The sequence below is a fragment of the Toxorhynchites rutilus genome, chromosome 1 (genome assembly GCF_029784135.1).
Source record: "Toxorhynchites rutilus septentrionalis strain SRP chromosome 1, ASM2978413v1, whole genome shotgun sequence".
Classification (NCBI taxonomy): Eukaryota; Metazoa; Arthropoda; class Insecta; order Diptera; family Culicidae; genus Toxorhynchites; species Toxorhynchites rutilus.
In genome coordinates this window covers 56370194-56514372 of record NC_073744.1, presented here as the reverse complement: position 1 = coordinate 56514372, position 144179 = coordinate 56370194, and the positions used below count along the sequence as shown (strand labels likewise).

Sequence of the window (144179 nt, the reverse complement as noted above, 5' to 3'; positions counted from 1 at the left end):
TCCGAGCTCAGAGAGTTCATTCCCCTCTAGTTTGCCTTCCAAATTGCCATCGTATACCACACCTTCTCTCGGTTCAATCACACACAAAAAGCATACTTAAGCGATATTCTGGTGGTGAGACACATTCATTTTTCGTGAGGACATCGACAAGACAACATCGTTGCCTAACGTGCTGGAGGAGGTGGACGGCGAAGGATCGACACATACACGCGCAGAACTCTTTTCGTTAGGATGCCATTCAGCATCGAGAAAGTTCCGGAAAGATCTAATCATTGCTGGAAAATAATCTGCCAGTTCCTTTGGGAATTTTCAAAATATATTCATGTGAAAGAGTTTAATTGAATGTTTTCTATCCATGTTACACTGTGACCAAATATGTTTCAACCAAGTGCTATTAACAGGTGGTTATCGAGTCAGCATTAACCACTGGTGGGCTTCCAGTATCGAGGAAAATGTGGAAATATCTAATCGTTACTGAAAATAATCTGCCAGTTCCTCTGGGAATTTTCAAAATATATTCATGTGAAAGAGTTTAATTGAATGTTTTCTATCCATGTAACACTGTGACCAATACATTTGGTTTTGTGGTTTTTCAATCAATCGCAATTAACAGGATAGCTTCAGAAGATTATTCTTCCCCATCAGTAGGATATTTCCGTATCCAATATTGTATGCGCCCGCAATCGATTATTGCTCAGTCGCCGAAAGTTCCGAGCTCAGAGAGTTCATTCTCCTACATTTTGCCTTCCAAATTGCCATTGTAAACCACACCTGCTCTCGATTCAATCACACACAAAAAGCATACTTAAGCGATATTCTGGTGGTGAGACACATTCATTTTTCGTGAGGACATCGACAAGACAACATCGTTGCCTAACGTGCTGGAGGAGGTGGACGGCGAAGGATCGACACATACACGCGTAGAACTCTTTTCGTTAGGATGCCATTCAGCATCGAGAAAGTTCCGGAAAGATCTAATCATTGCTGGAAAATAATCTGCCAGTTCCTTTGGGAATTTTCAAAATATATTCATGTGAAAGAGTTTAATTGAATGTTTTCTATCCATGTAACACTGTGACCAAATATGTTTCAATCAAGTGCTATTAACAGGTGGTTATCGAGTTGGTATTAACCACTGGTGGGCTTCCGGTATCGAGGAAAATGTGGAAATAACTAATCGTTACTGAAAATAATCTGCCAGTTCCTCTGGGAATTTTCAAAATATATTCATGTGAAAGAGTTTAATTGAATGTTTTCTATCCATGTAACACTGTGACCAAATATGTTTCAATCAAGTGCTATTAACAGGTGGTTATCGAGTTGGCATTAACCACTGGTGGGCTTCCAGTATCGAGGAAAATGTGGAAATATCTAATCGTTATTGAAAATAATCTGCCAGTTCCTCTGGGAATTTTCAAAATATATTCATGTGAAAGAGTTTAATTGAATGTTTTCTATCCATGTTACACTGTGACCAAATATGTTTCAATCAAGTGCTATTAACAGGTGGTTATCGAGTTGGCATTAACCACTGGTGGGCTTCCAGTATCGAGGAAAATGTGGAAATAACTAATCGTTACTGAAAATAATCTGCCAGTTCCTTTGGGAATTTTCAAAATATATTCATGTGAAAGAGTTTAATTGAATGTTTTCTATCCATGTTACACTGTGACCAAATATGTTTCAACCAAGTGCTATTAACAGGTGGTTATCGAGTCAGCATTAACCACTGGTGGGCTTCCAGTATCGAGGAAAATGTGGAAATATCTAATCGTTACTGAAAATAATCTGCCAGTTCCTCTGGGAATTTTCAAAATATATTCATGTGAAAGAGTTTAATTTAATGTTTTCTATCCATGTAACACTGTGACCAAATATGTTTCAATCAAGTGCTATTAACAGGTGGTTATCGAGTTGGCATTAACCACTGGTGGGCTTCCAGTATCGAGGAAAATGTGGAAATAACTAATCGTTACTGAAAATAATCTGCCAGTTCCTCTGGGAATTTTCAAAATATATTCATGTGAAAGAGTTTAATTGAATGTTTTCTATCCATGTTACACTGTGACCAAATATGTTTCAATCAAGTGCTATTAACAGGTGGTTATCGAGTTGGCATAAACCAATGGTGGGCTTCCAGTATCGAGGAAAATGTGGAAATATCTAATCGTTACTGAAAATAATCTGCCAGTTCCTTTGGGAATTTTAAAAATATATTCATGTGAAAGAGTTTAATTGAATGTTTTCTATCCATGTAACACTGTGACCAATACATTTGGTTTTGTGGTTTTTCAATCAATCGCAATTAACAGGATAGCTTCAGAAGATTATTCTTCCCCATCAGTAGGATATTTCCGTATCCAATATTGTATGCGCCCGCAATCGATTATTGCTCAGTCGCCGAAAGTTCCGAGCTCAGAGAGTTCATTCCCCTCTAGTTTGCCTTCCAAATTGCCATCGTATACCACACCTTCTCTCGGTTCAATCACACACAAAAAGCATACTTAAGCGATATTCTGGTGGTGAGACACATTCATTTTTCGTGAGGACATCGACAAGACAACATCGTTGCCTAACGTGCTGGAGGAGGTGGACGGCTGTGGAGGTTCAACCCGATGTAGTATACAATTTCTATCACTTTGGGGCACTTGTGATATATTTTCGGAATGAAAGAACTCAGGCACATTCCACTAATATAAATATCACTATATTCTTAGTTCCGTCCTCGCGTGCATTCGACACTTGTTAACTTGATTGGTTGGAAATGTAAAAGACCTGTTGCTTGCATTCGACATGTACTTTTTATAATGCTTAAACTAAAACTCTACACAAGGTAGCTTCTATTCTAGAGGAGGAGGAGCCAGCAAGGAAATATGTGAGCGCGTTCGATTGGTTCGAACGGGTCAATACGGAGAACAAAAGGGTAGTGGTTGTTTCTGTGTGTTGTCATTTCACACTTGGTTGAAGTGGGTTAGTTCTGCATAATGTTACGCTGCAAGGGTGAGTGGTTGTTATTTAATATTATCGTATGCAGCTGTGAGCTTGTGACATAAAAATGCATTTGGCCTACAAACATGTATGACGATAATTTATGGCGTGGGAATGAATTTGTGGGAATAGGATCGTTGGGATTTTATGACAAGTGGGAAAGGATAATGGTAATAGGTTATCCCGCTACACCATCCCTCTTTGGGAGAATGATGTAACCGGGTGGAATCATTTATTATTATTATATTCATTATTATTGGGTGTTATAGCTTCTCCTCTTACATATGGTTATCTAACTATATTTACAGGTTGTGATAAATTCGTAAATTTAATTATATAGTGTATTTAATTTATAATAGTTTTAATTTGTTCTGTGATGCTTATTGTATAATATTTGTATTTAATGATTGTCGATAATTATGATGATAATAACAGTGATGATTTTAATAATAATTATAATTGGGAAATAATTGAGTAAAAATGAACTTAATCTCTGATACGTACCAAATTTCTAATACCCCCTTCCCCCTAACGGAGGAGGGAATTATAAGTAATTAATCTATTTTTATGTACAGTATGAGTGTTTTGGGTTTTCTCATCTAATAATGTCGCGTTTGGGTGATTTATTGATATGACCTTGTATGGTCCTTGATATACCTTGTCTAGTTTTCTTCTGTTTTCGTTAGTCATCATAACTAAATCATTCTCATGTATTTGTATTGGGTTTGTATCTTTCTGCTGATCTTCACGACGCTTTTGTTTGATTCTGTCAATTATTTCTTTTGCTGATTTTGTTGCCGTTTTGAGTTTGAATTGTAATTCTTTATGATATTGCTCGATATTGTATACGGGTTCAATGTGTGATTTTAGGTTGTATGGCAGTGTTGCGTTTCTGCCGAAAACTAATTCAAAAGGTGTGTATGAAAAATCTGTATGTGGAGTGGTGTTGTAACAGAATGCGTAGTAAGGCAACCAATCATCCCAGTCGCTCTGCGATGGGTTGATGAATTGTCTCACGTATTCATTAAGACAACGATGGTTTCTTTCTAAACTTCCGATTGATTGCGGGTGATAGGGGGTAGAAAATTTTTGTTGAATTTGGAGTAATTTTGAAATATTGTCAAATAATTCATTCTTGTATTCGGTTCCTTGATCAGTTTGAACAATTGACGGAGTACCGTATACGAGAATGCAATTTTCTATAAATGCTCTCGCTATTGTGGATGCTTGTTTGTCTGGGGTTGGTTTTATTATTACGTATTTGGAGAGGTTACATTGGATAGTTAATGCATATCTATTTCCTGAATTAGATTTGTTAAAAGGTCCGATAGTGTCAATAGATACACAATCAAAAGGTTTTTCTGGGGTGGGTATTTTTATAAAGTTTTCCTTGGTCGGGGTTTTGTGTTTATTTTGTTTGCATTGTATACAATTTCTAACATATTCATAAATTTCTGATTTCATTTTGCTCCAGGAATAGAGTCTACTGAGCTTTTTATATAATCGATTGGCACCTATATGTCCTCCAATTGGTGCATCATGATAATTTTTCAGGATTTTTAATTTTTCTTCTTGGCTTTCTATCACACGCTTGGGTGTGTAGAGCACTATTTGCAAGTCTTTTAGCGAGTCGTTACAAGTCTTCTTGAAGAATTGAACGCTGCATAATTGGAATATCACGCTTGATAACGCTAGAGCTATCGCGCTTATTCTTAATTTTTTGGCCATATTTTCAACTTTCTGTAATAGATTCCCTAAGGTCTCTTTCGAGTTGCTTGCAATTTTTGTATTTGTCGACATTAATTCTTTGAATCCTGTTTTATTTTTAATTGCGCATTTCATATTATTAAATTCATTCTCGCTAGCGTTTTCATTATCTTCGAGTGCGCGTCCGCATTGAAGTTTGGGTAGTTTTTCCCATTCGGTTGGTTCAACTGCCTCGTATACTTTGAGTTGATCAGGCTCATTGACATCGAGTACAGTGTTATTATTCAAATGTTCGTATTCCGTCTGATTCATATTTTGTTCTTTTCTTGTCATTGCTCTCGTTTGAACGGCTAGGACGTTTATTGTTTTCAAAGTTTCAGAATCAATTGCTATTCGTGATAATGCGTCGGCAGTTACGTTTAGTTTTCCTTGTACGTATTGTACGTCAAAATTAAATTCCTCTAAATCTAGTCTCATTCGTGTTAATTTGGAAGATGGATTCTTCATTGAAAAAAGGTAAACAAGCGGTCTGTGGTCTGTTTTTACCGTGAATTTTCTTCCGTATAAGTATGGTCTAAAGAATGTTATTGCCCAATGAATGGCAGTAAGTTCCTGTTCAATTGTTGATTTATTTGCTTCACCTTTGGTGAAGGCTTTACTTGCGTAAGCGATCGGTAATTCGATTCCATCGCAATCTTGGGCCAATACTGCTCCACAGGCAGTCTTTGATGCATCGGTTATTAGTGTGAATTCTTTTTTAAAATCGGGAAATTGTAAAGTTGTGGGAGAAATCAGTGCTGATTTTAAAGAATTGAATGCTTGCTGACATTCAGAGCTCCAATCGAAGACTGCATTTTTTCGAAGGAGTTTGTTTAAGGGATGCGCAATTTGGGCAAAATTTTTAATAAATCTTCTATAATAGTTGCAAAAAGCAACGAATCGACGGACTTCATCCGATGTGTTTGGTGTAGGGTAATTTAATATGACTGAAAATTTTGATTTATCTGGTTGGATGCCAGATGCGGATATATTATGACCTAGGTATGTGACATCTGGTCTAAAGAATGAGCATTTTGCGGGGTTAAGTTTCAAATTATATTTTTGGAGTTGTTTAAAAACTTTTTCCAAATTACTTAAATGATGATTTATGGAACATCCGACTACTATAATGTCGTCAATGTAAAGGAAAGCACACTCTGGTGGTAAGCCGCTGAGTGCAATTGTCATCATTCTTTGGAAGCTGTTTGGGGAAATATTTAATCCGAAAGGTAGTCTATTGAATTCGAAATGACCGTTTGAAGTAGAGAATGCTGTTAGTTTTTTGGAATTTTCGTCAAGTTCTATTTGGTGGAAACCTGACATTAGGTCTAGAGTAGTAAAGTATTTGGCTCTTCCTAAATGATCGAGTATTTCATCTATTCTTGGAAGGGGAAATTTATCTGGTGTAATTTTTTTGTTGAGCTGGCGAAAGTCTACCACTAATCGCCACTTTTTATCTTGTGTATTAGATTTTTTTGGCACTAAAAGTATAGGGGAATTATATGGAGAGGTTGATGGTTGGATGATTCTATTTTCTAACATATTTGATATTTGTTTATTTATTTCTGTTATTTGGGCCTCTGGAGTTCGATAATTTTTTATGTAGACGGGGTTTTTGTCGTTGAGTTGAATGTTTTGTTTATAAAAGTTGTTGGTAGTTAAGAAGTCATCTTTTAAAGCGAATATTTCGTTATAGTTTCTGCAGAGATTTATCAGTTTGTGTTGGGCTTCACGGGGAGTGTTAGTTAGATTTAATTCTTCAGTTAATTTTGGTATACGATTAGGGTTGTTAGTTGTGTTGTGGTTGATTGTAAAATGTGTTAACGGTTGGGTTAGTGGCTTGAAATTTTTGGGTAGAAGTATTTCAGACGTATTGGTATTAATGATTTTAACGAATTGTGTTTTAGAGTTAACTATGGAATTTGCGCAAAATACTCCAGGTTTGATTTCTTGAGAAATTATGACAGTGTCTTCTTTTATATGTGGAATTTTTATTTCTTTGATAATCTGGCATCTGGGGGGGATGACTAGATGATCGTCCCATGTGTCATGGATCGGTACTTCTAGATTAGTCTCATTGAAGAAAAAGGATAGTAACCATGTCTTCAAACACAGATTACATTCATATTTTGTTAAAAAGTCTTTTCCTAGAATGCCGTCAGCTGTAATTGGGAATTGTTTATTCACCAAATGGAATTGGTGTGGAATTTTATTATTTTCTATAAGTAGACTAGTGTTGGTACTACCTATTGTTTCAAGTTTGCCTTCGGTCACGCCGTTTATTATGCATGTATTATTTTTGTTAATTTTCTGGGTACGTTTGATCAAATTTTCCTTTAGAATTGATATATCTGCCCCTGTATCAAGAATAAGAACGCATGGTTGTTCGCACATGCTTAATTTAACTATAATAAACATTGAACAAGTAATATTTAGGTTGAAAATATTTGATGTTGATTTCGGTTTTCCTCCTGTTCTTCGTCCGACAACGCGCGGAGGTTCGCAGCCGGGTTTTCGGAGTTTTCCGCAATTCTAATGAAATGTTGCGGTCTGTTGTAATAGTTTTGGCTGCCATTGCCCCTAAAGTTTCTGTTTTGGTTAGGGAAATTCTGTTGATGATATTGGCGATTTTGGTTAAAATTTTGGTTTTGTTGAGGTTGATTATTGAATCTACCACCTCTTCCTCTATAGTTATTAAAATTTCTACCACGATTGTTCTGGTTGAAACGGTTAGGATGCGGGTAGGGCGGTTGTCGCTGCCCGCGATTGTAAATAAGCACATTTGCTGATTTGGTTGTCAGCGATTTATATTTATTGACCTTCTCCACTGCGTCAGCTATGCTGGTGAAGGCTCCCGCACGTAATATAGTTTTTAATTCAGGGTTATCAATGCCTTCGATGAGGGCATCGATTCCTGCTTGGCAAGCGAGTTTTGCTGCTCGTTGCGGTGGTGTCTCTTCCTTGATGTGTAAGTCGATGAGTTGTTCGGTCAGCTCTTCAACTTCCTTACATAATTCGTCTGCTGACTGTTTTTTTATAGACTTCAACTTCGCTAATATGCTGTCGGCGCTAGTCTTTGATATACATGTAGTTTTTAAATTTGTTAGCAGTGAAGGTATATCCACGCTATTATTAATTGCTCTTCGGGCCTTTTTGTCGAGTCTGGTCAGTAGGAATTGATATACCAACGCTTTGTTTGCGCTGGGGGAGATCTCATTTAGTAGTGTGGCTGCACTGATGAACATATCGAGTCCATCAGGTGAGCCGTCGTAGATTGGCACCATTGCGGCTGCCTCTTTGTAATCGAATTTGGACATTTTCGGTTTTTGTATTCCAACAACGAACAATATCGCAAGAGCTACTTCTTTGAAAGATTTTTGTTTAATGATAATGTTTATTTTATTTCTAATATCTTGATATATTAGATTAGCATTTTCGGCAAGCAATAACAATTCTTCAGCCTCTTTATTGTGTACGAGAGGGTCTACTATTGTTTTAATATCTTCAGCTAATTTTTCAGCTTCTGCGAGCTTGGTTCTCAATGTAGCTTTTCTTAACTTTTTAGTTTGCTCGGATCGCAGTGATTTTGCAATTACTTGTAATTTCTGTATTTTGTTTTCTATTAAACTTGCCATTAAATTAAAGGCGAAATTTTTTTATTTCTGTTTTTGTTGATGTCTACAACAAGTAGTCTTACAGCTTAGCACATATTTTACATGAACATTTTGTGTTTTTTTTTTTTTTTCATTAACAATTTTTACTTCAAAAATTTTTTTTTTCATATTTTACATCTTATAATTGACTTACCATCTCTGTCGGCGGTATCCTACTACAGTATCAGTAAGGCTGAGCTTTGTGAAAGGTGTCACATAGATGGTTGCTCCATGGATGTCTTCAATTTTGATATTGAAACCTCTCTTCGGCTGCTTCGGGTGTTGCTTCCTATATTGCCGCCATCCGATTTTTTCCACTAATGCGATGTGTTCCGCTTGGGCCTCCGCCTGGGCCAAGATGTCCTTGATGTTCTCGTTCCACATGTTTAGTTTTTCCAATGGTCACTAGTTCGTGTAATGAGTTTCTATTGGTTCGTTCACATGGGTGGTTAGCACAGTTCCGTTTATTAGTTCACTTTGGTCTAGTTGGCACGTCTTCGTTGATTAGTTCACTTTGTTCAAATTTTGAAAAAAAAAAAAATAGTTCACTTCTGCCCTTTATACCTGGTTGAGCTGTGCCGCTCTCACTGCTCGGGAGGCTACTCTCTCCGAGTGATTCTTATAAAACGTGTGCATTAACCGCACAACACCGTAACCTAACGCAGCACCAGCAAGGATGCATAAAGCAATCGTTTGCGGTGAACTCGACACTGGGGCGCTCGACACTATCTCGTCTGCCGAGAAAAAGCCCATTTTTGAACGTTCACTGTTTCGTCAAAACGAAAAAAATTGTTTGGTTTCACTCATAGCCGAAGATTCAGGCTAAAGTCTCGGTCGCCATGTGGAGGTTCAACCCGATGTAGTATACAATTTCTATCACTTTGGGGCACTTGTGATATATTTTCGGAATGAAAGAACTCAGGCACATTCCACTAATATAAATATCACTATATTCTTAGTTCCGTCCTCGCGTGCATTCGACACTTGTTAACTTGATTGGTTGGAAATGTAAAAGACCTGTTGCTTGCATTCGACATGTACTTTTTATAATGCTTAAACTAAAACTCTACACAAGGTAGCTTCTATTCTAGAGGAGGAGGAGCCAGCAAGGAAATATGTGAGCGCGTTCGATTGGTTCGAACGGGTCAATACGGAGAACAAAAGGGTAGTGGTTGTTTCTGTGTGTTGTCATTTCACACTTGGTTGAAGTGGGTTAGTTCTGCATAATGTTACGCTGCAAGGGTGAGTGGTTGTTATTTAATATTATCGTATGCAGCTGTGAGCTTGTGACATAAAAATGCATTTGGCCTACAAACATGTATGACGATAATTTATGGCGTGGGAATGAATTTGTGGGAATAGGATCGTTGGGATTTTATGACAAGTGGGAAAGGATAATGGTAATAGGTTATCCCGCTACACGGCGAAGGATCGACACATACACGCGCAGAACTCTTTTCGTTAGGATGCCATTCAGCATCGAGAAAGTTCCGGAAAGATCTAATCATTGCTGGAAAATAATCTGCCAGTTCCTTTGGGAATTTTCAAAATATATTCATGTGAAAGAGTTTAATTGAATGTTTTCTATCCATGTTACACTGTGACCAAATATGTTTCAACCAAGTGCTATTAACAGGTGGTTATCGAGTCAGCATTAACCACTGGTGGGCTTCCAGTATCGAGGAAAATGTGGAAATATCTAATCGTTACTGAAAATAATCTGCCAGTTCCTCTGGGAATTTTCAAAATATATTCATGTGAAAGAGTTTAATTGAATGTTTTCTATCCATGTAACACTGTGACCAATACATTTGGTTTTGTGGTTTTTCAATCAATCGCAATTAACAGGATAGCTTCAGAAGATTATTCTTCCCCATCAGTAGGATATTTCCGTATCCAATATTGTATGCGCCCGCAATCGATTATTGCTCAGTCGCCGAAAGTTCCGAGCTCAGAGAGTTCATTCTCCTACATTTTGCCTTCCAAATTGCCATTGTAAACCACACCTGCTCTCGATTCAATCACACACAAAAAGCATACTTAAGCGATATTCTGGTGGTGAGACACATTCATTTTTCGTGAGGACATCGACAAGACAACATCGTTGCCTAACGTGCTGGAGGAGGTGGACGGCGAAGGATCGACACATACACGCGTAGAACTCTTTTCGTTAGGATGCCATTCAGCATCGAGAAAGTTCCGGAAAGATCTAATCATTGCTGGAAAATAATCTGCCAGTTCCTTTGGGAATTTTCAAAATATATTCATGTGAAAGAGTTTAATTGAATGTTTTCTATCCATGTAACACTGTGACCAAATATGTTTCAATCAAGTGCTATTAACAGGTGGTTATCGAGTTGGTATTAACCACTGGTGGGCTTCCGGTATCGAGGAAAATGTGGAAATAACTAATCGTTACTGAAAATAATCTGCCAGTTCCTCTGGGAATTTTCAAAATATATTCATGTGAAAGAGTTTAATTGAATGTTTTCTATCCATGTAACACTGTGACCAAATATGTTTCAATCAAGTGCTATTAACAGGTGGTTATCGAGTTGGCATTAACCACTGGTGGGCTTCCAGTATCGAGGAAAATGTGGAAATATCTAATCGTTATTGAAAATAATCTGCCAGTTCCTCTGGGAATTTTCAAAATATATTCATGTGAAAGAGTTTAATTGAATGTTTTCTATCCATGTTACACTGTGACCAAATATGTTTCAATCAAGTGCTATTAACAGGTGGTTATCGAGTTGGCATTAACCACTGGTGGGCTTCCAGTATCGAGGAAAATGTGGAAATAACTAATCGTTACTGAAAATAATCTGCCAGTTCCTCTGGGAATTTTCAAAATATATTCATGTGAAAGAGTTTAATTGAATGTTTTCTATCCATGTTACACTGTGACCAAATATGTTTCAATCAAGTGCTATTAACAGGAGGTTATCGAGTTGGCATTAACCACTGGTGGGCTTCCAGTATCGAGGAAAATGTGGAAATATCTAATCGTTACTGAAAATAATCTGCCATTTCCTTTGGGAATTTTCAAAATATATTCATGTGAAAGAGTTTAATTGAATGTTTTCTATCCATGTAACACTGTGACCAAATACATTTGGTTTTGTGGTTTTTCAATCAATCGCAATTAACAGGATAGCTTCAGAAGATTATTCTTCCCCATCAGTAGGATATTTCCGTATCCAATATTGTATGCGCCCGCAATCGATTATTGCTCAGTCGCCGAAAGTTCCGAGCTCAGAGAGTTCATTCTCCTCTATTTTGCCTTCCAAATTGCCATTGTAAACCACACCTGCTCTCGATTCAATCACACACAAAAAGCATACTTAAGCGATATTCTGGTGGTGAGATACATTCATTTTTCGTGAGGACATCGACAAGACAACATCGTTGCCTAACGTGCTGGAGGAGGTGGACGGCGAAGGATCGACACATACACGCGCAGAACTCTTTTCGTTAGGATGCCATGCAGCATCGAGAAAGTTCCGGAAAGATCTAATCATTGCTGGAACATAATCTGCCAGTTCCTTTGGGAATTTTCAAAATATATTCATGTGAAAGAGTTTAATTGAATGTTTTCTATCCATGTAACACTGTGACCAAATATGTTTCAATCAAGTGCTATTAACAGGTGGTTATCGAGTTGGCATTAACCACTGGTGGGCTTCCAGTATCGAGGAAAATGTGGAAATAACTAATCGTTACTGAAAATAATCTGCCAGTTCCTCTGGGAATTTTCAAAATATATTCATGTGAAAGAGTTTAATTGAATGTTTTCTATCCATGTAACACTGTGACCAAATATGTTTCAATCAAGTGCTATTAACAGGTGGTTATCGAGTTTGCATTAACCACTGGTGGGTTTCCAGTATCGAGGAAAATGTGGAAATATCTAATCGTTACTGAAAATAATCTGCCAGTTCCTTTGGGAATTTTCAAAATATATTCATGTGAAAGAGTTTAATTGAATGTTTTCTATCCATGTAACACTGTGACCAAATACATTTGGTTTTGTGGTTTTTCAATCAATCGCAATCAACAGGATAGCTTCTGAAGATTATTCTTCCCCATCAGTAGGATATTTCCGTATCCAATATTGGATGCATAAAACCTTGTGCCTCCAACGTAACGCTCTCGTTTTCGAAGTTCTCCAAATATTCATTCATTCAGAATGAATTCAGATTCAACTTCATACAAATGATCTCTATATCAACGAGAGTCCTACGTCACCCTTGCGGTTATACCATAGATATAACCCACTTCCTGTTTTTTTTTCTGTAAAGGTTACACTGCTTTTCAGAACTTTTTGCCTTTGAATGGTTCGTTTTTATACGCTAGGGACGTTTCTAAATGAAGCGTTGTATCGAACACGCGTCAGCTGGCTGAATCAATTTTCTTCGAGGTTCACTGGCGGAAATTACAATTTAATTCCATGGTGTCGTTTCAATTTAATATTTATCTCAGAAGGTTCCGTTAGTTTCTAAATATGGCTTTGCGAGCTACGAATTCCTGAGTAGCTCATTACTATTCCACAAATCATTCCCAGCGGAACGAGTATTAACAAATTCTGGAAAGGTATATTTTTTCCGAATAATAACACACATTATTATCGCATCAAGAAGGATTTTTAGACTAACAGAAACACTCTTTCTCATCCCAACGGCTAACTAATCTGTCTGTCTGCGGTCAATCCCTCGTTGTTTGGAAACTGAATCATCGCTTTACAATGGCAAGCCGAAGCCTTCGCTTCTATATATTTGTAAAAACATCATACCGATGGGGTTTCTTTGGTTGCGTTGTTCCAAGCGATTACAACGCTGCAGAGATACCCTGCTACAGCCTCCTTCCCCTGGCTGGATGCTACGGCACACAGATAAAAACGCATCCCGTCCCGTCCGGTGTGCAAGAGTGGAAGCCAGAAAAAGGATTAATTTATGAGTAATGCCGATATATGCCAGAAACAACACAGCTGACGCCCATCGGTATGCCCTAATCGCATGGAATGAAGCAGTGCCGAGAGATTGTTTTTTGCTGCTTTCCTCCTTCAGCCGCTTTGCACTTTGGATGGGAAACAACAAAGCGCAGAAGAAAAACGAAAAAAAAACACCTACCACTTCACGCGTTTTATCGGTTTTGTTGTGCTCGATTCGTTCCGGCATGAGCTTGTTGTTTTTATCTCGGAGCAAAATTCGAAGTTCCTCTCCGCCCCCTTCAATTTTATCAGTCATTCCTTGTGTGATCTGCGGAAAATTGACGAAAATTAGGATGGGAAGGAATGAGGTCTGTGGAATTGTAAATTAGATTCAAACCGCGTCTGCGAGACTGAGGTAAAATTAATTCGAAATGAGGCTTACATGCACTGTTTTGGTTATAATAACTTGTTAGTAGGCTTAGGTAAAATACTTATTCATTCTAACATCCAACTTATTAAAAACACGAATTGAGCATTTCTAAAAGAAATCTGCCGGAAAAATCAGAATTCTAGCATGGCTACACTTAGGATGAAACATTTCAAATGTCTTCGGCGTTTTTCCACGCCTCAAACGGTAAAGTTCATTACTAGAAGATAAGATATATTCAAAGCAGCATTAGTGAAAAAAAAAATCTTCCTGCTCAATGGATGACTCGACAAAATAAATAGAGGAACAGAGTGCGAAGTGATTTTCGACATGCTGTAACTGCGTGTAAAATCAACGCATATCGATGGGATGCAGATCATTTTGAAGCTACAACTTTCAAGTATCAAAATATTTCAGGTACATATTTTCATCTTGGTGTGTGTGAGTGTAGTGGGCAACAATATCGGGAAGAAATGAAAAATCGATTTTTCTCTGTTTTTTAAAAGATTTTCTGGTCTAACACATTTTTTGCGAACCACCTCAATGGCGAATATAATTAACCTTATCGACCAGCTTTCATTTGGTTCCCAGAACGTTCCCGTAGGACCTTCCCACACAGAGATTCGTCTTCGTCTTTGATGATGAATGGTTCAGTAAAAAACCATCGCACCCCAAATCGAAAAGCAGTTCTGAAAACTGTAATAAATTCTGCACGAGGATAATTTGTTACTTTGACGAAAAAAAAATTATTTATAATTTTTGCTTCGATTTCAAAAAAGTGTCAAAAACAGGATTTTTGTAGTGCTTTACAAAATCTACTGTAATTCTGAAAATATCGCAGTAAGTTCTAATGTTTGCAGGCAAATTTTTAGCCTAGTGTGTTTCCTAAACTTCTGTGATCGTTTCGTATCGATACGTTCAGCCATTTTTTCAATCTGATTTTTCAAAATTTGGAGTATATTAGTGGTAAATGCTCCACTAATTTACTCCAAATTTTGAAAAATCGGATCGTATTAGAAGTTACAGAAATCCAACGCGACCCTCAGAACGATATGCGTTGATTTTTCAGGAAGTTGCAGCATGGCAAAAATCACTTCAAATTTCCGACTTCGCACTCTGTTCCTCTGATATTTTTTTCGGGTGTATTTTGTTTGATGAGTGGACAATGATTGAGGGAGTTTATAATCTATCTATATCTATATATATATATATATATATATATATATATATATATATATATATATATATATATATATATATATATATATATATATATATATATATATATATATAAATGTATGTATATATATATATATATATATATATATATAATTGAGCATTTCTAAAAGAAACCTAGTTAAGAACCTAGAAACCTAGAAACCTAGACCTAGTTAACGTTGTTGTCCATCGGTGGAATTCTGCTGATGCTGCTTGAGGGTAATGCCCGTTGTTCCGGTGTCAATAAAGTGCTAACTGCTGACGGGGTCCAAATAATAAATGTATGATGTTTGACGATGGCTCGGTATCGTTGCCAACTGGGGTCATGCTGGTGGATCCGTTGGTAACTGCTCCCCCCTGAAGATCGAGCCGTCCCGGTTCGATTCTTTCGGCTGATGAATCCTCCAGGATACTACTTATGTTGATACTAGGGTACCATTTCCGTTGGAAAGTGCTTTCGGTTCGTTTACAGTATTTCGAAACACCCACAGCTATCGCTGAAACGATAATTATCAAAAACAGTCCAATATTTGATGATATCTGGATTTTAGTTGTATCTTCCATGGATTCCATTCGTTGACGGTTTCGGAGGTGAAGTTCTTGTAACTTCTCCAAAGTTATGTTAGACTCGAAGGCGGTCTTCTCAATATTTAATCCATCTAGGGGTAATATAAGTGGGGTTTGTTTGCTGTATGATTCTCTACTGCTGTAGCTCACATCATTTATGGTAACTGTGCAATTAGAGAAGTAAATTAGGAAAGTTCCTTGAAGTACTCTGTCTGAGAGTTGACAATCTGTATGCATGATTGCTGCTTTAACATCTTTGAGAATGATGTGGTAGTCAGTTATACGTTTGACATCTGTATCTGAATAGTTCGTAAAAACGCATTTGCCAGAAAATCCTCTTAAAATTCGGGAGTAACATTCATCTTTGGATACGTCAATGAGGTCTCTACGATCACAAAGGGTGTTCAGCTCTACAAGTTGACATGTACCTTTGAGAAGAAATGTGGAGTTGACACCTACTATCGCCGTGTTTGATTGAAGTTTCAGTGATGTGTTGTTGATTGGAAGTGCCTCCAAAAGTAACTCGTTGAAAAGCTCTGGTTCGACAATCGGTATCAAGATTACAAAATATAGTTTAGAATTTCTGAATAGAGTCCTGATGCTTAAAAATTCGTAAGCTTGTTCTGAATTTAAAAGAGTTATGTTTTGTTTTTCTAACTGTTTTACAATAAACTTCAGTTCTTCTGGTTCTAGGAATCTTCTTGATATTGTGTTGAGTTTTGCGAGTTGTATAGTTTCGAAAATACTGTCTAGGTGGTAATGAATTTGATCTAAGTGGAATGATATTTTTAAAATTTTTACAATTGATGTGAAGTTTTGATTATGATTTTGTATGTCTAACATTGTTTGTCTGTTTGAAATTATTTGTTTCATAATTTTTGTTTGTTGGTCGTTTATTGACTGGATAATTCTGTTGAGTCTATTTTGAAGTTTTTCATTTATTGTGGCTTGTAGGTTGTTTTCATTGTTTAATGCTCTATTACCTGATTTGAGTTGCTCAATTTCTGAATGAATCCTATCTAAATCATCCTGATCTAAATTTCCTGTTATCAATTTTAAAGTAGAACCTAAGAAATTAAAAGCTCCTCTTCTATTTCTATTTTTTGGAAAGAGATTTTCATAAATGTTTGTAATTTCATCGTACTTAACGACCAACATTTGGGCAATATCTTGAATGTTTGAAAATGATTTTAGTCCAGTTATTATAGTCTGTAGTCGATCAAGTAGTGGTTGGTATTGTCTAAGGTCTATTTCATGATAAACATGATAGTGTCCGTTTTTTATAAGAGTGGATTTAGTCCGTATTGTCAAAAGTCCAGGGTTAGTCGAAAGGTCCTGTATTTGTATGGATTGGGATAGGATCATCGACGTGAGGGTAAATGAGATGATGGCATGATTCTGAAATGAATAAGAAGATTATGTTACTTTCTAATTCTCTTTAGATTTGATTTATGTAATCTACGGTTCGAATCATCTATGAATGTCTTGATTCTATCCTCAACGACTTGAACCGCATCGAATTTATTTTTCGTTTAACATTTAATTCCTTGCACTTTATGATGAATTTTGTCGTTTTCTCGCAACACGGGGGCATTTTCGCGGTTTTTGTTATGTTGATTTATGTTTCTTTTCTGAGTTTTATCAAGTTCTAAAATAACGTCATCGTAAATTTTGTTACGATTTTCAATAATTTTCTCCATTTCAAGTGGCCTTCCTTCGCCATCTTTTATACCGAAAAAGATTTCTCTTGGTTTCAAGTTGGTTGCGCTATGTATTGTACCGTTGTATAAAGTGCAAGCAATTTTGTAAACTTCTTTACTACTTAGGTAATTATACTTATCCTTGATACATCTGAAAATCTCGGCGAGAGTACTATGGAATCTTTCCACAATCCCATTCGTCTCGCTATGATTGACCGGTGTAAAATATGTTTGTATTCTTAGGTCTTCTAGAAGTCCTCTCACTTCGATTGACTTCATGGCTGGCTCATTGTCTGAGACGATGAGTTGAGGTTTACCGTGAGTGCTAAAATATTTCAAAAGTGTTCCCCTGATGTCTTGTATATTCCTACTCTTTAGTGGTAAAATAACGGCAAATCTTGAGAATTTATCGACTACTGACATGAACATATCTGGTTGGAATATGAATATATCGAGATGAATAATTTCTAAAGGTGCCTTTGGTATTGGGGTTTCTCCTTGTTTGATTTTATATGGTGCACGTTCATATTTATTTTTATTGCATACTTCGCAAAGTATGATGAATCGTCTAAGTTTTTGTTTCATTTTTGGAAAGTAATATTTCCTTGTCATTTCCTTGAAATTTTCTTGAATTCCTCGGTGGGATAGTTCATGGGTCTCTCTTATGAGGTCATTTTGTTCTTCTGGGGTTTTGACGTCTTTTAGTAATAATTGTGAAATTTTAACTTTTAATATTTTATTCCTGCTAAAATAATTTTTGTATACTACCTGGATTGATGGGATTAAAGAGTCTGGACACATAATACAGTTGATTTGTTTTGGGTTCATGTATTCTTTAAAAATTTTAATTAAGGCTGGTACACCAAACATCCATTTTGAAATGGTTCGCCTGAAAACTCTTGGAAAAATTTCTTCCAATTTTTCCTCTTCTTGCTCACTTATCTGAAGAATGATCTGGTTCGAAAAAACGTTTAAAGGTCGAAGGGTCATTGGTACAAATTCGCTATCATCTGTGTGAGCGGTTGCGGCGTCAGAATTATTGTCGTCGTTCTCATTAATATTTATTTCTTCAGGAATGATACGTGATAGAGCGTCTGCTACCGTGTTTTGTTTACCTGGTCTATATTTGATTTCGTAATCATATTCCTCTAGATCGAGTCTCCATCTAATAAGTTTGCTGTTTGGAGTTTTTAGATTTAAACCATATGTGAGTGGCTGGTGATCTGTGTATAAAACAAATTTTCTGCCAAAAAGATACGGTCTAAAATATTTACATCCCCACCAAATAGCTAGGAGTTCTTTCTCGATTGTGGAAAGATTTTCCTCTGATTTTGTCAAGGTACGAGAAGCAAATGCTACAGGCTTGTCACTGCCAACAGTGCCTTGGGATATAACCGCGCCGATTGCATGATTCGATGCGTCGGTTGTCAAAATAAAGGTTTTATTGAAGTCGGGGCATTGTAAAATTGAACTACTCGTGAGGATATTTTTACATTTCTCGAATGCGTTGATAAATTCATGGCAATGTTTTATGCCTTCTCCATTTCTCAAACAATTTGTTAAGGGCTTTGCAATTTTCGCAAAGTCCTTTATAAATTTGCGGTAGTAACCCAAAACTCCTAGAAATCCGCGTAATTCCTTTTCAGTTTTGGGAATGGGCCATTTCGTTATCGCATCAATTTTGTTAGGATTCGGTTTTACGCCTTCCGGTGTAACGATATGTCCTAAAAACGCGACTTCTTTCTGAAGAAATTCACTTTTGTCTAATTGAATCTTCATGTTGTATTCTTGTAGACAACTGAAGATTTTCTTCAAGTTTTCCAAATGTTCTTGAAGACTTGTAGAAAACACAATAATATCGTCCATGTAGACGAGACAAATTTTTCCAATGTGTTCCCTAAGTATATTATCCATCACTCTCTGGCAAGTGGATGGAGCGTTTCGCAGCCCAAAAGGCATACGCAGAAACTCGTAGTGCCCATAATCGACACTGAATGCGGTTTTAGGTATGTCTTCTTCACAGACTTCAATTTGATGAAATCCGGAAGCGAGATCAAGCGTGGTGAAATACAGACATCTACCTAACTTGTCTAATATATCACTTATGTTTGGTATAGGATACCTGTCTTCAATGGTTTTTTGGTTTAGTTTCCGATAATCGATAACTAAACGCCATTTTCTTTGTCCTGAGCAGGGATGTTAAAAAATCACATTCAACGATCAATGAATAAGTATATCCCTCTAGTCGGATGTTTTTAAATCACCCCCAGCAGGCGATGCTCTTTTATTCTTCATATGTACACAGAGAGAATACTTGGAACGGTGAGCTACCAAGATCTCAAAAAAGCAATATGAAAGCGGAATCCCCACTGCTTGCACTCTCGAAGCATTACTTCTACTACTCAAGTTTTATCGTGAGCCACAAGCCACAAACGATTAATCCTATTCCATAGAGCGGATGATGAGTTCTTGATCGTAAAGTGTAACAAGAGACGATCAACTGAAATCTTACGACACTCATCGAGGGATTTTTAATTCTCTATTGCACTGACCGCAGTGAGTGACTGACTCAGTCTCGTGTCGGCTTTATTTTGCTGTCGTCTCCCGCCCGATAAACAGCAGACGGGTAATGGATGCAATTGATTGATTTTATTACCAGCACATTTGGGCGAATCTCATCCCGCCCAAAATCGTTTTTTAGATTCCAATAATTCTGAACATTCACATTTCTCTCCAAATAATTTTTCCAATAGTAATTCAATTAGTGACTTCACGAAACACCTTTCGAATTCGGTTGAATTTCAGACCCTTTTTTATTTTGTAGATAAAACGGATCACATATTTGATTAATTCAATTCTGTGTGGTTACGTTCTTCGTTGCGAATAAATGTAATGAATTAGTATGGACGTATGTTATTCATATATCGTGGACTTCCGACATATGTGGCAGTAGATTTATCGAACGACTAATGTTTTTTTTATATCCCTTCAAACTTGTTGCATCTCTCAGATTTGCAAGGTTGAATCTGGTTAATTTCAGGTATTCAGTCTTCATATTGTCGAATGAATACTGTTGGAACAATAGGTATCGCAGCAAATGATTATCAACATCCTACCTTATCATCAAACGTTATGCGAAGAATTTCAGTGAACTGACGGCATTGGAATATATGCTTTGTGAGGACGCACAATTATTATCAGAGCGAATAAACGTCCGACTGGAAGTCATGAACTTCAATTCAATGTGCCCAAGATAAATTTATCCTTTGAAGGTCATTAACCTTTCTAAAGATGATCTGATGTTCAGATATTCCAATGTCGTCTGGAATAACCTGTCCAACACCTTATGATCGTAATATTGTTTTTGCTATTATTCTGATGTCTCATAACACGGCACTCTATTGATTATTCGCCGAAAATGAATAAAAAATACCCTTGAAGTTAGCCTACGGTTTTAGTAGCAGTGCAATATGGTGAGCCAGTCGCGGGATAAGAAAACATTTAAAAATAAAGCTTTTTTTTTTGAATGAATCAATAGTAAAACCAAACGTCAAAAAATTTCTCAGTATGTGATAGCAGATAATCATTATCCATTTGAGTTGTATGAGTATTCCCCCCCACACACTGTGGATAGTCTATCTGCATACAAATTATGTAGAGTTCCACAATCAAAAAAAAAATATGAGCAAATATTTACGTGCTTACACAAAAAAACACATGTTGACATATTTGCGCTAATTTATGTTTTTTGATTAATTCAAGGTAATCAAGATCTTTTCTAGCCACCAGTTTACTCGGGCCCGAAAAAAGAGGTCTGTATTTGAGCTGGCGGAAAAATATATCTCGCAAGACCACGTGTTCGATGACGTAATAGCCTTGGCCAATAACGCATTTACATTAACTCATAAAATTAGTGATTTGAGGGGGATTATTGTTTGTAGTCTCTTGTAGATTAATTTAAACACCATCTGAGAAATCCTCTGTGAAACATTAAACATTAAAGTCGTCCTATCTGCTGCAGCGCAGTTTTTTATTTTACCCAGTTTCATCGAAGTAAACACGCTCGGAAAGGAAAATTGAACGCCCGGACGAGAGAGCGAGAATCGTAAAGCGTACGTCATAGAGACACTCATTCCCATGGAGCAAATTCTTGTTAGGAGTTGTAAACAAAACGAGGAAGGAGAGTAACTCAATTATTCGAACTAGCTTCAGTCTAGCAATGCTTTGGTCAACTCAGAGTTACCAAGAGAAAATCATTTGGTTATGATGGGTGAGGATTAATAGTTAGTCGCAGTTTGCACAGATTGCGATCTGTGCAGTTTGCGATTAATCGTAAATCACATCATGCTCCCTTGATTTCCATCCTTGGTCCTGAGGCATCTTCCTTTTTCGGTACAACCCACACTGGGGATGACCAAGGACTGTTTGAATGCCTGATGATGCCCTGATCCAGCATTTTTGAAATCTGCCGTTGTACCTCTTCCTTGTGACAGAAAGGATACCGGTATGATTTTGAATGAACTGGTACATCATCTTTTGTTTTGATAGTGTGCTTTATTCCGTTGGTGAAGGTTAAAATCTTGTCTTCTTGATGAAATATATTTTCAAATTGTGAAATAATTTTACAGAGCCTATTACGTTCTTCTTGATTCAGGTGGTCAAGTCGTAGTTGAGCCTGTAATTTTCCTTTTGAATAATTCTCAGTTGGTTTTTCGTATTTTGATTGTATTTCAAAATTATTTATCTCTCCGAACACAGGTCTGTTTGGGTTAATTTTTGCGACATCTTGGCTTTTATTTTCGACCATTACAGTTGCTATATTATTTTCAGCATGGTAAATTCCGGGAATTACAGCTATCTCTTCAGTTAACGGTAATTCTCGTTCTACAAAGAAATCTCCATTCGCAATATTAGTAGGAAATGTTAAACCAATTTGTTCTCCAGCATTAACGCTTACTGTGTATGAATCTGGATATTTTTTCCTCATGGGTATCGTACAGTTAGGAAATTGTAGTTTGTTTGATGAAGTCATTATATCAATTTTCAAATCGCTCAGGGATTCGTACCCGATAAGTCCATCAAAGAATGGATGAAATTTGTAGAGATAAAAAGTTAATGGTAATCTTCCTTTGAAAGGCGAGAATTTTACAAATTGATCAACTTTATTAGTTCCATGTACACTTTTGACAATAGATGGAGTAGTGTACTCTATGGAAGCTGGGTCAATTAAAGAAGGATCAATATAATTTTTTTTGCCCCTGTATCAACAAGGAGCTTCAAATTGCCAAATTTTGTGTTTAATTGGACATAGGGTAAATAATTATTGTTTATTATGTTTCTGGTGGTGATTCTGGGGAAACTTGAAAATTTATATCATCTATTTCTTCATTTACTGCTGGTGTATTTTGCATTTCAATTTCTGGTTCTGGTTCAGGGTCATTATATGACTGATCTGGACAAAAGGGGTTTGTTCCGTAGTTCGCATCGTAAAATTCTTGATGGTATTCGTAGGGATAATAGAAGTTTGCTTGTTCCATATTTCGTAGTTCGTTTGAGTTCATTCTACTGGAACCTGGTGAAAATGGGTTCCTGGATGGAAAGGGGACTTGATGAGGTCTCCTATTTATGTAGTCAACCTGTCTACTTCTTATAGACGGGTCTACTTCCATCGGTATTGGTTTAGGTAGTGGTTTAGGAAAGGTTGGAGGTGGTAAAAAGTTTCTTACGGGAACTCTCTGTGAGGATTGTGGATTATTGGAAAATTGCCTTGGATTTTGATTCTGATTGAATTTAAAAGGAGGAGGATTACGGAACGGTGTTAATGGAAGAGGTGGAGATCTAAATGGAGAGTTTTTGAAACTGGAATAAGGTTTTTGATATGAATCTGGTGTTGTAGTTCTAAATCCTTCTTTTGCGTAACTATAATTTTGCTCTTCAAGGCATAATCTGAGAGCGTCTTTCATAGTATCTGGTCCGCGAGCTCTGATTATTGGCCCCAAAGGTTCCTTCAATCCGGCTAGGAATACTTTCAGCCCCATTTGTTGGTAAAATTCTTTTTTAGAGGATATTACTGCCTCGTTGTTCTCAGTAATGTTGAGATTATTGATCAGTAATGAAATTGTGTGTGAGACTTTACTGTAGAAGTCTTCTACATTGTGGGTTTGTGTACTTTTAAAAAGATCGCGAGTGAGAGACACTTCGTCTCGTCGGTCGCTATAGTGGGTGATGAGATTTTGTTTCATCTCTGCCCAATTCAAATTGGTGCAAATTGGTAAAGCTCCAATATATTGTCGGCTTCGCCTGTGATCTTTGTGCGAACAGCCTGAATCCACACACGTCCCCTCAACTTCATTGAGCAATGGCATTATGTTGTCTATTGCTCTTATAAAAGAGTTCAGCTCAACGGGATTTCCGTCGAAACAAGGTATATCCCTTATGATTTGTGGGGTCTGGAGTGATTTTAAAATCATCTCCGTTCTCCCAACGTTGTTAGCTGGTGCCTGAGGCACATTAGCCAAATGTTGTGCTGCTTGTGCAAGCTGTTCCGCTTGCGCAGCTTGGGCTCTAACCTGAGCAAGTTCTGCATCCCGGTTAGCCACATGTTGAGCTGAGTCTCTAATTTGAATTCTCAAATCCTCGATATGTTGCTCTTGCATGTTGCGAGCCATATCGTAACGTTTATTTTTTTTTGTTAAAATTGTGGTAACATTAAGTATACTTTATTCCTTATTAATGGTTCACTTATTTTTTCTGTTGATAATTCACTTTTTTCTGTTGATAGTTCACTTTGTGTTTTGTTAATAATTCACTCTGTTTTTTATTGGTAATTCACCTTATCTCTTATAAATAATTCACTTTTTTTGGTAAAAATAATAAAAAAGAACGCTTACCTAATTTCTCTTGGAGTCAATAATCCGTTGACTCTGAAGAAAATGATACCGATATTCCCTCGGTTTTCCTGCTGGATGAGGTGAAGTTTATGAGATGTTGCACTTCTCCGGTAAGCCGCCGTTGAAATTACACTTTACTTCACTCCAGCACTACACGACTGCGCCAGTTAACGAATCGCGGACTACAGCCGAGTTTTTAAAAAAATGAAAACGAACTTCACTGTTCAACTTTCAGACCAATAATGATCGTCTTTATTTTCCGATACTTAATTCTACCCTACACTTCCTAAATGAATCTGCTGACCTATCAATATGATACCTGTCGATGCCAGTCCAAGGGTCGTTCGCCGTCGTTGTCGTTGCCCGGATGTTTATTGCTGAATTGCGTGACCTAGTTAACGTTGTTGTCCATCGGTGGAATTCTGCTGATGCTGCTTGAGGGTAATGCCCGTTGTTCCGGTGTCAATAAAGTGCTAACTGCTGACGGGGTCCAAATAATGAATGTATGATGTTTGACGATGGCTCGGTATCGTTGCCAACTGGGGTCATGCTGGTGGATCCGTTGGTAACTTATATATATAAATGGATTTCTATCTGTCTGTCTGTCTGTCTGATTCTTATGGACTCGGAAACTACTGAACCGATCAACATGAAAATTGGTATGTAGGGGTTTTTTGGGGCCGGGGAAGGTTTTCGCGATAATTTTAGACTCTTCCCCCCTCTCTAAGGGCGGGCTGCCATACAAATGAAACACAAATTTCTATATTACTCGGGAATTTATCAAGCAAATGAAACCAAACCAAACCAAACCAGAAAACGTGAATGTGATAACGAAAAATAAATTTTGGGCGAGACGAAGTTTGCCGGGTCAGCTAGTACATCTATATATATAAAAATGGAGTGATGTCTGTCTGTCTGTCTGATTCTTATAGACTCGGAAACTACTGAACCGATCGACATGAAAATTGGTATGTAGGGGTTTTTGGGGCCGAGGAAGGTTTTCGTGATATTTTGAGACCCCTCCCCCCTCTCTAAGGGGGGGCTGCCATACAAATGAAACACGAATTTCTACATTATTCGGGAATTAATCAATCAAATGAAACTAAATTCGGCATATGGAGATTCTAGGGTGCAATAAATGTTTCTATGATGGTTAGATTCTCCGCCCCCCTCTCTAAGGGAGGACTGCCATACAAATGAAACACAAATTTCTGCATAACTCGAGAACTCATCAAGCTCAATTTGGCATATGAGGGTTTTTGAGTATGAGAATTGTTTCTATAATGGTATGATACCCCTCCCTCCTCTGGAATGGAGAGGGGGTCCCATAAAAATATTACAAATATTTCAACCAAAGATATTCCAACCAAACATGACAAAATTAATTTTCGGAAAATTCTGAAGAAAAAAGGGAAAATTCGGAAAATTAAATTCCCTTATGTTCTACAATTACATAGTGACAAGTGCTGTTAGTCCATTTGATGTTTGCGCTAGCGAAATTGATCTTTGTTCGAAACTGGAAAAGGATTTTAATGTGATGAAACGCACTCCTATATCTTCTTCTATCTATACAAAAAAAAATGATCGCCAGATGTGTTAATAAGAGCAGAACTCGAGGAAGGAATTCAACGATTCAGGGCTGTCTTTATTCTATTAAATTTTCTGTAAAAAACATTTATTCCATGTAACGGAGAAACATGTTATTTGCAAGTGGTTGAAAAATCTTGAACAAGAATTGTGTCTGAAAATAATCTGATATTATAATGATGAGTTTTGTTAGAAATATTAGGAGTTTTATAGTGAAACGTAAATTTAACCAGGTCGAATAGAAGATCAATCAATGAACAGTGCTGCGATTGAACCCATGAACGTGCGCTTAGTAAGAAAAAGTGAATGTGAAAAATAAATTTTGGGCGGGACGAAGTTTGCCGGGTCAGCTGGTATAGAATAAAACTTAAAATATATATACATGAGGATAAAATCGTTTCACACGGAAGGACTGTCCGGTCATTAGGATCTTGCGGAAATTGATTTGCTGTTTTGGCAAAACTGGACGTTTTGTCAGAAATTGGTTCAACTTCCAACTGTGGGCGGTCTTGGCTCGTTTCCAGTTTTGACTGAATGACAGGTAACTTGTCACCTGCAGATATATATATTTGACGTAAGAAAAAATCCACAGAATTTCCTTTTAACGATGGCCTTACCTTTTGAAAAATATGCCTCAATAGTCTTCTTAGGGATTTTAGCACGGCAGCTCACAACTCAATCAATGTCGATACGGAATTTCTATAGTCGAATTTAACTTCGCAGCACCAAATATAAAATATCTTCCACTACATCCGTGACCGCGAAAAAATTTCGACGCTCATCGTACTGAGAAAATACTGTGGTAAATTTGCCTTGCGCAGAAGGATACCAACGTAATTAACCCACTTTCTGTGTTCTACCTTCTCGTTCTAACAAATGATAAAATGAAAACATTGAACCCTCGGCTGTAAAGAACAAAAGAGACGGATAGAGTCGGCTTCGATCGTTCCAGAGTGGAGAAGTGAGGTGACATTTCATATGGTTCAACACTTTTATTAGGCTGTCAAAATAGTTCTGCGGTATTTTTTTGAATTTTCATTTGTTCATAAAATTAGTTACAATCATCTGTTTTAAGTCAAATATGCGCCGTTTTGTTCGATGACTTGTTCCCAACGAGATGCCAACTTCATAATACCCCTGTTATAGAAGCTCGCTTTCTTATTGGCAAAAAAACTCGGATAGCCAATTTTCACAGGCCTCTTTTGTGGCTAACTTCTGACTACCTAGCTCGTTCGCCATGGACAAAAACAGGAGGTAGTCACTTGGTGCAAGGTCCGGACTATGCGGCGGATGCAAAAGAACCTCCCATCCGAGCTCCCGGAGCTTCTGGCGCGTCACCAAAGAAGTGTGTGGCCTGGCGTTGTCCTGATGGAAGACAATGCGGCCTCTGTTTATCAAAGATGGCCTCTTCTTCATGAGTGCTACCTTCAAGCGGGCCAGTTGTTGACAGTACAGGTCCGAATTGAGCGTTTGGCCATAGGGAAGCAGCTCATAATAGATTATTCCTTGACAATCCCACCAAACACACAGCAGAACCTTCCTGGCCGTTAATGAGGGCTTGGCCACCGTCTGAGCCGCTTCAGCGGGCTTCAAACACGACCGTTTGCGCTTCACGTTGTCGTAAGTGACCCACTTTTCATCGCCAGTCACCATCCGCTTCAGAAACGGGTAGATTTTGTTGCGATTCAGCAGCGATTCACATGCGTCGATACGGTCAAAGATGTTTTTTTTTGCGTCAACGTGTGTGGCACCCATACATCGAGCTTCTTTGTGAATACAAGCTTCTTCAAATGGTTCATAACGGTTTGATGACTTATCCCCAGCTCTTGGCCGTTGCTACGGCTGCTACTATGCCGGTCTTTCTCGGCTAATTCAGCGATTTTGTCACAATTTTCGACGACAGGCCTTCCGGAGCGAGGCGCATCTTCGACGACCTGTACACCAGAACGAAAACGTTGAAACCATCGTTGTGCGGTGGAAATGGAAAAGTGTATCTGGTCCATAAACTGCACAAATTTTATTGGCAGCTTGAGATGCATTTTTGCCTTTGTCATAGTAGTACTGTAAAATATGTCGGATTTTCTCTCTATTTTGCTCCATATTTGCGACACTATAACTCACGAACGACTTAACCAAACAAAACACTGTCAAGGACCATATTATAGCGCGCAAAAATACCTTTCCAACAATACCTTTATAGTATGACTCGATACAATGAATACAACTAGAACTACGCGCTTAGAACGACACCTAGCGGAAATACCGCAGGACTTTTTTGACAGCCTAATATAATTCAAGGTATCTTCAGGACTCAACGAAGAAACAAAATTGATTAGTAAGAAAGTAGATAGAAAAAAAATGCACTGTAATAAATTCAATATTAAAAATTGAATTTGAAAAAAAAAACTGTCAATTCTGTATTTTTGCTGGAAATCTGTACTTTTGCTGGAATCTTGTGTATATACAGATTCTGTATTTGAAATTTGGCTAAAAATCTGTAAAATACAGAATATTCTGTATATGTGGCAACCCCGGGTGTAAGTGACATCATCGATTTCTCTACATCGACTCTCTCTTTTAGCTGCAAACAAATTCCCATCTGTATTTGACAATGTGGAATATTGGTCAGAAACTCATCTATCGGATTCTATAGCAAACTCCAACTGGAACGATTTTGCAGTACAGTTATTATCTAAAAAAAAGTTGATGGAGAGAAATCGATCAAGTCACTTACACCCCTTTTCTTCTGAGCCCCTCATATGGGAAAAATGTTGGGCACATGGGAATCTCATTCAAACATGCTAGGTTCTCATTACTCTGGCAAATTTCATCTAGGACCGCTCGATATTGCTTTAGTTTCAATATTGCTGCTTTGCTTCATTACTGAGATGGGACTCACAGAGAATGAATCATATTTTGGTTAATAAAACTTGTTAGCAGTCTTTGTTACGACAGCTATCCAACTTGTCAATAACACGAATGTCACGATGATGCTGCCACGGCTCGATTCGGCGACGATCCAGTTTTGAAATCGAAATCAACCATCACAGCTCGAATTTGATATTCTCAACAATATCATTGTATCACCTTGGGCCGGAAAAGATAATCTCGTCTAGCTGACGTGCGTTACATGAGCCAGTTACATCCCCAGGCGCAAGGGGTATTATGTCCACGGGGGTATTATGTGCGACAGGGGCTCCGGTAATAAAAGTTTCCTAGTTTTCATGCGAGGCATGGCAAGCGGCTATAGATAGATCGGAACGGTCTTTCATTTAATACGGCAATAGGCTCCTGAACGTGATACGGCGATACGATATTCAGTGTCTTTTGTTCCATATGTGTCGCACAACAGCTACAAATCTCGCTCTCTCTCTCTCTCTCTTCCCCCCGGTTCTCTCGGCCCTGTTTCACTCCACCCAACACCGAGGACCCTGAGCTTGTTTCCTTCGCCTTTTGTACAATCTTTTCTTTTATTGGAGGTTGCCTATTTGTAGAGACACATAGACCGGCTCGCAAAAAGCAGCCAAGCTGTGTGTATAGAAATGGGCTTTGAATGAACTGATTCTTCCCTTTTTAAAAGCAAGATGAGAAGAATGAAAGAAAAAAACATAATACGTGGAGCTCATTGAATGCTTCCTCTGTTGGGCGATTCTTGTGCCTGTGCCTTTCCTTCTACAGGAGCATAAAGGCGTATTTTATTTCACCCATCATCAATTCCTGTATCGCCGTGTTGGCACGTTGCCGCGCACGGAATCGCGCACCTTGATCCACCTGAATGTACCTACCCGTGTGCTGACAAAAATCGTGAGAAATACTATATCCATCTTGGGAGTTCTCTTGAAACTGATCACTTTGAAATCAAACCTTGCTTGGTTGTGGATGTACGTTTATTACTTGTGTATTGTTATTTTTCTATTGAATATATTTCACATTTGCATATATTTGGTCAGAGTTTATTCTGAATATCAATTTATTTCGAACGGAAATTTTGCTTTCTGTGTGGAATGCGGAATAAAAAATGCACATGGTTTCCTCTGTATAAGATGAGGATACAATAAACCGCGTTAACTTAATTCGTTTTTTTAACTGAATGGCCCCGTTCAGCAGGTTTCTGCATAGCACAATACATCATTATTTCGTTAGATTGCTATTTGGATCTTGAAGAAGTTCTCGTGAAGGATAACACCATGAGAGCTAGGGAAACTACACGTACGAAGTAAACCTATACGGAAGTACTATGAGCAAGCTTGAAATTCACTGCATGCAATTTCGCCAACAACTTTTGTTTTTCTGTAGTGCAACATGTGTCGGGTTTTTCACATAACGAGTATTTTCGGGGCTGAAGTGCACATATATTATTGTAGCTAGCGGTTACCGTTCTCTATACAGCGGAAATGGGGGTTGAATTCAAGCGCACTGGGTCTTTCAGATTAAACGCTCTCGCCAAAAAATCGAATAGATCCTTATAATTTTTTTTTCGCTCCGTCCATGGCAACACTGCATTCCCCACTTTGGGACGATAATAATCGGCTACACGCTCAGTCTGATCGGATGGTTTTTAGTGTCAAGATGTACAATGTACAAGAACGTGTATTTTTAGTGAAATCGTATTACTCGAGCAACCGAAGCCTTAAGCCTTAAGCCTATATAAATAAAAATGGTTCGCCGAATGCAAGAGCAAAACTCGGGGAAGCAATTGTCTGATTTAGGGCTGTCTTTATTCTTTCATATTTTCTGTATCAAACATTTATTCCATGTAACGGAGAAACATGTTATTTGCAAGTGGTTGAAAAATCTTGAACAAGAATTGTGTCTGAAAATAATCTGATATTATAATGACGAGTTTTGATAGAAGTACTAGGAAGTTTATAGCAAACTAGCTGACACGGCAAACTTCGTCCCGCCCAAAATTGGTTTTTTTCTTATCAAAACCTTCAAACATTCACGTTTCCTTACTATGAGCAAGTTAATGGGTCCAATCGCAGAACTGTTCATTGATTGATCTTCTAATCGACCCCGTTGAATGTGCCTTTTACTAGAAAATTCCTAGTATGTCTAACAAAACTCATCATTATAATTTCAGATTATTTTCAGACACAATTCTCGTTCAAGATTTTTCAACCACTTGCAAATATCATGTTTCTCCGTTACATGGAATAAATGTTTGATACAGAAAATATGATAGAATAAAGACAGCCCTAAATCGGGCAATTCCTTCCTCGAGTTCTGCTCTTATCAACACATTCGGCGATACTTTTTTATTGGTATAGATAGAATAAGATTCAGGAGTGCGTTTCATCACATTAAAATCCATTTCCAGTTCCGAACAAAGATCAATTTCGCTAGCGCAAACATCAAATGGACTAACAGCACTTGTCACTATGTAATTGTTGAACATATGGGAATTTATTTTTCCGAATTTTCCCTTGTTCCTTCAGAGTTTTCCGAAAATTTTCAATTGTCATGTTTGGTTGGAATATTTTTGGTTGAAATAAGTGTAATATTTCTATGGGACCCCCTGTCCATTCCAGAGGAGAGAGGGGTGTCATACCATCATAGAAACATTTCTCATACCCAAAAACCCTCACATCCCAAATTTGGCTCCATTCGCTCGATTAGTTTTCGAGTTATGCAGAAGTTTGCGTTTGTGTGCCCCCCTGTAATTTGTGTTTCATTTGTATGGCAGCTCTCCCTTAGATCTACATAAAGTTGGTCAGAGAATTAAACGTAGGAAATTACTTAGGGTTTCATTAAAAATTATCAAAGAATTTTTTTGGAAAAAAAAATCATTGAAAAAAAAAATGTTTTGAAAATTAAAATTCATTTTGCTCGAAAACATATACTTCCAGAAATCTGAAAAAATAGATATAAATAGCCCTTAAAATTTCAAACAAGTTTTCCATACATCGGACGATGAGCACATTTACATCGAACAACTACTTTTTCATGTTTTTCATGTTAAATTTTTATGTAAAAATACTCGCATTTTAAATGCTCTGCTAACTTTTCTCTATTTAGAAACATGTCAAGAACATGTCAAACGTGAGAATTTATACACAAAAATGTTACGAGCAAAACATTATATTTATCAGGAATCTTCATACAAAAATTACTTTTTATCACTGGAAAAAAGTTTATATTTTATCAAGATTGAAAACTTTGTCGAATACACTATATCGCTATCTTGACTTTAAACAAAATTAGGATTAGTTATATTTTTTTCACAGAAAATATAAAAAAGTTGTTATTAGAAAAACTTTTTCCCTGATTTCTCTGATGTATGGACGACTTGTTGGAAATTTTAAGGACTATTCATACATTTTTGGAAATTAAAAAAAAAAGTTTTTGAAAAAAATGAATTTGAATTTTTAAAATTACTCTTTTTCCAGCGAAATTTTTTTTCCAGAAACTTTTTGATATTTTTTGGTAAAAATTCAATCATTTTCCTACATTTCATCCTTTGACATGATTTTTTTTTTTTTATCCAAAATATATATTTTTATTAAGGCTCATATGGCGTCAACCTGACGGGGCCGGGAGTTCAATATTTCGACAATGTTTGCCTTATAACTATGTTAGTAATATGTAACCGATTACTCGCGGTTGGCTCGAGGTTAGCATTACAAGTGTTTTCGTAATTGTGATGTTGCTGTCTTCAATGATCTGTACCTGTGCCCGACACGGGATACTTCCTATTGGGATGCAGCTGACCATTAATCAGCAACGCCCCCCTAGTCTGTACCCCATATCTAGCGTGGTGTGTCTTCTCGAGGAATCCAGGATAGAATGGTCACTAGCCGGCGCAATCATCAGCTCGTGTAGAGTTGTCATGAGCGGTACAACCTTTGGCTTTTGTTGAATCATCAGTGGACTGCACAACCTTTGGCCCGTGTATCTGTAAAGAGTGTGTGTATGTATTGCCGCAACTAAGTAAAAGTTTATAGATCGAATAGGAGGGATACGAAACAGGGACACAACGAAGGAAAAATCATTAAACGTTGACATCGGCGTTCCTGAGGAACAGGTATAGATGAAGCAGAAGATCAGGATCACGGCTACCTAAGATATCCCGGACGGGGATATCCGATTGTCTGCCTTTTGCTCTCAGTGCTCTAGAGAGCTGAGAGCGAGCAGCATGGAACCGGATACACGACCAGACAATATGCTCGATGTCGTGGTAGCCATCGCCACAATCACAAAGATTGTTTGCTGCGAGCCCAATTTGATAGAGATGCGCGTTTAGGTTGTAGTGATTGGACATAAGCCGAGATATCACGCGAATGAAATCACGACCGACATTCAATCCCTTAAACCAAGCTTTCGTCGAAACCTTAGGGATAATCGTGTGTAACCAACGACCGAACTCATCTTCACTCCACATGCGCTGCCAACTAACGAGTGTGTCCTGACGAGGAATGTGAAAAAATTCGTTATACGTAATTTGCCTTTCAAAAAGTGTGCCTTCTGAAGCGCCCACCTTAGCTAGCGAGTCCGCTTTCTCATTCCCCGGAATCGAGCAATGAGAGGGAACCCATGCTAAGGTAATCTTGAATAATTTTTCGACCAAAACACTCAATAGTTGTCTTATTCTTGTTAGGAAATAAGATGAGCGTTTATCAACTTTCATTGAGCGGATTGCCTCTATTGAGCTGAGACTGTCTGAAAAAATTAAATAGTGGTCGATGGGCAATGTTTCAATGATCCCTAATGCGTAATATATCGCACCCAGTTCAGCGACATACACGGAACAAGGATCTTTGAGTTTGAAAGAGGCACTGGAATTTTCATTGAAGATGCCGAAGCCAGTGGACCCGTTTATGCATGAACCGTCAGTAAAGAACATTTTATCAGATCTAACTTTCCCATATTCTGCCGAAAATATCTCCGGAATGTAATCGGAGCGTAGATGATCTGGGATTCCATGGATCTTTTGTCGCATGGACAGATCAAAATTGACAGAGGAATTGCAAAAGTATGGGAAGCAAACTTGGTTGGAGATGCCCGGTGAAGGGTGCACTTCATGGGTAAGGTACTCATGGTATAGAGACATAAAACTTGACTGAGGAGTCAGTTGGAGTAGATTTTCGAAGTTATCAATCACCAATGGATTCATGATCTTGCAACGGATGAGAAATCTGTAGGATAATTCTGTGAACCGAAGAGTAAGCGGGGGTACTCCTGCCAAAACTTCGAGACTCATCGTATGTGTCGAATGCAAACACCCCATGGCTATACGCAAGCAACGATATTGTATTCTCTCCAGCTTGAGAATATGAATCCTGGCAGCTGATCGGAAGCAAAAACTGCCATATTTTAACACTGACAATATCGTTGTTTTGTACAACTGAATGAGGTCTCCTGGATGGGCACCCCACCATGTTCCGGTTATTGTTTGGAGAAAATTGATTCTTTGCTGGCATTTCTGTTTCAAATACGCAATGTGTATTCCCCAGGTACATTTAGAGTCAAAATATACTCCAAGGTATTTGAAAAACATCGAGTGCTTGATCGTTTTGCCGGATAGGTGAAGCTGGAATTGGGCGGGTTCGTGCTTCCTAGAAAAAAGGACCATTTCAGTTTTCTCCGTAGAGAATTCGATACCCAGCTTGAGAGCCCACGTGAACAGGTTGTTCAGGGTATCTTGCAAGGATTTTTGCAGAACGACGGGATTAGTACCCGTGATGGAAATAACTCCATCGTCTGCAAGTTGTCTCAACGTGCAATCTCTAGTTAGACAATCATCTATATCATTGACGTAAAAACTTTACAAGAGGGGGCTTAGGCAGGAGCCTTGTGGGAGGCCCATAAAACTGTAACGAGAAGATTTCAAGCTGCCATGATTGAAAAACATGTGCTTTTCTGAGAGTAAATTGTACAGGAAATTATTCAGAATCGGTGAAAGTCCACGATTATGAAGTTTCTCTGAGAGAATTTCCATGGAAACTGAATCAAATGCCCCTTTGATATCGAGAAAAACGGAAGCCATTTGTTCTTTGCGAGCAAATGCGATTTGGATTTCAGAAGATAGCAGCGCGAGACAATCGTTCGTCCCTTTACCTCGGCGGAAGCCAAACTGCGTATTTGACAGCAAATTGTTCGTTTCAACCCACTTGTCCAAACGAAGTAGAATCATTTTCTCTAACAATTTACGAATACAGGATAACATTGCAATCGGCCTATACGAATTGTGATCGCAAGCCGGCTTGTTGGGTTTTCGTATGGCTATCACTCTCACTTGTCTCCAGTCATGCGGGACTATATTCAGCTCCATAAACTTGTTGAACAAGTTCAGCAAACGATGTTTTGCCAAGTCGGGAAGATTCTTCAATAAGTTGAATTTAATCTTGTCCGACCCCGGAGCTGAATTGTTACATGAGAGAAGTGCAATTGAGAATTCTACCATCGAAAAATTCTCATAATCGCCTTGGAGCGGAATGTCGCGTACGACGTTTTGTGCAGGAACGGAATCGGGACAAACCTTTCTTGCAAATTTGAAAATCCAACGGTCAGAGTATTCCTCACTTTCATTTGTATGGTTCCGGCCACGCATTCTCCTAGCCGTATTACAAAGAGTGCTCATAGCTGTCTCCCTTGACAAACCATTGACGAACTTCCGCCAATATCCACGCTTTTTTGCTTTAATCAGACCTTTTAGTTTAGCTTCTAGAGCTTGGTACTTTCGAAACCTTTCCACTAATCCAGTTTTCCTGAATTTTTTGAAAGCGGATGATTTTTCAAGGTAGACCTTTGAGCACTCCTTGTCCCACCAAAGTGATGGAGGACGACGTCGGAAAGTGGTAGCAGGAACACGTTTCTTTTGAGCTTGAAGTGCGCTTTCGTAAATCAAACTCGATATAAAGTTATACTCTTCGAGTGGAGGAAGTTCATGCATTGAAACAAGTGCTTCAGATATTTTTTTTCTGCAAATTTTCTCCAGTCAATATTTTTCGTGAGGTCATACGCAATATCGACTGACTCACGAGAACCTGATTCATTGGCGATCGATAAAATTATTGGCAGGTGATCACTACCGTGGGGATCTTGGATTACCTTCCACGTGCAATCCAGGGATAATGAAGAAGAGCAAAGTGATATGTCTAGCATACTTGCCCGTGCAGGAGGGTTGGCTATCCTAGTTGCTTCCCCTGTATTTAAAACTGTCATGTTGAAGTTGTCGCACAGATCATAAATCAACGTGGCACGGCTGTCATCATAGTGTGACCCCCATGCTGTTCCATGGGAGTTGAGGTCACCTAAGATTAGCCGCGGCTCCGGCAATGCCGCGATGATATCAAAAAACTGATGGCGGCCGACCATGGTTCTTGGAGGAATATATATCGAGGTAATGCAGAAGTCTTTGCCATTGATTTGTGTCTGGCAAGCGACAACTTCAATGCCTGTCATCGATGGGAGAGTGACTCTATAGAAGGAGTGGCATTTTTTGATCCCCAATAGTACGCCACCAAACGAGTCATTTCGATCGAGGCGAATAATGTTGAAATCGTGGAAATTCAGCTCGTCGGCTGAAGAAAGCCATGTTTCACAGAGGGAAAATACATCACAGTTAGAACTGTGAACTAAAAATTTAAATTGATCTAGTTTAGGGATGATGCTTCTGCAATTCAATCAAATCCTTGACCTCTTGCACTGAATCAGGCATCGAGGGAAATGAACGCTGCTAAAAAACCACATTTTTCTTTCAAAAATGTTCTCACAATCGGAAGCAAACATAATACTATGCTTTTAAGAGGGTCATTTATATTTAGAGCATTTAAAATGTTGTCCACCAGGTCAGAAAGCGCGAGCAAACCAGATTGTGGCTGTTGCCTCGACCGCGAAAATGGAACAGACCGGGTGGGTGCTGCTCCGGGAAGTGTTGAGGACCCCTGGTGCGTGGAAGAACAGCTTAAACCAGGAGGTACTTGCTTCGGTCTATTCTCAGCACGTTCAATTCGAGTTTTCATTCCAACTTGGGAAGTTTCGGTCGTCTTTCTGGGGAGTGAAGGAAAAGAAGTAATTTTTCTTTTCCTGACGGCACCCTGCGATGTACCGGAACTTCCTGCATTGGGAGCGTCAGCAACAGGCTCGTCGTTCTGCAGAATGGAGTAGGGATTGTCCTGAGTCGTTGGAACGGAACTCTTAAGCATTTCTGCATAAGTCCGCTTGGAACGTTCCTTTAAGGAACGCTTGATTTTTTCCCCTCGTTGTTTGTACACCGGGCATTGAATAATATCATGAGGAGTCCCGCCGCAATGAAGACACTTGTGCTCTTTCGCGCAAGGATTCTCATCATGGCTCTCTCCACAATCTGCGCAACGTTTTTTATTGCAACAATAGGCGGCCGTGTGACCGAGTTGCATACATTTGTTGCATTTCATTACCCGGGTTACAAACAACCGAACAGGTAAACGAAGTGCACCTATTGCAACGTAGTTTGGAAGGGCGGAACCCTCAAAAGTCACACGAAAAGAGTTTGTCCGATTGAGAACCCTTTTGTCATTTTTTTGTGACACAGATTTCAGTCGATCGCATGCAAGAATCTTCACAGATTTTAGTGAAGAGTTCTTGAAGCGACCGACACCATCGATAATCTCTTTTCGAGTCAAACCCTTTTCGGTTATTACGCCGTCTATTTCGACGTTGCAACAGGGCACGTATACGCGATACTCAATCGCAAAGAGGTCGCAGCGCGTGATTTCGTTCGCTTGGGTCCTGCTTGAGACGACAACTCGTAGTTTGTCTGGCCCCATCCGTGTAATCTCGGTAACTGCAGAAAACTTCTGAGAAAGTTCCTTCGAGATACGAATGACATTGAGAGGTTTAGATTTTCGTCTAAAGTATACAATGAATGGGCCTTTGGAGCCTTCATGGTATTCTTTGGACGAAAATCCTGTTTTTCGTCAATGTCCTCATCTTCGGAACTTCCAACTTCATATACAGAAGTTTCTTCCTCAACTTCAGCTTCATCTTCCTGCTCTTCAGGAGGAGGATCGGTATCGGAAATATTCAATAGCGTCGATGGGGGATCCTTCCCGCCCTCAGCCATATCAAAAAAATCGGTCAACTGTTCGATATGAACAGAATATAATGATAATCAAAATAAATAAATAAGTGAAAAAAATATTTTTTATAGGGTTATGATGCGAATATTAAATTCAATTTATTTTATGTTAAATAAAATGATAAAATGAAAAAAAAATTCCAATAAAAGTTCAACGGTATATAAGAAATAATGATCACCCCTAATGCCAACGTTTGCCGATTTGGTTAACACAAAGTTGAACAATGGTGTAAATCGTGCACAGAAGGTAGAAGGAATGATAGGGAAACAAAAGAAAAATAAATTTCTACTTACCGCGGCTGTGTGGCGTGTGTGATGAATGTGTCTGATTTGGATCCTCAGCGATCCACTTTAAACTTCGCTCCACTCGCAAGCGCAACCGGTGAAAAAGAACACTATTATTCGATGTGAAAAAAACACCTTTGTTGGATCGATTAAAAACTTGTCCGATCTGCTTGCGAGTTGTCGAACATGATTTTTGTTTGTCATAGTTTTTAAGTTATAATTTTTTGTAAAAAAAAAATTCATTTTTCCAAAAAATAGTCTAATTAGTTTTCGAATATTTCAAGTATGCAAAGTTGATTAATTGACCCATGTCTTTACACCCACAACATTTCACTGCTATCTGCGATGGTGCTGCCAACGGCTAGTCGAGTTGGCATGAAATTCGTCATGCGGGTAATCATCGAAAAAATGTTCTTCTTTTGGGTCTGTTTTTATTCCAATAGAAACATACGCTCTGCTCAACTTCTATAGGACCACCCTGATTCTATTTCGTTGCAACACAAACAGTTAGAGTTTCAACAAGATACATTCATACATTGTTGATTGCTTAAAATAAAGCATATTTAACATAACCTATATATTGAAGAATTTTTGTTTATGGTATATAGCAAAATGTATTCTTTTGGAAACATTATTTGTAACAACATGCCATGTCCTACTGTCGGTTCATGTGAGCTTTGGCAAAACTCAGACATCTTCCGATGTGAGATGGTGTAAGATGAGGAGCTTTAACCTTTTAAACCCTCTTATGTGAGGATTTTTTACTAAAACTTGACGAATTGTCACCCGAGTAACATTTAAATTTAGAGATGAACCAGGCTTTGGCTGAAAATCTCTTTAATAAAGAAAAAAAAACATTTAAATTGAAATATTGCTTTATTTGCAAAAGCGATTTTGAGGTATTCGAAGCTGTTCTAGCTATTTCCCGCTTATCCTGCTCAGAGAGCTTCAATTTACGTGAAGCTCTCTCCTTCTTACCGTGAGGATTCGTCAAATAATTGAGCACTACTTGAAGGGATCGTCCAATCCAACGAGAAATTTCACTGTTAGCTGTTCTGTCTCTGTTCTTGGTGAAATGCATCAATTTATCTTTCTTTTCTCTCTTTCTCTCTCTCTCTCTAAAACAACGGAAAAATGTTACTACTCTTATAGAAACTTGAGCATCGATAATTAGATTACTTTCAACCCGTATCCAATGATGATTGAGAGCAACTTTTTTCATACCCGTCAAGCTTAACTACGGTCCTGGAACTCTTTTTTTTTTTGCTTTGTCATCTATTCCATTTTGGCTCTGCCTCCACCACCGCTTCCTCCTCCCATCGATTGAATTATTCAAATTTCAATTTGTATAGCTCGCAACGAATCACATCCCCCGGAACATAATACTTTTCTACCGCTCCCAAGTACCTGTTTTTATGGTTTCGTAACTCTATACGGTACCTTGAGACACTAGCCCCGGGTAGCTAGCGGCAACTCCAGGCGTCCTCAAGTTTTGTTCTGTTGCAGGGATTCCAGCCGTTGTCACTCGGGAGGGACAGAAACTTACACAGCGCCCTCGGCATAATAATAAATAGATAGCACAAGTGCAGATGCGAATCGTATCAATGTGCCACGGCTGACGGGCACACGTTTGGGTTTGCATATCTTGGATTTTCAAGGTGCTTTTTCGGTTCCTTCTCTCGAATCCTACCTTTGCATGCTCATCCCACGAGAGTCACTGCAATCATTCACACACAGGCACACGAGCACACCTGCCGTTGCCGAGCGATTGTGCATTGTGCAGAGCCTCCGTTTTTCGTAGAAACCAATCTGTGCCGCCGTAAAGTGGAGGCTGCTATTTATCAGATGGCTTCGTGAGATCACGTCGCTCGTTATATGTGCTCGAAAAAGCAAACCATAACATTCTGTGAACGAGGGTAGCTTGATGGCAAACAGAAGAGATTGATCGAGCCTGAATTCGATACCGGTTTTTGCTACCTCCTTCCGGGCTTATGTGGCAGATGCATTTAGCTGGAAACATTAAAATTCATTTAAAATATTTGTCAACTTCCGATTCCGAAAGCGCATTCACTTCGGGGTTTTGTGTAATCCTAAGACACGTTGCAGCGCAGACAGATTACTTTGAAATAGTGACAGTTTCATCCTTCTGCTACCACCAGGGCCAGACATAACGATCCCAGTATAATGGGGAAAAGATCTGGTTCGTAATGCCGATTATGCATTGTCGTATTAGCATCATTATGGACCTCGTTGAGTCCGGTCGTTAGGGCACAGCAAAAGGGAGGAACAAAAGCTAACCCCGATCCGGCGATCCGAAAATCGCTCCCATCTGATTAAAATAAACGAGTATTGAAAGGCATTGCCCAAAATCAGATTAACCAGCATAAAAAGTAAAACTAATCCTCGAAAACGGAAAGTTATTACACGCACCAGACATGCCAAACGCGAATGCTGGCCGGTATAGATGAGCTCCGCTAGAGCACTAGAGCTTCCTCGGCTGGTGTGTCTGGAGTTGCACAGCGAACCCATTTCCACAAATTTTAATCTGTGCCCGTCCTGTTTCTGGCAGCTTGCTTCCTCGTTCCAGCGTGAATAGCCGTTTTGCTACACCACGGGACCAAACGCGGGGCGGGGATGATGTCTGCACGAGAGCCCTGGATCCCGTAGCTAATCACGGCGGGAAGCATCTCCTGTGTGCTGTGTACAGCATTTCATTTCATTAATTTTATTGAGTTTCTCCGCAATTTGCAACATTCCGGGCGCGCTAGGGGTGGCCAGTGGAATGCAAGGCCTCGCCTTTTTTCTCTCTCTCTCTCAGAGGAACGAGTTTTTGGGGAAATTAAATTATTGCTTGGTTTGTATCAAGGCTAAAGTAATGATTGTATCGAAATGTATATAGTTCATTTTTCTTACTCTTCACCATAAGAAAGTTTTTTTTTTTTTTTTATCTTCGCTTATTTTTCGTCGGCCTATTTCCGCCACTTTAGTGCCAATCACCGACATCAGGGAGGCGACTCCACCTGTTCCTACCTATCAGACTCAACAACTCATGAGCCGGGCCAACTTCTTTTACTTCCGCTCCGAAGGAAGACGTAACCAGAGATTTTTCGCCTCAGAAAATCCCAACGACGCCAGCTGGGATTGAACCCAGGCCGATCGGATTGTGAGGCTGTTACGCTAACCATACAACCACTGGCGCCGTCAGCCATAAGAAAGTTGAATGTACGTTTCATCTTTCCCAGAATCCTAATGGTTCCAAGACTATAGTGCAATATCACACTTTTGGCAACCACGAGAACGAGAACAGTTGGAGGAAATGAAAACCAAACAGGGGATTATACAAATAGCCAAAAAGATATCGAAGGGTTGAAAATGTTGAATAAACAACGAAAAAAAAATAATGTGTTCTCAACTGCAATTTCAATTGTTATCATAAAGAATAACTTGAAATTAATGACAAACAAAATTAAAAAATGACAAATCATGAGTATTTTTGATTCGGATGAAAGTTTGTATTCCGTTTGGGTTGGAGGAAGTATGAGTTTTCCACAGCAATTGGAAATATTTTGACTCAAACGTAACTGTTCAATAGTACGTATCGATTTAAGTAGGAGAAATCTTTGAGGAATGGTTTCAGGAGTGGATAATTGAGACGCAAATATGCTTTTTTCGCACTGAAATGCATATAAACCATTGAAAAAACTAAATGGACGATAACTTCGTCAAATATGCTTCTTTTCATATACCGCACCAAAAAAAATCGCACAAAAAAACCGCACAAAAAAATAGGGCAAAAAAAAATCGCACGAAAAAAAAGACGGGTGGGTAATGTCGGGGACATAACCGGAGTGACGTAGGACTATACAAAGGGGACAGCTTTTGTTAAATATATATTTTAAATATATTGTTTTATTTTCTTCTCCTACGTGAATACCTACCTATCTACCTGAAAAATGGATTAGTTTACTGTTTACTCTTTATGAACATGTTGGAGGTTCTGAAAAGAACCTTTGGTGTTGTGTTTTTGTTATCACTCGATATCCCCATCTTGTACGGTTGAACCTTCCTGTTCAGCGATTGCGTTTGCCACCCACCCCAGCTTTCACAGTTGGAAAATTTCTTCCCATCCAGCTTGTGACATGTTGTTCAGTAAATTACATTTAATACGACGTGCCGGAGCACCACTCAGTGTCGCATTGGAGGCTATTTTAACCTATAATTGAACATTTGCGATGACAGTGGTACAGTGTCGACTTTTAATATGGGGTCATAATTTGGACCCTGCACTCTATGTTTACAAAAATGTCGCATTACAGGTCCGTCCAATTAGCTAAATGTCGATCTAAATATAAATTACTGTACTTTAAATCTAGAAGCAATTTAAGAATTGGTGAAAATTGAATAATCGGGAAAGTCCCCAACCATCAATAAGCTCAGAACAACTGCCAAATTCTCATACTCATCATATCCTGGCAAACAAATTATGAAAAAATCAATTTGTGTTTTATTATTATTTCGGATATTGTTTTAGAAAGCATTAAACTGTATTTCGTAAACTCTTTTTTGAAAGGTTTAATGGCCCTGATAAGCGCCGTGTTTTATGAAATGGTTCCAATTTAGAAAACATAGTACTCGTAGTTTTGAAAAAAAGCATTTCGAACGCCCTTGATGCCGCCTTGTTCTGGATTTGCCACCAAAGCAGTTTGTTTAAAGAACAAACTTCTTTCTTCTGCTACCTGCTGCCGTTTTGCGCATGTTTGAGACTACGACCAATAATGGGCACATAGTGCATTTGGGCAATGCTTGATATTTCACTATTATTCAATTGTTTATCTCAAGAAAAATGAAATGTTATTCGTTATGATATATTTGCATAGATATATTTCCTATCAATTGATGCAAACACCTTTGCGATCTATTGAGAAATGCCCGAGTTATAAGCGTTCCGAATCTTGCTTTTTTTCCTACTTGTTCAGTGCCTAGACTTTCATTTCACCCCCTATATCTTCCGGTTAGACGTAGTCCTACGTCGAAAAACCGCACAAAAACAGGTTTTACTGTATCGATTAAATTATTGATTGAATCTTGGTTTTGAAGTCCGTGTCAGGGAAACACATTCCGGTGGAACAAATATATCCCCAGCTTTCATGTATTTGCAAAGCAGATTCCCCCAAGCACATTGATTCTGAAGTCTATGTTGGGGAAACCATAGATCGGGCCAATCAAAACGTCGCAGTTATGGCTTATGGCTTTTTGGATAACGTCTCATGAAAAATAACATTTCAGAGAGCAACGAACAGTCATCGGGTGCGGATGTGTTTTTGACGTAGGACTACGTCTTTCATTTCTATACCGGGGTGTAAAATCAAAGTTTCGAAAACGAAAGCGTTACGCCGGAGACCGAGATTTTGAGCGTTAATAGCTCCTAAACAACTGAACGAAATGGTATGATAAACACTTCATTCGGAAGATAAAATGTCTACGCGTTATATACTTGTTACTTTTTGATCTAAAAACTTGTTTCAATAGTCTTAAAATTGCTTTCAAAACAGGCTATTGAAAACACCAATCGGTATATAAGCGAGCGCCGCTCGGAAATCCACTCAGTTCTAATTGAACAGCGATTGAAGCATGTTGTCGATGTTGTGGTGAAGCTCTTCGTTTATCATGAAAGCGCGGATGAACGGTGTCACCAAGAGCCTGTTTGTGCACCTTAGGCCAGAAGGGAATCCATCAGGAGGAGAGTGATGCCACAAACGGTTCCCCGGGAAGATCTCGAAGCAGCCGCTACACACACACACAAACACGCGCGGAATTCTTTCCGTTTGGATGCCATGCAGCATCGAGAAAGGTCCGGAAAATTATCTGCCAGTTCCTCTGGAAATTTAAAAATACATTCATGTGAAAGAGTTTATTTCAATGTTTTCTTTCCATGTAACACTGTGACCAAATACATTTGGTTTTGTGATTTTTCAATCAATCGCAATTAACAGGATAGCTTCTGAAGATTATTCTTCCCCATTAGTAGGATATTTCCGTATCCAATATTGTATGCGCCCGCAATCGATTATTGCTCAGTCGCCGAAAGTTCCGAGCTCAGAGAGTTCATTCCCCTCTAGTTTGCCTTCCAAATTGCCATCGTAAACCACGCCTTCTCTCGATTCAATCACGCACAAAAAGCATACTTAAGCGATATTCTGGTGGTGAGACGCATTCATTTTTCGTGAGGACATCGACAAGACAACATTGTTGCTGAGGGTGCTGGACAGCGAAGGATCGTGATCTGCCCTGAAACGCAAGCAGTTTGTTTGAAACTGTGAGGGAGCACAGAGGAGCCGATCCTTCAGGAGAAGAGAAGGTGACCATCGAAGCAGCCGCTACACATACACATACACGCACGGAATTCTTTCCGTTTGGATTCCGTTCAGCATCGAGAAAGATCCGGAAAATAATCTGCCAGTTCCTCTAGGAATTTAAAAATACATTCACGTGAATGAGTTTATTTGAATGTTTTCTATCCATGTAACACTGTGACCAAATATGTTTCAATCAAGATGGTTATCGAGATAGTATTAACCACTGGTGGGCTTCCAGTATCGAGGAAAATGAGGAAATATCTAATCGTTACTGAAAATAATCTGCCAGTTCCTCTGGGAATTTAAAATTACATTCATGTGAAGGAGTTTATTTTAATATTTTCTATCCATGTAACACTGTGACCAAATACATTTGGTTTTGTGATTTTTCAATCAATCGCAATTAACAGGATAGCTTCTGAAGATTATTCTTCCCCATCAGTAGGATATTTCCGTATCCAATATTGGATGCATAAAACCTTGTGCCTCCAACGTAACGCTCTCGTTTTCGAAGTTCTCCAAATATTCATTCATTCAGAATAAATTCAGATTCAACTTCAAACAAATCTCTAAATCAACGATAGTCCTACGTCACCCTTGCGGTTATACCATAGATATAACCCACTTCCTGTTTTTTACGTTCGTTACATACGGTTCAATGATAAAAGAAAATTACATTATAGAAAATCCAAGTTGAGCCGTACTTTTTGAGATAAAGGGGTGGTCCAAATCACCCCGTATGTCCAACTCACCCTGTATTACCCTACATGCGCAATACCGAGCATGAACAGAGTGTCTGTTCTCTATTCACTGGATACTTCAACTAGAGCGCTGACTGGCATCGTCTAAATCAGCCTTTAGTCATTGCCGAAATTCGTAGTTGATTTTTGCAAGAAGTAATGTCTGGAAAATACGACGGGTTTGTCAATACTTCTCATTACATCGTTCCTATAACGAGTGCATGAAGAAACTAACTAACTTCAGATGGCGATAAAAAAAAACTACAAAAAGTAAGTTGTTCATGGGCGATGAAAAGATGGATGGATGTTCTTCATCTTTTTCATGGCCTCGGCGATCAGCTGTTTCTCAGTACTTGCCACGAAATTATTGGAGCAGATCCTCCGTATGAGGTTGGACCACAAATTGTCCGTCGGTCGCAGCTGGGGGACGTTTGGGAGCGTGATACTTCTTGATAGAGATGGTAACGTCCGGCAGGTACTTCGTACTGTATATTTCCCCGTTCACCGGGAAAGAACAGCGGCTCGGAATTTCCTTCTCGCTGATCATCAGCCACAGAACGATCTTCTTCGGGAAGATCTATAAGACGTTATCGCTTACCTCCTTGGTAAGGTTTACCGTCCAGCGTCAAGTAGGTCTGGTCATCCATTATAATCACGACGTCGAGCTTCGCCGAGAAGCATTTTTTATACAAGCACTTTCAGCCGCTAATTCTGAGAGATTGCCTGCTGCTCAGACACGTCCGGCCTAAAGGGCGAACACGAAATTATTGCGACACATTCAACAGGGCATAACTTTTTTACCATTGGGTAAAAATCAACCACATTTTGCACACTTTCTCATTGATGTGTATTGTCTACATGCTGTCAAACTCGAAGTCGTGTTTTTCGATTCAACGAAAATGGAGGTGAACCAACGCGAGTCGAGAGAACAAATTCTTTCCAAACACCTGGAATTTCCTGACCTGTCGCACCGGCAGTTGGGAAAAATGTTGAACATTCACCATTCAACCGTCTCCAGAGTGTTGAAGCGGTTCCAGGAGCGGTTGACGTTGGACCACGGCAAAGGAGCTGGAAGAAAACCGGGACCGGTGAACAAAAAGACGGAGGTGAAGCGAATGATTAAAGCAAATCCCAACGTCTCAAGTCGTGAATTGGCTAAAAAGATCGGCATGTCGCAGAGCTACGTCCAGAATGCAAAGAAGAGAGCTGGGCTACATACATACAAGGTACAGAACTTCCCAAACCGCGATGAGCGGCAACAATCGACGGCTTAAACTCGGGCACGGAAGCTCTACGAGAAGATGCTGACAAAATATGGCTGCTGTGTGATGGACGACGAAACGTATATAAAAGCCGATGTTAAGCAAATTCCGGGGTTGGAGTTTTTCACCGGAAAGAGCAAGTGGACGACAAATTTAAGAAGAAGAAAATGTCGAAGTTCGCCTCCAAATATCTCGTTTGGCAGGCCATCTGCTCTTGCGGACTGAGGAGTGAGCCTTTCGTGACAAATGGCACAGTAAATGGCGAGATCTACAAATCTGAGTGCCTCGAGAAGCGCCTTTTGCCGTTCTTGCAGCAGCACGACGAAGCTCCGCTATTTTGGCCAGATTTGGCATCATGCCACTATTCTAAAAGTGTCCTGGAGTGGTATGAGGCCAATTCTGTCCATTTTGTTCCAAAGGACATGAATCCGCCAAACTGTCCGGAACTGCTCCCGGTGGAGCAGTACTGGGCAAAAATGAAGCGGGAACTTCGGAAGAGCAAGAAGACAGTCAAAGACGAGAAGGCCATGTTAAGAAAAGGGAAAAAAAAACTGAGAAACTGGTACCGGATGACACTGTAAAGACTTCGATGGAGGGCATCAAGCGAAAATGCGTTCAATTTTACACTCAAGGCTCCATCGATTAACTTTTCTTTGGATATTTTAAGTAAATATATGTATAAAACTACCCTAAAATTTTGGTTTGATTCTAAACATTATAAGAAAATTGGCATGACATTGTCGGTGTCGCTGGTTGACAAATGGCTGTTAAAACTTCTACTCTTGGATCCCGGATTTTGGAATTTACGCGGCTAAAAGTGACTCCAGTGTAAACAGGCTTTATGGGCTAATTGATGTGACTTTTCACGAAATAAGTTTGTATTGTATCACTGATTAGAAGCTGAAAAATGAAAGGAGAAACAGATATAATGATTGTAGCATACAAAAAAATCAAATGGTCAATTGTTAGAATATGATTTGCATTTTAAACTAAAGAATCACTGTTTGATAAATTTTTACACGGATTTCATAATATTCGCAAGCAAAATCTAATTTACATATAAAATCTTATTTACTAGAAAGGAATTTTCGAGTAAAAATCAGATTTAATTTATTGGAACGTTATTTCGTTATTAGAAATGAATTAAAAACCATAATTAAATGTGAGCTGCTAGCTCCCAGTACTCTCAAACAAAACACCGTATGGCACATCCCTAACCGGGGTATGTGTCGAGCAGCAATCACGTTTGCTGCAGCCCGAAAAACTCTGATCCGATTCGGCAGGCGGAAAATAAATATAAATCGCAGCGAAACGTATAAAAAGGCGATTAAATTGGCACACATGTCGTGACGTGACATTTTTTCCCGAAGAGGCGAAAAAAAAAGTTATAATAAATAGTCCATAACCGTAACGAAGCGAATTGAGCTCGGCACGGCAGGATCGGCAAGCGAGAGATTGAGGTATCAAAAGCTTTCCTTCACGTGGTGCTCCTTCCCATATTTTATAATTTCATTTTTATATTTCGTTAGCGTCATGCGGAAGCCGCATGATCTTCTCTGTGATATGCTTTTTTTATCCATTCATTGTGAGCACTAGGAATGGGAACGCCGAGGGGAGGGGTAGAGAGAGGAAAGCGGACTCGAAAGAAAGCGGATAGAATGGAAAATTATTGTTGCTGTTCCGAAGGACGCAGGAAATGGGACTACCGAATGGTGATTAACAAACACGTTTCGCCCGGGTAGGAATTGGTAGAAGTGGAACCTATCGAGCGTAAGCTATTATTTATGCTTGCGATTATCTCCGGGTGACCGTTAGAGGATGGCATGTTTTTTTTCCTACAGATGTAGTAATTTTCTCATTTCAAAGAACCTTAATTGCGCATCAGCTGTCGCATGCAGGGAAAACACAATGGATACGTGAAAGCGAAGAAAATTATCGTCATAAATTTGCAAACTCAGGCAACGTTCCGAAAATGTGTTTTTTATCAGATTTTATTCCACCGCGCCATTCGCAATCAAATCAACTTCGTGAATTATCTTCCCACCGAAGATTGCCCATCAGAGAGTATCTTGATTGATCGAAATAGGATTGACACCAGTCAATGTGTCTCAGCGGTTTATTTCCTCGACGCTGTTCAATAGTAAGTGCTGAGCTGAGGCACGGTGTTCTCGTTCCATCAAGCCAATTCAGGTCACTATTTCGGAGCAGCAATTCGGCATACCCAATGGAGGAATCATTTTCCCAAGGTTGGCTCGATTGCGAGAGATTCTTTCCCACTTAGAAATTGGAATGCATCGCCAAGTGGTGGGGCCTCAATTACAAGAAAATCCGACCGAACAGAATAGAAACTAACGGATCGAGAAATAAATTACCCGTGATTTATGACAGAGTACTTTGGGATTTTGAAAGGCTTCGCTTTGACCGAGGCAAAGAAAATCATGAATAATTGACAGGGGACAACATATTCCGGGACCAAAAATGAAAGGGGAGAACGAATTTGACTGCCCCGAAGGGATTTCGAACGGGCATGAAATGCCCAGTCATTCGATAACGAAGGAGTTTGTGGTTTAATACGGTTATCTCGGGAAGATTTCCTCAGATTGGATGCCCATCGATGGTAATGTGATTTTAGGGATTAAATTATATGCTCCTTACCCAGGGGTACATGTATTTTTAAACTAGAAGTATCCACACATTCACTGAACAGTTAGTGACATGAGTTATTTTTTAATTGAGAGACGCACAGAGAGCGAGAATATCATCGAAACGTTACATGATTTAATTATTTAATAAGAGCTTGTGGAAGTTCATGGTGGCTCTTCACTAGATCGGATAGATTTGGTAAGAAATGATTTGTATGATTCAAAAGTGGTGAAAACAGAAATCGTCCGGCTCAACCGAAAAAAGTTTGAACACGAAGAATTAATGACATTAATCGACCAAAATTCGTGTGAAACGCTAACAGAGCTTGCAGAATCGTTAAGAGTAACTCGACAAGCGAAACGACTAAATCCGAAGGATACATCTAAAAGCAAGGAAATTATGTTCCAAACGAATTGAAAGCAAGAGATGTCGAAGGGAGATTTGGCATGTCCGAAATAATGAACACTTGAACGGTTCAAAAGGCAATATTCGTTGTATAGAATCCTTGGACGAAAAATGAATTCACAACGACAATCCAAAAGCAACACATTGTATGTAAAAATCGGCCAACCAGTAACATTAACGTCGAAGCTGACTATCCACGGTACCAAAGTAATGCTCTGTATTTGGTGGGACACGAGTCGATAATATTCCATCATGACAACGCACGGCCTCTTATTGCTGTTCGAGCTAAAAACTGTTTGGAAAATAGCGGATCGGAAATGCTGGTTCATCCGCCTTATAGCTCAGACCTCGCTCCTTCCTATTACCATTTCTTTCTATCGAAGCAGATCGTCTTGAACGGAAGACGCTTTACTTCAAAACAGTGTATCAGTGTACCTCTGGATTTCTTTTGGAGTATCTAACATCTCAGCTCAGCTAACATATTTTTTACCCTCTCTATAGTAACTGAATTCTGAGCGTTTTAGCGTGATTATCGCTAATCTAAACCAGGGGTTCTCAAACTATTTTGTGCAAGGGACCTCTTTTCCAGAATTAAGTCATACCTTGGACCCCCATAGCCAAATTTCTTTGAAATCCTATCTTTAGTTTTTTTTTACTGAATAATTATCAATTTGAAAACATTGCAGTTGGTTAATTGGATAAACTTGACATTATATTCTCACGGAAACGGTCTGGTGTAGTGGTAACATCCGCACCTCTCAATGTTTCGTTATAACTAGAACATATGACAACCTTGGTTGTACTCCTGCCTCATCTTTGCTGATGATAACCCACTTTTCTTGCATTATCACCTTGGCTCAATCCATGGATGTGATATATTACTGATTTATTACCAATTGAGGAATTTGAAAATTTTGAAGATCTAAAAACATTTTAGTAAAATCCTTGTGTAATGCTTCCAAGTGAGTGACATATGAAAATATAACATGATCTTGAAGCTTTTGTGATAATTTTGACAAATGTGGAAACTGTGAATATTCTTCTCTGCTTAAATTTTGTTTTGAAATTTTTGTCAGAAGGGCCGATATTATTGATATTGTTTCAAACAAGTTGAAATCGTCACTCTGCAGCTGAAACACAAATTCAAAAAAGCTGAAAATCTTGCTATGCAAGAGGCTCTTGGTGGTCAGCGAACTCTAGCGTGTAGGATCAACCGAATAAAGATTTCGTCGTTTTTCTCATATAGCTGAGCAAATAATAGAGTGTTCAAAGAAAGGCTTCGAAGGTTTTTGATAGCACTCATAACATGTAGTGAAGACTGATGCCATATAGTAACATATAGTAAAGATCTGAGCCCTAGATTTTTTTGCTACTAAATGACGTCTGTGAATCACGCAATGAATGTAACTTTGAGTGAGTGGTACATCACCAGTCTCAATGTTCTTCCATGGAATAGCTTTTTCGATAAAAAACAGGAAGTGGGTTATATCTATGGTATAACCGCAAGGGTGACGTAGGACTATCGTTGATTTAGAGATCATTTGTTTGAAGTTGAATCTAAATCCATTCTGAATGAATGAATAAATGAATATTTGGGGGACTTCGAAAACGAGAGCGTTACGTTGGAGGCTCAAGGTTTTATGCATCCAATATTGGTACAAAAAACCTTGTTCTGAAGATTAATCTTCAGAAGCTTTCCTGCTAACTGCACTTGATTGACAAATCACAAAACCAAATGTATGTGGTCGCAGTATCATATGGATAGAAAACATTAAAATAAACTCGCTTGAATATAATTTTCAATTCCAAGGGGAACTGGCAGATTATTTCTCAGCAACGATCACTTCTTTTCAGGTTTCTTCTCGATAACCAGCAAACGAAAAAGTTGCGCGCGTGTATGTGTATGTGTGTGTGTGGCGACTGTTTCGATGTCTTCCCGGGGAACCGTTTTTCGATGCTGATACTCTCTTCGGTAACCTTCTCTTCTCCTTCTGATCAATCGGCTTTTCTGCGCTCCCTCACAGTCAAAACAAACTGATTGCATTTCAGGCCAGGTAATGAATCCCTCGATCCCTCGCCGTCCAGCTCGTCCAGCACGTTCAGCTCGTTCAGTAACGATGTTGTCTTGTCGATGTCCTCACGAAAAATGAATTGGTTTCAGGTAAGGTATTGTATTATAGAGACTTTAAACTTATGCAATTCATTCGTCTCTAGCCTTGAGAAGACCCTTTGAAAACTCTACTCTACTCCAGCGCTACCACCTCCACCCTCTTGCCTTGAGAAAGGCACTCGATTCCTCGCCGTCCAGCTAGTCCAGCAACGATGTTGTCCAGTCGGTGTCCACACAAAGAAAATGAATTGGTTTCACCACCAGAATATCGCTTAAAAGTATGCTTTTCGTGCGTGATTGAATCGAGAGAAGGTGTGGTTTACGATGGCAATTTGGAAGGCAAACTCGAGAGGAATGAACACTCTGAGTATGAAAATTTCGCCGTCTGAGCAATAATCGATTGAAAATTATATAATTTTCGCGATACGAACATTTTCCGTTGCACCCGCATACAATATCGGATACAAAAATATCCTGCTGATGGGGAAGGATAATCTTCGGAAGCTTTCCAGCTAACTACACTTGATTGAACATCATAAAACCAAATGTATTTAGTTGCAGTGTTGTATGGATAGAAAACATTAAAATAAACTCTTTCGCATGAATGTATTTTTCAATTCGCAGGGGAACTGGCAGATTATTTTTCAGCAACGATGATAGCAACAAGAGTTCTGCGCGTGTATGTGTGTGTGGCGGCTGCTCCGATGTTTCAAGCGGAACCGTGGCATCACTCTCCTCCTGATGGATTCCCTTCTGGCCTAAGGTGCACCAGCGACAACATGCTCCAGTCGCTGTTCAATTATAACTGAGTGGGTTTACGAGCGGCGCTCGCTTATACACCGATTGGTGATTTCAATAGCCTGTTTTGAAAGCAATTTTAAGGCTATTGAAACAAGTTTTTGGATGAAAAAGTAACAAGTATATAACGCGTAGACATTTTATCTTTCGAATGAAGTGTTTATCATACCATTTCGTTCAGTTGTTTAGGAGCTATTAACGCTCAAAATCTCGGTCTCCGGCGTAACGTTTTCGTTTTCGAAACTTTGATTTTACACCCCGGTATAGAAATGAAAGACGTAGTCCTACGTCAAAAAAATTAAAAAAATTGTTGTTCGAAAATTTTTTTCCATGTAAATGTGCCCATCGTCCAATGTATGGAAAACTTGTTGGAAATTCTAAGGGTTACTTTTATCTAATTTTTTTTTCAGAATTTAGAAAGCATATGTTTTCCAGAAAAAAGAATTTTAATTTTCAAAATATTTTTTTTTCAATGAAATTTTTCTCCAAAAATTCTTTGATAATGTTTAATGGAAACCTAAGTAGTTTCCTACATTTCATTCTCTGGCCATCTTTTTGTAGATGTTATAGTTTTTAAATTAAGATTTTTCGAAAAAAAAGTTGAAATCCCCCTAATTTAAAAAAATATCATACCTAAAAAAAATTAGTCAAAGAATGGAATGTACTATAAATTCGTACATTCCATTCTTTGACTAAAATTGGTTTTCATTATAGATTATCAAAAAAAATTTTGGAAAAAAATTTAATTAAAAAAAATATTTTGAAAATTAAAATTCCTTGTTCTCGAAAACATATGCTTTCAAAATTCTGAAAGAAATAGATATGAATAGCCCTTAAAATTTCCAACAAGTTTTCCATACATCGGACGATAGGCACATTTACATGAAAAAGTTTTTCGAACAACAACTTTCTCATGTTTTTCTTTGAAAAAATGCTATTAATGTTCGACTCGTAACATTTTTTTTTACATAAATTATCGCATTTTAAATGCTCTGCTAACTTTTCTCTATTTAGAAACATGTCAAGAACATGTCAAACGTGAGAATTTACACACAAAAATGTTACGAGCAAAACATTATTTTTTTCAGAAGTCTTCATACAAAAATCACATATATTCCGAAAACTATAAAAGATAGAAAGTTGAAGTCTCCGACAAAAGTTTATATTTTAAGAAGATCTAAAACTTCATCGAATGCACTATATTGCTATATTGACTTTTAACAAAATTAGGTTAAGTTGTAAAAGTACCCATCTTTCGATGTATGGACGACTAGTTGGAAATTGTAAGGGTTATTCATATATGTATTTTTGGGAATTTTAGAAAAATACGTTTTGGAGAAAAATGAATTTTAATTTATTAAAAAAAAATTTTGTCAGCGAAATTTTTTTCCAAACTTTTTTTTGGCAATTTTTGGTAAAAATTTAAACAATTTCCTACATTTCATTCTTTGACAAGAGTTTTTCGAATATTTCAAGTATGCAAAGTTCGTTAAATGAACCATGTCTTTACACCCACAACGTTTCACTACTATCAGAGATGGTGCTGCCAACTCCTAAGACGAGTTGGCATGAAATTCGTCTGTTGTTAACGTTTGCATTAAAAATATTGACTTTTTTCGGGTGATGATAGAAAGAAACTAAGACAGATGATTGAGTTTGATAAATTTCCCATGGAAGGCACTTATTAACTTACTTGCAGAAAAAAATCTACGCCCTTGCGAGTGGCCTTCCGGCAGTTAACCGGAACATTCGTCATGGCGGACGAAAACATGCGTGTAGCCATGTTTTTGAGTTCTTTCTCCGTTTTATTTATCAATTCCTTCTCAGTTTTCGCGACAAAATTGTTGGAGTAGAGCTTAAGCTTCAGGTTTTCCCAGAAAATTTCGATGGAACGCAGCGGGGGGACGTTGGGCGGGTTCGCGAGTGGTGGGCCGACGCCAGATCCGGCCAGAACATCGCGTCTTCGCCCTTATGGTATTTCTTGATGAATGACGCAACTTCCGGCAGGCACTTCGTTCTATAAATTTTCCCATTCACGGCCAGTCCGGAGCTAAAGAAGAGCGGCTTTGACAACCCCTTCTAGCTGATTGTCAGCCACAGCAGCACCTTCTTGGGGAACTTGGTGTGTGAAATAAACTTCACTTCGGAGCTCACTTCCTACGTGGGGGAAGAAAAATACGAAGTGCCCTGCCAGTCGTTGCCATCCAGAGATAGGTTTCGTCATCCATTACCACCTCCACGTCGCGATTCGCCGGGAAAATCGACATCACTATTCAATTCAGCCGCTGCCGCTGCGTCATTGCCTGCAGCTCCAAGATCAGTGGACGGAACTTCCGCTTCCTGACATGTACGTCCATGTTCGCCAGGTACTTTTTCACTGTTTGGCAGGTTGCACCGACCTCCCAGCCAAGCGCACCCAGCGATGTAACCACTTTTCCCTCGATCTTCCCCTTTCAGCATCCTCTGGTGCTTCTTGTCGCTCAAGGTCGTCGGCCGTCCGGAACCGGGCTTTCTTTCGATGCTCTGATTGTTGTTCAATAGTGCCAAGATGTTGGAGATGCCGGAACAGGCGCATCCGGTGTCCACAAAGTGCCTCACGATGTCCCATGACCGCGGCGGGGTACCGTTCTTTGAACGCGCACACTTCTGAACGGAGTAGCTTCACTGTTTTCGCCATCACGGTTAAAGTTCGGCTGATAGAGATGTCAATTTTTTTCAGCTGACTCATGGGTTACTAGGATTGATGCTACATGGGTAGTTTCGTCCAGGGCTTTACATAGTCATAGTCAAATGAGGATAGTCAGCTGACTATCTGACAGACTATATCCGTATTCAGTTAGTAATGGCTTTTGGCTTCTCCACGCAGTTTCTCCGAGTCCGTCGAGCGTTTAGTCGCTATCTAACTCTACCGACTCGACTATATCATTTCATTCTTCCCAGTCAAATTGTCCTCATTGCATTTTAAAGCGACTTCCCCCAAAACGAATTCGTTCCTCTCTTTCTCTCTCCCATGTACGTGTGTATGCAATGATGTTTGAGTTCAACGTGGTTTGAGATTCGCTACAGGTGAGCTAGACTCTTTTGTATCGTACACGAAAATTACTCACACATATAAAATAGCGTGCAGTGTGTGTGTGCGCTATTTTGCACGCTATTTACTAATACTAACGCGAGAACCTTTATAGCATAAATTTCTAAGTTCGTTGGTTTGATGTCGATGAGTAGACAATTGGCGATCTAACCCAAAACGTGAACGATCGGTGAGACATCTGGATTTTGTTTTTGAACTAAGAAAATGATGCTAATGTAACCTAAAACTCTAAAACAAAACACGTATATTTTACTTCCGGGCTTTCCAAGGTAGTTTTCAAATGCAGGAATCATGCGTTTTTCTACTTGTTAACATGTTATATATAATTTTGCGCAGAATTAAATTTCTTCCGAACTCATCGCAATCAAATAATCTTTGATGATTATAGCAATGTAGTTTATGGAAAGAACTACAAACCTCCCATAAACTCACATTGCAAAATTTAAAATCATCATCACTTTCACCGCAGCGCCGCCTAGGTGTAGATTTGTACGTTAGATCGTCAGTAAACCGTCCATTGATGGAGTAACTTCTTTTTTGTATCAGAAATCATGTTTTCGTTCCTCTTTATAAGGACGTGAAAATAAGTTTGCGTACGCGGGTATAAATTTTGTTCCTAGGGGAGTAGAATTGTGGATTGAAGTCATTTGAATGAAGAGGCAGATTTGTATTCATTAGTCGAGTCAGTTAAAATAACCACTGACTGGACTAAAGGGTGTGTCACATCAAATTGCATCACGGAAAAAACGCTGTAGAAATTTAATTTTTAGGAATTATATCTTCAGCTTTCGCTTATAATCAGATAAGAGTGTATAGATCACGTTGGCCATGCTTCACTGTCAATTTTTCGTAAATTTGGAAAAATGTCGTCGAACGAAAAAGACCGTCGTGAGTTAATTCTGTGCACTCATTTCGAGAATCCGGAGTTGTCACATCGGGACATCGGTAAGATGCTGGGAATCGTCCAATCCACGGTCAGCAGAGTACTAAAACGATACTTCGAGAACCTAACCATCGACCGGAAGGTGAAGAACAGCAAAAATGGATGCTCCGTCAGTGAAAAAGATCACAAGCGCGTAGTTAAGCAGTTTAGACGTGATCCGAGAAGTTCGGTCCGGGATGTCGCCAATAAGCTGAATTTGTCAAGTTCATTCGTCCAGCGGACCAAGCAGCGGGATGGCCTGCGTACATACAAGGTTCGGAAGGCTCCTAACCACGACGAAAGGCAAAGCATGGTGGGGAAGACGCGAGCCCGGAAGCTGTACACTGAAATGTTGACGAAGCCGCATTGCCTGGTAATGGACGAAACCTACGTCAAAGCGGACTTTCGTCAGCTGCCGGGCCTGTTGTTCTTCTCCGCAGAGGACAAATTCAGCGTTCCGGAGGAGATTCGCAAGCAGAAACTATCCAAGTTTGCCAAAAAGTACATAGTGTGGCAAGCGATCTGCTCTTGCGGAATGCGGAGCGCCCCCTTCGTGATGACCGGCACGGTAAACGGGCAGGTTTACCTTAAGGAGTGCCTACAGAAGCGCTTACTACCACTATTGAAGCAGCACGAGGGCCCGACCATCTTCTGGCCGGATCTCGCTCCGTGCCACTATTCAAAGGACGTGTTGGAGTGGTACGAAGCCAACGGGGTCACCTTCGTGCCAAAGGAAATGAACCCGCCCAACGCACCGGAGCTTCGCCCAATAGAGAAATATTGGGCGATTATGAAGCAGGCCCTCCGGAAGAACCCAAAGGTTGTCAAATAGGAGGCGGACTTCAAGAGAAAATGGATTTCTGTTAAAAAAAAACTACAACCTGACGTTGTACAGAACCTTATGGACGGGGTAAAGAGGAAAGTGCGAGCATACGGGCTTGGGTTCGAAGTATGAATAAAAAGAAAATGCCAAAAGTTGTTTAATAGTTTTTATTTTACTGTCTAAAATTTTCAAAAGGATCGGGCGAATTTGTACAGCGTTTTTTCCGTGATGCAATTTGATGTGACACACCCTTTAGTTCATCAATAATCCTCGCTAGTCAACGCTAGTCAATTCATTTTTCTAGATAATTCACTTTTTGTTGTGGGCGACTTCCGAAGCATTTCTAGTAGAAGCGAAGCTACTGAGAATAGAGTCGGTCTTCATTTTTCACCTTCGAAGATTTCGGGCCCTGGTTTCGTCAGTGCGTGTGAAGGTAAACCCATGAAAAATCGGCAATTTTTGTCCATTTTTTTCAAGCAAACGTTAGAAAAACTTTCTCCCTGTAGAAGTGCCCAACATCTGATGTATGGATGACTTGTTGGAAATTGTAAGGGCTATTCATATAATTTTTTGTTGAGAATTAAAAAAAATGTTTTGAGAAAAATTAGTTTTAATTTTTGAAATATTTTTTTCAGCGAAATTTTTACAAAACATTTTTTTATGAAAATCTTTACAATTCTCTACATTTTATTTTCTGACCAGAATTTCGTAAGTATTATAGTTTTTGAGTTATAAATCTTTACGAAAAATGTTAAAAAAAATTGAAAAGAGCCAAAGTAGTCTAATTCTTATTTGAAGATTTCAAGTATGCAAAGTTGCTTAAATGTTTTTACACCCACAACGTTTCACTGCTATCTGAGATGGCGCTGCCAACCCCTAAGACGAGTTGGCATGAAATTAGTCAATACTCTTTTTCAACGAACAATCCTGTCATCGGAACACTTTTTAAGGCTGTAGACAGAAGTTGCCTTCAGTTCACGCAGTGAATTCGTTTTCATGTCTTCAATGGTTTATGTCTTTAACTAGCTGCGGCTTTCTCATGCCCAAAACATCAACCAAAATATAACGAACGGTCTCTTGACAAAAATTGAATCCACGGGCTTGCTCTCTCAAACGATTTAAAAAAAAAGATTATTTCCGAGAACCATTCTTTAACATTGTCGATGTTTGTGTTAGTTGAAGATGTGGATGGTCGTGCTTATCGTGGCAAATCGTTCAACCCTTTCGCGGCCGTATTCGAATGCCTTATACAGGTAAACTTCGATATAACGTACATTTCACTTTCAAAATTGTACGTTGTATCGAATTGTACGTTATATCGAAGCATAATAAAGAACTTTGAAACGTAGCTTATATTACTTTATTGTGTTGCTGTTTGAGTAAGATTCATGAATAAATTCAATTAGAAGACGAAGCCAACTTTTCTCATGATGTCTCCCTAGGTTCTAATTGAAGCTTGATGCATTTAGACCCCGAAACCACAAAACAGTTGTATTTCGGGATTGGTTAAAGTTGCAACACAAGCTGTAGTATCAAAATACAGATAATTTATTGTTCTTTCAGAAAAAAAAATATGCAAAAAGTTTTTTTTTGGACTTGTGATAATGTGTACGTTATATCAAGGTAAAATGTACGTTATATCGAGTGACGTTATACCGAGGGTATGTTATATCGAAGTTTCCCTGTAGTTGAGTCATGTATTCTGTATTCTGCAACAATTTTGTGTTGCAAACAAGAAAATCCTTGGTAGACTATGACTATGAAACAACATCAATAAAAAAACAAAATTTATCTGGAGAGAAGAAACAATGTAGAAATGTTATTCAAAACGCAGGAAAAAATAAACATCATTTAGAATTATTCATTTATAAACATACAACAAAACGCACCCCATCACTGATGAATGCAGCCATGTCAAAAATTCTAGTCGTAACAGTAGTATCATTAGCGAATAAACAAATCATCTTTCTCCCATATACTTTCAGCATATCGGAACGATGATTCAGGTCAAAATTCAAGCAAAACATCCAACTAAACGTCCCTGCTATGTGCCATGACCGAAATCAATTGCATTATTCCGAAAACCTACTCCAGCGGACTTCCAACCGAGAATCCCTGGCATCAGATTCACTATGTGGGGCCCATAAAAAATGTACCAAGAGCAATACAGCATCAGTGCGAAGGCCGAAACTGATTCAAATCTCCGTGTTCTGCAGGAGACCAACTCCAACTCTTCGGTTGTGGCTGCGCCGTCCGTCCGGGTAGGATGCATGCAAGCCAGGCCAGGAGTGAACGATTTATTTATGAACAATGTAACATTTTATTTCACTTCACCATTAGTATGCCGGAGCGCAGCGAAAGTGTGCGAGAGACAGGAGGACTGGAGAAGCAGAAACAAAATAAGAATAATGTAATATGTATGTAGCATGAGGGCACCAAATGCGATATTTATGTAGAAAACTCTCCCATAGCGAGGCGGACGAGCGAACGCTGCCAGGGCTAAAGCCGGAGTCGGAATCGAGCCGAGAACGGAGCAGTTTTTAATGAATATAATTTATAAGCGTTTTTTGTTTAGCCATCCGTTTTCCACCCCTCCGTTGGCACCTCTTGGTGGCATCCTTCCGTGGCACGCCACGTACGTGAAGCCGATTGACGTAGTGTGATACACATACAAAACGTGAGACGGCAAAAACACGAACCCATCGCCACCCACTTTTATAACCCAGCCACCCACTTTGTTTCAGCTGCTGCCGTTGCGATGGGGGCTGCCTTTCGCTGACGATGCCGCCGTCGATGCCTTCGGCACGTGAAAACTCACTAAATGTGAGCTCATTCAGTTCTCCCACAGCGAACGACGTCCCTCGCTTCGCTTCCTTTCCCCTTTTACCCCGCTGGCGTGATACAAACGAATCCAAACATTTTATTATTATTAAACTTAAGTACTCCCCCTGTTTTCCGTGCTATCATTTCACCTAGTCATCAAATTGACGTAATTGTTGTGCTCCGGAGCCGAGCGCGCTGCTAATGCGTACCTTTGTACCGAAGCCTTCGCCTCAGTGAGATATTATTCTGTCCCGATCATTAAATTTTAGAGCACTGAAACACTAATTGAATCAAAACAAGCAGTTTCGTTGTTCCCCCGACTCCGCCCGCTAGCATCAACCCTTTTTATTTGGTAAGATAGTAGCGCTCGAAGATTTGATAACCCCTCCCCCACCGAGAAACCACGTTCCCCCGTTTACGTTCACGTAACAGGATTGGAGCGGCGGTTTACAGCGGGTAATAATAACGGGGTGTTCTTTGAGTGCGGGACTCTCGATTCAACTATGATGCTTGGCCCGCCGGTATGAGGCTATGATTCGCTGATTGCAAAGGTGCTGCATGAAAACAAGTTGGTCCCATTTCTCACTTGCAAGCGCGGCTCGCATTCCCGGAAATAATAACTGGACAATCGCGAGGGAGAGACAGTGGGACACATTTGTCCATAAAAGCAGATGTGCGCAGTCATCAATATGTGCTCCTCAATATCACTTGTCAGAGCCATTTGTACCCATAACGGAAGATAGCTCAGTTCCTGACGACTTGGAACGACGATGTCGTCCCCGTAATCGCCATCGTTGTCAACAATTGTCAACATTATTGCCGTACCGGTTTTTCGCTGGCCGTTGTGTAGTACTTGCCGGAGTGAATTGGATGTTTTGTCGTAGCGGCTGCTGATTTCGCTGTGGCGGACTTGAACCGTGACACAGTGCAAGTCGTTATCGTCATAATAATATCCATTATTTTCTTCTCTTTCATTTGCTCGAAATTACAGCGTTTATTGTTGAGTGATTTTAATGAATGTGGTTTTTATTTCTCTATTTTGTTGCAGAAGGCGACCGGGTCGGCCCATAAAAAGAGCGGACCACCTTCCTCACAGTGTCCATCCGTCATCGCCAATTCCTCCGGCGGCGGTGAACCCGGGGCAAGCGGCGGGTCACCCGCTCGGAGCCCAACTGTTTCCCTAGAGGGCGAGATAATTATGGAGTGAGCGCGCCGGAATGGCATCTGTAAATGACGGCATCGTTTTTGTTTGGTGCTTCTGCTTTGTTACTACACCACTGATAAACTATCTTCCATTCCATTCGCTGCGATATTCGAAACAACACACGAACGCAACACTTGTCGAAACAACTCAGCATTATTAATAGTTTCACATTTCGTCTTCTAATTTCCCGCACGCTGAATAAACTTGTTTCGAGATCGACATGCCTTGCATAAATTTATCGAGATGAGTAATTGCGCCCCGTAATGGCGTTTGAGCAGCGAGCAATAGCTCGAATTTGCATAAGTGATAACTCAATTAAAATTTACTGCCGAGACCTTCTAGGCTTGGCTGGTAGGCCTCGAGACGTAGCTGCCATAAGACGGGAGAGAATGCGTCCAACGGCAATGCGATCGTCGTATAATCTAATTGCCTCTAATTAGCACAGCCGAAAGTGTGAGCAATTGGATAGATGGTTCTCGAATTTTATAATGCGTTTTCATGTCTTAGCCTTATGTTTTTTTTCCGCTATGTAGTTGGGGCTGTTCTAATTTTTGCTGAATACCATCTGTTTGGGTCGTTTCAACTCTTGTCTGTTTAAAAGGTATAAGCACTGAGTCGGCATATCTCTGGGCCAACAAAACGACCCCGAGGATCGGAGCTACCTAGTAGTGATTCCCAAAAAAAATCGAAGCAAAATATCAAAGACCGGGCTGAATGAGCAGATAAAAGATGCACATAACACTCTTCAAAACAACACCACAAAAACCACTATCGAATCTGGAACCTCCTTCAAAGAAGCCTTAGAGCAGATGAAAGTTGGAATTCTCCCGGAGAACTACCCCAACACTGAACTGACTACAGCTCAACTAGATTCCCAATGAAATCCACGCGGATTGGGCGCTAACAGTCGACGAAGCTTCAATGAGTCACCTTGTTGGCAACAACTTCAAAATATACTTCTGATTTGGCGAAACTAATCTGAGTAAAACAAATCCAAAACAGCGCTAAACCACAACTCCAAAAAACTCCAGTGTGCTCGAAGGAGATCTGGTGCCAACAAACGAGAAACATCATAACTCCAAAAACCCAGGTAATCTGAAGTCTTCAGAGTCCAGTGACTGCAAACTTGAGGAGCCACAAAATGTTCAAAACCAACAGAAGTTTCTCCGAAAAACAAGAAACTTGACAATCTGAATGTTCCTGGCCCAAGCGGTTCAAACTCAACGGCAATCGCAAATAGGGTAGGAACTTCAACCACGACAAGTGAAAAAGGTGAGTTTCTTCAAACCCCCCATCACACCAGATCCAAAACGAACATAGACACTGGAACAAGCAAAAAACCAGACCATATTTTCAGCATAACAGATGGGGTTCCGATTCTCCCAAATAAACCCCCGAATCGGTCAACCCAACCTAATGCAGTACACCAAAGTTTTGCAAATAAACCTCCATCACGCTAAAGCAGCGTCGAGCGTTTTATCCAGGAGATTTACAAAAGACGCTGTGGATCTAGCTCTTATCCAAGAGCCTTGGGTTCACAAAGGAAGAATACTAGGTATTCAAACAGGTTCATGTAAGTTGTTCTACGATTACAAGCATGACTCCCCAAGAGCTGCTGTCTTAGTAAATGCAAACATTAAATGCTTTCCTATTACAGAGTTCATTCAAAGGGACATCGTCGCAATCAGAGTGGAAGTACCCCAACCGCCAAAGGAAGATCCGACATCATAATTGCGTCGGCTTACTTTTCTGGCGACGTTCCTGAGGTTCCCCCACGAAAGGTAGCGGCGTTTGTTAACTACTGTAGGGAAATTAACAAGGACTTCATCATCGGATGTGATGCCAACGCTCATCACACAATGTGGGCAGGTACCGACATCAACTACCGAGGTGAGTGTCTTTTAGAATTTCTCTCGTCAAACAACATAGATATTGCTAACAAAGGAACTGAACCAACATTCATAAACGCAATCAGACATGCAGTCTTAGACCTATCGTTGTGTAGCCCGGTTATTCTTGACAAGATTCATAACTGGCACGTTTCCGAAGAGGCGTCTTTGTCTGATCATAGACACATTATTTTTGAATGGGATGGTGACATGATAGTTCAGAGAGAATACCGAGATAAAAAAAAACAACTGGGATCAGTGTTCCCTTGAACTCGAGTCAAAAACTCTAAACTCAAAAATAAGGTCGATTCAGCAGCTTGAATTAGTTTCAAAAGAATTAAACGAAACAATAGTCTCTGCCTACAACAGCAATTGCCAATAAGAAGAGTTTCTTCGACAAGAAACGTTCCTTGGTGGAATAAAAGGCTTGAACAGCTTCACAGCGCGGAAATTGTTCAACAGGGCAAACATTTCTTCGGACTGGTCTCAATATAAAACGGCTCTAACTGAGTACAGCAGAGAACTGAGACGATCCAAACGAAAATCCGAAAGCATTGAAAATACTCCATTCGTTGCTAGACTTAATAAGACTCTGGTAAAGTACCACTCGAACGGGCTAGGTTCCCTTAAAAAGGACGACGGTTCGTTTACAAAAACTCCCTCAGAAGTCCTAGACTTACTGATGAAGACTCACTTCTCGGGATTCACAACTGTCCACTCGAATACAAATCCTGGCTATAATAGCAACACAAAAAGTTCCCGAAGGTACCTCACAAGCCCTGAAGGTACAAAAGATGTCGCTAACATAGTTGCTGGGTTAGTCTTCAAGAGGGCCAGAGCAGTAAACGCGGTGAGATCCTTTCTACCTTACAAATCTGCAGGTGTAGATGGGATTTTCCCAGCCCTGATTCAAAATGGAGAATCAAAACTAATTCCACCTCTTATCGAGATTTTTAAGGCAAGTCTGATACTAGAGCACGTTCCTTCGATATGGAGACTTGTTAAAGTAGTTTTCATTCCAAAAGCTGGGAAACGTGACAAATCACTCCCAAAGGCATTGAGACCAATTAGTTTATCATCAATATTGCTGAAAACTATGAAAAAGTATTATAGGAATACATAAAGTCTGTATTCATGTCCAAATGCCCAATATCTAAATACCAGTTTGCCTACCAATCAGGCGAATCCACAGTAACAGCGCTACACACGCTTGTAGCAAAAATTGAAAAATCTCTCTCGTCAAAATAAACCGCTCTACACTGAGAGAAATAATTAGTAAATATAACGAATTTTTTGGTAAATACTACCAATCTATAGTCATTTTCGACCGTACTAATAAACACATATGTCAAGGAGAACCATGATTCGGAAGCTCAATATCGGCTACATTTTCTCACCGAAAATGCACGTATCAGAATTATATCCTTATTATACCTCCGTATTGCCTTATGGGAACAATAAAAATGGTTAATACGCGCTTTTCTCCCCAGTTTTCAGATATGACAATATCCAAGCTTACTAATGTTATTGAGTAAAATATACTAATCTCTGGTAGCGATGCGGGTTTGTTGACAATATGTACAAAAAAAATTGTACATTCTATTAACTTTGCATTACCAAATGTATATGGTAGTTTTCGACCGAGGATTTTTCTAAGTGTATGCGCGTTTCTTGGCATCGAAGGTGCCTTTGATAATGCTTCTTATCTATCAATGGCAAAGATACTTCGATAGCTGCATAGTCCAATGGATCAGGGGCATGCTCACACATAGACGAATCAACTCGGAGCTGGGCGGGTCGTCGTCATCTGTAATTGCAACGAAAGGTTGCCCACAAGGAAGGGTTCTATCACCTCTCCTTTGGTCACTTGTAGTTGACGACCTTCTGGTAAGGTTAGAGGTAAAAGGATTCGAGGTTTTGGGCTTTGCCGATGATCTAGTCATAATGGTACGTGGCAAGTTCGACGACGTATTATCGAGCAGAATGCAGATGGCCTTAAACTTTACACAATCTTGGTGTATCACAGAAGGTCTGAGCATAAATCCCTCAAAAAAAACAATTATTCCTTTCACCAAAAAGAAAAAACTGCATTTGCAGTCTTTACATCTTGGGAGAGAGGAAATAAAAAGCAGCGCTTCAGTGAAATATCTAGGTGTTATCTTAGATGCCAAACTAAACTGGAACGCGCACTTAGATTCAAAAATCAGCAAGGCCAACTCAGCCCTATGGGGATGCTCTAAAATGATAGGAAGAACATGGGGCCTTAAACCAAAAATGGTTAATGGTCTACACTGCAATTGTGCGGCCTAGGATAACCTATGCCTCACTTGTATGGTGGCCGAAGACTAAGGAGACTGTAGCTACAAAAAAGCTAAACAAACTCCAACGACTAGCATGCGTTGTATTACTGGAGCAATGCGAAGTACAAAGGCATTGGAGGCTATCCTTCGCCTGGTACCTTTGAACCAATATGTTCAGCTAGCGGCTGAAAAAAGCGCTCTAAAGCTTAAAAGATGGAAAAAATACTAGACGGGGACAAAACTGGTCACTTGAGCATCCTGAATCTCTTACCCATTGGACCAGCCTCAGAGATGAACAGTGGTTGGATGGAACCAAGGACTAGTTATGACATTCCATACAGAGTGATCGAACATTCTCGTTCAGTATGGGATGAAGGTGGCCCCAACGTTCGTAATGGTTCAATCATGTTCTACAGGTGCCGGAGTGTATGGTCCCAGAACAAAAATCTCTGTGGCTATAGGAAACTGCCCAACAGTTTTTCAGGCAGAAATAACTGCAATAATAGAATGTTTAAATGTCTGCCTCAAAAGAAAATATAGACATACTAACATCTGCATATTCTCAGACAGTCAAGCGGCACTTAAAGCTCTAAATGCATTTGAATGTTCTTCAAAAATTGTCTGGGAATGCATTTCCCTTTTACGGCAATTAAGTCAGATAAGTTCGGTACAATTGTACTGGATTACTGGCCATTGCGGTATAGAGGGCAACGAGCGAGCAGATGAACTTGCCAGGAACGGTTCAAACTCACCATTTACTGGTCCAGAACCATTATGTGGACTTTCTGACTGTGTGTTGAAAAGCGAGCTGAATAAATGGGAAGACCGGAAAGTGACAGCCAATTGGATGGCTGCAAAACTTAAACAGGCGAAAAATTACTCAACAGCTGCTAAGCCTTAGCAAGAAAGACCTCAGCACATTCACTGGTCATGTAACAGGACACTGCCCGAGTAAATACCATCTTAAAACATAGGTTTAAAATTTGGTCTGCGTCGCCGATCAGGATTATAAATTTTATCCAACAGATTATTCCTGATTGGCCCAATCTCGCTATAGCTTTCAATCTACTCCTTCATCGATAAGTAGTAGATAAGCTAGAAGTGTAGTATAAAAGGAGTATACCACAATAGTTCAAAATAATGGACGCAGTGGTTCACACCCAACAGGGAAAAAAAGGTATTGACATTCAGATTTAGAATTGTATTTCATTTTTGAGATCCAGTGCGGTATTAACTTAGATCCTGAGATAATTTGTGCATCGACTAGAGTTTGTTCTACTGTGGGAATTTATCTAGCAATAGCTGACCCGGCAAACTTCGGCTCCAAAAAATGTTTTTTTTGTTATCAATACCTTCAAACATTCACGTTTTCTTACTAAGTTCATGGGTCCGATCGCAAAACTGTTCGTTGATTTAGTCTTTGCGGTCGTTTTGAGTTTTTATGTGGGTGTCGTATTGGTCTGAATTGATTTCCCTTGAAAGAGCGTGTTTCACTGCAGGTATCATGTAAGTTTATGAAAGCTAAGTATGATATGTCTATTTATTTAATTTTTTTACTGAACAATCTGTTTTAATTAGTTCTTATGTAAACAATATATTTTTTAATTCACATCCGTGTATATGACACGAGAATCATATACAAGTCGTTCCATAAGTTTTGGTACTTATTTTCGTACTCCTCCCACATTCATATAATAAATTATTATAAAATTTGGTTTGCTAACATAAATGGTGCCACCTCGTTTCATTCTTTTTGTTATAGTTGTTTTGTCCGATGTATCGTAGCTACTCAGCATCGTGACTATCCTCTGATCCTTCCACGCTAAGCTCCATATTATCCAATGAACAGGTTCACTAGACATTAAGCCATAAGTTGTCTCGTTGTCATCGTTGTATAAACTATAAGATTAGCATGATTGCTTGCTGTGGTGGCTGAGAGCAGACAAACGACCGCAAAGAGTTAATCTTCTAATTGACCTTTTACAATTTTTCTTTTACTATAAACATCCTAGTACTTCTATCAAAACCCGACATTATAATATCGAATTATTTTCAGACACAATTCTATTTCAAGATTTTTTCATCGCCTTCAAATAGGGAGCTGTCCACATACCACATGGACAGGAGGAAATTTGGATTGAGGAAACAACTGAATTGTGCATAAATTTAATTTTATTTCCATTTATGTTTATTTTGTTTCAAATTTTACTAGCTGTACCCTGCCTGCTCCCGCTTTGCTGTGCACATTGACGATTTATGGCAGAGAAATGTGAAGCAAGACAAAGCATTGTTTCATATGAGTTAAGATTGTGAAATACCCGTAATACTTCGTTTTTCTATTATCTGTGATGATATACAGGCTATCTGAGTGCCAACACGGAAACGCGCAATATACAGTAGAACAATCCGCATCGGAATATAAACCACACAATTCCAAAGATTGAACAATCATATAGAAACGGATGGATTGAAATTTATTATCAGACACAGTTTTAGTTCACGACTTTTCAAACACTTGCAAAGGAATACATTTGCTATAACATAGAATACATATTCAATACTAGAAAGTTAATTTACGTTCACAGCTTTATTTCAGAGGTGTGCTCCTTCCATCTGGAAATCTTAATGCTTCCTGAGGTGTTAGCAGTAGCATCAACTATCCTTGAAGTAGATTGTATATTGTGTCATAATATGAGCTCCATCAGTGCCCAATGAGGTACATATCGAGGTGAAGCAGTAGGCGGAGTATACTTGTATTCGCATGCAAAATTTCGTGTCGTAATTATTTGCGTTCTCTATGAAATGTATATGAAAGAAACAAAACAATGGTCAAAATACTCACGGTTTCATGATGATTTGAGCTCAATTTCTCATGAAATCTTGCAACGGTTTGTTTTTTAACAGATGGCAATTCTATTGTTACTTATTTCCATTATTTATATGGTAAAAAGGTCCAGAGAGCAGTTGTATTCTTAGTCCTCGGACCCATTAACATTTCCGGTGAAATGCTGCTTAATTGAACACTATTTTCCCACATCACACACACTGACACTGAGAGCCATAATAATATCAATATAGTATGGTAAAACTCAATGTCCTGGAAAAAAGGTAATGAAGATGGTAGAGTTTCGAGCGACATAGCATGCGTTACCATAACTATTTCTCAAATAGGGACGTCAGTCGTTGTGTTTATCTTCGATTACTCACCGCATCCATGTGAAAATACCTTTTTCAGGAAGTAATTTATTAATGAAAAACGTAAATTTTTTAGAGTTGCCGCTGAATATGAGGCAAATGTGATAGCGTGCAGTGAATATTTGTGAAATTACGTCGAAAAAAACGGATAAAAGTGATATTTCCATGTGCCATTTTCACTCCCCCACGATCATAGAAACAAACGGAGTTTCATTATTTTAACGTTATGAAGTTGATGTTTCGAAGACTCTCAGTGTCGGAGTGTATATTGTGAGAGAATAATCGCCAATTATTCAAAATTTCACCGAAAATGTTACTGCTTTCGAGAAGTAAGCAAACGACTGCTCTCTAGATCTTTTTACCACATAAGTAATCGAAATATGCCACGATACAATTGCCATCTGTTAAAAAACAAACAGTTGAATGATTTCATTATAATTTTGGCTTCAATTATCATGCAACCGTGAGTACTCTCAACATTGTTTTGTTTTTCCATATACATTCCATATTGAATGCAAATAATCACGACATGATATTTTGCTTGCCAATACAGATATACTACGCCTACTGCTCCACCTCCATATGTATCTCATTGGGTAAAACTAATGAAAGTTCGTTCGTTTCTATGGCCGTGGGGGAGTGAAAATGTTTTGCTGAAATATCACTTTTATTCGCATTTTTCAACGTAATTTCACAAATATTCACTGCATGCTGTCACATTATATTCATAATCAGCGGGAACTTCAATGAAACGTATGTTTTTCATTGATAAAACACATACTGAAAATAGCATTATCACATGTATTTGTGTAGGCAATCGAATATAAACACAACGACTGACGTCACTATTTGAGAAATAGTTATGGCAGCGCATGCTATGTCGCTCGAAAAACCACCATCTTCTTTACCTTTTTTCCAGTACATTGATCAGTGCCTAGCTTTTCGAGTTATGAAGCGCACGAAAACAAACAGAACAATTTTAAATGCACGGATCATTTTTTATCAATTAAAAATAAATTCAAGAAAATATAAAGTAGGACGCATCCACTGTCATACAAATGAAACACAAATGTCTGCATAACTCGAGAACTAAGCAAGCAAATAGAACCAAATATGCCATGTGGAGGTTTTTGGGGACAAGAGAAGGTCTTATTGAATGATTCTGTACGAAACATGTATTCTATGTAAGTTATGTGTTATATGTTATTTGCTAGTGATTGAACAATCTTGAACGAGAATTGTGTCTGAAAATAATTTGATATTACAATGACGAGTTTTGGTAGAAGTACAAGGAAATTTATAGTAAATGGAATATGGAAAGGATCAAAAATAATGAACAGTTCTGCGATTGAACCCATGGACGTTCACTTAGTAAGAAAACGTGAATGTTTGAGAGTATCTATATATATATATATATATATATATATATATATATATATATATATATATATATATATATATATATATATATATATATATATATATAAATGGAATGTTGTATATATAAATGGAATGTTGTCTGTCTTTCTGTCTGTCTGATTCTTATGGACGCGAAATCTACTGAACCAATTGAAATGAAAATTGGTATGTAGAGGTTGTTGGGGTCGGGGAAGCTTCTTATGATAGTTCTCCTCCTCCTCCTTCTCATGTGACATTTTTATGATTTCGAGAAAAACGAACATAAAGTTTAATGCTCTGCAATTTTCAAAGCATTTTATTTTTTTCGTTCAATATTGTTCTCAGAAATGTTAGCTACTCTCTGGCAATACTTTGACGTATGATAGTTGTAAAAACATGAAGTATCATACCAAAAAAGGCAGTTATTTGGCTGCCTTTATGTACATGGTCCTCTCTGACTGAATCAAATGAAGCATTTTTTAAGATTTGGTTCACTTTGATTGAACAATTTCGAAATATTTCTCAATCAATTAACAGTTTTGAGTCACAGTGTGCCACTCTGTTATGAAAATTAGAGCGAGAAAGATTGTGAGTTTGGAACTGCATAAACATTTGTTTGCGTTCAGCATAATAGTCTCTGCCATCTGAATATGATTGCACGGTAAACAAGTTAAGGCAAAAACTTCCCATTTTCAATCATCTTAGACAGTATTCGTCAATATAAAGATAAAATTCGAATTCACTGTCATCGCTACAGCCTTAATCGCACTCTGAAATAGTACATTTTGCGATCATTCACACTGAAGACCAGCATTTTTCACTGATCCTTTCAGTCGCAGTGGACCAAGTTTATTTTTTAATATACTCAGAATGTGCACATTTTAAACTAACGGGTTCAAGCACATTTCGACAAGGTACCTATTAGCTTCAAAAAAATGTTTTGTTGGTTTGAATTCGGCGCTTGGATATTGTTTAAATTCAATATACAAATGATTGTCACATGGTTCACTCTGTCTGCACATGATATAGAGCCATTTCGTCATGGTAAATGGTACATGGTCCGCTCTGACTGCATACTATGAGGGATTTTCGTTGATCAATCATTGAAGTTTCGATCCGTTGTTCCTGCTGTATGCGTGATTTTCCAAATTTGATAAATGTGGTATGTAGCTTACACAATGCTTAACCAAATGTAATCAATAACTCGAGGTTTTTCAATTTTGCAACTTGGTCCGCTCTGACTTAACACCGACCATATTTCAATCAAACATATTCCAACCAAACATAACAATTGGAAAATTTCGGAAAACTCTGAAGAAAATGGGAAAATTAGCGAAAATTCAATTCCCATATGTTCTACAATTTCATAGTGACAAGCGTTGTTAGTCCATTTGATGTTTGCGCTATCGAAATTGATTTTTGTTCGAAAGTGGAAATGGATTTTAATGTGATAATACTCACTCCTATAGCTTCCTCTATCTATATTAATAAAAATGGATCACCGAATGTGTTGATAAGAGCAAGGAAGGAATGAATTGTCCGATTTAGGGCTGTCTTTATTCTATCATATTTTCTGTACCAAGAATGTATGATTCCATGTAACGGAGAGAAATGTTATTTGCAAGTGGTTGGAAAATATTGATCGAGAATTGTGTCCGAAAATAGTTCCTCAATAATAATATTGACGAGTTTTGGTAGAAGTACTAGGAATTTTATAGTAAAAGATAATTTTAAAGGGCAGATCCGAAGATCAATTAATGAACAGTTCTGCGACTGAACCAATTAACATGCGCTTAGTAAGAAAACGTGAATGTGATAACGAAAAATAAATTTTGGGCGGGACGAAGTTTGCCGGGTCACCTAGTTTATAATAAAAAACCATTTTGGGTGAGGCAAAGTATGCAAGGTCAGCTAGTTTTGAATAAATCACTCGTTAGACTGATTTTATCCAATGATTTTTGGCCTGAAGGTGTGTCTATATCTCCATTCTCTAATCGAAAACCATCAACAGAGGCAGTTCAGCTGCTGCCACCTGATGACCTACAACTTGAGTCAGTTGATCATCAAAGCAGTTCCCAAGCCGCAACACAAGCCGCTTTTTTATACAAAGCTCCCTCACCCACTGTGACTCGAGCCACGACATAATTATATACTACCAAAATGTTGGCGGAATGAACACTTCGATCAACGAATATTATCTAGCATGTTCTGATGCGTCATATGATGTCTATGCTTTCACCGAAACGTGGCTCAATAGTAATACGTTGTCGCAACAATTGTTCGGTTTCCCGTACACAGTATATCGTTCAGATCGATCCGTTGGAAATAGTACGAAGACCACTGGTGGCGGAGTTTTACTGGCCATAAATTCGAAATTCATATCACGAGAGATGCTTCCTTCTGACGGCTGTACTGTTGAGCAAATTTGGGTTGCCGTGTCGTTCTATAGCCACACCACTTATATTGGCATTGCATACATACCTCCAGATCGCATAAACGACTCAACTGTAATAGATTCGCACATCTCCTCGCTCAATTGGATAACAAATCGAATGTCACTGACTGACAACATTCTATTACTTGGTGATTTCAATTTGTCCGGTATTAGGTGGACTCAGAGTACAAGTAAACACTTGTATCTATATTCTTCACGCTCATCTATGAACTGTTTAACCGAACGTTTACTAGACAGTTTTAGTGTTGCCGGTTTATGTCAAATGAACGGAATCCTCAACGATAATAATCGTATGCTCGACCTATGTTTCACCAATTCAGAAATGGTTCACAACACAACGGTGATCAAAGCTCCTTCCGCTTTAGTTAAAATATGTCGTCATCATCCTCCGCTTCTTGTTTCGTTGATCGAAACGTCACCACTCGTCTTTATTGAAACCATCGAATCTACTTACTACAATTATCGTAAAGCGAATTTTTCATCAATGAATCGGTTCTTCACAAGTATCAACTGGGACGACATTCTGATTGACAGCGATATAGAGGTAGCCACGCAGTCTTTATCTAATGTTATCCTCTATGCGATTGATCGATTTGTCCCCAAGAAAACAGCCTGCAACTCCCGTTATCCGCCATGGTCTAATCATCTTTTGAAACGTTTGAAGAGGGTAAAACGTTCTACTTTGAGGAAATTTTCCAATCTCCGTTGTGCTTTTTGGAAAGCCCGTTACTCAGAAATCAACAAAGACTATAAAAAATTGAACAGAGCGCTATTTGGAGCTCATCTGGACCGTGTTCAGAGTAATCTGAAAAAGAACCCACAAGAATTTTGGAGATTTGTTGATGTACAGAGGAAGGAGTCAGGACTACCAACCATAATGACATGCAACAATGTGGATGCTTCAAACAAAATAAGCATATGTGAGCTATTCCGAGAACAAATCAGTAGCGTTTTCGTTAGCGAAAGACTTCACGATGAGCAAATTTATGAAGCCGCCAGTAGTGTACCTTGCCTACCTGCTATCTGTATTAATCCTGCTATAAGTTCCAGCAAAGTACAACTTGCGTGTTTGGATCTTAAGAGATCTTCGAATCCTGGGCCAGATGGCATCCCTTCTATCGTATTGAAAAAGTGTTCAAGCATACTCTCTTCACCGCTAACTCTATTGTTCAGTCGCTCACTACGCTGTGGAGTTTTTCCGAAGGCATGGAAAAATTCATTCGTTTACACCGTTTTTAAAAAAGGCAGCAAAAAGGACGTCAAAAATTATAGAGGTATCGCTTGCCTTTGTTCTATCTCCAAACTATTTGAGATAATAGTTTTGGATTTCATCTCACTGCAGGCGTGTTACATCTCCGACCAACAACACGGTTTCGTGCCCAGAAGGTCTACTTCTACAAATCTGGTGCTGTACACATTGTTCATCGCCCGCTCTCTGCAGTCTCGTAACCAGATCGATGCTGTTTATACAGATTTTTCGGCCGCGTTCGACAAAATCAATCACGATATCGTTGTCGCCAAACTCCAGCGTCTAGGTTTCCATAGTTTTCTTTTGAACTGGTTACACTCATATCTGACTGATCGTGTGGTGTCAGTGAAAATCGGCGATACCGTTTCATCTCCTTTTCGGGTGACATCGGGCGTACCTCAAGGAAGTCATCTAGGTCCTTATATATTCCTGCTTTACCTCAATGATATTAATCTTTGTCTAAAGCGTCCCAAACTTGCATATGCGGACGATTTTAAATTGTTCTACACTGTGAATAGTGTCGATTATGCGATATTCCTACAGCAACAACTCGATATTTTCTCTGATTGGTGCGAAACCAATAGAATGGTTTTAAATCCAGCAAAGTGTTTAGTCATATCGTTCACGCGGAAACGATCGCCTGTAACATTTTCGTATAAAATACGCGATATCTCTTTGAAACGTGTTGTAACTATCAAGGATCTTGGTATCGTCTTAGACTCAAAGCTAACGTTCAACGACCATATCTTATACATCACCACCAAGGTATCTAGGATGTTAGGTTTCATTTTTCGCATCACAAAGCAATTCAAAGACCCTAATTGTATCAAAGCTCTTTATTGTGCTTTAGTGCGCTCTCATCTTGAATATGCGTGCATAGTATGGTCTCCCTACTACCAAAATAGTGTCCAGCGAATTGAGGTGATCCAGCGGAAATTCGTCCGTTTCGCCCTACGCAACTTGCCCTGGAGCGATCCTTCGAACTTACCCAGCTATGAGGATCGTTGTAAATTGATCGGACTCGATTTGTTTAGCGTACGTAGAGATGTAGCGAAGGCAACTTTTATATCCGATCTAATTTCCTCGAAAATCGATTGTGCTGATCTTCTTCAGTCGATCGATTTTAATATACGCCCTCGTAACCTGCGTTCACATACATTTCTCTGCCTTCCTCACTCTCGCACAAACTACGGTTACAACGAACCCGTATCGAGTATGTCTCGTGTATTTAACCGCTGTTACTTATCTTATGACTTTCACTTATCTCGCGCCAGTTTAAGAAAGGCATTCTTGACCGCTCTTTCCAGTTAGGCATAGTTTTAAGTAGATTAAGTATTTTATGTTATTAATTTATTAGGTATCATTAGGGCACTCATGTTCAGGCCTGTTGATAGTAATGAATAAACAAAAACAAAACATTGCTTCAAAAATCACTCAAAATGTTCGATGTCGCATTTTGCTCCTCTATTTTTTTGTCGAGTTTTTTTTCTCAAGATCGGTCACAGGAAATGGTGGTTCTTTCACACAGTCGTTTCATTGCTAGTCGTCAGCGCAATACAAAACTTTATCCGCTATAGTTCGGTGAATTTTCAGAGGGTACTAATTGCGTATTGAAAATATTTTCTCATTGATTTATAACTTACCTTGCCCGAAAAAGTTATTTGTATTGCTCTTTACATCCCTAGTCTGCATTCCAACATTTATTGCACCCTAAAACCTCCACATACCAAATTTCGTTCCATTTGCTTGATTAATTCTCGAGTAATGTAGAAATTTGTGTTTCATTTGTATGGCAGCCCTCCCTTAGAGAAAGGGGAGGAGTTTCAAACTATCATGAAAACCTTCCCTGGCTCCAAAAAACCCTACATACCAATTTTCATGTCGATTAGTTCAGTAGTTTCCGAGTCCATAAGAATCAGACAGACAAACAGACAGAAATCCATTTTTATAAATTTGTAAACCTGAACAAATAGATCAAACCAAGTCAAGGCTCTCGATCTAGAACCTGAGATATGCAAACAACACATTACATGAATCAGGTTTTTTTCGTTTATTCTTAATGTTGGTACAAATCTAGAGTCTGCTAGTTGGGTGATGACTGGCTCACGGTTGGTTTTATTTATTTCTGACTGGTTAATGAATCACTAATGAGTGGGGCTTGCGATGCAATTTTCGCTTCTCTTCTGGAACTGAACAGAGCGTGTGTGATACAAAAATACACAAACACTTTCCGTCAGACGACATAGAAACCAAGTCCTTGTATGATTTCATCGAGTTCCACTTCGAATTTGACGTTGCGAACCAAATCGCACTGCGATTTCCCCAGGCACATTAATTTTGAAGTCCGTGTTAGGGAAACACAGCTCAGTGGGACTTGCATGTTTTGGCACAGCCGATTCCTCCAGGCACATTGACTTTAAAAATCCGTGTTGGTTATATTGTTCATGTTATGAAAAATAACATTTTATCAATTGTGATAGACGCGTAGAAATATTTCCTATCAATTGATGCAAACATCTTTTCGATCTGTTAAGAAATGTTCGAGTTATAAGCATTCGAAATACGGGTAGGGTTAGCACACAAATCGGCAGATCAAATATATGGGAAAAAGGAATTTCTTCCAGTTTTCATGAATTTAAACCTTTCAGAGATTAGCGAATTGTAATGTATAGCACATCAAACAAATCTTAGAGAATTTCCGATTCGATTGGTATGCAAATCATGAGAATTCGTTCACAGTGAAAATGGTTATTAACGTTAACTTTATTTCATAAAAACATGACCTGTTTTATGATTAAGTACCCTTCCTGAAAGACGTAGTTCTACGTCAAAAATATGTAACTGTTGATTGTATAACTTTTTTTTTGCGTTTTTTCATTAATTTTTGAAATGATAAAAAATTTCTTTTTATTCCGCTGACGGGGTAAGAAGGACCACCCGCGGAATAAAATAGACCATGACGGGGTAAGACGGAGCGATGCTAATTCAAACAGTTTGGTCTAATAAAAGTAACAGGAACAGTGTTCTCTAAGGCGGCTCGCACACCGGAACAATAAGCAACTAGCAAGCTGCAATACGCAATATGCAACAGACAACATATTTTGTTGTTCTTCGCATACAAGAGCAATAAAAACGCCTGGCATTATGCAAACAATCTACTTAATGTACGCAACTTGTCAAATTATGAGCGATAAGTTGCTCTTCAACTGACATGTCGTGTTGCCAGCGATATGTGTTGCTCTGTAAAGGCGATAGCGATATCGTATTGCGTCGGTGTGCGAGATCAACAAAAATTAAATGGAAAAATCCATTGGCGATAATATTGCTTACTGCATGTTGATAGTTACTAGTTACCACATGCCTAATTTGGTTCCATTTGCTTGATTAAATCTCGAGTTATGCAGAAATTTGTATTTCATTTCTATGACTGTTTATAGCAAGGGGACGAATTACCCGCGAAGGAAGGAAAGGAGGGTATAAGGATATAGGGACAATCACACACAAAGATCGATAGCTTTAAAGAAAACATATATATGAGACATGTAATCAAGGTCTAACCGAGCCAACTCATCTTTCGGCGGCACATTAGGCTGTCTTCCTCGGGCCCGAAGGGAGTTTCGACCAGATAGCCCTAAAACCTTCACATGCCAAATTAGGTTTCATTTGTTTGATTAATTCTCGAGCAATGCAGAAATTTGTGTTTCATTTGTATGGTTTACAATTTTGATATTTCGTGCGCTCTTCGCAACCTCCTGAGCTGCCCAACTTCTTTTCTAAAATGTCGTAACAATGTGATTGAATACGATATAGTCAGAGCCGTTTTTAAGCGGTCTTGATTTACCTTGTAAAATTCACCTCCGGCGCCATGCAAGCTCAACAGAGTGAGCGGAAGTTTTAAAGAGCTGGTGAAAACAGGCAGGAACGTACTCGTACCGTGACAAAAGAAATACAAAATGCTACACGTATATTTTTATAAATGGAAAAACGTTTATTTTACATAATATTAAAATCTCCGCAGATGAAATTGGAACTCTTGCTGTTGCGATCTAATTCCATTTTTAACACACTATCTTCGCTCATTTGTTGGTTCTCCGCCCACCGTTCGACAGTGCCGGGTTAGCAACCAAAAGTAGGTTCAGATTATGCCATTTGATGCCTGCAACCGTGCGGTGGCACAACCGCCACCATAGCTTCTCCTCGGGTAGTGCTGATGCGAAATAGATAGCAACTGGAACGAGATGAAATTGCTTGAATATGCATGGAAACGTGTAACCAAATGACGCTCGTTTCTGCAATTGCTGCCTGTTTGCCATGTTCGCTCCTGATAGCGGATTGTGTGGCACTCAGCCCGGGAAAGAGGATATATTATTGCCGTAGTCTGCCAGCCAGGGCAAATAAGCTCATGTCGGTGTGTTCAGAGTGCAGAACTGAAGAAGCCTCTCACTTCTTGAATGGTTTTGCAATATTCAGCTATTTGTTTTCCTGCTATGCCTGAAGTGTCTTATTTTTTTGTTACTTTTAGTTTTATGTTATTCAAATGCCCTATTGTTTCATTCGGCCAATATGCACAAGCAGATGCCGGGAGACAGTTCCGTTTAGATTGAATCAATATTTCCAGCTGACGCAATCAGTTAAGCAAAAACGTCGTCCCGTTTCCCCGACCCATCTCATTTCGCGGTCGCCACATCAATTTGTGACGGTGCCAGTCAATATCAAATTCCGAAAATATGCACCGAATACGTTCATTATATTCGCTTCATTTAATTATCCAACTTTTGCTCTGCCCTTCTGTGCAAAGCCGAGGTTCCCTGTTCCCTGCAGGATGCCAAACATCAATTACTCTCGCAGGGCTTTCAGAGTCGAGCACAATGCACTTCATACCTCACGTGCTCTTGTGTGAATCCTCGCCCCCCGGCTCGGTTCAGTTGGTATCTTTGTTTTCCGTTTTTCCGAAGGATTTCGAGATTATAATAAAATTTTAATAACACAATGGCGAGAATTATTGTCTGGAACATGAGGCCAACGTGGCTCGACATCGGGGAAAGAGGATTAACGAGGACAACGACGAAGAAAAGGCGCATTACGAAACGCAATTCAATCGTTTCGAGCCAGAAATCCCTTCTAATTGCCCTCGGGAGAAAGCGGCTGGTGTACTGAGGAGAGAGGGAATTGTCGATAGGGTCAGGGTGCAAGTAAATGGAGAAATTATTCCATCACGAGCCTGGACGCTGAAACTTATCATAAGAAATCAATAATGTGGAACCGAGAGGCCAGCTCCATCAAAAATGTCCATAGATCTATGGTTTATTTTATTGATTTTCACGGAAATGCGGATACGTAGGATAAATTTACGGAATTGAATACTGTTGGAGTAGTATTCTGGCGAACTGGATTGTTCGAGCTCGTGGTACTAACAGCACAAAACTGAAATTTATTCATAATTTCATCTGTATTGTTTTTTGACGTAGGACAACGTCTTTCACTTCTACACAGGAATGTAAATTTAAAGTTTCGAGAACGAGAGCGTTACCCGGAGAAACTAGATTTTGGGGCGTTCATACCTCTTTACAGGGTTACCGTTCTGAATCATATTCCGGACAACATAATATTTCGGACACTTTGTTCTAATATCTTGAAATACTTAATGCACTGATGGTATAACTAGAAAGTTAATATCACCGTTGCTTCTTTAGAGTAATCCCTTGGTTTCGCTATAATTTCATATAAGAATTACATTTGAATTATTACACAGTAGGAAAAAATCCAACAGCACTACTCATTATTGTTTGTGTTTGTTGCTTAGCGTGAGCGTTAGGCAACCGAATTTATCCGTTCATTAATATTTAAATTTCTCTCGTGTTTCATCAGTTCTCATCATCGTTATCAGTTTACTATGATTGCTTGGTAAGTGTTTCGCAGTTGACTATAAAATATAATCAAGTGTAATGTAATTTTCTTTCAAAAAAATACAAAATAAAGTGTCCGAAATTTGATTTTTTTATAAATCGTGTCCGAAGTTTGATTCTTATTCGCTTTTTTTTTAAAGCATTTAATTCGATGATTTTCTTGTGTTATCAATCAAATAGGTACCAAAGTAGAAAGCTTAAAAGCATATTGAATTTATTTATTAAAAATATCAATCAAATGATACCTATTATTTTATTTTACATTTCCCTCTGAAGTTTGCATCTCTCAAATGTACGTACTTCTCGAACCGCGAATTTGCTTGGTTTGATGAAGCGCCCAGTTTCGATTTTGACATAAATTTCGAACGTATATTGTTCAATCAATAGGCGTTATCGCAGCAAACAGTTATCAACATTTTGCCTAATCATCAAATGGTATGCGTAGAAATTCAGTGAGCAGAAGATATGAAGGCATATCCTTCAATGCAATCTTGAATAACCAAGCCAAAGCGTTGTATTCGTACCCTCTTTTGTAATCCGTGTTAGGAAAACACTTTTCGGAGTGCAAAGATACATACAGAAGTACCTCCGGATTTTTTTCCTGCATGTTCTGTGTTTAGGTTTTCATTTTACCCCTAATATATTTCGGTTAGACGTAGTCCCACGTCAAAAAAATCTGGCGTCTCGGCGGAGAAGCAATACATAATCTCGAATCATAATCAACTGTCCCAGCTCCGAAGAAGATTTTACATTCTTCCTGTAATACCATCAGCGGGTCTGCCCATCGAGAAGAATATTGCATTCACATTGTTCCCATTATCATATGATCGAGGACCGCGCGGGAAATCTCCCAACGCGGAGGGACCTGAATATTTCCCGAGAAATTTCAATCATCTGGATTTTCAACAATCGACTGCATTCAGAAAAAGAACAGCGCGAAGCAAATGCGGAAACAATAAATCCTTTTGTGGAAAATATCTCCCAGCAGTCGGAGGGCTGACATCAGATGTCTGGTCGGGACGAATGAAAGAAAAAAAAGGAGTACACACCAGGCGAAGCTCACACAGCTCAGGGAGAGTCGGTTGAAACGAATTACGGTCCCTCGGGCTTTGTGTGGTGAAGAAATTATTTTTGATTGATTTCAATTATTCCATCATAACAATAAGGCGAGTAAAGTTCGTCTCATTGAATGGAAACTCGCAGTCTTCCCTTGGCATCGTCTCCGAGCAGGCAGGTTGCGACGCAGGCCCCAAGAGTCTGCGGAAAACAATTGATCGATCCCAGTTTCGTGCGAAAACAGCATAACCAATGGAGGCAACTGTGTGCACTCTGTCACTCACTCACTCAACATCAATTGGCAATTGGCTGATTTTTATTCGTTCTCAATTGTCATCCAAGCGAAATGAGGTTGGAAGCAGTTTTGTGCGATCTCACCAACAGGGAGGGAGTTGTTTTTCTCACCCTCATAAATGAATATTTTATGATGTTCAAATTGTATGTGAACTGAAATGCAATTATTTCGGTAATTCATTTCCATTAATAACATTAAATAGCGATCTACACATTTCAGTTTCTGTCAATTGACAAGGCAAACTTTTTGAGTACCAATCGGACACTCCACTAATCATTTGGAGTTGGGGCGACTGATGAGTACCTGTGGTTATCATTTCTTGAAAACGCTCATATGTGGGATAACTTTATGGTACACGTGAGAAGGAACCGGGACCATCGTTCATATCGCTGTAGAGTACGAACCACGCATATTTAAACATCTTACCTGATTCCAAGATTTCTGCCAGAATTGACACCGTATCCAAAACTATACAGCCATTCCATGTCAAACCGATATAGGGGCGCTCAGATTTTCGTGAAAAGTGGTAGATTTGTTCTTTATTGCAGAGTATTTTTTTATCCCATTTGTTTACTTTAGGCTCATTAGCATTTTAGCTGTAACAGAGCCGAATCGTGTACATGTCACATGTTTGTCATATCTATAAATAGCACATTACACAGTTGTTATTTTTCGGCGTAAGAGTATTCCTTCTATACCATTGCATATGGTACATTTACACAGTAGCCATTTAGGCGTAAGGGTATTCATTATGTTCTTCCATTATCCAGTTAAACCACTGGACAGCGGAAACAGTTGATATGATCATTGTTGAGTTATTAATAGAACAGCAGCCCGATGTGTCTTGCAGAGCAGAGCAGAAGTACAGAAGAATTATGACAAAATAAATGAAATATGTAACAATATTTCAAGAATCAAGATTCAAGCTCTGTGAAGAGCCTTGAATTATTTTATTACTTTGAACAACAAATAACTTGAATTGAAATATGTAATTATGTGTAATTAACAATATAGACCTTACGACATTCTAAATAATGAAGCTACAATGTAAAAAACATCAATAAACGATAAGCATTTTGAGGGAAGATAGGGTAAGGGGTGAATTGCTTGCTTGTTAAAAATTATTTCATAATGTTTGTTCATTAACAGATATTGATTTAAAAATAAGCAATCATGAGACCATAGTTATTAACGTTTTGGACAGTTTCATTAACAACGAATATTATATGAAATTGAAGTGCTGGAGAAAATATTCTAAGCAGGCTATTTCGAACCTTGTGAAGAGAAGCCTGGATTTTCTATTCGAGGTTAGTAACTTAGATGAATCTACAGCTGTTCTAACTAACGTCCTGAAAACGTGTACAAATCAGCTAGTTGATTAAAAGTTTGTGTCTATGAAAAACTCGAACAGCTGGTACAATTTGGATCTCTTACGTCTTGAACGTGAGAGGGACAGATGGTATAAAAAGTTCTGTAGAACGAATAGTGATATTCATTGGAACAGGTACACGATCGCGCGCAATAAATATTCACAATTTAAAAAAATTAACTCGTTGTGAATATTTTCAGAGGAAAATTTATCAGCATCAAAACAACAGCAAAGAGTTATGGAAATTTTTAAAATATTTATTGAAGCCAAGTAATTGAAAACCGCGGTCCATAACCTTTAATGGCACATTAGAACAATCCGAGCAAGTAATAGCATCTAAGTTTAACGATTATTTTGTTGATAGTGTTTCATTGATCAATCAATCTATTGAATTGGTCGATGAACCAGATGAAATTAAACAACCGGTTAATAGTAATTGTAGATTTGAAGATTTTCACCCAATTACATTAGGTCAGTTCAAAACTATTTGCTTTCCATTAGAAAAAAACGGCTGGAGTAGATAATGTTAATACTAGAGCTGTTCAAAATTGCATTCATATCATTTCTCACATATTGCTGGACCTTATGAATACATCATTGCAAATTGGGCATGTGCCTCAAGTATGGAAAGAGTCCTTAGTTGTTCCTATCCAAAAGGTTGCTGGAACGATTGAAGCCGAGAAGTTTCGTCCCATCAACATGTTGCACACCTCAGAGAAAATATTGGAACTTGTTGTTAAAGACCAGCTGTTGGAATATTTAGATTGTAACTCTTTGCTAATACCAAAACAATCGGGATATCGGGAAGGTCATTCCTGTGAAACCGCATTGAACTTGATATTAGCAAAATGGAATGAAAAATTAGAAGATAAAAAAAACCATTGTTGCTGTTTTATTGGATCTAAAGCGCGCTTTCGAAACGATTTCTAGGCCCTTGTTGTCGAACACAATTAAGCGCTTTGGAATTACGAGTACTGCATATAAATGGTTTGAAAGCTATTTGTATGACAGAACTCAACGGACTGCTTTTACGATTTCATTTCCAGTGCTGTAGAGAATAATCTTGGAGTACCTCAGGGCAGTGTATTAGGGCCACTTTATTATGTATACCAATGACATGCGGAGAGTTTTACGATTTTGCGATATTAATCTTTTCGCAGATGACACTGTGTTATTCATTGCAGCTAAAGATGTATATCAGGCCGTTTTGCACTTTTGAAAATTTGCGTTTTCTAAGTAGATGGCTGAAGTATAAGCAATTGAAATTGAACATAAGTAAAACAAAGTACATGATAATCGGGAGATTAAATATCTTGGCGTGATTGTTGATGACAAACTTAAGTTCAACACTCACATTGACAATGTCTTCAAGAAAATTGCCAAGAAGTATGGAATCTTATCTCGATTAAAAAACGATTCAACTATTTGCAGCAAAATACAGCTATACAAATCAATCGTCTCTCCTCATTTAGACTTTTGTTCTTCCATTCTATTTCTAGCCAATGGAACACAAATATCGAGATTACAGCGTTTACAGAATAAAATAATGCGATTAATACTAAAATGTAATAGGTTCACTTCCTCATCTTTGATGCTGAACGCTTTGCAATGGTTATCCATGAAGCAATGAATTGTTTATTTAACTATGGTGTTCATTTTTAAAGTAATTAACGGTTTGCTACCTCGATATTTGTGTGATCGAGTTGAAAGAGGAAGTGACTTTCATGGTTATAACACTAGAAACGCGAATGAATTAAGAACACCCCATTTCCTCATTGACATGTGCTTCACAAAAAAATGTATTCAAAGGAATACATGTTTTCAACTCGTTGCCAAGACATATTAAACGTGCAACAACACTAGCGGAATTTAAGAGAAACTGTATTTCATACGTGGAAGCTGTGTTTTCATAACATCTGAATGATTTTTTTTTACTTTATGACGAAAACTTTAACTGACGAAGTTTTATACGAACGGATAATTTATGTGAACAGTTTTATGCAGTCTTTTTTATTTTATTTTTTTTTCATTGAATATTATATCTGACGAAGTTTCTATTGAACGGATGATAATGTGTAGACGATTTATTTTTTTTACATTATTTTTTGCTCTGTTTTGTATTTATTTCTCTTATGTCTGTCATGACCTTGGTGATGATAGACTATTTTTATTTTTATTTTGATGTTTTTATATTGTAGTAATTGTAAAAAAAATAAAAGTAGTCTACAAAAGTTTGAGCGTCGCGCGTGGTGCAGATATGAAGGACAAAAATTTTAAAGTTTTGTAAGGGCTGGTCTAGAAATTTTTCGTGAAGGAAAATTTCACGATTTCTCTGAATGGGGATATTCAAGTTAATCCAAAACAAGGCTGGCGGTAGGACTTGTGTCTTGATAGACCATTTGGCTGCAAGGGCCTTGTCGGGACCGTATCGGCTCTGTGGTGGACAAGATTTTTTGAACTTAAATCTGTAAATAAAATCAGTTCGCGTATTTTTGCTAAACTGATTTCAATGCTGAGAAAAAAAAATCTTTTAGATAACTCGTCTTGCTCAAATCTCTGTAGGGGAAGGAGGCGGGACCATCATCATCATCATCATCATCATTAAAAAAATAGGTGGTAAAAGTTCTATTCCAAGTTTACAAGCCATCAATGGTTGTAGACAACTTTTAAGAGATTTGGAATGTTGCAGTACACTTTGAACAGGCCAATCCGTTATTATTTTGCATTAGCATTAGTATTTGTACAAAAATATAAATTGTATTTGAAACAACAAGAAACCGTTTGCAAACAGTGTTCGAAATTCGAATTCACTCTGTCCGAAATTTGTTTTTTTTTATAAATAGTGTTCGAAGTTTGATTCTCATTCGCTTCAATTGATAAACATTTTTATTCGATAGCTCAATTAAATTTTTGAGTAAGGTTTTTTAACAGTACATTTAAAATATTATTTTTCCTAAATGGTTAGTTTATTTTCCAACAACCTTGTCAAACATCGTATTTTAATCGGACATCTGGATTTTGAGTTGCGATTTTTTGAAAGAAAGATCAATGATTTAGAGATTTACCCCCTTATAAAAAAAATCTATCGTAATTTAATTTGGCCATATGACAATGAAAATTGTGATTTTGGGTAGCTTCCATCGTATGTTTCACTAAAATTGAAGAGGGTCACGTCAAAATCTGCTGGTTTTCGTCTGATTTGAGGTGAATTGATCTATGGGCATAATTTTGTTACAACAAAATCCAACCGCTATAGATTATAATAAATTAGATATACATAATCTAGAATTTTTCATATGAAACACCTTCATAATACTCAAGCCGGCCTGACTGGCACAATCACGTATGCGTTGTCCGCTGGGTGGCAATATTTATGTATCTGCATCTGCAATCGACAATTTATCACCGCGAGCTCCGCCGTTGTTTATTGATAATAAGTTCATGTTAAAATACAATAGCTTTCGCATCTGCGAAAGCTAAAAGTGGAACAATTGATACTCGTCGTCATCCCAGCAAATAAAAAACAAAATATCATCGGTTGGAAATAATCTACGTTCGGTGGAAATTTATTGCCCCACTCAGGAACGAACCACCGGGCTGAAAAAACAGAACTAGTGTAGATACCCGCGAAGCAGCACACAAACCCGGAGGGGGGGTATTGTTGTCGGATGCCCATATTTCAGACGGTCGCAAATTCAAACTGCAGATGATCCGTCGGCGTTTCAACCCGTTGTGGGTCACATTAGTATTCCAAGCCGCAACTGTCGCCGTCATTCATGGTGTTATTTGACCGAAAAAAACTGAAATGTAACGTTGGACTGTTTTTTTTCCGCTTCCTCGCTAACAGCAGACAAACTGCCATCGGCAACAGCCACCGTCCCCAAACATCATCATCATCATCATCATCATCATCATCAGCAGGCAGCGCCAAAGAACAGCTTTCTTCATCGGCTGTCTCGAGGTTTTTGCATATAATACGCGATGCTACATTGTTCGCAAATTAATGGCTTTTTCCTGCTGACGAATCAGCTCTGACTGCTGCTGCTGCAGCTAATGCCATGGACGAATGGCGTTTGTGGTAGAACAAATGAGCTTATGAGATGCGGGTTTGGGGCAATCGCTCAAATGGCGGGAAAAAGCTTTTAACCACCCGCATTTTCTCTATAAGCGATTCGTCCATTCCGCGCTTGTCAACCGGCTTGGAAAACATGGCTTCCATTATCACGTGAGTGAGGGGTGGCAAGCGATTCAATTTTCGCGCTGTCTCACTTAATTACATATCACTGAACTCTGGTCTGAATGGTGTTAGATCCGGGCTGTTGCAGAAGCCTCCCATTTCCCAAGCAGATCTTTGTGTATATTGTACAAGGTTGAGCTCTATTTTCCATTTTGACTCCACATGTCAGCATTATAATCAATTAAAATTTAGTCATGGCGATTGGAACGGAAAAAAACCAGCCTAAATGGTAATTCCCTCCAAAACATAAAATAAAACACGCTAATCATTCCAATTTCCGGAACCATTCAAACTTTGTCCGATTTTCAGCAGAAACTTGGCAGTGACTTCGCTTCGGAAACGAAAATCTGCCTTTAATTAACGTTGAGTGCCACACAGAAAATTGAAACATTAATTCTTTTCCAGTAGGGAGGGGAGCTCTACAGAAGGAGAGGGTTGGGGAGAGTGCGCTCGATTTCTTCCGGTCCGACTAATTTCGTTAGCCGATCAGTGCTGGAGCGAAACATTGGACTGACTGACTTGAACGAAAGCGAATCATCCAATTTCATTGCTCCGTCACGTTTCCGGGGGGAGGCGTCGTGCATCGGATGGCTGATGGCGGCGATAATTTTGTTTCGCGCAACTTTGTTTCACACATTTCAGTATTGTTCCGTGCTTCGACCCTGGCTTCTGGATTCTTGTGTACTTGAGCAGGTTTAGGGTTACCTTGGAGCTGTGGAAAGGACGGGGGCCCTACCCTTAGTTGGAAACGATGAAAACTTTTTTCATCATCCTATTAGAAAACAGTTGAACGCAAAGCTATACACTTCATTTACAATTACTGTTCTTATCTTCACCAATTACCGTTGATTGAAAACTCTGTGAACTATCAATAATTGGAAAGATTTAAAGGCTAGATGATATAACACGAAAATTTTTATTCAGCCACTAGCTGACCCGGCAAAATTCGTCCCGCCCAAAAATTATTTTTCGTTATTACATCCACGTTTTCTTACTAAGCGCACGTTCATGAGTCCAATCGCAGAACTGTTCATTAATTGATCTCCTAATCCACCCTATAAAATTATTATTTCCTATGAAATTTAATTACTTCTTCCAAAACTCGACATTATAATATCAGATTATTTTCAGACATAATTCTCGTGCAAGATTTTTCATCCACTTGCAAATAACATGTTTCTCCGTTACATGAAATTAATACAGAAAATATTATAGAATGAAGACAGCCCTAAATCGGACAATTCCTATCTCGAGTTTTGCTCTCATCAACACTTTCGGGGATCCATTTTTATTTATATAGGTAGAAGATGATATAGGAGTGCTTTTTATCACATTAAAATCAATTTCCACTTTCGAACGAAGATCAATTTCGTTAGCGCAAACATCAAATGGACTAACAACGCTTGTCAATATGTAATTGTAGAACAAATGCAAATTTAATTTTTCAAATTCCTTCAGAGTTTTCCGAAAATTTTCAATTGTCATGTTTGGTTGGAATATGTTTGGTTGAAATATGTGCAGGAGAGGAGGAAGGAGTTTCATACCATCATAGTAACATTTCTCGTACCCAAAAACCCTCACATCCCAAATTCGACTTCGTTTGCTTGATCAGTTATCGAGTTATGCAGAAGTTTGTGTTTCGTTTGTATGGCAGTCCCCATGCCCTTAGAGAGGGGGAGGTATGTCGATTCACCATAGAAACGTTTCGTGTCCCCTAAAACCTCCACATGCCAAATATGGCTTCATTTGCTTGATTAGTTCTCGAGTTATGCAGGAATTTGTGTTTCATTTGTATGGCAGCCCACCCTAAGAGAAGGGGAGGAGTGTCGAACTACCATAGAATCGTTTATCGATCCCTCAAACATCTAGATGCTAAGTTTGATTCCATTTGTTTGTTTAGTTTTCGAGTTGTTTAGCAAGTGTTTCGTTTGTATGGCACCTCCCCCTTAGAGAGGGGGGTGGAGTGTCTAACCCTAAAACCTCCATATGCCTAATTTGGTTTCATTTGCTTGATTAATTCTCGAGTTATGCAGAAATTGTATTTCATTTGTATGGCAGGTATCGAACCACCATAGAATCATTTATTGCACCCCAAAATCTCCACATGCCAAATTTCGATTCATTTGCTTGATTAAGTCTCGAGTTATGCAGAAATTTGTGTTTCAATTGTATGGCACCTTCCCCTTAGAGAGGAGGATGGAGTGTCTAACCATTATAGAAACATTTATTGCACCCTAAAACCTCCATATGCCAAATTTGGTTTCATTTGCTTGATTAATTCTCGAGTTATGCAGAAATTTGTGTTTCATTTGTATGGTAGTCAGCGGCGTAGTGAGGGTAGACAGCGCCCCCGGCAAACAATGAAAATGGTGCCCCAAAAAGGAGCACTTTTTTCGGTTTTTTTTCTTCTAGTTTTGAGATTGTGATATTTTATAAATATGAGGAAAACTACTCACTTATATCCAATATTCGCATTGAGCAGTTTATTCGTAAGGCGTAAGGCTAGAATTATCATTACTAGCTTCGCTTATTCTCTAGCTGAATCTTTGCCTTGCGTGCTTTAACTGAAGCAAAATGGTTCAAAATTGCATCAAAATCAAAGTCTTAGCAATCCTTTCTCGTTCGTATGAATTGCCAAGCCATTGAAGCGGCCTTGGCTTATTTTAGAACGCATATAATGTTCAATCAATTTAAGTTCGCACGATGCCACTGTAATTGAAGCGTCAGTGAAATTCGTAGCGCCGTCTCGATGTCACGATAAAATGCATCTAAAGAATATCTGAGAACAATGTGCAAAATACCTAAAGGCAAGAATCCAGGTCTGAGAATTTGTCCTTCATCTGCGTCTTAAACCTTCATCTGCGTCTTAAACACTTACAAGTTCCACTGTTTCAACATTTGATCCATGATCCTGATCCAATTGGTCCATGCTGATGGATGTTAGTCAGTCTCTCGTTATAAATGAAAAATCTGATGCTATATCCGCTATAGCAGGGGTGGCCAAACTTCTCACTGCCCCTTTCTACCAATAAAGGGCGAACACGAAATTATTGCGACACATTCAACAGGGTATAACTTTTTTACCATTGGGTAAAAATCAACCAAATTTTGCACACTTTCTCGTTGATGTGTATTGTCTACATGCTGTCAAACTCGAAGTCGTGTTTTTCGATTCAACGAAAATGGAGGTGAACCAACGCGGGTCGAGAGAACAAATTCTTTCCAAACACCTGGAATTTCCTGACCTGTCGCACCGGCAGTTGGGAAAAATGTTGAACATTCACCATTCAACCGTCTCCAGAGTGTTGAAGCGGTTCCAGGAGCGGTTGACGTTGGACAACGGCAAATGAGCTGGAAGAAAACCGGGACCGGAGAACAAAAAGACGGAGGGAAAGGTGAAGCGGATGATTGAAGCTAATCCCAACGTCTCAAGTCGTGAATTGGCTAAAAAGATCGGCATGTCGCAGAGCTACGTCCAGAATGCAAAGAAGAGAGCTGGACTACATACATACAAGGTACAGAACTTCCCAAACCGCGATGAGCGGCAACAATGGACGGCTAAAACACGGAAGCTCTACGAGAAAATGCTGACAAAATATGGCTGCTGTGTGATGGACGACGGAACGTATATAAAAGCCGATTTTAAGCAAATTCCGGGGTTGGAGTTTTTCACCGGCAAGAGCAAGTTCGATGTGGACGACAAATTTAAGAAGAAGAAAATGTCGAAGTTCGCCTCCAAATATCTCGTTTGGCAGGCCATCTGCTCTAGCGGACTGAGGAGTTAGCCTTTCGTGACAAAGGGCACAGTAAATAGCGAGATCTACAAATCTGAGTGCCTCGAGAAGCGCCTTTTACCGTTCTTGCAGCAGCACGACGAAGCTCCGCTATTTTGGCCAGATTTGGCACCATACCACTATTCTAAAAGTGTCATGGAGTGGTATGAGGCCAATTCTGTCCATATTGTTCCAAAGGACATGAACCCGCAAAACTGTCCGGGGCTGCGCCCGGTGGAGCAGTACTGGGCAATAATGAAGCGGGAACTTCGGAAGAGCAAGAAGACAGTCAAAGACGAGAAGGACATGTTAAGAAAATGAAAAAAAAAACTGAGAAACTGGTACCGGATGACACTGTAAAGACTTTGATGGAGGACATCAAGCGAAAATGCGTTCAATTTTACACTCAAGGCTCCATCGATTAACTTTTCTTTTGATTTTTGAAGTAAATATATGTATAAAACTACCCTAAAATTTTGGTTGGATTATAAACATTATAAGAAAATTGGCATAACAATAATTTCGTGTTCGCCCTTTACAATATGTTTAATAATAATAAGTAATAATTTGAATATAAAATGTTGTTTTAGGTAGCGAGAATTATGATTTCTTCTCAAAAACTAGTTACTTTTAATTACAATAGGCTCTTTTAGTTTTTATGTTTTTATTTTTATTGCTAACAATTTTATTTTAAACACATTTTATCCTGAATGTTTGTTTTGTATCTGACAAAGCACTGGAAACATTAGGTTGTATATTTTCGACATGTTTTTCATATTTTTGTTCAAATGTACTCAAATTTTTTTGCAAGCAAGCTCCCAAATAGTAATCCGCCAAAGGAGAGCTCGGTTTTGTGTCGTTTGTATTCATAGTAGAAAATAGTGGTTTCGTGTATAAGTATATGCGGAAATAGTTATCAACAACACATTTCCTTGCGAAGTAAATTCCGATAAGTACAGTAAATATATTTCCGAAATTGTAATACTTTTGAAATGAAGAGTTTCATCTCTCTTGATTTCAAAAATATACCGCCATGAAAATTTAAGATTTCATTTTCATTCAATGCTTTTTAATTTCATTGATTAATTTCATTAATTTCATAAATTTCATTTCAATATTTTCGAATTGCTTCACAATTCTACTGGCGATCAGTAAGGCATGGCTGCCCGATATCCATAATTTAATTTTCGCTCTACGTCGAGCCACTAATTGGAAGTTTGTACAACAGAATGACTTGAATTCTGTTGGGTAACAAATTTTATAAAATTGTAGCCTATGCAGACGGTCTACCGTTCGTTGTTTGGGATGAGCGAGAGTTTGATTTCATTCCAAAAGAAATTCTAAATTATTCTAGTTTTGCTAAAATTAAAATGGATTTCAAAAAATCTGACTTTATTAGATTGAACGATACCGATATAGTGGTTCTTAGATTTTCGCCAAAAGTGGTAATTTTGTTCTTTATCGCAAAACATTAGACCCGCAATTTTTTATTTTTTCTTTAGGGTGCCCATTTCCATTTTAGGGTGGTCCGAAAAATCTTGAACTTGCAGAAAAAATGGATTTTAGTTTCGTAATTATTGATTGTAATCGTTTTTTATTGTTTTCATGGTTTTGGACTAGAGGGCGCTATATATTTTTATATTTTTTCTTGAAAGCTGAACTACTGAACCGATTTAGATGAAAATGTTTTTCCGAACCATCGGTTAACTTTGAAAATCATATCTCAAAAACGAAAAAATTGCATCTCTGATATCTCTGATATGGCTTCAATTTGAATGTCGATCATCTAAATTGGTTCGGTGGTATTATGAATTTTTGAAAAAAGTCATTTTTGAGAAAAAGTGGAAAAACATATTTTTCGGACCACCCTAAAATGGATATGGTCACCCTAATGAAAAAATGAAAAAATACGAGTCTGATATTTACGATATAGAACAAAACTGCCACTTTCCGCGAATATCGGAGAACCACTACATCGGTTTGGCAAGAAATGGCTGTATATACAAATTTTTGTCAAAAGTTGTAATTTTGTTCTTTATCGCAAAACATTAGACCCGATTTTTTTATTAGGGTATCCATTTCCATTTTAGGGTGGTCCGAAAAATCCATATTTTCCACTCTTTCCCAAAAATGATTTTTTTTCAAAAATTCATAACTTTTGAACCACTCAATTTAGATGATCGACATATCAAATTGAAGACAATGAGCTAGCCATTTATCAAAGAATATTGAACTTACTAATTAAATGGATTTTATTTTTGTTATCATTGATTGTAATCGTTTTTTATTGTTTTCATGGTTTTGACCTAGAGGGCGCTATATTTTTTATATTTTTTTCTTGAAAGCTGGGGATTTTTTTACATAATATATCTCGATATCAGAGATGCTTTTTTTTTCGTTTTTAAGTTTCATCTTTATGAGTTTGTGGGTGAAGAGTGCGTGTATGTGTGGAAATATGTGTGAATATCATCACCCCTTATAATATTTGAACCCACAAACGCATGAAAGTGAAAGTTACGAATCGTTTGTTCTGAGAGTCACGTAGGATTTTGTACTTCTGATACGATTTGCGATAAAATGCTCCTCTAATTTACTCCAAACTTAGAAAAATCCGCTAGAAAAAAAAGGCTGAACGTATCAATACGAAACGTTCTCAGGTGTTTAGGGAATACACTAGGCTAAAAACTTGCCTGCAAACATTACAACTTACTGTGATATTTCAAGAATTACAGTGGATTTTGTAAAGACCTATAGACCTGAAAAAAGAAATCCTGTTTTTGGCAGTTTTTTGAAATCGATGCAATAAATTTGAATATATTTTTGTTTCGTCAAAGGAACAAATTATCCTTGTGCAGAATTTAATAAATTTTCAAAACTGGCTTTCGATTTACGGCGCGCTGGTTGTTTATCGAATTATTCGTCATCAAAGACGAAAGGGTAATTTTTCATTCAAACTGGAATATCTCTGTGTGGGAAGGTCCTACAGGAACGTTGTTGGAACCAAATGAAAGCTGGTTAATAAAGTAAATTGGATTTGCTGTTGAGTTGGTTAGCAAAAAATTGTGTTAGCCCAGAATAATCTTGAAATCGATTTCTCATTTCTTCCCGATATTGTTACCCGCTACAGCTACACACAATAAGATAAAAATGTTGTACGTAAAATATTCTAATACCTGAAAGATGTAGGTTCAAAATGATGTGCATCCCATCGATATGCGTTGATTTTGCACGAAGTTACAGCTTGTCAAAAATCACTTTAAATTTCCGATTTCGCACTCTGTTCTCCTATCTTTTTTTATCGAGTGTAGTTCTCTAGTCTCCTCAGGTCTTGTAAGCTTATAAATTTGAAAGAATACATTCAAACAACATGCAGACCGTGACAATTGGTCACGTAATTTTTTTATGAATACAGCGCGGACTTGAATATATACAGTTTTTGATTTCTTTTTACTGTATATAATCGAATCCTGTATATAATCGAGTCAAAAAAACATTTTTTTATTTGTTTTTTTTTTGCATGTATTTTTCGTTTTGTGAAAATAAAAGAGGAATTTTCATATTGATCCATCCCCTTAAAGTCAGAAAACACCTTTCTCACATGAAAAAAATAAATTTATCCAGATTATCATCTCAGGAGGTGATAGACGATCATATTTGATGAAAAAAATCCTCCTTTGCATATGCTCGAATTTCAACAATGACAGAGTTATAGAACTTTTTTTTTGTTTCGGACTCTGTTGTCTCAAACTGGCTCTACATTAAAAAGTACGCTACGGAAGACGATTTCTACAAAAATCACGATTTTTACCCCATTGTACTTGTAATAGCCACCTAAACTTCATCTTAACGTTGAAAGGTTACATTTTTTCTTAAAATAAGCCATATTTGAAACGTAAAAAAAATTCCAAACTGTATATAATCGAGTCCAAAATTGTATATAACCGAATCACATATAATCGAGTCTGTATATAATCGAGTCCGAGCTGTATTAGAAAAACATTGTGATGTTATTCTTAATTCGCTGAGTTATTCTGTAATCAAACCAAGATGCAGCCGACAGTTTATTTGAAAACAACTGCGGTCTTCCGCAGAATATTTTTCAAAAGAAACAGATGAAACCGAAAAAAAACAACATGCAAGTGGGCTCGGACTCTATTCTGTGTACACCATTGCCGCTCAACGACCCTCTCACCATACCCAGAATTGGCACTTTTCACCGGATCAGCACCAAATTGGTTTTCCATTCACTCATCAGATAACAACAACAAGCCAACGGACTCAGGTTCAGTCGACTGCAACCTTATACTGGCGAGGGTCGAGGGACGAGAGCAGTGAACGCAAATGCGCACACACCGACGCAAACACTTTGGGATCTCGAGTAAATACAAAATGTGAACTTTGTAAACAATTCGCTGGAAAAACAAGTCCCATTGCTTTGAATGGCATCACTTAGAGAGTTTGCTGATGAGTGAGCACGCCGGCAGCAGGGGGGAATTGGAAGACACGAAATACCGGGAAAGCTGAGATCTAAACGAGACGAAGCAGCTTCCTTCTTGAAGATCTGACTTCGCCGGTGACATACTCCGATCCGTCCCATAGTATATACCCCCGGGGTGGCGAGCACAAGTGTGTGTGTATGGAGGTAAATTATGTAGATTTTGTTTTATTTGTTCCCAATCTACCATAAAATATTTATTTATGTAACTCTGTTTTATTATCCGCTTTCTACGCTTCCTCGAAGAGCGCATTACTCCCTGGAACCCTGGTATGGCTTTCTCACACGAACACGGTGTTCTTCGGTGTCAACGGAGGGGACGTTTTTCAGAACAAAAACCAAGCTCACACTGGAACACCCTTCGCCCAGGATCACATCTGGAGGCTGACAAAGGGTGTCGGTTTTTCTGTGTTCACTTTAAACAATTCTGGGCAGGCTGTTGTTGACACTGCTGCGTGCCAATATACAAAAGCTTACCACCGGGGGAGGGACGAAAACCAGAGTGTGCATAGCTTCAAAATTATTGCCGAAGGATATTTGATATCAATTATGTTTCTTTTTTTTTCACAAGCATTGTGCTAACTTGGAAGAAAGTATGGAACGCAGCTGGTGGATGGCAATAGCGATGGTTTTGTTTATCGCAATTTATTGTTTCACTCACGTTGCGATGACATTTGACACACATCGTATGCTAGGATGTGTTCCCGACAATACAAAGCGACGAAATTTAGCTCGTCTCAGATAAAGTTTCTTGCTGAAACCTTATGCATGAGTATATGACCGTGGTTGATTTTCAATAGCCAGAAACTAAACCATTCATAAAAAATGAAAAACTAAATAATACTCCGTCAGAAATCTCAGACCGAACGGAACGATGGATAACGTTCTATTTCGTCAACTGTCAACGTGGCGAAAACATTATGTGGTTGTTGTTGTTGAACCTTTCTTCCAACGACTCTTTTAAGTTTCACAAGCTGAGAGCACGTGTGAAGTTCCCCCGCAATATGGACACTAGGGTGGCAATGGATGTATTGGTCCAAAAAAAAATGATCTGTGCAAAGTTTCAGCTTTGTCGGACGTAATTTAGGGGTGCCTCGAAGCGCTCAAAATTTTGATTTTTTGGCCACTCAGGCTGAGTCCCAAAAAGTCGATTTTCGGTCAAAAATTTTGTTTTCGTGATAACACCAGATCTCGACGTTTTATGCATTTTTATGTCATTTGGCATCGAAAAAAAAATTTCGATTTTCTAAATTTCCTTTACTCCCCCGTTGAAAGATTTTCGAGGATCAAAAAATCAAAACTCTGAGTGCTTTGAGACACCCCTAAATCATGTGCGATTGAGCTGAAACTTTGCACAGATCATTTTTTGGGGCAATAAACAGACTGTACATAATCGGTTCTTTAAATTCGATAATTGTTGTCTTCTCATACCTTCATTGCCTCTTATGGCGGGTTTACATTAGGGAGATCTATAGCTATAGATGGATTTATTCACGTGAAAATAGGTGTAAACGAGTGAGAATAAATATGACACACTTATTCGAGGTATATATAACTTGAATAAATTCAGCATATGTAAACGCTTGTGAATTTCTCACTGGTGAGAAATCACTAAAGTTGGATGTAGTTCTACTTTAGGTGAATAAATTCACCGAAAATATGAATATATTCATTATAGAAGTTCACGCTAGTGTAAACGGTTGATGCGATTTCTATAAATCTCATCATATTTCTTCACATGAATATATCACTGGTCTAAACCCACCCTTAGGCTAAGTCCCAAAAGGAAAGCAAGAATGCGCGTTAATATAATGTTTTCGAATACTTTCGAAAATGCTGGGAGAAGGCTAATTGGTCGATAGCTCTTTGAAGAAGAAGGATCTTTTCCGGGTTTTAGTATCGGGATCACTTTTGCCAACTTCCAACTCGAGGGGAAGTAGCCAAGTGATAGACATCTGTTGAAGACAGAAGTCATAATTTCATATAAGTTGTTACTAAGATGTTTCAACTCAATGTTAAATATGCCATCGAAGCCGGGGGCCTTCATATTCTTCAACGAGCGTATAACCGAGATAACCTCTTCAGTCGAGATGAATTCATTCTCTTGAGGTGCAGAGTGAATATTGCCAATAGCCCTTACGGTATCATTCACCGTAGCTTCAAATGGACTTGTAATGTTCTGGCCAAGATTGTGTGAACTAGCAAAATGGTTGCCAATTGCATTAGCCTTTTCGGCAGCAGTTATCAATCGTTCTGAATTTTCAGGTTGAAGAAGAGGAGGAATAGGATTAGAGTTGGTCTTGAGAATTTTAGCGAGCCTCCAAAATGGCTTGGAGTTGTTCGGAAGTTTACTAATATCTTTTGCGAATTTTTTGTTACGGAGATCAATCATTCTGATCTGGATAACCTTGGTTAACTGATTATACTGTCGTTTCCTCTCTCGAATACCAGTACGTTGGTACTGCCTTCGATAGAGGTTCCGAAGCCTAATGAAATGTTTAGTAATGGAATCAATTTGAACAGAGTCACTCACCTGAATCGTTTCCGGGATGTGGTTTTGGCGAGCCTCAATAACTGCAGTTTGAATAGAGCTGACTGTTGCTTCGATATCTTCTGGAGATTCAAGAGGCTGATCGGGATCAATGTTGTTGTCAATAAGCTGCTGGAATTCCACCCAATTCGCACGATGATAGTCCCGTCTACATTGTGGCCTCCTGACTGCGACATTCACTCCCAATTCAACCATCACTGGGAAGTGATCCGAACTCAACTTAAGGGCAATAGGATCACCGATGTGGCGATCCATGATGGTAATGAAGAAATCAATTATGGAATGTACTCCAGAACGAGAAATGCGAGTGGGGGTCGCTGGACTAAGAATCCTGTAGTGCTCACACTGTAGATCATCATTTAGAGTCACTCCATTTTGATTCCTCCTTTGGTTTCCCCAGGACTGATGTCGAGCATTAATGTCCCCGCCGATGACGTATTTCGACTGCCTTCGTGTTAGCTTGATGATATCGTTTTTAAGAAGCAACGCCGAGCCATCCCTGATTGACGTCTGTTTGGGATAGTAGACCGCAATCACGATAATAGGCCCAATCGATGTTGTGATTTCCGCCCCTATTGCTTCGATGATGTTTCAGGCACGGCAAAAGTCGATATCTGACGTTATTTCTGATGGCTAAGGCAACACCTCCTTCACCAGAACCAGTACGATCCATTCTCAACAGACGATAATTCGGAACCCGAAGGTTAATATCCGGTTTAAGATGCGTCTCGGTGATGATAGCTACGTCGATGCTGTTTGTCACTAATAAGTCAGTGAATTCGATGACCTTACTCTTGAGAGAGCAGGCATTCCAATTAATTAGCCTGCGAGATGACCGATCCATGGTTATAATAAAAATGTAGCATGACTTGTACTTGTTCCTGTTGGTTGCGACAACTTCTAGTCTGTCGATCTAGTTCAAGAAACAGGGTTGCTAGTTTTTGCATGCTATAAAGATCCTCAGTAGCAGAGGAATGAGGTGAAGGTTTTGGTGTAGGTGGTGAACCATTAGCTGCAACCTTAATATAGCTCGGTTGCTCCTTTTTTGGCTTTTCGCTAGAAGAGGCCATTTGGGGGCGACCTGTAGGGAGTTGAAGAGGAGGAAGAACAGGAATCGTACGAGAAACCATTGGAGGGAACTCTTTGTCAGTAAGTTCTGGAACCTTATTCCTATTCTGTGTTTTCTCAGTAGCTTGCTTCCGGATACGTTTAAAATCCGCTCGTTTTATACAGCTACGGCTGGTGGCTTGGTGACTTTCGCCACAGTTAACGCACTTGCGAGGTTTTTCCTCTGGAAGGCTGCAAGTGCTTGTTAGGTGGTCAGCAGCAGACTTGCCACAACAAGTTTCCATATGACAATTTCTTGTTCCGTGTCCGAAACCAAGGCAATTCGAACATTGCGTTACATCCCTATGTTGAGGTTTGAATCGGTCCCATTTTACCGAGATGTTGAAGATCTCACTGATTTCTCTCAGGCGTGTTATGGTGGCTGATCCTTTCTGGAAGTGGATCAGGTACAAAACATTGGAATACCCATTGTCTGGTGTTTTATGCCGAGTCATCCGATATACAGCCAACGGATGAATATTGTATGATTGTTCCAGATCTTTTTTAATATCCTCCAATTCAATAGCAGGAAGACCTCGCAACACCACCTTAAATGGTTTTTCAGACGGCGTATCGTGAGTGTAAAACTCATGATTTTTTTGATTCCAGGTATGATCCAATTATTTTATATTGCTCCAGCTTGGGACTAGTGATTTTAATCTCGATGCTGCATATTTTAAAAACTGGCTGCAATTTCAGCGCCAGCAGTTCAGACCTCAAAGTTCCTATGTCTTTCGATGTTGTGAAATAAGGTGGTACTTTCGCCTTTTCCTCAACATTCACTTTCTCGGTAGTTGGTTCCTCCTCGATATGGCCATCCAATAAAGCATAGCGGTTTCTTTCTAATATTGGCTCCTTGCCGGTGTCCGATCGATGTCGTTTGTTGGTGCCATGTGGTATGCCTGGGTCGGTTGACCGGGTTTTCCCCATTATTGTAGTCCTCAAGGGCAGACAGGTGGTTGATGAATCGCAGGTAAACAATCTGAAAAGAGAAATAAATAGCTTTTAAAAATCAGGTAATGAATAGAGCTCCAAACACGTCCGTCTCTGTCGACGGTCGGAGTGGAATGAGTGAGTGGGTTTACGAGCGGCGCTCGCTTATATACCGATTGTTGATTTCAATAGCCTGTTTTGGAAGCAATTTTAAGGCTATTGAATCAAGTTTTTGGATGAAAAAGTAACAAGTATATAACGCGTAGACATTTTATCTTTCGAATGAAGTGTTTATCATATCATTTCGTTCAGTTGTTTAGAAGCTATTAACGCTCGGTCTCCGGCGTATCGCTTTCGTTTTCGAAACTTTGATTTTACACCCCAGTATATCCTACATCAAAAAATATTGGAATAATGACAAATCTTCGTACCCAAAATATGGTACAGATTAATAAACAGACAGGACAATCAAAAAGATCGAAAAAACGGTACTGTCCCGTTCAAAACGGTATACCTATGCAACATCCCCCTCATTATAAACAACGGAGTTGTTTAGAGGATGTCGTTGATTTTCGATATCGGACGTAAAAAGCACTTTTCTATAATTTGATGATTATATTACTATAATGATTATATTGTGGAGATAACTGGAAGCCGAAAACGGATTGTGACTTGTCTTAAAAACCATGACCAAAGTGTTTGTGACAAGAAATCCTTTTCGAAATAGAAACAGAAACGGAGTATTGGCAGTTAAATATAATGACACAGCACCTCGCTGGCTGCGGAGTGCATTGGACATTTCAGAACGGATGCTGAGTTATTTTGGAAACATAATGTAATATGACTCAACAATGACAGGCATGTTGCGAAACAGCCACCCCCGCCACAGCCACAATTGAACGGAACTGGAACAGTGCAGGAAATGGATCACACATTACTAAGCATTTCTCATTCTGTATATTATTTTCGCAGTTCCACTGTTGTCAAATATTAGGAAATGTGTGACTCCAGAAATTCGGAAATCTATTATTAGTCAAAATGAAAATGAAATTTTTGACTCGATTATTATCCCAGCATTTCATTGCAAATAAATGAAAATTTGGCTTTTTTTTTCGTTGAGGCCATAATCTATATATAAAAAAATCTCGATGTTCGTGGTCGAACTCCTCCGAAACAGCTCGACCGATTTTGATGAAATTATGCACAAAAAACTTGGTAGGCATGAGAATAGGACGTAAACTATACGTGATACCGCTAGGGCACCGATTACCGAATGTTTAATACCCATTAGGGTGGCCCTATTCAGAAAAAATCAAAATAACGTTTTTTGTATTATTTCCCTTAAATTTGGCATAATAATACATACAACCTCAAAAGTTCACCCCCATCACTTATTTTCAATCACGATTTTTGTACTTTGGTATATACAATATCCAGCTAATCGAGAACAGTTTTTCAGAGAGAACGAATTTTTTTACGTTACTAAATGACAGATGGCGCTACACTCGCTTCATCAAACTTTCATTCACTCATGTGCTAATAACTTCAATTAGGCCAAAGCCATGCAAATTGCCGGCGAGCTGGAAAACATAATGAATTATTGAAATTCTTCAAATCATAAATGCTCGAATCGCAAAGTAACAATCACGTTAATGTCATCAAGAAACACCGGCTGGAGAACACGTGTATACATTAAATGTGTATGCTGTTGAAAACATTGGTGGGATCATGGTAGACAACTGCACAGCGACGCGAGAAATTGTGATTCGAAGAAGAAACAATAATCTGGAGTTCATCGTTGACACACACCGTTCAAGCGACGCTCTCCATGTTCTTCTTCAATAGTACTAACGTTCCTAACGTTCACCATCTCAACGTAGAATTACTTGCGAACGACAGAGAAGAAGAGAGCGAACGATTGCGATTCTAGACAATCAAAAATGGTGTGAGGAAAAATACACTCACTTGCGAGACGCTATCAGGAGCAACGCCAACACAGCCTTTGCTTTTGTCAGGTATAAACGCATGCATTTTCATGACCGTGTGTTCGAACAAAACATAAATGAAATGAAGACTGACGAAGCGCCCCGCGTGGTTTGGGCACTTTCTTTTCTTAAAAAATAAAACACACCCTTTCCACGAATTCGGTTCCACACCTCGCTGGATGTATTCGGTTGGATGGCAAAAGCGAGGATTATGAGGTATGCTCATTTTTAATTTGGGTAGCCGACAAAATACGCCCTGAGAAAATCGATAGTGTGATCTCCTAAAACATTCCAGATACGTCTACTGATGAACTTCGATCTGATGAAATTCGATCGAGTCAAAATTACCCGAATCGATTGCAATATCGCATTCTGTCATGCGTTCTACTTAAATCTTTAAGTCCACCAACCTTGAAACGCGATGCGATAAAGACATCATTGAGCTTCGTGTTCCATTTCTGTGAAGCGAAAATTGTTATGAATTTTTGTGTGCAATAAACACACTTTCAAAACAATAATTATAAATGAAAATTGGTTCAGTGCCATATTCGCCATAACTGAACAAAACATTCAATGCTCATATTAACGTTCAGTTCTGTAGTTCGATGAAAATTTTGTTTATTTAATTTGTCTACTTTACGACAAAAATATGTTTCTATTTTCACTTTACACTTAACGTTCGAAAGAACAAACATGTCAGATTCGTTGATGAAATACGTCGAATTAACAAAAGGAACGGCTTGAGATTTTTAAATTTTTGTCGGTGGCCATCGACTTGGAGCTCCATACAGGGTTTTCCAACTTTAAATTCCGAAAGTGAATTGAAATAAAACACACTTACAATTCGAATTTCGATGAAACTTTTATTTCAAATTAAAGTTTGGTTTATGCCATTATGTGTGAAACACAACATCATTCAAATGTCCACCTAGGGCTTCCTCGCACACCTTGATCCGGAACAGGTAATTTTCGATGCCTTTTCGGCACATATGGGGCGGTATCTCGGTCATAACTTCACGAATGTTGTCTTTCAAATGTTCAAGAGTTTGCGGAGAGTTAGCATAGACACGGTCTTTCGCATAACCCCACAAAAAAAAGGCTAGCGGGTTCAAATCGCATGATCTGGACGGCCAATTGGCATCACCAAAACGCGAAATTATGCGTCCCTCAAGTTTCGTTCGCAATATGGCCATATTCGGTCGTGTTGTGTGGCACGTGGCGCCGTCCTGCTGAAACCACATGTCATCCATATCCATATCTTCAATTTGTGGCAAAAAAAAAAATCGGTTAACATGCGGCCATAGCGCTCACCATTCACAGTTACCGTCTCGCCGTCCTCATTTTCAAAGAAATACGGCCCGATGACTCCACCAGACCATAATGCGCACCAAACAGTGACTTTTGGCGGATGCAATGGCCTCTCAATAATCACGTGTGGATTTTCTGTGCCCCATATACGGAAATTTTGGGTGTTCACATAGCCACCGAGCTCGAAATGTGCCTCATCGCTGAAGAAAATTTGATGCGAAAATTCAGCATTTTGCTGCTGTTGTTCGTTCACCCAATCGACGTATGCCCGACGCATTCCATGATCACCACGCTCTAATTTTTGTACCAGTTGGACTTTATATGGATGTAGGTGCAAGTCCAAATGCAAAATTCGCCACGATAATGTGTTTGACAAGCCCTATTGCTGAGCACGCCGTGGAATCGAAACATTTGGGTCATCCTCCACACTGGCAGCAACAGTAGCAATATTTTCGGCCGAACGCACATTACGATGATGCACAGGTTTCACAATATCCGCTACGGATCCAGTTTGTTCGAATTTACGCACTACATTAGCGATTGTGTTCTATGTAGGCCGTCCATGACGACCAAAATCCGTCCGAAATGCTCGAAAAACATCTGCCGGTTTTTCATCATTTTTATAGTATAATTTAACAAAATTAACACGTTGTGCGATGCTAAAACGATCCATATTGTAAAATGGCAGACATTCAACTAACGATATGACGCTTTGGATGACAGCTATGTCAAACGGTTGTCAGCGCAGGGCTGTATACTTTCGGAAGCCCGAAATGGAAAACCCTATACCTTGGTATGTCAAACATAAGATCGTTAAAAGATTTAAACACACTTACAATACATCAGTTTTTTTTTCATTTAGCAATCAACATATTCACTAGAATTAATTTTTATGGCAGAACAACGTTTGCCGGGTCAGCTAGTAACGTCATAATATGAATCTTCGACTGAGCAACAAATAGGACTTCAAGGCGACAAATAGGGCTTGAGGGTTTTGGAATGAAAGAATTCTGATAAAGACGACTTTTCCTGATTTGCTGTTTTACCAATCCAAATCCGGACAAAGTCAATTAATGCTCAAATCAACTCACATGACTTGTCGCTTTCTTAGAAGTGAGCCACAGCTGTTTTCTCTCCTTCTCACTGTTCTCCAAAGCGGCCAAAGATCCGTCAGTCAGCATAAGCATAAGCCGTATGCAATTGTACAAAACAACACCCCACACACCGTCGACGGCTCATCATGTTCTTTTTTTTCAGTTCATTTTTTTCCCTTTCTGAACGATCATCCGTCGGTATCATGCTGAGCACGAGGATGAGGATGTAAATGGTTCAAAACGTGTACTAATTATTTAAAATTTAATGGAAACACTTGATGCCAGCTTAGCGTTATGCTCTGACCCGGCGCAACATCGATCCTGGTGCTGCTTGCCGTTGTGGAAGATTTTCTCCCCCTTCCTTTCCAACCGGGACAAGATTTTCGTGATTTGTGTCATTTATGAGCTCCCGGAGTGTATGTTGAACATGAGCACGATTCCAACATTTGGTGGCGGTACGGCAAGATAGTAGTGGCCCCCAAATGGCAAACGGTGTCTGGCTCATATCCTGTGAACTAGCGTTTACGATACAACCTCCTTGAAGCCCCATGGTGAATTAACACCACAAAAATGTGACTTTACCAAAGTACCTACTTTGAAGGCTGTACAACGCGCTCGAGGATGTCTGAAAATGTAATTACATTTATTCGGCTGAACTGGGTTCTGTGTGGGATGTATGTAAATAGCGAACACTCGACACAAGAACCACTTGGGTTGACGGTGATGGTTTTGGGTACGACATTGGATGATCACTCTTGGGAATTTGAAGAGCGGAGCACAGCGGAAGAGTGGGAAACTATTGCAACTGAGAAATTCAAGATGTTTGGTGCTATCGAAAAGTTGAATCGAAATAAAATCTTAAAAAAGGAAACGCTGCACGGATGGTGTCATGCTTCATGTTTCTTTAAATCTAAATTAATTATTTTAAGTACGGTTTATTGCGAACGGACAGTTTTAGATTTGAAAAGTTCTGCATGTTCTGCAGTTCTGCAGAGCTGCATCTATAAGTTAAGCTGTAACTAATGCCCCATTCCATGAGGTTGTGCAGCAAAGAACCAAATTTCAAATCAAGACTTAGGAGAAAACAACGTTATCTGAATGAGCAGTAGGAATAACATAAGTTCTTTAAAACGAATTTAATTTTCATGCACCAACCTTTGAGAGAGGCGAGTAAAAAAAACTACATAATTAGGTTTAAAATATTTTAGCAAAATAATGAATTTTCTTTTCAGAATTATTGATTGTATTTGTTTTTTATAGCTTACATGGTTTCGAGACCAAGAGCGCTACGTTTTGTTATACTTTTATTGAAAGCTGAGGTTTTTTAAATAACATATCCAAAAATGAGAGGGGCGTTTTTTTTCGTTTTTGAGTTATGATTTTTCAAAGGTTAGATGGTTGCTATAGCTTAATAAAAGGTGTGTCACATCAAATTGCATCACGGAAAAAACGCTGTAGAAATTCGCCCAGTAGACCGATCCTTTTGAAAATTTTAGACAGTAAAATAAAAACTATTAAACAACTTTTAGCATTTACTTTTTATTCATACTTCGAGCCCAAGCCCGTATGCTCGTACCTTCCTCTTTACCCCGTCCATAAGGTTCTGTACAACGTCAGTTTGTAGTTTTTTTTTGAACAGAAATCCATTTTCTCTTGAAGTCCGCCTCCGATTTGACAACTTTTGGGTTCTTCCGGAGGGCCTGCTTCATAATCGCCCAATATCTCTCTATTGGGCGAAGCTCCGGCGCGTTGGGCGGGTTCATTTCCTTTGGCACGAAGGTGACCCCGTTGGCTTCGTACAACTCCAACACGTCCTTTGAATAGTGGCACGAAGCGAGATCCGGCCAGAAGATGGTCGGGCCTTCGTGCTGCTTCAATAGTGGTAGTAAGCGCTTCTGTAGGCACTCCTTAAGGTAAAACTGCCCGTTTACCGTGCCGGTCATCACGAAGGGGGCGCTCCGCTTTCCGCAAGAGCAGATCGCTTGCCACACCATGTACTTTTTGGCAAACTTGGATAGTTTCTGTATGCGAATCTCCTCCGGAACGCTGAATTTGTCCTCTGCGGAGCAGAACAACAGGTCCGGCAGCTGACGAAAGTCCGCTTTGACGTAGGTTTCGTCGTCCATTACCAAGCAATGCGGCTTCGGTGTACAGCTTCTGGGCTCGCGTCTTCCCCACCATGTTTTGCCTTTCGTCGCGGTTAGGAGCCTTCTGAACATTGTATGTACGCAGGCCCTCCCGCTGCTTGGTCCGCTGGACGAATGAACTTGACAAATTCAGCTTATTGGCGACATCCCGGACCGAACTTCTCGGATCTCGTCTAAACTGCTTAACTACGCGCTTGTGATCTTTTTCACTGACGGAGCATCCATTTTTGCCGTTCTTCACCTTTCGGTCGATGGTTAGGTTCTCGAAGTATCGTTTTAGTACTCTGCTGACCGTGGTTTGGATGATTCCCAGCATCTTACCGATGTCCCGATGTGACAACTCCGGATTCTCGAAATGAGTGCACAGGATTAATTCACGACGCTCTTTTTCGTTCGACGACATTTTTCCAAATTTACGAAAAATTGACAGTGAAGCATGGCCAACGTGATCTATACACTCTTATCTGATTTTAAAGCGAAAGTTGAAGATATAATTCCTAAAAATTAAATTTCTACAGCGTTTTTTCCTTGATGCAATTTGATGTGCCACACCCTTGAAACAGAAAATAGGAACATGAAAAATGTTTTTTTAAGTGTAATATTTTTAAAAAAAGAATAGATCATTGGCTTCAATTTGAAATGTCGATCATTTTAATCCGTCCCGTAGATCAAAAGTAACGAATTTTTGAAAAAAGTCATTTTTGGAAAAAAAGGGGAAAAGTTTGATTTTTGGATCACCCTAAAATAGGAATGGGCACCCTAATGAAAAAAAAAAAAAAAATACAGGTCTAATGTTTTGCGATAAAGAACAAAATTACCACTTTTCACGAAAATCTGAGAATCACTTCACTCTGTCCAACTTCTGCTTTCAAATTTCTTATAAGACCACCTTGAATATATTTCGTTGTAACTCTAACACTTGAAATTTCAACAAGATATTTTCACAGATTGTTGAACGCTTAAAATTAAGTATATTTAACGTCAATTTCTATAAAAAGAGTCATTTGTATATTTATTGGGCCCAAATATGATGATTCTGATCTGTCCAGTTGCTATAAGATCATTTCAAAATTTCCAAGTATTATCAATGAAAAATTCAAAACCATTGACAGATTCACATGTCAATAATTGGTAATTCAGTAATAGTGAAATATCTCTTATTTCGTCTGTCTGTACGTGAGACGATTTAACGGAAACAAAAATCAGCCAAGTATGTTTTAAAAAAACATATGAAGACGAACAACTCGTCTTTTTGTTTTGTCTATACTGAGAACAAAATTCAAAAAGTGAATTTTTTTTTCAAGTTCTAATTTATGTTTCATTCCTTTCTGTTGATGCATTTCATCACGAAACGAGTAGTAATTAGTTCACAAACAGTAGCTGTTTGCAATAAAGTGATGCGATATATTATCCCTCAATTTCCACTCGCAATCATTTCGAAAATGGCATTTTGATTGCCCGGGATTGTTAACCATCCTTCCCATCCCACTTTCGTAAGCCTTTATTGCTCTCTCCGACCCTCTCCAATTACCATTTGGACTCTCATTACTGCCACTTCCGGCGATGATGGCAGGAATATCATTTCGGACGATATATATGAGCTATTTGTCGGATAACATTCTTGCGTGGGCGAAATGGGTTTTTACGGATTGTTAAGCCCGAACACCCAACACAACCCCGAGCTTGGAATGGTTCTGCTTTGACTGTTTTTATTCTACAACGAGGTTAGACACTAGATGACTTCACTGGCATCAGATTGTTCGATAATTGGCTTCTTCCATAATGTATGTATTACCCACCAAATGCATCAATCCTGTAGCAGCGATTCCATTGTTCGTGGAGCCTTCGGCAGAGTGTTGAGTAGGCATCAGCCACTAATTACGCTCTGCCACATTCATTAAAAAGTACTTCGGTCCAGCATTTTCGTAGTCGAACGTTCAAATTAGGCAAAATAGCTGCCGCCGCCAGTCTGTGGTCTGTTTGAAAGATAGAGAGAGGGAGGGTGAACATATCGAAACACATAGGTGAGGTAGCGGCGTTGTAAAATCCTGCAAATTCAGGAAAACATACAGAACAAAAAATAAGACGGTGCACGAACTGTGAACGAGCGTTAATGATTATGAGTTATTATGTTTTATTTATTGCTCAGGGATGGATAAAATTACTCCGCTGTCGCCATCAGTCAACCGGCTGCTGATACGAATGAGCGGTCCACGACAGATGATTGACGCGAGATTAGCCTGGTTTACCGTGGGTTGCTCGAGGTGGCGGTTAGCTGCAAATTGGCGCAGCCCGATTTCGTATTGACAGGAAATCGCCGTATCCCATTTTTCGAAACACAGTTAACACCATATGGCCCCTCAAGAAGCTAAATTCCAATGGAGTTCTGTACACTACTCAAGGAATGCCTTCGATTTATGGAACATTACCTGTGCCCTCAGCCTTTCTGACTCATACCTACGCAAGCGTCTATCTTTTGCTATCGGAATGATTACATGCCAAAATGACTATCCCATCGGCTGTTCCCGGACAGGCTTTACAACCGGCAATCACAAAATGAAATAAATTGTAAACGAATCCGGCCAAATCTTCAATTGCAGGGAAACAAATCCTTGCTGCTGCTGTATTTTTTTATTTGCTATTCTTATCGCACATTTTTCCCTCTTATCCAGAACGCTTCGCAGTTGGGCAATTCGCTTCGGCAATGAACATACGGTCGACTTTCGGCATTACTTTTTTTTCTTCCTTCTCCCAAAGCCTACCTCCAATAACTGCTTCTTTTTACGATTTTTATTATTTGTTATCCAAACATTCACCGCACCGCCAGCGCGGGAAGAAAACTTCACAGTTCGTTGCGAAACGTTCGGAGCTTTATTTATTTATAATTTTATAGATTGGATATTTTATAGCCTCGAGAATTGCTTTCTAGCCAGAAGGGCTGCACGATTGGCGATGGTTCGGATGCGATATCCGTCCCGGGAACGAAACTCCGCAAAGCAAGATTCGAATTGGCGGATTAAGAATTGAAGGGGAGTCAAATTGAACCAGGCTGCTAAGCGTACGGATCGGATCGATTAAAAGTCAATTGGGTATTTGCCTCGCGGAGAAGGCCAAAGCAGACGAGTTAATAATTATTTAAATTCTCAAATTTGGGCGTTTGGACCGATTGAAGCGATTGGAGAAAATTAGAGTTAGCCTGGGAAGCTAACCTGATGATCTGAGAATGAAACGCAAGGCTCTGCGAAATGCCAGACATAAAATTGCCAATTGACATGAACTCTGCTGCTATTCTGCGGAACCTTCTCGCCAACGTGGACTATTTTATTGTTGGATAAATCATCACGAGTTTATCACGAACTAATAATCATAAACTTTCGAACAGCTAGAGCTTAATGAAATGCTTCGACGCTAGAATAGTGTTTAAAAATACACCATTCCAGAGCTATGTCGGAAACATATTACACGCATGTGGTATCTTTCAGCTGACTGTTATATCCTGGTTTGACATCTTCCATTGAATTCGAAATACATCCGTTATAATACGCACAGAAATCAGGACAGGCAATTACGCAGCTGAATTTCCTGGCACGAAACGAAAAGTGATTTCTAAAAAAAAGTTTACAAAGCGATCAAGTTCATTGTTAAGCGAGCTTTGTTCAGATTTTTCTCAAGTAGCCAATTCAAGAACCCAATCAGGAAAATTACAGAGTTATTAGGCTCGAAGGTCTGCAAACGACATACAACCGTGTCTGAGGAATCAAAGCACAAACTTTTGCCCGAGGCTTTCGTATCTTGCTTTGCATATTAACATTCTCATTTCAAGCACAATCGAAATATTTTTTACGAATACAGCCACTCCATGCCAAACCGATATAGTGGTTATCCGATTCGCGTGAAAATGTGGTAGTTTTGTTCTTTATCGCAAAACATTAGACCCATATTTTTTTTTAATTTTTCCAGTAGGGTGATCATTTCCATTTTAGGGTTGTCTGAAAAATCTACTTTTTCCTCTTTTTTTCAAAAATGACTTTTCATAACTTTTGAACTACTAGGCCGATTCAAATGATCGACATATCGAATTAAAGCCAATCACTTCCTGTTTTTTTTTGAAAAAATACTACACCTGCGAAAAAATTCGAATTATGTTCTCATTATTATTGATTGTATTCGTTTTTTATTGTTTTCATAGTCTCGGAACCGAGGGCGCCATATTTTTTTTCTGAAAAGCTGAGGATTTTTCATATAACATATGTCAAAACCAGAGAGGAGCTTTACTCCGATTTTGAGTTATGATTTTTCAAAGTTAACCGATGGTCCAAAAAATCATTTTTTTCCGAAAATGACTTTATTCCAAAATTTATTACTTTTGAATTACTGGACCGATTGAGATGATCGATATATCAAATTGACACATTTGCCAATGCCAATTTCTAGTCACATGCATCCAGTCTAGTCGCATAGAAATATTGAACGAAGACAGAAAACATGTTCACTTTGGAAATTCATGACTGAAAAACAATAAATAACACATCTCTGATTTTTGGATATGTTATGTAAAAAAAACTCAGCTTTCAAGAATAAATATAAAAAATATATAGCATCCTTGGTCCCGAAACCATCTTCTTCATCTTGGATGGCACCAACGTTCCCAGTGAAACTTTTGCCTTCTCAGCGTAGATATTACTTGGGTCATTTTTATTAGTAATACGTTTCGTCACTAAGTTGGTTAGAGGAGCGGTATATGAAAACAGTACGGAAGAAAGCAGAAGGGGAATTATTTGCTTGTAGCGTGAAAGAGACAGACTGATCACGAGCGAGCTTCGGCACTAGCGTATTGTGTTTTGTTTACAAACAAAACACAGTAGACTTCCAAGATGGCTGAAGAGTGGTTTTAGCAAGTTGGCCCACCTTAGGATATACTTCTAGGCGCCTTGTGCCGGATAACACGCCTAGAATGTATACTGGAATTGCAAGCTCATAAATACGCGTGAGCACAGTGCAAGTCGGAAGAAATTTCTTTGACGAAAAATCCCCCGGCCAGAACAGGAATCGAACCCGAACTCCCTGCATGATAATGTGTGACGCCAACCAATCGCCCACGGGAGCACGAAACCATGTAAGCTATTAAAAACAATGAATAATTACGAAATCAAAATCCATTTTTTTTCGCAAGTCCAATATTTTTCAAAAAAGACTATCTAATTGGCTTTAATTTTATGTGTCGATCATCTGTATCGGTCCAGTAGATCAAAAGTTATGAACTTTTGTATTGGAAAAAAGAGGAAAAAATTGATTTGTCGAACCATCGGTTAACTTTGAAAAATCATAACTCAAAAATGAAATTAGACGCCTCTCTGGTTTCGATATGTGTTATGTGAAAAATCCTTAAACACAAAAAAAATAGTGTTAGTGTTATGTTATAGGGAATATTCCAGACGCAATCCAAACTGTTTGATTATGCTATTTAAATGACTATGGGACCCATGATATAAATAGGACACGAAGTGTTCAAAACAGTGAGGGTCTCCGTAGCCTCAACGGTTGCGCGTTCGCTTATTAAGCGAACGACCAGGGGTTCAATCCCTGGACCCTCTATTGGTTGATCTTCTAATAGGCCTTTTTCAAAGCTAGAGGCGAATGAACTTCTTAGTTTAAAGTCTCTATAACACAAAAAATCAATCAATCAATCAATCAGAACAGTCAGTTGCAAGAAACCTTCTATCAGTATACATCGAGCATTTGACTACAGTGTGTCGGACAGAACATTAAGACCACTGCTTGCTCAAGCAAAAAAAAAAGAAGATGACAAAACTTTGAAAAAAATAGAATAGTCCAATCCAGTGCTTCAATCCATTTATAATAATTTATTTGCAGATAGTCATCCATGAAGAATGCATTTTAAGCATACTTAACAACTAAAATGACGCGACGAAATTAAGTACCAGTTCCTCGTTCCGACTGTATCGATTGTTGGTTCGAATGATTTCTGAAGGAAATTGATTGTTTATCGGTGGTATTTTGTGTTTTTCGTATCCTTGTAAGTATGTATCACGTGAACAAGAAGTATGTAAGGTTTTAATTCTCGAATTCTAGTTACAGGCAACGGAAAATGGGTCGCGCGCAAAAGATAAGTCGAAGATTAAGCAGCAACTGTGGGATAGAATCCAAGCTTGCTGGTGGAATCAATGCCGAACCGGGTGCGTGATGTGATGCGTAACATAGGTTACACGATCAAGTACTAACCCCAGAAGCTTTTCACGGTATGAATTTTCTTGTTTTTATTTTTTTACCATGTACTTGAAAACCGATCTTTATTTTTTGTCGCGTCATTTTAGTTGTTAAGTATGCTTAACACGCATTTTTTTTAATGAATGACTATTGTTTTAACCTAAACTGACCAGACGTCCCGCATTTCAACAAAATGTCCCGCGTAAGATTACGTCCCGCGAAACGTCCCGCATTTGGCAAAAGAAACGAAAATGTCCCGCGATATCAATATATTTGAATATTACAATTTGATCATGTTGATTTTATTAAATGGATGAACCACAAAAAAACTTTTATTTGACGAACTGTTCAATAGATCTTCCAATGCATCCAAAGATTAATACGTTGAGCTGGTTTCATCGCACCTACAGTGGACTTTTTGTTTAGAGAGTGTGAAATGGAAACGTCAGCAACAAAATTAGAAAATGTTTTTTATAAAAGTCTCCTATTGATCCGCAGGGACCAACGTGAGTCAGACGAAAAGTTCATCATTGGTCCCCTAGCTCGATCAGGGCTTAATGTGTTAAATAAGCCGGAATAACTAGCGTTTTAGTTCATAACTAGTTTTTTAGTTCATAGTTCTAACTGTGATGTATTTTCCCTCTGTGAAACATGGCTTTCTTCAGCCGACGAGCTGAATTTCCACGATTTCAACATTATTCGCCTCGATCGAAATGACTCGTTTGGTGGCGTACTATTGGGGATCAAAAAATGTCACTCCTTCTATAGAGTCACTCTCCCATCGATGATAGGCATTGAAGTTGTCGCTTGCCAGACACAAATCAATGGCAAAGACTTCTGCATTGCCTCGATATATATTCCTCCAAGAACCATGGTCGGCCGCCATCAGTTTTTTGATATCATCGCGGCATTGCCGGAGCCGCGGCTAATCTTAGGTGACCTCAACTCCCATGGAACAGCATGGGGGTCACACTATGATGACAGCCGTGCCACGTTGATTTATGATCTGTGCGACAACTTCAACATGACAGTTTTAAATACAGGGGAAGCAACTAGGATAGCCAACCCTCCTGCACGGGCAAGTATGCTAGACATATCACTTTGCTCTTCTTCATTATCCCTGGATTGCACGTGGAAGGTAATCCAAGATCCCCACGGTAGTGATCACCTGCCAATAATTTTATCGATCGCCAATGAATCAGGTTCTCGTGAGTCAGTCGATATTGCGTATGATCTCACGAAAAATATTGACTGGAGAAAATTTGCAGAAATAATATCTGAAGCACTTGTTTCAATGCATGAACTTCCTCCACTCGAAGAGTATAACTTTATATCGAGTTTGATTTACGAAAGCGCACTTCAAGCTCAAAAGAAACGTGTTCCTGCTACCACTTTCCGACGTCGTCCTCCATCACTTTGGTGGGACAGGGAGTGTTCAAAGGTCTACCTTGAAAAATCATCCGCTTTCAAAAAATTCAGGAAAACTGGATTAGTGGAATGGTTTCGAAAGTACCAAGCTCTAGAAGCCAAACTAAAAGGTTTGATTAAAGCAAAAAAGCGTGGATATTGGCGGAAGTTCGTCAATGGTTTGTCAAGGGAGACAGCTATGAGCACTCTTTGGAATACGGCTAGGAGAATGCGTGGCCGGAACCATACAAATGAAAGTGAGGAATACTCTGACCGTTGGATTTTCAAATTTGCAAGAAAGGTTTGTCCCGATTCCGTTCCTGCACAAAACGTCGTACGCGACATTCCGCTCCAAGGCGATTATGAGAATTTTTCGATGGTAGAATTCTCAATTGCACTTCTCTCATGTAACAATTCAGCTCCGGGGTCGGACAAGATTAAATTCAACTTATTGAAGAATCTTCCCGACTTGGCAAAACATCGTTTGCTGAACTTGTTCAACAAGTTTCTGGAGCTGAATATAGTCCCGCATGACTGGAGACAAGTGAGAGTGATAGCCATACGAAAACCCAATAAGCCGGCTTGCGATCACAATTCGTATAGGCCGATTGCAATGTTATCCTGTATTCGTAAATTGTTAGAGAAAATGATTCTACTTCGTTTGGACAAGTGGGTTGAAACGAACAATTTGCTGTCAAATACGCAGTTTGGCTTCCGCCGAGGTAAAGGGACGAACGATTGTCTCGCGCTGCTATCTTCTGAAATCCAAATCGCATTTGCTCGCAAAGAACAAATGGCTTCCGTTTTTCTCGATATCAAAGGGGCATTTGATTCAGTTTCCATGGAAATTCTCTCAGAGAAACTTCATAATCGTGGACTTTCACCAATTCTGAATAATTTCCTGTACAATTTACTCTCAGAAAAGCACATGTTTTTCAATCATGGCAGCTTGAAATCTTCTCGTTACAGTTTTATGGGCCTCCCACAAGGCTCCTGCCTAAGCCCCCTCTTGTACAGTTTTTACGTCAATGATATAGATGATTGTCTAACTAGAGATTGCACGTTGAGACAACTTGCAGACGATAGAGTTATTTCCATCACGGGTACTAATCCCGTCGTTCTGCAAAAATCCTTGCAAGATACCCTGAACAACCTGTTCACGTGGGCTCTAAAGCTGGGTATCGAATTCTCTACGGAGAAAACCGAAATGGTCGTTTTTTCTAGGAAGCACGAACCCGCCCAATTCCAGCTTCACCTATCCGGCAAAACGATCAAGCACTCGATGTTTTTCAAATACCTTGGAGTATATTTTGACTCTAAATGTACCTGGGGAATACACATTGCGTATTTGAAACAGAAATGCCAGCAAAGAATCAATTTTCTCCAAACAATAACCGGAACATGGTGGGGTGCCCATCCAGGAGACCTCATTCAGTTATATAAAACAACGATATTATCAGTGTTAGAATATGGCAGTTTTTGCTTCCGATCAGCTGCCAGGATTCATATTCTCAAGCTGGAGAGAATACAATATCGTTGCTTGCGTATAGCCATGGGGTGTTTGCATTCGACACATACGATGAGTCTCGAAGTTTTGGCAGGAGTACCCCCGCTTACTCTTCGGTTCACAGAATTATCCTACAGATTTCTCATCCGTTGCAAGATCATGAATCCATTGGTGATTGATAACTTCGAAAATCTACTCCAACTGACTCCTCAGTCAAGTTTTATGTCTCTATACCATGAGTACCTTACCCATGAAGTGCACCCTTCACCGGGCATCTCCAACCAAGTTTGCTTCCCATACTTTTGCAATTCCTCTGTCAATTTTGATCTGTCCATGCGACAAAAGATCCATGGAATCCCAGATCATCTACGCTCCGATTACATTCCGGAGATATTTTCGGCAGAATATGGGAAAGTTAGATCTGATAAAATGTTCTTTACTGACGGTTCATGCATAAACGGGTCCACTGGCTTCGGCATCTTCAATGAAAATTCCAGTGCCTCTTTCAAACTCAAAGATCCTTGTTCCGTGTATGTCGCTGAACTGGGTGCGATATATTACGCATTAGGGATCATTGAAACATTGCCCATCGACCACTATTTTATTTTTTCAGACAGTCTCAGCTCAATAGAGGCAATCCGCTCAATGAAAGTTGATAAACGCTCATCTTATTTCCTAACAAGAATAAGACATCTATTGAGTGTTTTGGTCGAAAAATTATTCAAGATTACCTTAGCATGGGTTCCCTCTCATTGCTCGATTCCGGGGAATGAGAAAGCGGACTCGCTAGCTAAGGTGGGCGCTTCAGAAGGCACACTTTTTGAAAGGCAAATTACTTATAACGAATTTTTTCACATTCCTCGTCAGGACACACTCGTTAGTTGGCAGCGCATGTGGAGTGAAGATGAGTTCGGTCGTTGGTTACACACGATTATCCCTAAGGTTTCGACAAAAGCTTGGTTTAAGGCATTGAATGTCGGTCGTGATTTCATTCGCGTGATATCTCGGCTTATGTCCAATCACTACAACCTAAACGCGCATCTCTATCGAATTGGGCTCGCAGCAAACAATCTTTGTGATTGTGGCGATGGCTACCACGACATCGAGCATATTGTCTGGTCGTGTATCCGGTTCCATGCTGCTCGCTCTCAGCTCTCTAGAGCACTGAGAGCAAAAGGCAGACAATCGGATATCCCCGTCCGGGATATCTTAGGTAGCCGTGATCCTGATCTTCTGCTTCATCTATACCTGTTCCTCAGAAACGCCGATGTCAACGTTTAATGATGTTTCCTTCTTTGTGTCCCTGTTTCGTATCCCTCCTATCCGATCTATAAACTTTTACTTAGTCGCGGCAATACATACACACACTCTTTACAGATACACGGGCCAAAGGTTGTGCAGTCCACTGATCATTCAACAAGAGCCAAAGGTTGTACCGCTTATGACAACTCTACACGGGCTGATGATTGCGCCGGCTAGTGACCATTCTATCCTGGATTCCTCGAGTCGAGAAAGACGCACCACGCTAGATATGGGGTACAGACTAGGGGGGCGTTGCTGATTAATGGTCAGCTGCATCCCAATAGGAAGTATCCCGTGTCGGGCACAGGTACAGATCATTGAAGACAGCAACATCACAATTACGAAAACACTTGTAATACTAACCTCGAGCCAACCGCGAGTAATCGGTTACATATTACTAACATAGTTATAAGGCAAACATTGTCGAAATATTGAACTCCCGGCCCCGTCAGGTTGACGCCATATGAGCCTTAATAAAAATATATATTTTGGATAAAAAAACAAAACTAGCGTATACAGGACAGGAAGAGACAGGATTGTTTGATGAAGTATCGTAAATGAAACGCTTGGCGGCCTTACGGAAGTTGGCCAGAACCCCAACTATGGCCGATGAGAAGATGTATGTCAGCGTGTTCTTTTACCTTTTCGTGGCTTGGGTGGTCGGCTGTCTCTCCATTTTGGCCATTCGCCGAAAAAGTTTTCTATCAGTCGCAGCTGGGGGATGTTGGGAAAGTTGGCGGTTTATCTCCAGCCGATCCATCCTCCAGTGATCTTTTGGCATAATGGGCTGAACCCAGGTTCGACCACATCACTTTCGCAACTTCCGGCAAGCACTTCGTACTGTATATCTCCCAGTTTACCATATGACTCGAAAGAAGAGCGGCTTGGACATTCCCTTCTCGTTTGTCAGAGAATGACCTTCTTGGAGAACTTGATATGTGTGATATATTCGTCGCCATCACTTATCTGGGGAACGTAAAGTATCCGGTTCCTTGCATTCGTTGAATTCTAGCATCAAGTACGTTTTGTCTTTCATTATTAGTACGAAAAGAAGTTTTTCACTTCTTTAACCGGAAAGAAGTCCTTCTGGATGATTGCCTGCTGCTCAGATACGGTCGGTCTCATCTGACGCTTCCGCATAAAAATGTCCATTTTGGCCAGATTATCCTTCATCATTTGACCGGTTGCTTCGATCTCCCGGCTTAAGGAGCGGCAGAGAGAGGATATTTTAAATTCCAGATTGGCTATATCTGGCGGACACAAAGTGCTTCAGAATGTCCAACTCCTTCGCTGTGGGGTGAAGCTGGCAGTATGAAAAACTCATCAAGTTGCTCGACAGTGCTGCTGCTGCGAATCAACAGCCTCGAATCATTAGGCTTTTGTTCCATTAAATTATCTTTTGTAGTTTTTTCATCGCCATCCCAAATTAGTCCTTTTTTTCAATGTATACGTTAACAAAAAAACGATGAGAAATGGATTGGAATTTTCGAGCATGGAGGCGATCTGGCGTAGTGGTAACATCCATGCCTCTCACGCTAAAGGTCACGAGTTCAATACTCACTTCCGACATTCTTCCAAAAATGGAAGTAAAAGTGACGAACCAGCCAAATGAGTTGAAAGTCACTATAATACAGATAAAAAAAAAAAAAAAAAAATTCGAGCATTCCATTCGATAATTGGATGAAAATTGTAGAATTTGAATCGTGCTTGCCAGACCTAAATGCTCTGACCGAGTGAGAGATTTTCAGGCGTAAACAAAATCTAAACCACCGAAAAATCACAACTGAGTGATTACAGGTCAGGTTTAATTGCTAGGACACATGTTAGGAGTTTCACGAATAAATGAGACTCTCTAAACTATGGTTTATGTTCACATAACGTATATACATAACGTTTTGTTTTTTTGTGTCCCGCGTTAGACCTCTGACCATCTGGTCACTTTACACTAGACGCTCAATTGTTGATCTGGCAGGACGATTACGACGACCATGAATTGGACGTAGCGCTCTTAAAGTTGAGGTCATTGACTCCGAATTTCGGTAGTAAATTTTAATAATCTCGACTCGTTGTTGGATCATATATCTTTCCATTATGAAATGGCAAATTACTGAAGAGAAATGTTAAGAGAGTGGGAAAAAATATGGCGTCGTTTGCTGTCCCTATCGGTCTTTAGTAGCGTCCCTTCTGAAATACCCTTTATTAAGGCTCACATGACGTTAGCCTGACGGGGCCGGGAGTACAATATTTTGACAATTACAATTTTTCTTATTAACTATGTTAGTTGTATGCAACCGATTACTCGCGGTTGGCTCGAGGTTAGTATTACAAAGAGTTCTCATAATTGAGATGTTGCAGTCGCCAATGCTCTGTACGTGTGCCCGACATGGGATACTTCCTATTGGGATTCAGCTGACCAATCATCAACAACGCCGCCCCTACTCTGTACCCCATATCTAGCGTGGTGCGTTTTTCTCGACTCGAGGAATCCAGGATAGAATGGTCACTAGCCAGCATAATCTTCAGCTCGTGTAGAGTTGCCATGAGCGGTACAATCTTCAGCTCTTGGTGATGGATCAGTGGCCTGCACAACCTTCAGCCCATGTCGTATGTACAGGGCAACTTCGATATAACGTACATTTCGCTTTCAAAATTGTACGTTGTATCGAATTGTACCTTATATCGAAGCATAATAAAAAACTCAGAAACATAACTCATATTACTTCATTGTCATGCTGTTTGAGTTAGTAAATAGTTATGACAAAATCCAACTAGAAGATGAAATCAACATTTCTCATGATGTTTCTCTCATACTTTTGATTAAGGGTAAATAGGTAAAATGACCGCTTATTTGTTAAAAATAAAATGTTTCCTGTAACAGTGGGATGTATGGGATTCTTGATGGTAGTTTTATAGACTATTTATTTCAAAACAAATAGATTTATGAGAAAAATGAATTTCATTTTTGAAAAAAAAATCAGAAAAGATTAAATTATTTCCTATATTTCATTCTCTGACGAAAATATTGTAGGTCTTTAATTTTTTAAGTGATTTTTTCGGAAAAAAAATAAAATAACTTAAAATTTCAAAAAAAACTAATTCAAAAACTATAAGAACTACTCAGACAATGCTCAGACAATGAAATATAGGAAAATGCTCAAGCGTTCATTAAAAAATAGCAAACTCATTTTCAAAAAAAAAACATTACAAAAATCATTTTGAAAATAAAAATTTGTTTTTTTCTCAAAAACATTCATATTTGAATATTCCATACAACTATCAACAAGTCTCCCATACATTAGAAGAAGGTTACTTTTGGTAAGTTTTATGAGAATTAAAAAAAACGATTTTGAGAAAAATTAATTTCAATCATTAAAATACTTTTTCTTGAGTGTAATTTTATTTATATATTTTCTTACATGAAAATTCAAACAATTTCCTACACTTCATTCTTTGACCAAAACTTTGTAGGTATTATAGTTTCGGAGTTTTAATTTTTTGTAGAAAATAAAGAAAAAAAATTTGGCCCTTTCCAAAAAGTAGTCTAATTTATTTCCAAGTTGCACAAATGATCAATGTTTTTACACTCACAACGTTTGGCTACAATCTGAGATGGTTCGGGTTCGTCCATTGAAAATGTGTACGTTATATCGAGGTGAAATGTACGTTATATCGAGGGTACGTTGTATCGAAGTTTCCCTGTATATGTAATAAGTTTGAGTATGTATTGTGGCGACTAAGTAAAAGTTTATCGATCGGATATGAGGAATATGATACAGGGATACTCCTAAACTGTTTGGTCAGCCTAAGTTTGACCAAAGTTAACTAACAAGGTCTGCATTCATCCTCGATTGTGTAATGTTCCTATTACAAATTAAGGACATAATTCATGCATAATTCCCAGTTCAGTGATGTAACAACCCAGATGTATTCGCCATACCTTCGCTCATACTCATCCACAAGGGGAATCACAGAATTCCATCACCAACGTTCACATCCATAGCCAATAATAAACCTATAATACAATCCCTCCCGAACGCAACATCAGATATTTCATCATAAAAATTGCAAATCTCTTCAACGCCATAAAACATTCATCATTCCCTACCCTCACCCACGCCGCACCCGATCAACGAGACAACATCACGCTCTCGGCCGCACGAATGCATCACGCTTCGGAACTCGCTCGGTGTTTTTGGCTCTTCAATCAGCCCACCATCACTTGCAGCTCGTTAAAATCTTCCATTGAAATTGAATTCCAATCGTTATTTCGCTCCTCCGAGATTCGGAAAGTATAATAAGCCGATAGACAATCAGTCACAAGAGTTTGCGTTCCCTTCCCTTCGTGTCTGACGACGTCCGATGTAATGTGTGGAGTGCTTGTACTCCATTGGGATGCTGGCTGCTGCCATCCACTCGCCTCCCCCGAGCCATCGCTGCGAGGAGGGAAGTCGTGAGGAAACTATATAATTAATGATTCAAATAAAAACAATACTGTGTGAGATTTCATTAAAATTGATTGCCCTAGGATCGAAGGCGCACTCTCCGCTCGACTGTTTCTGTTTCTGCCTGCCAATGAGCAAGGAGAAGAAATCAGAACCGGAGCTGCCGAGAAGTACCTACATGCTGGCAAATGGGGAAAGCCTCCACCATTGGCTGTGTGAGTGGAACAAGTTACCCGAGCAAAGTGATCCCCCGGGGAGGAGGAGCTCGAGGGTGAGCACGACACGACAAAATGATCGTCATGTGTCTCTATTTAAATGAATGGGGCTTAAATTGATAGGAAACTGTCATTAAATAAATCTTTTCTCACATCTCGCTCGATGCTCGTGATCATTATTCTCTGTTATGCAGGCTGACAGTTTGTCGGTGGTGGCGACTGATAGGCCGAGATGACGAGAAAAAAACACAATCAGGGCGATAATTTCGAACGGTTGGTTCACATACATTGCTCTAGTACGGGTGCGTGACTCAGTCCTGCTGGATGTTCGAAACAGAAGAACGAAACAAAAAAATATATGGAAAAGAAAATGCGTATAATCTGTGTAATGGATAATAACGTGTTGCTAATGATAGTGTTGAGTCTCGGCTGCATGTAATTGTCTAATCGAATGCGTAATATGGAGGTCACCAATTACTGGGCCCATGTGTGGGAAAATTAAGGCAAAGCCTTCACACAAAGCGCACGAGAATGCAAATTTCATCAGCATTATCGTTAATCAATGGAGGCTTCATTGGAGAGTGTAATCCCATGAAACTTTAGGACTTAAAAGGAATAAGGAAATAATAGTGCAGCAATAGTGCAATACCAATCAGGCTACAATGTTTCATGTTTCGAAATAGCCCAAACGTACGTTCTGAAAGCACACACAATATTTATTATGCATTGAAATAAAAAACAAGTATCACAATCGGAATCAACACACGAGAAAAAAAAATATAAAGGTGTGTTCGATCAAAATTTGGTCATACAAAAATGAGTTTAAATTTACTTTTTAGTGTAAAATCAAATTAAATTTATTTTTGAAGTTCAAATACTAAACAATAACGAAATATAGAGAGTAGTGCCGTTGTCACGGCCGCATGGTTACGAAATGTTTTCAGTCGATTCGCTTGATAAAGCTTTGGGTATTTTTTCAGAGTTAAACAAAATTTGAGAATCACTTTTTAGTAGAAAGTTTGCTTTGTCGCATAGGACGGATCAAAAGCCAGAGTCAACCAGAGATATTCCAAATTTTCCAACAGAACATAGATATGAGAAATGTATATAAGAAATACCCAGAAAATCCCCAAAGAAATAACCACTCGAAAGAAGCGGTATGACCCCAAAACAAAATGGAGAGTTTAATGCTATTTATATTATATGAGGGGCTCAGAATGCAAGGAGTGTAAGTGACTTGATCGATTTCTCTTCATCAACTTTTTATTTAGCTAATAACTCAACTGCAAAAACGTTCCAATTTAAGTTTTCTATACAATCCGATAGATGAGGTTCTGACCTATCTTCCACATTTTCAAATTCAGCTGGGAATGTATTTGCAGCTAAGTAATGACCAAAAGAAAGAGTCGATGTAGAGAAATCGATCAAATCACTTACACCCCTTTCATTCTAAGCCCCTCATATATCAAGGATAAACTTTGTGAAATTTTCAAAGCATTGAAAAATCAGCTTGCATCCCGGGTAGATATAACGAACCAAAATGTTGCCACAATAGATTCACTTTAGACACATGCTACACGCTTGATCTCAACTAAAGAGTGTGTCACATCAAATTGCATCACGGAAAAAACGCTGTAGAAATTCGCCCAGTAGACCGATTCTTTTGAAAATTTTAGACAGTAAAATAAAAACTATTAAACAACTTTTGGCATTTTCTTTTTATTCATACTTCAAGCCCAAGCCCGTATGCTCGTACCTTCCTCTTTACCCCGTCCATAAGGTTCTGTACAACGTCAGGTTGTAGTATTTTTTGAACAGAAATCCATGTTCTCTTGAAGTCCGCCTCCGATTTGACAACTTTTGGGATCTTCCGGAGGGCCTGCTTCATAATCGCCCAATATTTCTCTATTGGGCGAAGCTCCGGCGCCTTGGGCGGGTTCATTTCCTTTGGCACGAAGGTGACCCCGTTGGCTTAGTACCACTCCAACACGTCCTTTGAATAGTGGCACGAAGCGAGATCCGGCCAGAAGATGGTCGGGCCCTCGTGCTGCTTCAATAGTGGTAGTGGAACAACAGGCCCGGCAGCTGACGAAAGTCCGCTTTGACGTAGGTTTCGTCGTCCATTACCAGGCAATGCGGCTTCGTCAGCATTTCGGTGTACAGCTTCCGGGATCGCGTCTTCCCCACCATGTTTTGCCTTTCGTCGCGGTTAGGAGCCTTCTGAACATTGTATGTACGCAGGCCCTCCCGCTGCTTGGTCCGCTGAACGAATGAACTTGACAAATTCAGCTTATTGGCGACATCCCGGACCGAACTTCTCGGATCACGTCTAAACTGCTTAACTACGCGCTTGTGATCTTTTTCACTGACGGAGCATCCATTTTTGCCGTTCTTCACCTTCCGGTCGATGGTTAGGTTCTCGAAGTATCGTTTTAGTACTCTGCTGACCGTGGATTGGACAATTCCCTGCATCTTACCGATGTCCCGGTGTGACAACTCCGGATTCTCGAAATGAGTGCACAGGATTAATTCACGACGCTCTTTTTCGTTCGACATTTTTCCAAATTTACGAAAAATTGACAGTGAAGCATGGCTATACACTCTTATCTGATTATAAGCGAAAGCTGAAGATATAATTCCTAAAAATTAAATTTCTACAGCGTTTTTTCCGTGATCCAATTTGATGTGACACACCCTTTAGAGGAAACAAATTTCACATGCGACATTAATTGAATATTCTTTCCATATGCCGAAAATGCCTTCGGACCATACTAGAAAACAAGTAACACGCTACATGTTTTAAGAATTACCTCAGTTGACAGATATTTTGAGTTCCATACAGAATGTACAGAATTTTTGAAATAACGTTTCTATATTATTTATGACCTGATGTCAATAATATTTTTTTTTCCATATCACTTATTTACTTGTATAGCATTTGAATCAGTCTGAATTGAGAGTAATCTCTTTTTGACATTCGCTATGGCGTGTTGTTTCATGTTGGATTTCTCATGTTCTATCTAAGCTGAAAAGATGCAAGAATTTTCGTCATCGGTTAGCGTTGCAATGAATAAATACCACTGTTTATCTTCTCCTCACTAAAGAACAGTGAAAGGTAAAAAAGTACGCTCATACTTTCATGAAAATCCATGCTTTGTAATTCATTGTTTTAATCATTGCAAATATCTTCAAGAACCATGGATACGTTTTGACGTAGGATTACGATTTCGGGAGCATATAGAAGTTACAAATTAAGACACTAGATATCGGTGGCATAACGAAAATTGTTTAATTTTGAACGTTGAACAAAATGAAGAAATTTGATGATGGTTTCATAATGTTGTCCCAATCGATTTTGGCATTCCCTAACAATAAATTGTAATAATTTATTATTAATTCTTTTTTTTCTTGAATCGGGGTCATTTACTTTTCGTAATCCCAAAGTGAAAACATAAGTTTAACTCAATTCAGGAAATCCAATCCAGTCAGAAATATTCGTCATGCTCTCACTGGAATTTATCGTTTAATGTAACCTAGAATGATCCAACTACGACCAAAACCAAATAGAGAAACGAATTTTTCATTTTGAAACAAACAATCTGACACATCAGAATTCACTCAGCCTGATGCGGAAACCAGAAAACTTTATCTTACTCTGTTGGGCAATGTATACCCAGAATAATATATAATATCTCAGATAGCAAGATCAGATTTTGAAGATTTTGAGCAGCATCTGAAGAAGTTTAATTCACCCGCATAATTGAAACTTTATATCCCTTTTTTCAAGTTTTGGCAGTTCTCCAGTTTTTGAATTGTTACCGTTTGATTAACTACAATAATTATATTTTAGTATCAATAATAACTATGTCATTCAATGCCTCAAAATTGAACTTAGAAACTTTATACAGATGTCAATACAGATTTTCTGAGGAAAAACCAAGATTGAAAAATTTTCCCAGATCAAATACACAGATTTTTTTTATGGCAACCCTGATTGGCAGTCGAGTTGATTAAGAAGTAAATTTTCACATCATCGACGGATGACAAGCGCGAAAGGTTCTGCTTAATTTTTGTTATCCTATTTGTTTATTCAGGCTCATTAGCATTTTAGCTGAATGTAGCGAATTTTATCGTGTACATGTCACATGTTTATCATATCTGTAAATAGCACATTACACAGTTGCCATTTTTCGGCGTATGGGTATTCCTTCTATACCATTTGCATATGGTACATTACAAAGTAGCCATTTAGGCGTAAGAGTATTCCTTCTGTTCTTCCATTATCCAGTTAGACCACCGGACAGCGGAGACAGTCGATATAATCACTGTTGTGTTATGAAGGGGGACCCCGGTCTGGAGGAACGAAAAAATCTCGAATTTTTGTTTTTTGCATTTTTGGGAAGCCTCTGCCATCAGAAATGTTGTCCTGAAAGGATTTTTCGATAATTCATTTCGTTGGAAAATTACAGCTAAAAATATGAGGTCAAGCGATATAGTATTGCTGTACGAATTGTCAAACGCGTTTTTTACGAAACCATGTTTTTCAGCTGGTGGTGTCGATATCTCAGAATCTGCTCGACCGATTTAGCTGAATTTTTTTTATCAGCCTTTAGAAATAAATTTTCTAAAGCGTTACATAACCGTTTTTTGATATCTCATTTTTTCGATTTTGTATGATTTTGAACCGCGATTTTCCATGTAAAATAGCTCAGTTTTAACAAAAATTGGCGCCATTTGCCAATTTTTCAAAATTTTAAAACCCCCTATGTAAAGCTTTAGGGATTGTCCTAAAGTTTCAAAATATTCATTGCAATTCGTTCTGCAATACCCCGTTGCTTCAGAACCGATACCATCAGCACCAGATGTTAGACAACATCTACGCATTCAACTGTCCCAACATTCAAAAAATAGGAAATACATCTTCAAATATACCTTAAGGGGGACCCCTGTCTGGAAGGTCAAAAAATAATGAATTTTTGTGGATTTTTTCGGGATGTTACGAATGATGTGAAGTGTTCGTGTATATTGGTTATTGTTTAAGGTATATTTGAAGATGTATTTTCCATTTTTTGAGTGCACGAATAATGATTATGACGCTGTTGGCAGCTGGATGCGTAGATGCTGTCTGAAATCGGTACCTTACTGGTGGTATCGGTTCTGAAGAAACGGGGTGTCGTAGAACAAATTCCTATGAGTATTTTGAAACCTTAGGACAATCCCTAAAGCGTTACATAGGAGTTACATTAAAGCCATGACTACCCTTTTCTTCTGTTTATTTTATCATGCAGAAGAAGACAAAGACACATCATGTATCATTTTTGAACACAAGTCTAAATAGTTAAGACCTACATAAATATCAGCCTGGGTCAAATCAATCTATGACTACAAAAATATATTATAGATAAAACTAGCATTATCTCCTTCGTTACCACGTTGTCCGGAATATTGTTTGTGATAACTTTATAGCCATGTAAGATCGCGACTACTCAAGCTATCATAATCTGATTTACGTGGGTATACCCTTTCGATCTACTAAATCAGCAGCCATTTAAATAAATTTATTGCATTTTCACATAACCAAATAACATACTCGATATTATGACATCCTGGACCACAATTACACAAATTGTTAGTAGTGAGACCTACACGACAAAAACATGAATTGAGCACAAATTGATTGGACAACATACAATACAATAAAAAAAAACAATCCTATTATCAGTAAATGGAGACTAATTCATTTTAGGCATCAACTCACATTCAGAGCTGCGATTTGTCGTGAGAATCAAGTGATGGTACTCACACAAAGATAATCAACATATTTTGTACTACGATTATCTTTGGTGACCATCCCAAAGCCAGTCCAATAGTGTGAGAAGAGTATGGTGGACACATGGTGGGCTTCTACTTGACAGCAGAAATCCGAGCTCCTTGGTGAGAGTCCTGTTGCTGAAATGTCAGAATAGTGCGACACTCAAAAGTCTAGCTGATGGTTTGGTGTTTGGTGTTATTCATAACATTCGCCTCTTTGTGTTCTTTCTTCACGACCAGGGATGCCAGATGTAAATATACAGTTTCATTTTAATTACAATTTGAAGAATTTTGTATTTTCAGACATGTTTTTTCTTTTCATCTTTTCAGATGGCCTTAACGTTTTTAGTTTAGTTCGCCAACTCTACGTAGTACGTTTGTATTAGTACTTAGTACTTATTTTGAAACCCGTTCGACTTCGATTTTTTTTACCAAATTTGTTTCTCATCATTGCAAGGATGCTAAATTTGTAGACATGTTCGCAATTTCAACACGATTCAACACAATCCTGTCTATCCTGTTGCAGATTTATATTTTCAGTTGCAGACTGCAGGGATATGGTATTTCTTCTCTTTATGACTTGATTCCCTGCGCTAACAACCCCTTTTTTCATACATTACTTTGCTATTCTCGCAGTTACAAAAATATCTGCCATTTATACACATCAACGTTTCAGATTTTTGACGAAATCTGAAACGTTGATGTGTATAAATGGCATCTCTTGAGGTAAGGACATTTATTCTGACAAAGGCCAACACGAAAACAAAAAGTCACCAAGGATTTTTGTATACATAATACATCAAAAATTTTTGTGAACAATGGCTCTCTGGGTTGACCGCTACCGACCGCGCCAGCTGTCTAAACTGGACTACCACAAAACGCAAGTTACGCATCTGATTAATATTTGCTACCAGGGAGACTTCCCGCATGTTCTACGGTCCTTCCAGGCCAGTAAGAAAACTCGTATCATGTGTCTGCTGCGGAAACTTTACCAACCGGGCGCGGAACGGCTACGCAAGAGATAATGAACTTCACAACACCCTCGAACCGGAAGATGGAAATCAGGACCATCAGCAGTAATTACCACATGGAGTTGAATTCATCGGTTGTCGGGATATATAACAAGGTGGTCGTGTCGGATTTGATCAAGCAAATTGATCCCAGTGAATATGAGACTCGTCTTGTCCGAGGTGGATTAGTTGACCAAAGATACTCAGGATGCGCTGAGAAGAACCATTGAAAAGTATTTGTCTACGTGCAGATTGATTTTGTGCGCCAATTCTACTCCACGGGTTATTCCCGCGGTTAGGAGTCGTTGCTTGGGAATAAGAGTGCCGGCTCTATCTTAGGAGGATATTCTTAAAATTTTAAATGTAAGATTGTCATTTGTTCGTTTCTTGAATGTAACAACACTATTTGCATTTCAGCACATTCCTTTGGAGCTAGCGAAAAGAATTATGCTATACTCATGCTGGAAGCTTGCAAGGTACAACACTAACCGTTCACGGTCAACTAAGAGGTGCTGGGAATCGACTGGCCAATATTCCATCGAGAAACCGCCAATCAGATTTCCCTCGAACAAAGTCCACAGAAGCTGGAAGTGGTGAGGAAACAGCTATACCAGCTGCTATCACAAGGCGTTCTATCGAATGTTATAATCTGTGGATTGGTACCGAATCTGATTAAAAATTGCGATATGAGTCTTAAGACGCAAATGTTGATTTTTTTTCGGGCATTATGAACACCGGATACAGCAAGGAAGCAAACATATATTCCATCTGGAAGTGTTCGTGGCGCAGTTTGTGGCACTGTATAAAACATTTCTCAATAAAGCCTCAATGGAAGTGGATGATTTTTGAGCGATTCTTTGAGATTGCAATTTTCTTTCGTCTTATGAAAAAATAAAATTTTTGTGTTCATCTCACGTTTATTAATTAAACTTCAGTAGTTCTGGTAATTATTAACTCTAAATAAAAAAAAAACACGCCTTGTCGGTATTCAATCGGATCGTTTTCATGGTTCGCAAATAATTATAAAATAGTAAAATTATCAATATACTTAAATACCATTTCATTCAAAAATTATTATGCTGCACCATGTTTATTTTAAAATTATATTTAATGTAACTTTTAAAATTCTGACACCATAATATTTTTCATTATAAATGTCTGTTCATTTTGACTACAAGAAATTAAATATTCGCTCGGTTAATCGAACTCAGAAAGACAATTGTTCGAATGAATCAAATATTGGCCCCACGATTAATCGATAATTAAATAAACAAAAAATTTAGACACCTCTAACAACAACAACAACTTCTACTTCAACAAACTAATTTAAACAACCGTCGCGATTGTCAAAAATGATTGGAACTGTCTGATCACTCACATCTCTCGTAACGTAAAGTTGAAAACAGAGCGATCGGCAGTGAGAGGCATTGGAACCAACCGTCATTTGGTTAGGTGTCAGAAACAAAAAAGTGAGTATCACTACTGAATATTTGGATCTCATGTGCCGTGAGAGGAATTGAGTGACTATGGTCAGTTTTTTTGTGACATTGACGGTGATGGATTGCAGCTCTGCTCGCTCACATTATGAGCTAACGCCCGAATATAGGCAAAAAAATTGCTCATTGCGTTGGAGAGGAAGCGAGTGGATAGTGCAATCGAAAGAAAACATACCCCAATTAAATCGTCAAATTGTTAACTTTTTTGCTATATTCTCTGTTCATGTTTCAAGCAAAAAAAAATCTGGATAAATTTCCTGTCTAATGATATATAACACAACATATGTCGCAATAACCATTTTGAGTAATATGCGTTTGAATACTCTTAATAAATCGTTACATTTTTCGTAGAGTGACCCCCCTATATAGAAATCAAAGACATAGTCCTATGTCAAAACTACTATGTAACGCCTTAGATAATTCATTTTTACATGCTGATAAAAAATTTCATCCAAATCGGTCCAGTAGTTCCGAGATATCGGTACCACCAGTTGAAGTAACATGGTTTCGAGAAAAACGTGTTTTAAAATTCGTATGGCAATACTTGAGGTACCTTCATACTTTTGGCTGTAACATTCCAACGAATTCAAATATCGAACAATCCTTTTAGGACAACATTTCTAAGGGCATAAGCTTCCTAAAAATGCAAAAACCAAAAATTCATTTTTTTTCGATTTTTCATCATTTTTCGACCTTCCTGACAGGGATCTCCCCTTACTAAAACAGCAGCCCGATGTTCGTTGCAGAGCAGAGCAGTTGTATGGATGAATCGATCTTCATTCGACCGTGGATCGATCTCCACCGCTGATGATTGGTGCGTGAACGTAACAACACAAAGATGGTCAATGAGCGCCCTGAATTTTTCCATTGTTTGAAGCAGTGCTGAAACTCTTCTTTTGTGATGGCTTTCAAAAGCTGCGTCGATTTTTCCTTCGCCTCTTCTACGGACTGAAATCGGATACCTTATAACACGGATTTGATCTTGGGGAATAGAAAAAAGTCGCATGGGGCTAAATCTGGCGAGTACGGGGCATGTTAGAGTACTGGAATGCCCTTATCGGCTAAAAATTGTTTCACCGACAGCGCCTTATGAGTAGGTGCGTCGACGCGCACTACAAACCACGTTCCATTCAAATCGCTGCTGCTCACAAACTACTATAGTGAGAAAAACGTGTTTGTACGTTCATAGCAGACACTAGCGGCCCGGTCTCTTATTTTTATAAGCTTCCCGCATAGTCATTGGAATAGCTTTGATTTATATAGATTCTCGCAATTTTTTTCTTTTCTTTTATTTTTCCTCTGCTTCAAATTTTTGCTCTTTTAGTTGTTTTTTTGCCTACGATTTTAAACGGAGTTTCTAACATAATCTTGCTGCAAACTTTATTGCGATCCTTATCTGCTATAAGTAGTTTCAACGGTTTTCACCAGTTGCATCAATTTCAAGCTGCAGTAATTCATGTATTTAAAATTAAAATATCTTCATCTTAAACGGAACAACAAATTTGGCATACTTTCTCTAGAAAAACGCACAAAGAATCATAATCGTCTTTTTCATCGCATCCAAGAATAATTCAGGAATAATTCAAAATTGTCTTCAGATTGATATATCATTTGTCTTGTTTCGTGTTATGTTTTCTGCAACTCGTAACGCTGCGACGCAATTGTAAGAGATTCTGATAAAATAAATACTATTTTAGGGATTTTCTTTTAAAGAAAATTCTCATCATTTCTTTTAAAGAAAATTCTCATCATTTCTTTTAAAGAAAATTCTCATGAGACTAACTGTCTCTTTTTTTCTCAACACCTCGAAAACGACAAAAAACCCGAGTTTTTCAATGATTTCGCCAAAGTTGCCTAAAACATTTGAAGTTCTGTTCATTATAAAGCAGAGCTTTATAATGCGTTTGAAAATTTTCATGCGAATTAAGGGAACATCAAAAAATGAAAATATACGTTCCAATCATTTCGGGTCGGATTTTTAAAAAGTTCACAAACAATACACTAGAGTACAGTAGACTTTCAATATGACCGTTGGTAGGTTTAGCGAATTGATACACCAGTTTTCACACACCCAGAAAAACCCTTGGTAAAAGAATGCAAACATTAGAAGAATGTACATATTGCCAACTGTATGAAAAATGAATGTCAGATGCAATATGTAATTGATACATTTTATTACACGGTGTTGGTAACTTTGATGATTGTCATTCTTGGCAACCGCGATGAAAATATATATCTGCCACCGTTTTAAATTTCACCGAGCAGCATTACAAAAATTTTACTTTGAGAAGAAATCCGTGACGCTGACAAATGGTGTGATACCAGCCACGACAAATGGGAGCGGCCCAGTAAACGCTGCTAAGTTAAATAAGAAAAAGAAAAACAAGGTTCACAATTACAACAGTGCTAAGGTGGACCGAGGATCAATTGAAAGTACGATGAATAGCGCTGTGTCCACTGGAACCAATGAATCGACGGTAATGTATTATTATCCGGCTATTTGTAGGTGGCCAAATTCCCAGCCAGGATATACTGATGAACTTAAGAGCAACTAAAGTTGAGTTCGCTCAAGCCAGCGAAAACACCAGAGGAGGCACTCAGTAAAGCTTTCAAGTTATGACTTACACAGCCGGTGCCTAAGGTACGGATGAATAGAACCGATAGAGGCAGACGAATCCATGTTTAGATTCGATTATCGGCCGACCTTCTTGAAGTGAGCACTTCAACCATATGGTTGGTGCTCGGAATGCCACTGTGGAGTAAGAGTAGTCAAGTTAGGTAGACTGGTAGGAAATTATTTCGGCTACTCCTGACACTCTCAATGCAGAATCATAAGGGTAAATCTTACTGGGATCATTCAAGCGGTCTATACGGCAGATGTTGTGCTGCCAAAACCGGTCGCTTCTCGTCGCCACTGAAATAGATCTCTGAACCCGATAAAGCTGAGGTAACTTCGGTTTGACTTGAGAGATTTTTCGCAGATTAGCTTATTGATCAAATGGCTACAGGTTAAATTTTCTCATCTTTTACGGAACATGACGATGCAGAGAACAATCAAACTGCATTAACTGTCGGATGATATGAAAACGCCTGGTTTCCGCAAAATACGGGAAGCGGATTTGAAAGAGACTTATATACGCTGGAGAACAAGTTCCCTCACTGGTTCTTGCCCCAGGATGGTATCATCGATTGCTTCGTGGGGGAGTAGCGATTTTTTCTATTTAGTGTTATCAGTGCTGAAAATATTCACATTCACGACATTCATATCCGGCGAATTTCTGCCTTCCTTGTATTGATAACCTACTGCTCAAGCGAGAGTCGATAAATATGGAACAACACTATCAATGAACCCCAGTGGAATGAACATCAACATCAGCTTGCCATGAAGTTCATTTTTCATTTGCATCTTCTTTTTCGTCATGGTATTCGTAAGGTCGAAAATGAAGATCATTGCGTGTTAGTGAAAATCAAAACATAAAATTCAACGTCACCAATTGAGAGTAAAATCGATTAGTGGTAAAGGATGGCAATTCATCACACAAAATTCTTGTTTTTGGCGAGTTCGGCAATGGAATGTATAGAATAACTCTTGCTACGTTTTATGAATCTACTCACGATTGCCCGGAAATGGCATACACCACCATTTATATGTGCAATGGGTGACACGTTTTCAATGAAAATTCACTGCAAGCGATGAAGATCAACTTAACGTTCGTGATAATCATCTGAATTTATTGACAGTAATGGAAGTGCCTGAATGCAGGCTTTTCGAAATTCGTTCATGCTGTTTTCGATCAATATACCAGACAAAGTTCACGCGTCTCGACTCTTGTGTTATACTCATTATTCCAGATATGGAGTTGAGTTTTAACAGAAGAGAATTCACCCGATACTGGGAAAAATCTAATTCCTCCATTCGTGAATAAATTTTGATAATTTATGGCACTGAGTGTTATAACCAATGGCAAAGATGGCCGATCATGACCGTACCAATCAAAGTGATTTAACCCATGTGTCAGACATGGTAGTCCACCACTGCGGGTTTTGCAATGGTAGCATCCCTCGAACAGACTCATTATTCACATCTTCCTCAGTCACATCCGGTTTTGCAACAACAGCAGTAATATCATCACCACCAACCAACCTATATTGGCAGCTTCAATGGAGCGGGAAAAAAACACGTAAATTCTTCTCGAAATCATTGGTTTTTCATCAATAAGTAGACAGTAGAAAACCATGACAAAGGAATAGAATAACGACATTATGAAAATGAAGTAGATTATTGTAAGTGGACTCTCAAATTTTAGAGGTTTTTGTTAATTTAAGGGGAGACCCCTGTCGAGAAGGTCGAAAAATAATGAATTTTCGTGATTTTTTTTCAGATGTTGGGTGAAAGTGGAGTGTTCGAATATTTTGGTTATTGTTCAAGGTATATTAGAAGATATATTTTCGATTCTTTTTCGATATTTTGAAACTTTAGGACAATTCCTAAAGCGTTACATAGGGGTTTTTGAAAATTCGAAAAATTGCCAAAACGACGGTCATTTTTGTTAAAAATTAGTTATTTTTTGATGAAAAATCGCTGTTTAGAACCTCATAAAAAATTGAAAAAATGAGTTATCGAAAAACGGTTATGTAACGCTTTAGATAATTCATTTTTACATGCTGATATAAATTTCAGCCGAATCGGTCGAGTAGACTCTGAGATATCGATACCACCAGTTGAAAAACCATTGTTTCGAGAAAAACGTGTTCAAAAATTCGTACAGCAATACTATATCCCTTGCGGCTGTAACTTTCCAACGAAATCAAATATCGAAAAATCCTTTTAGGACAACATTCCTAAAAGCATAAGCTTTCCAAAAATGCAAAAAAAAAACGAAAATTCGATTTTTTCGATTTTCCAGACCGGGGTCCTCCCTTAAGTGCGCTACACATACATATCACCGTTACCGTCCCGTCAATTATTCTCTTGGACTTATTTTGCCAACGTCAAAGTTGCCAGTGATGTTGTATTTGAATGCTACCATACGATTTCCATGGGAGAATATTTGACAGTTAATTCCTTTACATTTACTTCATGGTGACGGGACGTTGTATTTGTAGCGCACTTTATACATTCGTCAACGGAAGAAATACAAATGATTTTAAAGTTCACGCCTCTGAACTTCAGACAAGAATTCATTACAGTAGCGGATAGTGCACGGGGATCTGGTCGATTACCTACGTGCCAGTCACCGATAGTTATTTTGTTATTTTCCATTGCTCAGCCACACCATCGTCGACGATTGTCTTCAAAATCGCCGCTTCGGCGATGGGAGTGTGGCAGAGGTTTCCTGTGGGGGCTCATTAAAGAAACAATGTTTAATAAGGGACTTTAAATTTTGATATCCAAAAACATTGGTGTCAACGGCAACCAATTAATACTTGCTCTATAGAGTTGAGGAAAAGTTTCTCTCAGTGTTTACGACCGCACCGTTCTCTTGCTCATTTTGTCATCGCAGCAATCACTGCTCACTGCATTATCTCTGTTTATTTACACCGCGCTTTTGGACACAAATTTTTTTAGCGCCTTGAGACTTCAAGCTACCGAACGCACTATTCGTTTTTTCCCCACCCTTCTAGGGCGCCCTCCAGGCGCGCTGTCTCGTTATTTAATAGCCATACCTCGTAATCGGAGAGGGTCTGGCAGGCTGATTTGGTGTGGAATTATTCCATACGAAAATAAATCCATATATACTTTTTGTTTTCTTACTCTCTCCTGACAAAATGCTCAATGGCGTTCTCTAGGAACCGACGAGGTACTCAGCGTGTTAAATCTGATCCGTACAACAATACGGCGGAATGGTCACCAAGGCAGCAGTTTCTGGTTTTATTTATATGTCAATATGCGACAGATCTATTGAGGCACAGGGTGATTCAAAAGTCATGAAACCCCTCAAACATAAGATGACAATCAAAACTGACCACTTTACCCGTAATGGAAAAATAGAAGACTGATCTGATGGCCACACTAAAAAGACAGTATGCATAACTATCGCCAATAGTAAGTAGATTTGTGGGAAGTTATCAGGCCGGATTCATGTCCGGTTGCACGACGACGGACCAGATTTTTACACTGCGGCAGATCCTCCAAAAGTGCCGCAAGTATCAAGTCCCTACACACCACATCTTCGTCGACTTCAAGGCCGCATATGATACAATCGACCGACGACAGCTATGGAGGATCATGGACGAACACGGCTTTCCCCGAAAGCTGACAAGACTGATTCAGGCAACGATGAACGGTGTGCGGTGCAGTGTGCGGATCTCAGGTGAGCTGTCGGAATCATTTGAGACTCACAGGGGACTTCGACAAGGCGATGGAATCTCCTGTCTGCTCTTCAACGTGGCGCTGGAGGGTGTTATGCGGAGAGCGGGCTTCAACATGCGGGGCACGATTTTCAACAAGTCTAGTCAGTTTATCTGCTTCGCCGACGACGTGGACATAATCGGAAGAACACATGCGACGGTAGCCGACTTGTATACCCGACTGAAACACGAAGCAGGGCTGATTGGGCTTGGGATCAATGCGTCTAAGACTAAATACATGCTAGCAGGAGGGACTGATCGCAACAGAGTTCTTCTTGGTAGTAGTGTTGTGATCGACGGCGACGAGTTCGAGGTGGTAGAGGAATTTGTCTACCTTGGCTCGTTGATAACAACTGACAACAACAACAGCCGTGAAATTCGAAGACGCATTGTCAATGGAAGTCGTGCCTACTATGGGCTCCGCAAATCCTTGAGGTCCAACAAACTCCGACCCCGTACGAAGTGTACCATGTACAAATCCCCAATTCGACCGGTTGTTCTCTATGGGCACGAAGCATGGACGATGCTTGAAGAGGACTCACAAGCGCTTGGAGTTTTCGAACGCCGAGTGCTCAGAACAATATACGGTGGTGTACAGGAAAGCGGAGTATGGTGAAGGAGAATGAACCACGAACTGGCGCAACTCTACGGCGAACCCAGCATTCAGAAAGTCGCCAAGGCTGGACGAGTGCGATGGGCAGGGCATGTTGCAAGATTGCCGGACAGCAACCCTGCAAAGATGGTGTTCGCATCGAATCCGGTAGGAACAAGAAGGAGAGGAGCCCAGCGAGCGAGGTGGTTGGACCAGGTGGAGCAGGACTTGGCAAGAATCGGTGCAGCCGGGAGTTGGAGAACTGCAGCCATGGATCGGGATTATTGGCGAAAAATTGTGAAGAAGTTCTAATCTCTCAATGGGATGTAGTATCATTATAAATAAAATAAAAATGCATAACTTTTACACATTCAATATACGTTGCAAAAATGGTGGGAATATCGAGTTTTGCAAACTAACATAATCAGAACTTAGGACGGACGATTTGGAGCATTTTTTCAATCTAGGAGGTATTTGAATACGTCAACACCAACAGTGAAAACTATTCAAAACTTTCGAATTTCAGCATGCCCCATACCATAAGAAAACTTCCAAACTTTATAAAATATATTGTTCTCCGTAACAATAGCGATAATCAATTCAACTGAGTAGGCTACCCACCGCTTCCCGAAGCTTCTCTTCTGCAGCTAACCAATCGAAAAACTATGCACCATTAACTCATTCATTTCCAATTCCAATTGAAAATAAATGAACCCTCCTTTCCTTTCGCCAGAAGGAACACATTTTCCGTTTGCTCGACCGTTTGTTCGTTCGTTCCGAATGCGCGCACAATTAGATCTCGCCAAATCTTTCCAGGCAAGCTATGTTCCCATTCAGCTTGTAAATACCTCCCTGGTGATGCATTATTCACTGAATTGTCTCATCCCTTTCCCCCTTGCCAACGCTTTCCGTCGAAGAATTTTCCCTTTCAATGCAACTGAGTCGTGCCACCTTATTGTGCCTACACTTTCGGCAGTGCTCGAAGGAACGTTGAAAGTGGTCCTTTGTGGCAGTGCACTCTCGCGTGAGGATCGTATTTGTTTCCGAAATTTGACAGAGGGGTTTTCCTCCAAGTTTTGCATAACTGTTAAAACCCAAACCACGTTTAATGGTCTCCGGACAGAATGCAATCTCAGCTCGGCCCACAGTAAATTCAATGGTTTCATTCGATCGATTTCGAGATATTCGCTGCCATGAAAATGCCGAACGGAACCGCCAGCGAAAGCCCATCCCAGCTTCGAGCCAGGAGGGCCGCGGAAAGGGTCCTCCGTGGCTCAGAACAATGGTTCATTTAAATATTAGATATGGAATGAATGGTTTCGCTATCGCACAGAACTGCACACCAAGGGAAACATAATGAGAGTCTATTATTATGCTGAAAGAGTACTTTACCCTCAGTCCCTGCCATGCCCGGCGGAACTCACGCAGAGGAACCCCTTTCCCCGTCAGGTTGGGGACAAGTTTGTGTTTTTTTCCTCTGTTCCGTGCTTTGTTTTTGGCAGAGCTGATTTAGACTAAAATTCCGGCTCAATTCACTATCTGACGGAAGAGGGTGGGCAGAGAATATCGCCGAAAGCTTGGCCGCTGAACCAAGCGTTCCGTAGGTCTCGGCAACTGAATAAAAGTCTGAGTCGTTTCTTTCTTTATGCTCTCACGGCCGACGGCTGGCATCGGGCGGTGGGAAGGGCAACCGGTGTGGTTCGTCTGTTTCTCATTGTGTATTGTAAATTAATGATAATTGATAGCCGTTTCAGTTCTCAGTCCTTTTCAATTGGCGCATAAAACTTCCTTTCATTATTATTCGACCCGAAACCAGCCGCCCCCTCGGCTGTCCTCCAGCAGCCCTTTTATTCGCGACCCAAGAAATCGAGAAATTGTTTTGATATCTTTATGCTATTTTGAATGGAAGTTGGTTCATTCTCGCTCCCTCTCATCTCCGCTGCATGGATCGCATTTTGTCCGCTGGTTGTATATCAACTGATACGGCGACGAGAGTGATGGCGACGATAATGATGATGATGCTGATGATGGTGTGAGCATCCGCCATTTCTACCAGTGGCTGCTGGGAGCTACCTGTGATGGGACCGGGTTTGTTGCGAGTGTATGATACGCAAAGTATGATAAATGTGAAGTAGTCTGCTTTTATAGGCACTGTGAGGCTACTATTTCGCTTTCAAGGTGACACACATTCCGCCTGATGGGACTGATTGAAACGGACTTTGCTGCATATGTGACACTGAAACAGGAATTCGTCGAAACATGTAGCGGACATAGCAATGAGGGTTGACACTGGATGATTCAATTGAATTATTTCTGGGGTGAAAAATAGAATTTCTCACTGTTTCTTTGGTTCTCGATTTATATCGCGTCAATTTGATGTACATTCATGAAAGGATCAGAGCGAATATTTTGACGTAGAACTGCGTCTTTTTCCAAGTCAACTGCGAAACACTTAAGGGGGGAGCAGAATGCCGCGTTATGCGTCACGTTGGAACAGTTGTGCTTTGACAGTTTATTTTAAATATGTGTGTTTCCGTATAGTCGCCCACAATGATTCTAAACTGCTTGCGTCGAATATGTCAATGTGTTGTTTTTAAAAACATTCAGCTGATGCCATGGACACAACAAGAAAAAGATTTTCCCACGATCTGAAATTCGTTCAAAATGGAGCGTGAAACAAATCTAGTTGAATTTGTGAAAACAAACGAGTGCTTCAGGTCGAAGGAACATCGACTGTGTGAAACCAGCCACACGAGATAGAAAATTTGGACTGATATACCAAATGCACTGAAACAAGGAGGTAGATTACAGTTGAACATTTTTTAAATATTAGGGCATCTTACTTGATTTGTTTTTATGCTTTTATTTTGTGGTGGAAGTGTTGAAACGAAAGTGGAAGAGCCGTTACGTGATAGATATTCGCGGAATAAATGAGCTCCAAGTATAGGATTGACACCGATTGCAGCATCATCATGGCATTATTTTGAAGCATTAAAGATTTTGTAATCACTTGTCAGCAAATGAAGGTGAATAAAAGATATAACTATAATGATATTCAATGTCTTAAATATATATTTTTTATATTGTAGGACTGCCAGCAACTACGACCCTGAACGATCAGTTCTCAGCACAAAAATATTGATCTTCGTGACATTAAGCTGATGGTGAAAACAATGCATGCAGCAAAACCTCCGAGACATGATTAATTCGCAAAAAAACCTTGATGAAATAACCATACCGTTATTCATCTGCATGAGACTGTTGACCTCAGTGAGTCCTAAAATGATCACACTTGTTGAGGAATGAAAAAAAAAACGCCATGTTGTCGATTTTTTAATTTTTTATTCATGGTTATCTAATTTAATTATCTATTACATAACCGGTGAGTGTGTCACGTAGCTGATACGAAGCCTTATTGGAATTGTTCTTATTTATATTTCTACTGCTGAGAAATCCATAACAAGTATAACTTGAGCACACAATACTCTCAAATTCATAGAACTTTCACAACCCTCTTCACTTATGAAGTTGTGAAGCGCCGTTGCGATTTTCTCCACCAGATGCATCAAAGTCAGGACATAATCGCGGTCTCTTTGTCGCATCAGCATACCAAAAATCCTATTCGCGTTTCTAGTTCCAAAGGCAAATTCACCATCTACGGTAGTCAGTGTCTCGCATATTATTTCAGGTAGTACGATGACGGCTGCTCTCCGATGTCGGTTCAGTCTTTTTCAGTTCCAATTTTTAAACTAGCTGTGATCTGCATACATAGAATTATTGAAATTAAATAAAAGATTCACTAGTTGATTGAATTTGTTGAGTGTTTTACTTTGTTTTTGTTTATTTACGTGAAAAGCGGCGATGCGAACGCTACATTGTGATTACAGGCAAACGCTTTAGTACAAAACGCAAGCAATGACAGCTGATGAGAAGCGACGCACAACGCGGCATTCTGTTTCCACCTTTACCAAGCAATCACAGTAAACTGTTAACGACGATGAGAACTGATGAAACCAGTGTCTTAGAATATCATCAAATATTCACGAGTAACGAATAAGATTTTATTTCAGTGTAAATGACTTTTTTTCAGTTTGAAACGCACTGCCCTCACTATATCCAAGACAATAACAAAAGTGTTCATCTTGTTCATACCCCTGATGCATGAACATGTTATCCGTAATGAATGAATACGGCATTGAGTGGGGTTCAAAAATTCACTATTATTTACATTTCGAATGTCAAAGAGCAACAAAGTGATTTTCATTACAATTGAAACGATTTTCGTTTTGGCTGTGTGTTTGAGTGAAATTCCAAATATAATTTAAAAATGAGTCAGGTTGAGCCATTTAGGGGGCAAAAATGTCAGAGTTCGATGAAACGAACTCTGCAAGAAATAGCGCTCGATTTTGTTTGGCGAGACGGTAACAGCGCCACATGCAGAATGGATACAACGAGTGGTTTCTGCATTGCATTCTTTGACTAAAATTTAATAGGTCTGATTGAATAAATGTAGTAAAAGCTGTAGTCATTGAAAAACAATATTTTGAAAATCAAAATTCATTATTTTTGAAAACATTCTGAAAAAATTGATATAAATGGCGCTTACAATTTTCAACAAGCCACCCATACATCGGAAGGTTTACTTTTACAGGGACAAATTTTTTCTGATAACAACTTGTTCATGTATTTTTGTTTTGAGAATTTTAGAAAAATATTTTTTTGAGAAAAATGAGTTTTAATTTTTAAATTTCGGTATTTATTTTATGAAAAATTAATTAATTTTCTACATTTCATCCCTTGACAGAGTCTTGTAGGTATCATAGTTTTTGAGTTATAATTAGTCGTAAAAAATTAATAAAATTATTTTGGCCTTTTTAAAAAAAGTAGTCTAATTTTTTTGAGATTTCAATTATGGAAAGTAGTTTAAGTGAATTCATCAATAACGAAGTATATTCAACAGGCTTGGATATGCTTAAGAAATCTAGATCCAGATACAGTTAAATAAAATACCATACATTTTTCTACAATACATTAATTTTTTCAGGTACTCCGCTGAGTAACAAGAACGAGTTTTACTCGACACTAGCCGGGCAAAGTTTCTTCCTTATTTTAGTTGCCTAGGGTTATTCTTATCCATGATGTACTGGTAATACAATAATTTCGTATGTTGGTCGACAATAGTTGATACAAGCGAACATCTTGATCCGTTCCATCACATAACGAATGCTTTCGTGGCGAGAACAATCGATCGTTCTTTCTGATTTTCATGGAGTTCCGGGTGCTCACAATAGCGCTGGAAATCGTGATGCATAACTTAGTCAGAAACCGAATGTTCTGTAAAACTACTACGCGAAGAGCTGCAGCTTTTCTTGCTTTCCGCAAAAATGTTCTGTTCGCATTTTGTGTTGCCTAAAAATAATTTGTAATTGTTCAGATTACAGTTGATTGAAAAAAGGGCTGTTACCTACGAAATGTGTCTATGATAAAGCAGCAAGTGAATTTTCAGTACAGGGTTTTCAAGAAGCAGACCAAGTTTGGATGTTTCGATTCAACGTCGCGATTGTTAATGAATTAAAAACTCGAACTAATTGAAAACAAACTGCACATAGCTGTCTCAACTTAAAACTAAACAACAGCTGATATTCATTTCGATAAAATGAAATTCAATCCTGACGTTTTCAATAATCTAGATGAATATATCACTGGATGGAAAAAGAAAATTCAAAACATTTCGAAAAACGAAAATTCATCTGCTCATATTCACTGCTTGCTTAGATCTGCCATTCTAATTTTCGTTCGGAATACATAGGTTTTCAATGCAATCTAGTCCGAAAATCAAAGCATTTGAACTTAACGAAGATGATTATTTTCAACACTGGATGAAACACGGGAGAAATTTAAATATTTATGAACGGGTAAATTCTACGTGCTCACGCAAAACAAGCGTCAAACACAAACGATAATGAGTGGTGCTGTTGATTTTTTTCCTACTATGTGATAATTCAAATGTTATTCTCAAATGTGATAGTGATAGTGAAACCAAGGGATCACTCTAAAGAAGCAATTGTGATATTAAATTTATAGTTATATCATCAGTGCATGAAGCATTTCAAGACATTAGAACAAAGTGTCCGAAATATGATGTTGTCCGAAATATGATTCAGAACGGTACCTAACGTAAAACAACTTTAGTAAAATTTGACAGGTGGGGGAATCGGTAGCATGAACAAAGCACGCGCCTTGATTGTAATAAAATGTAAGTTTTTCGATCGTGGTTATGAGGTTTTTTCCCGCTGATTAACCCTCCTGTACTCACGGGCAAAATCATAACTCGTATACTCACGCACGGTGGCACAGACTTTGCGCGTCTCTGTATTATTTCAGCCTTTTCAAATCAAAATTAATGATTCTCGGTCTATGAGACCGGGTGCGCGAGTATAGGAGGGTTAAACAAACTTTTCGTGTATTGTGCAGTAAAGTGCTGTTCGCCTACAGAAGAGGAACCATTTGATGCATCGAAACTGTAATTTTGATAACAATAAATGAAATAAATTGCATTTTTATTTTTTGCATGCTGTGTGGGGTGATATGGACACGTTTCTGTGGTGTGAATTGATCATAAAGCATTGAAATTTTTCTTTGGTTTAATTGATTCCAGATGCTACGGAATTACAAAAAATTGTAAGGGGTTGTATCTAGGACACGACCGCATACTTTCGACGTAGAATTACGCAATTATATTATGCAATCCACTTGTTTACCACTTCGAATATTATTTTAGAAGCCATCGACATTTTTGTAATAGATTATGTTCTTCGTTACGAATAAATTTGATGAACGTCCTTGTACGTTTGATATGATGCCTAGGATTACCAAAATATGTCAACGGAGGAATTGCCAATCGATCATTGTATTTTACATTTCCCTCTGAAATTATTGCACATCTCATGTTTACGTAGTTCTCGAACCGCGAAAGTTCATTCACCTCAAGTATCTGAAATGACGATTTTCCCAGACTTCTCAGTTTGAAAGTACGCTTTAGGGAAACATTCCAATCTGCCCAACGAGAAGTGAGTACAAAAGTACAAAGCATTCGAAATACGGGTAGGGTTAGCACACAAATCGGCAGAACAAATGTATGGGAAAAAAGGAAGTTCTTTCAGTTTTCATGAATTTAAACCGTTTAGAGATTAGTGAATTGTAATGTATAGCATATCAAACAAATCACGAGGATTCGTTCACAGTGAAAATAGTTATTAACGTTAGCTTTATTTCATAAAAACGTGACCTGTTTACTGATTTGGCACCTTTCCTGAAAGACGTAGTTCTACGTCAAAAACGAAATATTAGTCGATTTGCTTGGGGGGTCCAAATTGTCCCTACTTACCCTACAGTTACGACCAAAATTAATGCGTGTAAACAATCAACCATTTATGAAAATGGTAAAATATTCAAAATTTTGCGTTTTTTTAGTTATCTTATGACAGAATCCCAAGGTGAGAACTTCTAAGTTAAGCTAAGTTAAGCTTGCCACAAAACGCCAACATTAACGTTAGCTCAAACAATACGAAATGTGCTCCAGGTGATTGGTGATTGGCTTTAATTTGATATATCGATCATCAGAATCGGCCCAGTAGTTCAAAAGGTATGAATTTTTGAAAAAAAGACATTTTAGGAAAAAAGTTAAAAAAGTGATTAGGAACACCCTAAAACGGGAATGGTCCCCTAGCGAAAAAATAAAAAAATACGGGTCTAATTGTTTGTGGTAAAGAACTAATCTACCACTTTTCAGCAAAATCTGAAAACCAATATATCGACTTGATTTCAAAGTTGCCAGAAGCACAATT

At 39.0% G+C, this 144179-nt stretch overlaps 1 pseudogene; it reads left to right on the top strand.

Moving 5' to 3' along the window:
* Nucleotides 1–60721: 60721 nt before the first annotated feature.
* On the top strand, nucleotides 60722–128742 carry LOC129763130 (replication factor C subunit 3-like; annotated as a pseudogene).
* The last annotated feature ends 15437 nt before the right edge of the window (nucleotides 128743–144179 follow it).